Here is a 144,179-nt window from a genome sequence, read left to right as displayed (position 1 = left end):
AGGAACTCATCTTTTTTATCAACCTTCAGCTTCCCTGCCTGTGCTCTGGAGAGACCCAAGCTAGCTGTACTCATTCTTGTTCACTTTTACTTATGCTCCCCTCAGAGATGAGGTTCCAGATAAACTGATTTGGGTGACAACATTTATGGTGCAGGGTCTGGTGTCCTACGTTCTGGGAGCAGGTCAAGCATAGATGGACTTTCTGAAGGTGGTTTACAACACTGTCTCTTGGTATCTGATAGTCAATCTTTGACTTCTTAGTAACCCCCATTTCTCTCTTTTGGAAGTGTGGTTGGGGACAGATTCTTTTTTTTTCCATGGCTGGATTTTTGCGAATGTATGAATTCCCAATGTCTAAATTCTGAATTTGGTTGGATTCTTAATCTAGTGTAATGCTGTTAAAAGAGATCAGGCTAAATAAGATCACTAGCAAGAGCATTCTCTGAATAAAAATGGTGAAAACAGAAGGGTCTGGATTCTCTGAATAAATAAATACTTTAAATGCAATGTTGAAAGCTATCCGTGCTATCACACAGAGCTATCAGTTAGCGGAGATGAACTTTCTGTGGAACCAGCAAACATGTTTAACCGAATTGTAGCCCATGCAAATCACTTTACATAGCTTTGAACTTAACTCCCCTTTATTCCTTACCCTGGTTTCCAAGGAATTTTCTTTCTCTCCTTTCTTATTTGCTTTTGTTTGGTTTTATTCCATATCATGGCATGATCTCTGCTGTAAGAAGGGGCAAGTTCCACATCAGACAGCGGTTCCAAACAACAAAAAGCCAACCCCAGATAAACGAGTCTCTAATCTGGAGGCATATGAAAGTTCTCCAGACAAGGTCTGCTCCCTCCTTGGGGTTCATTTTGCTTTCTGGTTCTCATATACAGAGGCCTGCTTGGGAAAAATCAGACAGACTGTGTCTGCTTTGAATTTATCAGGCGAACACACACAGAAAACAAGAGTGTTTAGACTCCAGGCTGCTGGTGAATGCTCAGAATTCCCCACTGTCCCAATGACTGTAGAGCTAGTTGGCACATCTTCAATAAAAAATTACATCAGTGATGCTCTGGAAACTCAATCGAGTTATAGGAATGACAAGAAAATAAGCAAATCCTCAGTGAAAGCTTTGGCAAAAATTCTCTACTCCATTTCAACTGTAATAGCAATCCTTGTCTCTAATTTCTATTTTATTTTTAGTGACAAATGAATTACTAGTACAGCTTCTCATAATCTATTTCTTTCCATTTCTCAGACTCTTTTGGGGAGTGGTATAATTTTAGACTATAAAAATATAAGCCATCTGGTTTATATATAATTGAGCCACTCGTACACACATTTTTTAGATGTAAAGCCATGCCTTAGACAAAACTTGAGACAGACTGTGAGAAGTTATGAGTTGTTGAGATCCATTCTGACTCCACTTTTTTGTCTCCCTAGACATGCCTCCCAGCTGACCATGGCGTAGACTCACTGCATAGTGTCACCTTGGGTAAGAAGTGACATAGAGGCAGAGGGGACATCCATGCTGTGCATGGAAATTACTATGGTGTCAAGACAGGCACTTAAAGAAGCCCTCTTTGGGCTACCAGCCAACGTCTGAGACTAAGCATTTGAGCAGAACTGCTGATTTGATTGTGCCCTAAGTGGTCCAAAGCAGAAAGAAAGGTAATATCCTGATTCTTTTCTGCCCCATCAATTCATGGTCAGTAATCTGGTCAGTATGACCAGTATTTGGGATTGGTAAGGATTGTGATATACAGGATGAAATGGAAGAGCCAACAGCCCATTCTTCCTGCTGCCTTCCCCCATTTGCACAGCTCAGTGCAAAGGTTCTTTCTGCTTACGGGTGACAATGCAGCGGTACCATGTACCCTTTTGGGTTTACATCTCTGGCTCAGCATCCCCATAAAATACAGTGGGAGGTATTCCGTGAATAAAGCATCCATTCCATACATTCGTTTCCCTGCACACCTGGAAGGGAGTAATATCAAAGGTATTTACTTTTCCTCAGCCGATACCCTAATGATGTTATTTGCTGTGCTACTATCAGTAGCAAAGGACAAAGCTGTGAAGTTTGGATTGAGTTCCCAGTTTGATCCCAAAGATCATAGCAAGCAAGTGATCAAGGCAGGAACAAACAGCACAGTCAAAACAACGAGCAAACGTGCTGAGTGCTAGTAGTTAATGAAATACAGTTGGCTGCCACTGCCATTGGGCAAACACAGATTGGAGGCTTTCAGCACAGCAATACTATATTTGTTCTAAATGGCTTTACAGCAATAATTGAAACACAATATGCAATTAAAGCATATTTACTGCATCCACTTGAAACTTGTGAAACCAATGAGGAACACATTCATTCAGTAAACCTATCTCACTCTGTTTGCACTGCTAGCTGGGCTGGAAGAGACACAGACAGGCAAATTGCTCTGAAGAAAACAGCTCTGCCACTGAAAAATGCATATTCCATCATCCTAAAATGCCTACTAATCCAATCACCAGGACAGGATCCAATGAAACATCAAACAGATACTGGCTTCACACAGGTTTTTACATCTGCTACCAATCTGTTGTCCATTTATGCCATGTTTATGGCCCAAGGGAGCAATTTCTGCATGCAGGCTTTCCTCTCAATACTACTGCTTTAGAGAATGGCACTCTAAGGGTGCATATTACTTGGCACAGGATTTTTTACCTTGTATTCTGCTCAGAAACAATCTAATTCACTGAAAGGTTTATCAAGCATTAGAACAGGCTGCCCAGCGAAGAGGTTGAGTTGCCATCCCTGGGGGTATTTAAAATATGTGTAGTTGTGGCACTTAGGGACATGGTTCACTGATAGTGTTAGATTTCCAGCTGGACTCAATGATCTTAAAGGTCTTTTCCAAACTAAATGATTCAATGATTCTAATTCAAGGCTCTGGAAGGATAGCTACTGACATAAATGTGCATTCGACCAAACCCTAGCCAGCCTACATAATGCCTAGATGCTGGCAAATAACTGGGAGAACTCCTGCAATTGTTTTCAGAATTTGTAATCTCTTAATCTCACAGATGATCATGCACTTCATCTTAATAGTTGGAATGTATCTAGAAAGGCAACTTGGAGTTGGAGTGCTCACACTTGCTGATAATATGCACAGCATGCTTTCCATGGACATTTGTGACAGATCTCTGACGATTACAGGCATGCATTCCTCACCTAATCAGGAACAGGCACATAACCAATAAGGGAGACACTTGAGAAAATGTAGGCCTGCTCATGGCTCCAGAGATATATGAAGCCTGAAATAGAGAAACTTCTTTGTTAGCACAGTGCTCTCTGTTCTGCCTCTCTCTAGCACTGTTTCTCAGGAGCCTGGCAAGAGATCTTTGTGGAATAACAGAGCCTGGGAACTTCCTGTCTAGATGTCCATCCCTGGTGCTCCCCAGGCCCCAGTCACTACAAAGGATAGGAGCTGAGGTCAGAAGACGTCACAGAACATTTAATGTACAATGCCACCACATGCCTGGTGGCCAGGGATGTTTAAAACTCCTCCCTGGTGGAAGGTTCCCAAATGTTAAATCCTTGGATGATAGAATTATTTATTCCACCTTTTCCCATCATTGTCCGCAGACAATTACAGACTGAATAATGACTTAATCAACTACAGAACAAGTCAATATGGCAAGAAGTCCTGACACTTATCAAGTTACATTGCAATACAGAAGAATGGGAATGTCACCTCCACACTTCTGGGCAACTTAGAGGGATACAGAGACATATACATAAGCTCCACAATCTTAGGGACAATTTTGATTATGCACCATCTCTACTAAGCACACCCCCATCAGTTGCGAAGTAAAATCGACAACTTACAAAACCCTTACATAAACCTATTCCTCCTTCAGGTCTGACACAAAATTCCTCCCACTGTAATATTGGACTAAGTGCTAATGATAAATATCATTAATTATATTGGTTTTTAATGGCTCAGGAGGTGAACTCTGTAAAGAGGATAGAAGGGACAGAAACTTGGATTTAGAGAATAAAAGAAGGATTGATTTCTACTCATTTTAACCATCTAAAAGAAGAACATCTGGTCGAAGCTCATAATTTTTGTTTCTATCAGCCCTTTTCAAACAAAGGAGAGAAGCAGATGCTTTCAGAAGATAAAGTTAGATTACCTTAAGTGAGAAGTGATTTTGAAACACTTAAATATGACAAGACAAGGACACACTGTAAGAAGTATGTGGAAAGCAAGGAAATGTAATTTTTCCCTTTACGGAAACCAAAGTGAGAACAAAATAACTTCTCAAGGCTCCTGCCTTCCTCGGGGTTTTGCTTGCCAGAATTTGAAGACGACTCCAACAGTTGCAGATATTACGTGGAGTACGCTGAAAGTTGGAAATAATAAGACACACTTCTTTATTCTAATCTGAAGAAAGAGCTCACATAGACATTTGTTCCTGGAAGCTAGGAGCAGAACTAATGTTCTGCTTAGTAAGCAGAACTAAAAAATGGGCCTAACATGGCAGAGGAGAAGCCACAACATAATACTTTGGTCCAGGAATGGAGAGATCCTTTGGGGTCTGGACCTCATACAGCTGGGACTCATACAATTGCTTCTGTCTTACTTGGCTGAGCTTTACATCCGTTCACCCAAAAGATCACTTGTTAAAACTCTCTTATCAAGTCTGTGTGATGCTCTTTATTAATTCCTGCCAGGACTTGAGTGCATTTTTAAATCACATCTGAAAGTCTTCTGGAAACAAGAATTTCCCTGACATCATAACCTGTGGTTAATTTATTAAATGGTGGGCTGAGAAACATTACAGAATGTGAAAAGAGCAATTTAGCTAATAAGCAAGAGTTTAGACTATAAGATATGAATTAACAGATCATCCAAAATGCATAGGTATGTGATGATTTCGGCACTAATGCGATTTTTATTGGAAAAATGATTCTGTAGCAGTCTGAGAAAAGAAATTATAGAAGTCTTTATGACTGGTGTATCTTCCTGCCCACATACCAGCTGCTTCTGTGACATCTGATAGAGGGAGGGTGAACACACTCTTTAAACCCACCTTCCATTAGCATATCTCACTGTGTACTTGCTTGTTCACAAATACAGCAACGTGACGGGGCCTGTGGAACCATTAAGAGGAGAGATGTCTGGCAAAACTGCCAAAAGCGTAATAAGAGCAGACAATCTAAAAGATAACTAAGAAGCAGTAGGGGAATGACCAGGAGTGTGTACTGCTGCTGCTGTGAGCCTGAAATAGAGCATTTTCACTGAATGAAGGAAATACTCCATTGTTTGTTTAAACCCTTTATGCCTTTGCATAAGATCTTTTGAAGCAGTAAATAAAAAGCATTCCTGCTTACATTAAGAGGTCTGCTAGCTGGGAGGCAGGAACAAAGTCAAAACCTTTCATGTGGTCGAGTCAGTAGAGGTGGAAACATGGTTCCATCCTTTGTTAATATTAGTGTTAAGAAAAAATATCTCTCTTCGACTTCTTTCTACAGTTATAGCTTTTCATTTGTGATGTGGAATGAGACTTGAAATTATTATGCAAAAGAAGGAGTTCAAGAGGAAGAATTCATGAAAGAGAAGGAGCCCAAGCAATAGGATCCTTGGGATACTCAAGCTCCTCCTTAAACAGGAAACCTGGGTTCAAAGCCCTGACACAAATTTACATCTCCCTAACTATCAAGGATGGAAGTCTGTCCTCTCCCTTCATCTCATCAATACCCGAAACTTTACGGGGGACCCCAAAACTCCTATAAATTACATTTATGCCAATTCTCATACTCCCCTGTAAAGCATTATGTTATTTACAAAGCAGTGTTTTTCAATAAAAAAGGTCAGTTTGGAGAAAAAAAATGGGGTTATTTTATACTTCTTTGGAAGGGCCTTTCCAGGATTCCTTACAGATCATTTTCTCAGCTGAAATGGATGGCCCCTCTGATCTCATCAGAGACGTGGTGAATAACAAAACTCTCCTCAGGTTGCCCAGTGGAAAGAGGAATGCCTAGAGGTAGAAAGAGAGAGTTAGGACTTGCAGTTCCTTTCTCAGCTTGGGAAGAACTGGCTGCATCTTTATTTCAGCACACCTGGACTCACCTTCCCATAGGTTCCTCGTTTTGTCTGCATGTTATGAGACTCCGTTCTTCAAGGTTTGTAGTGCAGGCTCCTTTGCCCTATGGAAAAATGAAGCGTTATATATTGTGACTTTGTTTTCCAGTGGAAACAGTTTGGCAGGCATCTCTTCAAGGACAGCGACGATGTCTGTGTTAAATTACTATTCTTTATCTTTAACTTGTCCTGTCAGTTTTCTGGCAGACCACAGTAAATCTAAAACATTTGGAGTCACACAAATTATTTTCCAGACTGTCCTGTCGCAGTTCAGGGCTGGAGCATAGTAAGTAAATAGATGTGATTTGGAACTAGAGTTGTACTGTCAGACCAGCAACATGAGATTTACCATTCATAAGTATGCTTATATGCACTTGCTTTGTAATTTTGTCCTTAAGCTGTGTACGAGCCAAGGCGGCAGTGTGCTGGCCTGTGAAGGTACTACTCAAGTGAATAAAAGGGCCCTTATTTACAGTGTCTGATCAATGTGCCTTGTGCAATTGCTTTCTTATCCAAATAAACAAAGATGTTTAATCAAATGTTCTACAGGTTTGCTTCTGAAGATTATTTGGCATCATCAAATCAGCAAGATTACAATAAATAAAAGAGGAATCTGAAGCAATGAGAAACAACAATTTCTTTTCCCAATGGAAGGAAATTATAAAGAGGGAGTTAGGATTATTTTATCATTCATAAACTGTAACAAAATGGTGTACTGTCTCTAGGGAGGCCCTGTGGATTTTAAGTATAATCAGGCATTAAGTAGGTCACTTGTTATTTCTTTTGTTGTCTCTCTAGTTAAGTTATTAGAGAGTAGTAACTCATTCCTAGTGAATATAAAATGACAATGTATTGAAGACTGGTGATTCTCTGATTTAAGGAGTGACTATCCTCCCATTTTGTAACATTAAAAAGAAAAGAAAAAAAGAGAGGACACATTCAGTTGTGGGGTTTTGCCTTAAAAAATGAAATGTCTGGGGGGAAAAAAAATCACATTTCCATTTAGTATATCCTCTGCTACACTCCTGAGAAAGTAAAAAAAAAAAGGAGTAGTTCAGCTTAAAACAAAACAAAACCAAAAAAAGCAGTGGTCTGGGTGAGTAACCATCAAGGAGTTTTAATTTTGAATCAACTAGAAGGGAAAAATTGAAATTAGGAGCATGTAGCTGAAGAGCTGAGCTGCCTTTGAGCAGGACACAAGTTCCCCTGTGAAAATCAAGAGCAAAAAGCTCTGTGGCACTTTGTCTAAGATTTGCTTGGGAACTCTTTTCTGCTATTAGCCCCTTCCCACTGCTTCAGAACGAAATTCTGGAAGAAACTGATGGAGGTTATGAAGGCATGATGCTGAGAAAGAGATTATATAGGATACGCAGTGAGTTTCTGGAGGCTTTTGGTTTCTCTGCATAGGCATGCAGCTGGATGACCCTCACTCAAGTTAATTAAGTTCTGCATGAAATAATCAATACACCAAATATAATGGATCATCATATAAGTTGGATGTAAGTCTCTGCACTCCATGGCTATGTCTGGGACCATTCTCGAGCACCAAGCCCTTCGGATATGGGGGACTGTGTGTCCATACTGTTAAATTCCCTCCCATACCAATATATGGTGGTTACATGCAAATAATCTGTTGGGAATGACCCCTGGCCTGTGCTAACATCCAGACTATGTTTGGGAGTTGGCACTTCTGGAGCAGATCATGCCAGGGGCCATTCTAACAATTTAGCAGTAACAATAAAGTTCTAATGGCCAGAAAACACCCTTAGGCACTGAATTTAAGGGTGGGGCTATACACCATGAAAATCAGATTATTCTGTTCTTTTCAAAACCATAAATCCCTGCTGTAGTCCTCACCCTTCCTAATCCCAAGATTTCTGTGGGAGATTTTTCTCCACTCACTCACCTGGTCTGAGCATGCTCCAGTATTCTTGAACTGGTCAGCACCTACAACAAGATAAGGAGTAAAAACACTGGGAAAAAATAGAAAAGAGGGCATGATGCCAGTATAGCACAGCAAGAATCATGGGATTTTTTCCTCAATAGGGCTTCAGCCTTTGTTCCACGAGTCAAAAACAGTAAACACCTCAACACTTACCATCATGAAGAGACAGGGGAATGGGATCCTCAGCGTAGTGAAGATTCATCCTCTCTCTTTCTCCTAATGTTGCCCACTGCAGGTGGCTATAAGCCAGAGTGCTGCACCTGATTGCTGTCTAACGCTGCCACTCCAGTCCAATTCCAGCACAACCTGCAATAATAATCCACAGTATACACCAGATGTTATAGCAGAGCTATCCATCAAAATGTTAGAACACACAGATGGCAACAAAATACTTTTGATATCTTTCTACCAACATTCAAAATAATCTGGAACCTTTCATGAATTTAAGGAAAGTTACGGAAGTCTTGCTCCATGTCCTTTATGTTTTCCTAGTCTTATTTTTTTTCCTTTAGTTGATGGAGTTCATCTATGTTTTTATAAATGCAATGCTGCTTTAGGAATGAGTTTTCTTACACTTAATAACTTAGTAATGAGGTTTCTATAAAAGCCTGAACTTTCTCCTTACAAAGAAAAAATTGTATGTAACTGATGGACAAAGCAAATGGAAAAAAAAGAAAAATGCCCACTCCAGCAACAACTGTTTCTAGGATTAGTCCTTTTCCTAACAGCTTGAGGTCAAGGTAGGAGAACAAAGACATTTCTAAAAGCCAACTATTCAGCTGGTACACACTGCCACAACTTGGCTAACATTGGCAGAGCTACGTCAGAGTTAACAGAAGTGGAAAAGCTGACCTATACCAACAACTTTGACCAATGAGCAGGCTTATTTCTTAATAAAACCCGAAAATATTAATAATCTTAGGATAGTGTTTAACTATTTATGTGCGTATATTACAGTTTGCTTGTCTGGCTTTCTGAAGTAATGCAAGAGCTATGTCTCTCATTGCATATTGGCCCCTCTAATGTAGCTAGAACAGAAATCCCTACAAATATGTGTACATGAATGTGTATAACACATATATAACATGCAAAATTATGGAGAGAGAGAGAGACTTAACAATTCGACCCCTATACGTAGCACGAAAAAAGTCCACTTAAGACCCTGAGAGACAACTTCACCAGTTTTGTGTTTTTTGTAATGTTACAAGTAACATTGTTACTCTCATGCAAATCATTAACTATTTGGGAATTTTCCTCCTGTGAAAACCCCCAACAGTAAAAGCAGGCTAAAATGAACCAGTTGTTTCTTTGCCCCATGCTCTGCTGATGCTCTGCAGAGGCATTTCAGTGGAGGACAGCTATGTTGAGGTTGATGTAATCCAGAGAGTTTACTGTGAGTGAGGTCAGAGAGTGCAGGACACACTTTGGCCAGAAATGAGCTTGAGTTAAATTTTTGCCACATTTTGGGCAGGTTAGAAGACTTGCCGGTTATGTTTCCCAGAAGTGGTAGTTCTAGACAAGTTTCTTTGCATGTGAGCTGCAAGGATTTGCTCACAACAAAGCAGTAGTGTGTTGAGGTGTGTCTCTGCGCGTCTTTCCAGGTAAGTGTGTATATATATATGTATGTGTATATTCAAATATATAGAAAACTCTTAACATACTGAATTACTCCTCAGAATGCTGCTATTTATACAGCAAATGTTTACATTGACCTACATAATCATATTTTTCTAAGAAGGGACCTAAGCAGATCACCTAGTCCCTCCCCAAGCTTTGAATTGGGATCAAGTAAACTTTGAGAGATATTTCATATATATGATCTTAAATATCTGCAAAAGCAGAGATTCTGCAGTCATTCTTACAATCATTTCTAGAGTCTAAGGTCATAAAAATCTCATTCCTGAATGTGTAAGAACCTCATAGCGCACAGTTCAAATTATTCCTTCTAGAGTACATTAACTTTGCATTTGCTAAAGAACAGAAACTCTTTGGCCATAGTAACGACCATTCACTTGGTTTTATTACATCCCTATAAAGCTCTTGGTTCTAGCTAGTAACGCAACTTATGCAAATCCTTGCATAACCTTCCAGATTTTGCACTTTATTGATCACTACCAGCTTCTTTCAAATTTCTAATACACCTAACAAATATCATGAGTGTAATGTAGTCCTTTTGGCTACCTAGTGCTTAACTTTGTGCTGTACTGGAAAAATAAGTCTTTATTCTTTGTTTCCAACACTTTTGACAGTTCTAAATTAATGAAAGAACCGGATATCTCATGCATGACTATTTCAATTCTTTGAAAAGTCTCCGGCAAAGATTCTTCTGAGACCTTTAGAAAGTCTGATAAATTGTAACTACTACTGTTTCTTTACCCACTCTTTAGTTGGTATGTTCAAAAGATGTACTTGTCACTATTTCCTCTTGCAGAAACTGCTTGTATTAATCTAGATCATATGAACTCCATGCAGGTGCTTGAAATACAATTTTTCATTTTTTGTCTCAACCAGTTCTTTCTCCAGTCATTTTTTTATCAACTTTTAAAAATAGTGACCTCTGAAGGAACATAAATAGCTTCAAGTTCTATTCTGCTTTCTTAAAAAAACCTAAACATGAAAACAAATTAAAATGATGGTTTTCTTTTTGAACATATGTGCTTCATTTTAAATCATGTATCTTGACTAGATGATGGTTATAAACTTGTCTACACAGCATTTCATAAAAGATTCAAGAACAGAAAAACAAATAATAAAAACCTGTTCCAGTGTTTATTAATTCACGTAAGAGTATTCATGTTTAATTCAGATACCTGATCAAGGACTGGGAAAAGGGAATTCTGTGAAACAGAATCCACACCTTAGCAACTGAAAACTCAGGAATCACCATCCATTGCTTAACTAAGACATGTTATCATAGACAAATAAAAGAAAGGAGAAAAGTTCCCCGAATACAAGAATTTTTAAAGAGGAAAAAAATGGAGAATGGTGACTTTTAGGCCTCCTGGTAATGAAGTGAAAAACAGCAATTGCCTTCATTTGCCTCTTTCTAGGTCACCTCCAGCATTCCTCTTGTGCGGGCAAGGTACAGATGTTTTACCCAGAGTGTGGAGCTGCAGTTTGGCACTGTGAGAGATATGCAAAATATCTCAGGGGCTGCAGGCCTTCGGAAGTTCACTCAGTGCTGTTCATGTGGTAAATCACTGGCTTGTGCATGTCAGAGGAATTGCCTGACAGCCGGTGTTTCTCCCCTCCAGGCTGCTGCCGGAATTCTTCTGCTTGCTTACGAGAACATATGCTTAGAAAAAAAACAAAAACCAGAACACCCTTCACTGCTATTTGGCACCTAAAGCTGTATTTTAATTTCTGGGTGCAGCTTTTTCTCTGAACATATTGTGAAATACCAGCACATTACCCATCTGTTCCAACTTGGTGTCTTCAGGGCTGAGTCCTGTAGAGGAAAGGTTATCATTAACTTCCTTTAAAAAACTTGATTTGCTTACAAAAACAATAAATGGGGAAATTCATTGTATTCTACTCACAATGCAGGTTATTATTCCATGTTTTAACAAAAAGGGCTCAGGGACAAAATCCTCACTGCAGCCAGATGAGTTTGAGCAATCCAAACCAAATCTGAGAAATCTTTCCTTCCATTTTGGTTCAGGTTTATCTTTGATGCGGGCTCTGAGGAACTCTAAAAGCCACAGAAAGACCTGGGTTTTGCAGAGTGATTATATGCGCACAAGCTGACTGAGGAGTCTTTGACATCAGTGAGCCTAACATAACCTAGAGTGAGCTTGTAAGACTGGTGACCTCCAAACCAAATCAGTGCAACAAAAGATGCTCAGAACAACTCCTGATACAGCTAATCCTGAGAAAGATCTAGTCATAGTGAATGGGCCAAATGAGTTTCTGTTGTTTAGCTCACATCTCAGTGGAAGCTCTCTGGGATATTAAGTTTCTACTTTTTCTACAGGCATGTCTGATTTGGGGTCTGCAAATCTTATCCTGTTATTTTTTCTGCCCTGTATGAAATTGCACAGCCTCAATGAGGCATATGACATTGCCCTGGGCTACTCCTTGCTGCTGGTGAATCACTTGACAGTGTAGAGCTCTTTGCCCAGGGATGTACAGGGGCAGACACCACCTGCACCACCCAGACCAGGTGCTTGGATCCACCAGGGACTCTGACACAGGTGCTTAGCCCAAAAGGATTCACAGCAATGGCTCCTCCAGCTCCAAACAGCACAAAACAAGACTCCTACGTCTTACAACCAGTCAGGGGACCAAGATTTTCAGTGCGTCCCAGCAATGTCTGGGATAATTAAAAAATTTGTTAAATAGAAAAGTCTGTGTGATCCTAGGAAATAAACCTCATGTCCTACTTTAAAAACGGGCAAAACTTCCCCTGAAATACTGTCAATCACTGCCCTTGGGACTTGGGAAATTCTTTCTCAACCACATAAGTACAGGGAGATGTGATAAGATTTTGTAAGTTTTTGCAAGACTTTACTATAAAGAAATGACATTTACATGTTCCAATTCCTTAAATGCACGTATAAGTTTAAGTATGTGCATGTATATCTATATATGCACGCATATGTTACATGTGTACGGGTATATGCATGTGTTGATGGGTAGGTGCTTAGGGATGTGGGTGCACATCTTCCTACCAGACAGTTCAATCCAATATAATGAAAACAGGGTAATTTCAAAGACACTATATTCCCACAAGTGTTATGAAAATCAGAAACTGGGTGGAGCAAAAGTAGGCTATGGCTACATCTACAGTTGTGAATTAAACATGCCTTGCACTGTTCTCTGCTCCTGAAGCCAATTGGCACAGAACAGACAGTTCCCATACTATTAAACCCTCTTACCCTCCCAAAAAGTTGACCATGTGCAAGTGCCTATTTTGGTGGACCACCACCTTTTCTACCTCCTAAGCAGTTCCTGGGAATTGTTTAAAAGGGATCTAGTTTTCTCTGGTCAAAACTATGCTACCCAATATTCTCACAATTTAACAGCATAGTTGGTCAAGTTCCAGTGCTTGGGAACATTCCCTAGCATTGTTTATTTTATTAGTATAGATGCAGCTTATGTGTGCACCCAACTGAGAAGCGGGCTGTTCTGTTAATTCAGGCTTTATTAGACACTAGATTATGCCCAGAAAAGCAATGTTGTGAGTGCCCCAGCAGCAGGGACCAGCTAGGATCTAAGCTCAGACTTTGCTAGATGTCAGAGGAGACAACTAGGTGGCACAAATTGGTGGGAAACTCTGCTGTGATAGTTCCACTGCTCACAGACCTGCTTGTTCCTTTGTGTAACCAGGCACTGCATTTGCTACAGGGAAGACATGCAGTCAGGGTTGAGAGAGGTTATCAGATGGGCTCTGAGAAGTGCACACACTGAAATGGCTTGTGATTTCCCAGGAATAAGAGAACCCCCTTCTCTGTGCAGAGATTGCCTAAAAGTTGGCAGCACAGACACCTGGCTCATTTGGGTGCCATGGCTTCTTTCTCAAGGACTGTTACAGGTAGTGCTACAGAGTACCCAAAAGTGCCTGTTGTGGAGCACTATGCACAGAGCAGTCAAACAGATATGTACAGAAAAAGCTAAATGACAGGCCTGATTAGAAGCTGGGAAAATAGTGGGTTGGCAGGGATGCCACAAGAGGGACAAAAACCTATGACCTCAGGGAATGAGGACGCCCCTGTTGCCCCATCGGTTCTGAGAGCAGTACCTCTCCTTGTAGTTCTCTAGCACTTTCTGCATGTGGGAGCTGATGTTTGCAGGTCAAAATGGGGAAAAATTAAGAAAAAGCTTATGTTATCATCTAAATAATATAATGAGAATCTAAAAGCGGAGTGAGAACAGAGACAAGAGCTGCAAGGAGCAGAACACTGGGAAAAGATCAGTCAAAATGCATATAGTTATTTGTAGGACAATGGTGGTGAGAGGCCAAAACAAGACTAGTCCCCATCTATAGGCCAGGAACCTACTGGGCAGCAAAGGAAAGGTCCCGCTGCTGAGCTTGAGGTCTAAATAAACAGCTGTTTTAATGGTTTGAAGGAAAAAGTGTGACAGCCAAAATTACATGGCAAGTCAGTGACAAAACCAGAGCTTTGGTTTCCTGAGTGCCTAACTAATGACTAACCCACTTGTTTAGAATGTCTATCAAATGGACAGAGCTAGACACAGAGGCAGAGAGATAGAGGCAAATATGAGTGTACATAGAAAGGAAATACTGCTGTACATGAGCTGGACACTGAACTTACTGCCACTGAGGCTAATGGAAAACTTCCTGAAAGAAGAGATTTCCATGGTAGAATGATCCACAAGATCAGGATTTTCTGGGAAAATATCGACTTATTTCAAATGTGATAGGAAGTCATAAAAAGGTGGTGCTTCAACTTTTTAACCTCCTTTTCTCTCACAGGTTTTAACTTTTAGGGTGGTAGTGATAAATCTGAACAGTCAGAACATTGCACTGAAATAGTTTCAGAACATTTAATTTGGGGAAAATTTCATGAAACCTTCTCCATCTGAGTCAGGACAACAACAAAGCTCCAGGGATGTCTTGGGATTTTTTTCATCAGTCAACTCCAGTACAACAAGGGGAAATGTACAGCCAGTGTGCACCAATAAATCAAACGATCAAAAGAGCTGCACAGGGATATGTGGCCATACCCTTTGCAAACAAGGCCATGCATGTACATACCAACACAATTGCTTTGCTTGGATTTGCCAGGAGAAAATGGAATGTAAAGTAGTCTGTAAATAGCCAATAAATCTTGCTCCCACTGTTTTATGTGTTTCTACCTTAGTCAGGAAGGAACTTGGGTTTTTTAAAACCTGAAGTTAATGCAACTAGCTCAAATGTGGTGTTTTAGTGGAAGAGAGAATGGAAAAGGTTTTGATTGTTCTGCCATTCCCTAGAGGGGGTCTTATCTCCAAATAAACCTTTTTAAGAGCTTCAACGTGATTTCTAAAGAAAAACAAATACATCCAGAAACTTAGACCGGCTCTTTCCTGTTTAGTACAGCAGCACGCCCATCATTCCAACGCTAACATCAACAGTAAAAAGGACTGTGGCAGGTGATTGAAACAATCAGTCCTACACTCCTGTCTCTAACTCCACACACTGAGCAAGCTAGAGAATAACCCTCTGTACACCTACAATGAACCACTTGGTGTTAGGACTAATTGTTATTTTTAAAGAAAAAGAGACTACAGTTAGACTGTACATTCTTCAAGGTTTGGGGCTAATTTGGGGATAAGATGTCCTTCCTCAGCTTACAATATGAGAAAAAACTCCTTCCCTGTGCAGGTGCCAGAGCAGTGGCACAGGCTGCCCAGGGAGGCTGTGGAGTCCCTTCCCTGGAGACATTCAAAACTCACCTGGACACGTTCCTGTGCCCCCTGCTCTGGGTGTGCCTGCTCCAGCAGGGGGTTGGACAAGGTGATCTCCAGAGGTCCCTTCCAACCCCTGCCATTCTGTGATTCTGTGATCCTTATCCCCTGCAAAATATCTCCTGGGTTTTCACTGAGACATGTAGCACTGTGTCCAGATATGTCAGAAATCTGGTGAATATGCTGTCTGCTCAGAACAGTTTGTTCAGCTCTGGGTCTAATTCTGTGTTGCAGTGTGCAGCACAGTCAAAAATTGCCACAGTGGTTTATAGAGAAACTCTGCTAATATTGAAAGGCTTTTTTTCCCCTTTCCTTGTGAGGGGAAAATATGACTTTCCTAAAAGAATGATTCCACTGTGCAGCATTAAAGGCTGAATTGACTGTAACATATAGTTGACTTCAGAAGCCTAAACAGTTGGTGCTTCATCTTTCTGCCAGGACATTCGTCTTCTCCAAAAACACTATCAGTCTCTGTTGGAATGTGTGCACAGCTGTAACGCTTGAAGACTCTGAGTGAACTATCGTGTATTAAACATTTGTAATTGTTTTTCACTGGACTGTGACCTGAATTTAGGAACATCTGACTGATGGCTACTACCAACAGGATATCCCAATGAGTGAGAGGAAGATCCTGTGTTAGTGCATTTGCTGGAGTTAGACCAGCTGGATTTCTCTTTTGTTTAATATGTTCAGAAGTCTGCAAGGAAATCATCTGCAATGGGGAGAGTTCTAGAGCTTATCAGAGAGATAAGAAAGCTGCCTAAATTTCCTGGACGTCTTTGTACTTGGGAACACTCGTTGAGAGATTATGGCATACACTGGAAGAGTTGGGACAGTAAAAGCAACTGAGTCTTCAAATATGACTTGTCAGACACTGTGCAGTCCATGTTTCCTACTGTTCTGGCACCACTGACCCTTCAGTCAGAATCAAGATACAATATGAAGTGAAATTCCTGTGTTATTTTTATCTCTGTATCTTTTCTCCAAGGTGACTTGTCTTTGTAGAGAATCCTGCTACTATCAGGCAGTCTTCTCTAAGACTCATTCTTATTTTCTGATGAGCTGAGAACTGGAATGTAATAGCCATTTATTAGTCTTTTTCTTCAAAGTTCTAATGGTCAACTCTGTTGGCCATTACTCTACCACAATGATCTCAGAGAAATGTAATATTACAGGGAATACAAAGAACTTATGCTTCATCTTGACCTGAGAAGTTTGGAAAATACTTCAGGAAAGATACACAGTGTGACTGTTCGCAATAGCAAGAGACAGAACTCATGACCCAAAAGGCACTGTCCTGTTTCGTATTCCTAAAAAAGCAAGAGCAGATCTGCCCCAGTTGGAAACCTTCTTTGGTGACAACACTGATGTCTTCCTACAAGGCCTCCAGCCATGTGAGGGCAAAACAATTGCAACAGGACTGTGTGAAAGTGAAGGACCTTTTAATGAACTCTTGGTTTTGGACTCTGCACAGGGCTTGATTCACATCCATGTATTAAAAAAGGTCACAACATTTGTTAGGAAAGAAATGAAATGTACATCTGTGCTCTGCTTAATTGTAAAGCCAAGAGCTGTTGAAAGGGACAAAGTTACATCAATTTACTATTTTGTCAGACTGGTGAATTAACAGTGCAGACTCAAACATAGTAAGAAAAAGAAATGGATCCTCCAAAATGTAATTATTTCATTGGTATGATTACCCCAAGAAAGTTTTGACAGGTTAAAGAACCCCCCAAAATGAACAAAATGTTTCCTATCCTGAAATGTTTTGTTCTACCTGAATTCCTTTTCTTACTGTTTTCAGAGCAGTCACCACACCAAAAAATGGTGAAACACACCACACTTTTCTTGTCGTTGACTTCCTTCATGTGTTTGCTTAAAGTATTCTTACAGCATTGCTCTTCCTTCTTCTAATCGATGAGCTTTTAGTGAGAAACAAAGAAATACCTTGCCCAAAGTGCACTCAGATCAAGGAACAACATAGTCAATCAGTCAGATGGCAGGTCCAGAAATAAGCACTAGACACAAGACAAGGTGATACAATGTCTGTAGTACAAGATATATTTTGTGCTTAGAGATGACATTTTAGTTTACAGCAGCAATGCACTTCCAAAATGCATCTTCCAATTGTTTCCAGTTGATGCATTTCAGTTTAGCATTGCAGAGTGGTCTGAGAACGTGTTCTGCATTTCTTTTGGCCAAAACAAAATCAGAAGATTCAGTCTGTAAGTGTATCTCATGTTCTCCAACTGGAAATGGTTGTTCAACCAACAGGGCAAGAAAAGGGTTAGATAAGACCTGTGAAGTGTATATGAATGCAGGCTTTGGAAATTCAGCACCCAGTGTTTCTCTCTACAAATCTGCTCAATCTCGCCTGAATCTGCACTAGCCCACTAAGCTCTCTTGGTAGTCAGAGGAAAGAAATAGGAACTTCTAGGACGTGAGTCATCTGACCTGATTTTTTTTGTCAGCTCACATTTACATATTAAATGAATTGTGCCACAGAAGCACTCGTTTCTCTCCACTGAATCTAGACAACAGGCTCTGAGGTAGCTATTCTTGGTCAGATTAAACCCCCTTTAGAGAGTATGGAAGTCCTAGTGCACTAAAAGCATTGTATAGGCTTAAAACCTGCTAATTTATTTATCAAATACCTTCTTAAATTCACTTGACTGATCCTCTCAGTGACTAATTTTATTTGTGTGCCCCACACGATAGTCATTTGTCATTCAACTAACTGAGGTATCTGGCTCTCTAGCCCTCTTTTCACTGTCTTGTAACCTTCTCATGATAGCAGATCAGTTCAGAATTATGTCAATGCTATCAATGACTTAAAATGCACCAATGGCTTTTCTGAAGATTTCAGAAGCCTTAAGAGCAAAACTGGTTTTTGTTTTGGGAGACATGCTACTCCTTCTTGGAAGACTCAGTGGGAAAATATTGAGGGGGTTGTTCTAGTCTTCCCTAGCACAATTAAAACATGTATAAAACTGTATTGTCCTACTGGTGTTGATCCTTGCCTCCTCTAGGAGAACCTGTCCTCCCTTTTATCAAACTCTCTTCCCACCTCACTCTCCCATCATCCATTTATTCCATACTGCTGCCCTTCACCAGTCAGATGGTGTCACTGTTGAGCAACGCAAAGCTTCCTTTCTGCGAGAGGAGCACACTGATAACCAAAGTGATTTACTCTTAGCACAGGAAGTAAAAGACTAAAACCCGTAATGTCATATCTGTGTTGGTAGCGCCAAAGCACTATCCCACTGATATGGCCTGCTTCTTTTTCAGCAGTGATTGATACTGAGAAGTTAGATCCGTCTCAAACAAGGACTGCAGAACACCTGTTAATATTTCAGGAACTGATTTGACTGTAGGCCAGAGCTACAGAAGAACACTTCTCCAGTTGAGGTCAGATAAGTTCCCTTCTCTGTGGACAAATGGCCCATCACCATGACTACCACAAAAGAATAACTGAAAGGCGTGCTTCAAAAATGGTTTTAGATGAATTAGTACATTTAAGAATCAGAGGTACAGTTTTATGCACAGCAGTATGGGCAGAAGGAACTTGCCCAGGTTGGCCATGTCAAACCTCTACTAGGGGCTCTGCCTTCCACAACACACACTTTAGTGTCAGGTCTTAACCACAGGTGAGTCCAGGAGAGAACTCTGTTTAATGAGATAATAGTGACCAATTATAAAACAGGCTACTAAGGACAGGTGGGCGATTGCTAGATTGTCTTACCTGGCATCTCGGACTCTCATCTCCCTCATTACAGACCTTTCCATTCTAGGCAAAAAATCTGGCCAGGATCATTGCCTTCTACCACAGCACTGAACATGAAGTGCCTTAATGGACTCTAGTCACCTTCTGTATGGTACTAAACTTCACCTTTCAACACCGATGCCTGTGGCTTCACAACTACATTTCTATCCCCACCAATTGCTATCACATATCAGCTAACCTTGTTACAGCTCCACCACGTTGTACTTTTTTGATGCCTCTGCCGGTGTCTGGCATTTTCCTCAGATGCCTCCTGTTCCTCAAGCTTGCTTTAATTTTTCAGACTGTTTCCATGGTAGTCCTCCATTTTGGGTACTTTTTTGTCTGAAAGTGAAATATGACAGGAGCATCAAAATCTGCCTCTCAAAACCGCATATTTCCAGTTATTGCCTTACTTTTGTCATAGCTAATTTGGACAGGTGTTTTAGGGTAAGAACTGCACATTTTATGTTCATATTCAAGGAAACATATCTTTGGAGTCAGGGAGATGAGGTACTGCAGATCTGATAAAAACGTCCATGAGCTTCATCATGACAATTCCTAATTAAAGAGTGAAATGCCTCATTCTCTTTAATTAACCTAAGAGGTTTTTACATGCCCATGCAATCTGCACTGGCCCTCCTCGTTGACAGTATAGTTACAGCAAGAGGGATTCACTGTTGTCACCATTTGACACAGGGACTGACCAGGACTCAATGAAGAGTGAGTCAAAACGTGGACAGCCCTGTGCCAATAACAGGGGCCTTTTTCACCCTGAAGAAGTACAGCCAGATAGACTTGGTCTCAACAGTTTCTGGGGTTAAAGCCAAACTGATTCACAGGTTAAGTTCAGGTGGAGGAGGAAAAGTGAGAAAGGAAGAGAGAGACTAATGTTGAGTGACAGGCCAATGCTTAGGGCACTCACTTCAGCTAGAGAAGACCACAGTTCACATCCCTTCTTCAAATCACTGACTCTGCTGTCATAGCTGAATGCCCCAATGAAAGCTTATGCTTAGTCTCAGTTCTTATCTTTATGACCATTTGGGGGGAAAAGAATGTAGGGTTTTGTTTCTTTTTCTTACCTTCAATGCAGAACAAAAACTGCTTTTGAAGCCTTGTCCTTTTTTATTATTTTTTTTTTCTTCCTCTCTATTTTGTGAAAGAGAATTCTTGCTTTTGGGCCAACCCCACCTCCAGTTCACTCCAGTTAGCACCATAGACCATTTGACTTCCGATGGAGTGGAACTGATTGCATCCCATAGAAAGCAGCATTGCACAGACACACTAGCCTGCTCCTGCTTATAGGATCCAGGGGGCTGATCCTCTATGTGATAAAGGCCATTTCTTTCTCAAACTTCCCTTTCCTCTCTGCTGAGTGAAACAGTGCTGTCCTTAAAGGAAGTGAAGCCTCATATTACCACTTAGTAGCATCTGATCCCTGCCCAAAAAAACACCGTTATATATTTTCTTGTGGCATTACTATTGCCCAAGCCTCTAATTAGCTGTACCCCTGGACTCTTTTGTTGGTTATTCTGCTGTAATGGGCCTTAGCTGAGGCCACAGGTCTATTGAAACAGACACTGTACAAACAGATCGCAAATTACATGTTCTCTGTCCCAAACAGTGACTTGCCAAAGGTCATGCAAGAAATTACAGCCAAAGGACAGAACCCAAATCTCCTGCATCCTCACTCCACTCCATTAACCAAAAGACCTTCTCCCTCTCACAGTAATTCCAATGGCTCAGTGACAGTTTTTCCAAAACACTAGATGCAATAAATTACATGTGAGATGGAAAATGTGCATTAGCAAGGAACAGAGCTAGCTGGGAGTACAACCACGTGTGTTGGTAGGAAGGTTGTTTTTGTTTTTTGCTGACACAGATGAAATGCAAAATAGGAGAAATCTGGTTAGCCTAAGATGTCATCTGATACACTGAGAGAAGCAGATCAATAAAAAGCTTTATGTTAGACCTTGCAAACCAAGACAGTAGCTACGAAAAGACAATGGGGTATCATGAGGAAAATAAACACATGGTTAAGTGGGTGACTGGAAAAAAGAACTTCATGAAGGTTACTGGAAAACTGAGGAGGATTTTACTGCGAGATGGAAAAGAAATACTCACATTCCAAAGTAAAATAATTTTGAGATGGTTTTACTGAAATAAGAAAGAAAGCCTTCAAACAAAAACCTTCATTTCTGCCCAGAGAAAGAATCAGCTTCATATTCTCAGGCAGCAACAGACAAGAATAAAGTATTTAGATCAATTAAGTCTTCATCAGCCAAAAGGTTAATAAAGGTGATATCCTTTTAAATTCGTCTCTGGGCCTTGCACAGGTGGGAGATAGTAAATTCTAGACCATCTCAATGGTGTTTGCATATACACTTCTTCAGACCAAAAGGGGTTTCCCCCTCCACCAGGAAAAGTATTTGTGAATCACACACATGAGATTCTGAAACGTCAATCCTGTGAACAGTCAAGGGCGAGATTAACACAGCTATCATAGATATCATATATAGGTTCCTGTTGATAAAACTGGCTTGAAAACCATAGAGAAGATAGAGAAAGTGGCACCTTTCAAGCAGCAATCCAAATTAGAGGAGAAGAGTTTGAGCCAGTATTTTCAAGAAAAAAGTTACCATTACCCCACGAGAAGTTCCTGTAGGATAATAACAGCAGTATTTTGTCCCAGCCTACATTCAAAGCACATTTTGTCTCTCCATGCTGCTCAGAGATGTAGAAGTGCTAGTATTCCTCTTCAGTAGATGAAGAACCCAAGACAGAGACTACATGAGCTGTGCAAAGTCATACAGGAAGTGTGACCATGCCAGGAATAGCAGAAGGACTACAGGACTCCTGAGCCTCCATCCAGAGGTTAAAACCAGGGTTGTTATTTAACCAAGGTTCATTTTTAGGGTTGCAGGAGCAGATCCCCCATTGTCCACCAGCATCAAATAACGAGGCTTCTAGTGTAGGCTAACAGTGTGGGCTAACAGCATATTGGCACTGTCAAATGTACATTTACAGCTGGGAGCTAGAGCATTCACCAGCACTCACTAGGCAGACCATGCTTTTATACCACGCAATACATTTCTTCCTTTCGGCTGTGCAGACAACTATGGGGACAGGGCTGCATCCACCCCAGCTTGTTATGGTGTATGACACCAAGCGCTATCCCCCCTCTTTCAACCTCATTCACTCTGTCTGTCTAATCAGGGAAGCACTGCACATCTGTACTGACATGAATATCATTATGTTTATAGTTTTAAGGCTGACTTGGTGTGTTCCCTGTAGCATCACTTAGTCCCTTTCTATTCCTTAGGAAAACAAAGGCCATAAAGGAATGCATGAAGCAATGCTGAAGACGTGTTAACATAAACCAGCAAGGACTAATCAGAAGGGGAAAGACTGAGCTGAATGCTGCTCCAGAATCATATTCTGCTAACAGTCTCTTTCAATATCTTGCACTGTCTCTTTCAAAAGCCTGACCTGGGAAAACTGCTTTTTTACTCTCCCTGAGGCTGGATTATAACTTTGCATCGATTCCTTAGGATAAAAGGATACAAATCTCTCAGATATCTACCTAAGCTACCTTTATATTGGTACCCAGCACCAGTGGAAGTAACTTAGTGGATGCTGCACAATCTTTTGCCATTTGTCTATGCTCCAAAACAAGGGAGGGAGGAGAAGAAGGAATGATAGTCAGACCCTTGGCTCCAGTGGTTTCCTGTGCCTCGTCAAGGTCAGAAGGGCACTGGTCCCTCCCAAGTGGAGGGGAAAAGATATACAGCTTCACAGAACTGCTCTTGGAAATGGCATTTCATGCTCAAGGGCATGAATGAACCTGCAGAACAACACTCTTCCCTTCTGCAATGTGCCCATGGGCTTCAGTCAGTTTCTACCAGCAGCCCCTTTATCTTTCTTCCTTTTCTTTGAGCAAGAGTGACAGAACAGTGTTTCTCACACACACACACACCCACACACACCCACACACACACACACCCCCCCACACACACACACCCCCACACACCAGCATCAGGGCTGCCACTGGTGATGGTCAAAACTATTGATTTCAACTACTCTTCAGAGCTCTTCGGCCAACAAGGAGTTTTACTCATTTCACAGGGTGGCAGGACCACAAAAGAACAAAGAGGAAAATGGGTTTCCATGTAATTGTGGAAGGAATGGGGAATGCAGAGTTTGAAAAGCAAAATTACAGCCCAAGGCTGTTGTAAGCATTGTTATGCAAATCGGCATGAAGGCAGCTAGGATTTCTCCTCCAAGTTGCTAGCAATGCCCACAGGCACCAATTTTTAATTAGAAATTATCTGAAATGTTCAACATGCCTGTACGTGCACTGGAATACCTGTGAGAGTCCCCATTCCTCCACTGGGTGTGACAATACACAGACCAGTGCCCAGTTCCAACTTGGAGATACTCAGTGAAAAGTCCTGCTGTGGTGAGCAACAGAAGGGTTTGGAGGAGTAGAAGTCACTTGATGAGGGAGTGTTGGACGACACATGGAGAACGGATTTGTTTCCAGCAGAACTCTTTGCACATACTGAGCCTGAAAGGAATTTTTTGTTCAAGAAAGCAACAATGACATCAATGCCTTAAAAATGCTCCAAGAATGTTATTCACGAAAATGGTTGATGTAAATTTATCTTCAACCATTTTGTGCAGGTATTGGCCAGGCTGAAGGCAGGATGGTCAGTTGTGCTGCTCCTTGCAGCTTCTGCTCCACTGAAGTTCAGTTCTTGTGATTCATCTCACAGGCGGATATTCCCACACCTTATATCTACCAGCATTTTCATCCCTATCATGTACTGGAGCATTTAAGGCATGCTGAAACCTGATGGTGCAGACAAATCTAGCAAAGCTGTAAGCATCTATATGCTTTCAGCATATCTTTTAATACTAGTGGAGTATTTCACCTAAAAACTCTACCAGGTGAACTCACTCTCTCCCTGATATTAAATTTGGCACTTCAAACATAGTTCTTTCTTGTTCATTCTCACAGGAACCCTGGGCCCATCCTGGAGGCATAACAGAAGGGTTGCACCCACAGGCAAAGAAATGATGCTTCAGCTCTTTTTTCCCTACAAGATGCTTCCATCTGGAGATTTTTCTGGAACTGATCATGCACTGGTCCTGCTGTACTTTGTAGAAGGATTCCCACGTGAATATCCCATGTGCTTCTGAAGCAGAGGAAAATTATGGTTGTCATGCACAAATAGTTTAACCAGCTTTGGATGCATATAGTCCATTCATCCCCAAATACAGCAAAACAATCAGATGGCAGGTACAGGATTCAAAGTTAGCCAGTTGGTAGAGAAGCATAAATTGCATCAGGCTGAAGTCATCCTGTATTCACAGTGAGTTGTACCTGGCTTGCACTGGCAGGAACGCATCATACATGGAGTAAAATAGGTGATTAGGGAAAACAGAAAGGGCGGAAGCTGACTGTGAATTTGGATCAAGGTATAGGTTTCTGTATGACATTCCCAATTCCAAAGCTCTTTCTAGATACCTAAGCAATTACTGGACTTCATTATTATGAATTTTATCTCCATTACATCCCTCTAGGGTAAGAAGTATTCAGTTTCCTCTCCCAGATGGCAAATAACTATATTAGATATGTAGTAAGTGACCCGAATACAGGGACATAAAAAATCCGTGGGTCTAGGCATCCTGCAGGTCCTTGTGCTGTCCTTCCCTCTACTCCTTGCTTGTTCCCAAGCAGAGTCAGAGCTGCAGCCTGAGCTGCCCCTATCAAAACATCACAGGTGTGTTTGCAGACTCAGCTGCGCAGTGATACTGCTAGGCAAGGAAGGCAACGTGCAGCTCGCTATCTGCCACACTGAGAAGCAACTTCTAGTGCAAGACAGTGATGGCTGCCTGCAGAGAAGTAGCCCTGTCAGCTCCTTCTCTGACTGCCCTGATAAACTCAGTCAATTACACTAATGGAAAAATTGCATCAAAATTCTGCCAGTTCTTCTGCTTTCCTGTGCTTTGCACCCTTTCAATTCGAAAATAAATGCTTGGAGGTCACCCTAGCTTGATTAAATCACAGTAATATACAGTGTCTGTTTTCAAAATTCTGTGACTACTAATTAATTTATGTCATCAAACAATTATTTTCTACCTCATTAGCCCATGAAATGTGAAGATTGTGTCAGCACTTTTGCTGGCAGTCTTGCTCTCATTAGTTTGTAACCTTGGCCAAAAAGAGAGGGAGAGTGTGCTATTCAACAACTTGCAATGTGTGTTTGAAGCAACAGGTGCTGCAAATTGGAGTTATTTTCACATTCCCCTTGGTGCTAGATGTCTGAAATACTGCAACATGGAAATTTCTTTCACTCATGATTTGATGACTAATATATCATGAAAGGGAAGAGTGGGGAAGTGGAGCAAAGAACAGTGAGGAGAGCTGTTCTAGTGCATACCACAACCAAGTGTCATCATGTGCTCCTCCTGGCCTTATTTCTCAACATGAACAACAGAACTCACACAAGGTATTTGGGTCAGGTGATGGGGGTTTCACTTCTCAGATTATATGACAAGGATCTGAAACAACTCTTCGCATGGGAAATTGTGGGACACCACAGTCAGGGTAGCGAGTAGAAGTGGAAAGGAAGGTAAATTTTTGCTACCTGGCCCAGCAAGGCTCTGCCAACAACCACATACTTCCAAGGAAGTTTCCCACACTAAGTATATACAAAAAATAGCAAACAGTCATGGTGGTCAGTTAATGTTCCTGAATAAGAGTCAATAATCCTTTGTTCTTGACTTTGCTGACTTTCAATATGTTAGTTGCTCACCTGATTTATTTTTTTATGTTTCCCTCTCCAATTTTTTAGTTAATCTCTGTTATAATTAGTGTTTCTTAACATTTTAATTTTGAATAAGCATTGCTCAGTAGTAACAGGACAGTGCAGTGAAGAATGTTGCGTGGACGGTTGGACTTGATGATCCTAGAGGTCTTTTTCAACCTTAATGATTCTATGATTCTATGAAAATACTTTCATTAGAAAACATTTTTCTTTAAAAAAAAATCTGTGAGGGACATCTGTTTGTCAAGCAAATTGAAACATTTGGTCCAGGACAAAATTTTTCTCCTTGCTGCTGTACTTGGGATCAATTGTTGGAGTCTGAGTTCCCATCACCCTATTTAGGATGATCGTTCTTGCTGGATTGAATCATTACCCTGTTCAGGAGTCCTCAGTCATGGAAGATAAAGCCTACCCAAGAAAGGAATGCCAAAGTACAATATACACAAGCTACATTTCTTATTGATCCTTTCAGACCAAACGATACTTCTGACAACAAAGATTTTCCAGTCTTAGCTACAAAGCTGTAACTGGCCTGCTTTTGTGCTGGTGACAGTCCTGCTTCAAGCAGAAGGCCGGACAGATGACTTCCAGAGTTGCCTCCAACAAAGCATTTATGGTCATATAAATATCTTAGTGGTACTGAAGTGGAGTTTCACCATAGTTCATGCCATTTGCTGTTTTGTTTTACTCTAATTTGGAACAAAAATAAATATTGACTTATTAGAATTCCCAGAGAGCAGAATTTCTGAGCTTCTGTCACAATTGCTCAGGTTGTAAACAGAAATTTGGCTTGTTCTTAACTACCTTGTAATGGTCATGCCTAGTGGATAAAAATTCCAGTAAATATAGAGATTTGAGGGGAAAGAAGGTCATGAGTTCAAGGTAGCAGATGAGGCCCCAGGAGAACTGCCTTTGCCACAATCTGGGCAATCCTGACAGCTTTACTCATACTTTATTTATACCCTATGCCCAACCAAAATGAAAAAGGACAGTAGCCAGATAACATAATTAGATGCCTAAGGTCAGTGACATGAACACTATTCACCGTGACATTAAAAGACACTGGAACATTTTCAGTCAAATGAAATTTCTTCCAGATACTCACTGAAGACGAAACACTGCAGAAGGGTTTCCAGTGTATGTGTATAAGGCTGTTATTAAGGATCAGTACATTCTGGCCATGTCTGATGTGAGGGAGGAAAAGGCAAATTTTTTTCCCAATATTTTCTGGGACTTTTCCATTCTGTAAAATTCTCCAGGCTTTTTGTCCTAAAATCAGTGACAAATAAATACAAGTTTTGAGGCTTGATAACTGGCACAGAATAGAATGGACAGTGTCAAAAAATAATTCTGAAGTTGAAATATCAAGTTTTCTTAATTACCTACATAGGAAAATTCCCCCGTTTAGTAGCTTAAATTCTAGAGAGATGTGAAACTCAGCAGTTTCAGTTCACAGAACGTGATGAAAACATTCTTAGATTTTGATTTGCATGGGGTCACATTTACTAAGCTTCTTTAGAGTTTCATATTCAAAGAAATTAGACATTCAGGTATCAAAACTGGGGTAAAGTATTGGCTCCACTTAACCTAGTGGTAGCTTTGAAACTCATTGTTTGGTTGGCTGAAATTTGCTGAGACTGGTAAGTTCACGTTGGTGAATTTCCCTGCAAGTCTTTTGATGTTACTGCTGAAATGTCAAATGATCCACCTCACAGAGAAGTCCAATAGACTTTAACTATAGTTAAATTAATGGTTAAAACAAGAAATAAAACAGCCTCTGGTAAAAATGACATAAAATCTAAAGGACTGTTATAGAGAATTATAACATGTCTCCACATTTTATGAGTTTGCTCATTAAGCTCCACAGCAGAGATAAACTTCTCTATTAAATTCTATGGCAGGACTTTAAAGAAAATCTATATTATTTTATCACACCAGTGGTTGGATGTTCATGGCAAGATCAGGATACATTGTGCTAACTACTGTATAAGCATATATTATACAGCTCAATATCTGAAAGTTAGACTTAACAAAAAATATCCCACCCTATTTAAAACATTTGAACAGCTGAAATTTTTACTCAGCTCTACAATGCTCATATTTGCTTTAGCACAGAATTTACTGAAAACCATATTTTTATAAAAACATGTACTTTTAAAAAGTATCTGTTCATGTTTTTTTAAAGCGTTCTACCTTCTTGAAACCTCTTGCCCTCTCAGGTTGAACAGCATGCCACAAAACCGTTACAGGAACAAAATTCGCCTTGGGGATGACAATAAACAATATCACTCAAAAGAATACTTTTGGTGGCATCATAAAAACATCAGAAAATATGGAGTTAATAAATCAGTATCTCTTTGACCACAATATGGTGTCATTTCTCCTCTACAGTAGGTGTTTTCTTCTTGTGGAAAAGCAGTCCATTTTCTTAAGCAGTGGTATGCTTTGAGGAGTCTGTGGGTGCTGTATTAAAAGCCCACAGGTTGGCTTTTCTGTTTCTTCCATAAATATTTATTTCCAGTAAATAGGCAGAATTTCCCAAATAGTAATGGCAAACTGATGAGTTTTGGCAAGGATTGATGTCTTCAGCACTGGAAAACCAGCCAGCATGACAAGGAGATCCCCTTGTTTTAAATTATGAAAAACAAGAGAGTTAATGAGGTTGGTGGCCCCTCCTCCACCATGTCCCATGCTCCCCCCACACCTCATTTAGTAAAAGCAGCGGTAAAGAATAGAAGCAGAAGTTCTGTTTTCTACCAACAGACTTTGAACCCACTTCAATCCTCCTTCCTGTGTATATTTTCTGATGCTTATTCTGAGCTTTGTACTTCCTGAACCATAGAAGTGCCTACACATTCAGTTTCCTGTGATTAAGATGTGAATATAATCTTTTACATAATTTGAGTGATCAGGCCTCTAATAGCCTAATTGTCCTCTCTCTCACACCAGATGTATCACACTATTATTGTTCAGATACTGTTGAGTTTTACCAGAGTAACTAGCATGAGAGTTAGACCTAAAGACCTCAGGTGAACAGCCTACATAAATTATGTTGTTTATAGCTATTCTTACTTCCGACATGCATGTAAATGCATGTAAATGCATGTGATGTGGTTTGGGGTGAGGAGATAAGTAGACAGCATGACGTCCCTGTTGGAGGAGTATTATTTTAAGTTTATTGCTATGACCGATTTTTCCCCTACAGCTGTGAATTTACCAAAAGGTGCTCCAACCCATGAGAATTGTTTCAAGGCCGGTTCCACACAAAAAGAAAGCTGAATTACACAACTGTTCTGAATGAACTGGGGCTGGAGGTGGAAAATGTTTCCCTCTGAGTCTTCCTACTGCACATGTAATGGGATTTTCTGTGTCAGGTTGGTCTGTATGAGATTACTTGGCAAGAGCAGCAATCAGTACTTGCTGCGATTCTGAGATCTTCACCCACCTGACTCACAGAAATAAACAAGATCTCAACAGCTGCAAATATTTACTTTGAAGATAGGACCTTCATGGGTGTAAAGCAACGTAGCTCTCTGCTTGCTTCAGTACAGCTATGGCGTTTCAGTATGAAAGCCGCTTTGTGACCGGAGATGCATGGTTCAAGGAGAAGACCAGACCACAGCCTCCTCTTTTCACTCTCCTCCCTCCATCACTTGCTTGTGGGACAGGTTTGCTCAGGGTGATGTGGGATGGTGCAGCTCTGGACCACAACCCTTGAGTTGTGACCCAGTTACACCTCGTGCTGTGCACACTGCTGCAAACGTGACATTTTCACCTGAACTTCAATAAATCTGGAAGTGTGCAGTAGGTGTCAGCACTGAGACACAGCCCTTTTTTGGGCAGAAATAACCCTTGTCCTAAACCTAAACTCTATTTCTTTTCCCAGCTCTAACCTGGGGCTTAGCCGGGGGACACGGGAATTATGGTGGCCTTCTGCACAGGCTAAATCCCAGCTTTGGTGAGGACAGAGGCAGGGCAATTTGGTGACCACTGTCTACCCGTAGAGAGCAATTTGTAATTATGATAGCATGTGCCCAGAGGGGTTCTTAGCAGGATAAAATTGAAGATCAGGAAATAACCAAACAAAACTAGAGCAAGATGGCTCAGATAAACACTGAAATCTGCACAAAACCCACAAAAATTCCAACATCCTTCCTTTTGTAGTCCCCTGTAATAAACAAAACACAAAGACCTCAGAAGCCCAAAGTTCAGTGAGGTTGAAAGTGGACCAAAAGCCAGTACTGACAGAGACAGAGAAGGCCAGACCTGGTTCATGTACTGGGTTGTGGACAGAGGGGTTATGTACTGGAAAAACGGCTGGAAAATGCTAGGTAGTATTGCAGTATATCTATATCTATCATGGTTCCTTCAAAAGGTTTATAACCTCATTAATATGTGAAATACTAAAATTAAATCTTCCAGCACACTTTCCTGAGCAACAGGAAAAATTAAGCACTGATTACCATCTACATTTTATCTGCCCACTCACCTGCAGTCACAGATCTTTGTAAAAGAGCAGGTAGAATATCATTAGGGATTTTTAACTTCTTTTTAATGGTGGTGAAGGACAGGTGAGCAGACAATGCTCATGAAAAAATTTAATGCCTATTGTTCAAGAGATTTGGAGAGGTTACATAAATAGGTCCTGTCGTGCAAAGAAACACTCTCTACTGCACACGCAAAGAGCAGCGATGTGGTACCAGATGTGAGCTGTGGGAAGGCTGAGCAGGGATGTCACTCTGCTGTGGCATTTGTGTTTCAGTGCTTGCTTGAGTGCTTGGGTGCAGGATGTTGTTGGAACTGCTTGGCTGGATATGTTATATAGATAGAGCTATAGATGCAGTTGATGTTAATAGGGTTCAACAGATTCTCTCGTCTTTGAAAAATTTTGTCATTATTGGCAGTGACTGTAGCTAGACTTCCACCAGAAAGTTCTGGAACCTTTGTTCTGCTGACAATGAAGGGGAAGTTAATTCTTATGTAGTATCTACTGTTTTGTCCCCCGTGTCTTTGTAGAGGCAACTTCATTAGCAGAATGGATACAGTATTGCACCAGACAGGGACTAGAACTACAGAGAAAGGAATGGATCTAACCCATGCAAATGGGTGTGCTTTATAAGTTTTCCTGCTCTGCAGTAAGACACAGGGAACTGAAAAATCTTTCACACATAGGTAGAATAATAAGTCACTCCACAGCATTTCAGTGGTGAGAAAATCTGCCTGTGCTGTGGAAATTCCAGTTTCAAGGCCTTACTCTACCTGGTTGAGAGCAGGAACTTAAATTTTACTCTCATCCACTACAGGCAATCGCTCTAACCACTGAGTAATTTCTAGTGCAACAAATGTTTATTTAAACAAAGTTGGAAAAGTCCTGAAAAGAGGCCTGAGAAAGATGCATCTCAGAAAAGCCTCACGGCTTGAGTACACATCTAAGGCAGAAAAAAATCAAGTTTACATTCTGTTTTGAAGTGGGTAGAGCAGGAAGTTGGACTGAACTGCAGGTTTAGGGGGTACATGCTGTTTCCCAGTGGAAGTCATAGAAAAGTTTCAGCCACAATGAATCATCACATTCTACAGGGAAAAAAAAAAATTAAAAAGGACAAAACCCCCACCACTTCCTTGGAAGGTTTCCCATCAATTCTAGTATGTGCCTGATCCACACAGTCTGCTGAATACTGTGGGCATATTTCCATTGACCTCAGAAAGATTTTTCATCAGACTCAGGTTAATCAAATATGGTTATTGCAAGACAATTACACGAGGGGGAGAGATAGAGAAGGAGAAAATCATTGATTCTTAAAATGAGGGGGAATAAGAACTGTGGTCAATCACTCAGACAACATTTGAGTCAGGAAATATGCATCGTGTGTGGAGAAAACAGAGATCACTGGACTCCAGAGCACACTTAAATTTCCAGAGATACAGGAGGCAACATTCTGAAAATGGTATAACTTTGAGTCATTGTGTTCCAGCTCTTGGAAAGGAGTGAAGAGTAGATGATGAGGAGTAAAACAAATGGCTCTTTGCCTCAAAACTATCCCGTCCTTCCCTCACAGTGAAGGTATGCATGACTAACAACATAAAAGAGATGAGGGTTTAATATGTAACATTTAAAAAGCTAACCTTTCACATAGATTGGGCATGACAGTGGAAAGCTCAGTGCACTTCATTCATCAAAGCTGATCTCAAGATAAATACTCAGGACTGACTCTTACAATGAAAATATTTCCTTTTTATTCGCAGCGGGCAATGGCATTACAGAGGAATCTCTCCGGCCTTATCCTTCATATTTGTGGTCAAAGCAGCTTTTACCATCTGTGGCATCTGTGAGGATGAAGTTTACTGAGTCATCTTTATGGCTACTGGGTCCATGAGAGAGTAGAGAGCCCAGCCATGGGGGGCGGGGTGTCTCCAAATCAGGTAGTAAAAGCTGGCTTATTCATTAAGAAAAATTTAAAAAGTTAGATATGAGTAACAGGTCAACCATGACATGTCTGAGACATTGGTCCTAAAGAAAGCTTGAGAATGGAGACATACCAAAAGCTTGGGAACACTTCAAAGTCAGCTTACAAGGCTTACACTTGCTGTTGCCAAAAGCACTGATTCATTGGAGGTAAAATGCTTTGAGAAAGCATTTCCAGAAATATTTGCATTGTTTTTCCTATCAGTTCATGCCAGTTTCATGCCAGTTCTCAGGCTTCTAGCTTTCCAGCTTTGCAAAGCAGGGGACCCCTATACGCTATTCATTACAAAAAATGTTATCACCCAGAAGAGGAGCTGGAAGGCTCAAGGACCAGTCAGGCTTTCGCAGGCAACTAATAAAGAATGACATTTTCCAAAGTATTCACAAGTCAAGTACTTACAAATACTTCATGAATGAAGACAAAACTTGTGTTATTAAAAATGAATGGGGTGCAGCCAGCTGAAGAACTCTAGAACTGACTTTTATTGAAATCATTGCATAATATAATGAAACTTATTTCTCCTCTGTTGTGCTTACACCACAAACACTGATCATAAAAAGCGAAAAATACACTTTTGTTTAATAACAAAGAGAAAGCCCTATGAAAAGTCCATCAAGGATTCTAATTTTTACTTCAGCCTGCTACTGCTGCCCCAGGAGTCTAAAGTCTTAAAAGACCAAACTATCAAAGAGTTTCAAGAGAGAACTAATGGGAAAGTGATACTAGGACTGTTCCAATCCCATGTTATTGATGTAAAGAAACAGAAGCAGCAGAGTTTAAGTGACCAGCATCTGTTCTCACAAGAAGCTTGTGATAGAACAGAAAATTCTACCCATTTCCTGAGTCAGACACTCGTGTCTCACCCACAAGACCAACATTCTTCCCTATAGATACTTTCCCTTTACCTCCTGAGGCTTGGTTATGTTTAAGTGGACAGAATTACATTTTTACTGTTCTGCTTTTTCAGATGCTCCCTATGAAGCAAGATAACCATGTGTTAGAGGAAGCATCATATTGCGTGATGAAGTCAACAGCAGAACTTCTGATGATTTTGGTGATGCTCTATCACACACAATACTACCAATCAAATACTTTTGCACAATATATGGAGAAATAATTTCTCCCCTTCACCTCAATTTTCCACCCGATACCTTGAGAGGAAGCATTGTTTCCTTATAAAGAACATTCAGATTCTAGGAAGAAAATATTAGAAATAGATCATGCATTTGAATTTGGGATTATTATTCCTATGGGTTTGTTACCATGAGACCTGGGGAGAGAAAGATTTGAATGGAATGGTTGTTATTACATTGATATGTGGAGCAGTTCTACTGAAAAGGGCTGAAATTGACTGCAGCCTCATGAGGTACTGATTTCTGTTGAGGGAGAGCCATGTCTTGGCTCTGGGTTTCTCCTAGGAAAAGCACAGAGGATTGAAAAGGGCATAGGCCCCATAGAAGGAAGGACGTTCAACTTGTGTCTTCTCCTTCTCTCCTCCCAAAATGTGTGTAGTATATTCTATGCAATTACAAAAATAATTCCTATGTAGCTAAACATAGCTAGCCTAGCCTCAACAGGATTGCCAAAAGATTGTGAGTTGTGAGCTGGTGAATGGCCCTAACCAGTGGATTAACAGAAACCAAGAATTTAGGGTGTGTATAGGGAAATCACTCCACAAAATCCTCCATGTTTTGGATTTGTTTGGTGAAATGGGAATCTTGTTCTGTAGCCACCCCAGCTGAGAGTGCCATTTCCCTCTGCTCCACACGCTCAGGCAAATACCCACACCTGTAAGCTAGGCATTGAATGCCAAGAACACTTTTATTGGACAGGTTCCAACAAAAGGATTAAAAACTTTAAAAGAAAAAAAAAGTTTTTTCTCTTTCCCACACTCCGCTCCTGATTTCTGGGGAAGGCAGGAGATAGATAACTTTGACCTATACTTGTGCTGCTGCCAGTTTCTTCGACACATTAGTTCATGTTTGCTCTGTCTTTGTTCCAGTGATGTGTTGTGTAACGTGAGCAAGCAGAAAGCCAACTATGCACCAGCAGGAAGGCTTGGAGTACTCTGATTTTTTGGCACAGTGTGATGTATTGTGAGCTGGGTTTTAAGTATCTGACAGTTAGTCCTTGGAATTGGCAGCCATACACTAGAGACCAGTACCCTGAATAACCTAACTCACAGAGTATAGCTGGGACGAAACCGTGACTTCATTCATCCCCTGTGCACATGTGCTCAGTGCAGTGAGCATTCAGGACTCGCCTGAGTGCTTGTCCTGTACTGAAGGGCAGCACCACACTCTGCCCTTAGCACATGCTGCAGGCCTAAGACAGGTAGCTCCACGCAGAAAGATGTTATGCCACATGAACATTAAGAATGACTGACAGGTAACAAGGGCTTAATTGTATCTTCATCCTGCTCCAGAAGGACACACCCCCACCCCTCTCTGACCTGGACACTGAAAGCTAAGCACTCCAGTGATGGAAATATTCAAGGTAAAAAAAATTAAAAGAACAAAAATGTGAATAAAAAGATCTGAGACCTCTCTTGAATCTGCTAACCAATCATAGTGATAGTACCCCAAAGTTGTAATATTGCTGTTTTCTGACCAGGCATCTGCAGCTTTGCTCCTGTATGTTTACTTCACGTCCACTGTGACCCTGCTGCCCTATCCTCAGTTACAGACCAAAAGGCTGTGAGGAAGGAAGAGCTTGTGACCCCATTTCCTACATGGGGGAAGAATGTATTTAAGGGTATTTACCAGCTTAAACAAACCAGCCTAGCAGACAGCTATGAGAATCGCACTGTGTGTTTCTCTGCAACATTAGAAGTCAAGATGTCAGTTCCTCATCAATAGCAGGGACAAGTAGGATTTCCTTACTTTCCAGGAACCTAGTGAGGAGCTCAGAGGTTGTGGTAACAGGGCATCTTAGATGACAGATTGACCTATTGTCTCTGGTGGGAAGAGCACAGGGCAGCTTTGAGCCATAGGGTTTGTTTCTCAGCTGATTAACTGCCTTTCTATTAATGCAGTTCTGCTGAGGTCCCTGCCATGACCCAACCAACCAGCCATGAAACAGAACTTTGTTCCATGGGATTTCACCAGTTACCTTTCCACAGAGTCAAGGATAACAGCCACTGAACTCTGGGAGGTGCTCAGGGCATGCCTTTTCCTTCTTGTGTCAAGGAAACAGTCCTGCACAGAAAACACTGTTGAGTCTAAAGGCTCAGGTATGTTATTTTACATGGTATGGAGAGAGAAGGGCTCCTGAAGTCAAAAGCTGCAGTGCTTTCCAAATGAGAGCTCAAGTACCTGCTGCAAGATCCCTAAAGGGAGTTCATCCCTTCAGATACCTGGTCCTGGACTGTAGCATCCTCCATCCAACTGAAAGGCCTTGTGCAGCTGTCGCTCTCACCCAGTTGAGTGTCCAAAAGCACATGTGCTGTCCAGGACATGGTCCACCCAGACACAGCAGCTCACCCAGCTCTGGATGACTGCATACCCCCGTCCTTCCTAACTGAAGAACCAGACTGTGTTTATACAACTGCAGCCTCATTGCACCAAAAGAGATAGCTTAGTGCAACAAACTGGAAAATTTGGTCTTTTAAGTCCATTTCATCCATTCAAAGGCATGTTGCAACATAGTCATTGTAACATAACTGAGAACGGAGCTGAATTATAGTCAGAGGTTCACTACTTGCATTTTAAATGCTCCACAGCCAGTAACTTGCCTGATGTGCTCAGTGCAGGCTCTGGGATCTGGGTTTGGTGTTTTTTTTTTGGAAGTTTTGCAACCTTATTTAACATGGAGAAGCTCTGTCAGTTCCTGCAGGGACTCCTGATGATGTCTGCTTGCCACTGGCAGAGCCCTGTGTAACTGCATTAAGCTGGTTTCCTTTTCAATTAGCTGTCAGTCTGCAACCAGCAGAAGTCTTGAAAGAATCAATTGAAAGCCTCACAGTCAAATGGTATCAATCTGGAACCAAGGAGGAGATATTTTAATCCAAAACCCACAGAAAAATAGATCGGAATGGAAAAAGAAAATCCAGGACCACAAGTTAAAAGTAACTGAAAATGATGTTAAGCTTTGATAAATGGATTCAAGCAACAGGATCTGTGGTTGCAGTTTACCACGTTTCTTTCCTGCCAGAAGGCAGAAGGGTGAACTCATCTATTAGAAGTACATATGGGATGGTGTATACAGTAACCAATTTTGCATTTCTTAAGAGAAAATAAACTTCCCAAGATACATGTTATTTAAAGAAAACTATTGAAAAATACTAAAGGATATAATAAAGTCTTTATTAATAGTTAACAAGGGACAGACTCAAGGCTAAAACTTGCATCCATTTCCCCCTCACTGCTGTAGTCTGGCAATCTTTAATGTTGTTACACAACCACCCCATGAGGAAGAAAAGAAAGACTATTCCTCATTTTGTTCATGCACAGAAGAAGTGACTCCTGTTCAGAGAAGGTGAAGCTCTGTGCTATAGATCTTGCTCTTCTCTCTTCCAAAACTCTCTTCCTTTCCTTTGTCAGATCTGATGATCATCAGACCCTTTCCTGAACCAATCCAGCTCATGAAAACAGCAGAAACAAACCTGGAAAAAATAACATTTCTGCTGGTTTTGTGAGTTGAACTGGCTCAGCCAAATATCATCTGAGTACCAAAGCATAGAAAGAAAGGAGGAAAGCACCATGTGCAGGGAGTGGAGTTAAGAGGGAATGGGTCTTCCATTTTTTGGCAGCAGTGAGCTGCTGGACCTGCTCAGCTGTAGTAAGTCAGTAACTTCACTCAGACACCATAACAGAGGAAGGAACTGGATCTGGTTCATGCCCTCAGCATGCAGCCATCCTACATTTCATATTAGTTATGGCCAAGGCTTAACCTCCTATGGTCTGAGAAGGATGTTTTATGGTCTGAGCTCACAGGCTTTGACTTGCAGCTGGAAGATTCATAGGCGCTATTCCTTCATGTGTGTGGGAAGATGTGTGCATGAGAGAAGATCCTACACAGTCCTGAGCAAAAGGGAAGTATGCATTTATGAGAAGAACAGGGAAATTTAGTCAAACACTAAATGTTACTCAGTAGCTACATGCTGTCAATGGCTATTTTAGACCCTAGAGAGAAAGGAGGCCTTTTTTAAAAAGCCCAGCTTCTTCATTAAGGTGTTAGAGTGGAAATATTCCAAGGGTCTGATTACCTGAAACATGGAGATGCTTAACATTTTTTTTTAAGCATTATTCCAGTGAGGAACATTATTGTGTGATCCCCCCAAATCAGGTTTGTTGCCACAAGTAACACGGTGTTAAACAAGCAGCCACCAGCCAGCCTCTTAATCTGACTTTTCCAAAGTAGCCAATATAACTTGTAATAACACACAAATAAAATCACATAGAAAATCAAAGACATCCCAAACAAAGTCAAGCAAAGCTAAGAGGAAACTGAACTTTGCAATCCTACTGTTTAACTTAATAAAATTTGGGGAAACATTATCAAGTTGTTCAGTACTTTTAAAAGTTTACATAGCAGAAAAAGAAAAAAAAAGTCACAACCCACTGTTATCCATCCAAATAACTTTAAAAAAGGCCAATCTGTAGAATGCAATTTTCCTGCCCAAAACTGCACAGTGAAGGGGTTGTTTCAGTTTTCCCCACTTTACCAGGCTTATGTCTTGGAGCCTGGTTTTCTAGCTTTTGTGTCATGCATGTAGCATAACAGCACTTGGTAACACCATCGCATACACCATGTTATTACAATCATTAGGCCTTTCAATTAAGCCACAATGGCTTTAAAGGAGAAACTACTTGCTTGCTTCACTGCTTTCTATTATATTTCCTCCTAGTTTCGGCATCAAAATAGCTGTACATTGCAGCTTCAAAATTGCTGGTCTTCTGCCCTTTCAGACTTCCCTTTCCTGTTCCGCAATGCTGTGCACAGTTCCCCCAAAGCACCTGCCTTGCTGTGGGATTTGAGTGCATGGTCCTGGGCTGTGGTTTAGCAGCACTCAGAGAAGCTGGGGAGGAAGATGGAGTAGCAGGAAGATACAAGGTTCAAAAATCTCCTGCATTGCCAGGGTCTTCTAGTCATTGTAAAGCACTTCCCAGTTTATATCTGCACTAAACAGAGCTGGACATGGCAGCCAGATGCCTTCTCCATCAACCAGGCATTGCTAGAATGCACGCCATGATGCTCAGGTGAGTATTTGCCAGCTGTATGCAATCTAGGATATCTTACACCCTTTCAGGGACTCATCTAATCTACTGAAACAAAACTTCATCTCCTTGCTGACTGCAAATGATCACAAAGGAGGTGTAACCAACGTCTGGCTCTGAAACCTTTTGGATAGTCTTACTAGAGTCCTCTTTACTACTGTGTAACAGCTACTTGCTTGGATGAAAAGCAGAGGCTGCATTTTCTTTTTTGCCCACTGATAGAAGCCTAGGCACTATGTTCCATTAAGATCTATTCATTTTCATCTTGACCTGAATCATGAGGATTGAGTCTCATCTCACATGGAGTCCTATAAACCAAAAACAACTTCAGTAAGGTCAGTAGGACATCATTACATGGCCAAGTGCTCTTCCTTCTGACAAGGCAACAGGGAGTCATCTCACAAGGAGACAATACTCAGCCATACTTAAATGGATTTTTATACCTTTTTCACCAATGGAGTCATACAAAACAGTCATAATGAGGCATAGTATTACCCTGCACTTCTCAGGCTATTTCTTAAATAAAAGATGACAGGGAACATTCTGGCATTGTGTGGCCAAGCAGCACGGAGCGACCACAGCTGTACTATACAGCACTTTGCCCTCTGTGGCCCTAAAATGTAAATGTTATTTTGGGTTGCTTTTTCACCAACTCACAGTGCATGAACTAAAGTAACATTTTCATAACATGAAACTAAGAATATGTGTTACCTTCTTCAGTGCAACATGATGGTTCGCAGGTACAAAGGTAATGGTGGTAGTCCTCAAGGGTATAGGGGGCCAAACTCATGGCAGTCTTGTCTGTGTTGCCTGTTAGAAAATTTGGAGCATATTTTATACCCCAGGCATCACCTGAGATTGTGCTATTTGGCACATTCCCAAATCATACCACACAGCATGCTAGCGCTTAAACAACACTGATCAAGTGTCCCATGCTGTCCCTTCCCTAGCCATTTTTTATTCACTAGTAGCCCAGGCCTACTTGATTTTACAGAGGTATTAAACTAGTAACGGAGCACAACTTGACCATCTGTACTTTACTTGCTGACTGAAGTACAATTGGTGAAGAGCTTTGAGAGTCATAAAGGAAAGATGCTCTGCATGGAGAAAATTACATGAGTGTACTTTTTTTCATCAGGCTTTGACAAGCTATGACTCAAATACACACGTCAAATGCTGAATTGAATGAAAAGATGCTTTCTCTTTCTCAGGTTTTCTTTTCCCTTCTGATAAATTATAGCCACACTTCACTGTCTAAAGTGCTTATAGCACTGTTCAAAATTAAAACCACAGTAGCAGCTGAAGGACTTAATGTGGTAATATAAATGTCCCTACTTTTTGCAGTCTATGTTCCCCTCCTGTGCAGAACATAACCTAGAAGGAGGTGAACATTTTAGGCCTTATTATGATGGTAGACAGGTGCAACATCACTGTGTCTTGCTTACAAGTGAGAGCAGCAAAACAGGGAAGAGAAACAGAACAAAAGGCAAAATTAGATCATAAACATAACCTAAAAATTTCTAAGACAGGAAATAAAAAAACGTGATTTGCTTGAAAGATGTTGATAAATTCCATACTATCTATTAAAATATGCCTCTTCCTCCCCTTTCTTCCCACCATACAGAAGGTACTGCAGCCACCCAGCCCGATAGCAATGCAATTTAGATAGAAGTAAACTTTATGACCCCCTTGACTGCAACCTCCCAACACGGGCAGTTCAGAAGCACTGAATGAATCATTTCCCATAGATGAGAGACAAGAAATCAGTTCAGATGGATGGACTGAGCAGGACCAAAGTGATATCAGCCTGACAAGCAAAAGTAGCAGTATATCACATATCAAATCGCTTTTGAAAGTTCTGTAGGTGTTATACGGGAGATTTTATGCTGTCTCTTCGTACTGGCTGTTGTGTGACATTTTAAAGAGAGGGACTTAAAGCTGTAATCCCTTTCTCAGAACAACAGGACATGTTTTAGCAGAAAGAGCTGTCTGCTACCTGCCATCTCCAACCACCAGCCTCCTGGGCTAGATTCAGCCACCAGTTCACTTAAGGGTCTTATCCCTGTTTCTCACAATATATTTAGTAGGTGATTCTCTCTTCTTAGCAAACACCTCTTTGTCCCAAGAACCCAAATCACTACAGAACTTTATCAACCTTGCAGGACAACAGTGAGGGAGGTCACAGACTTTCTGAGCCTTTTTCATGTTTATATGGAAAATGTATGGGGTTTTATTATTTTTTTTAATTTTTATTTGGATAGAATTTATTTTATCTTTATTTGTGAGAAAAAAAAATAATTATTTTTTCCATATTTGGAGAAATAGTACCGATCCCATCACCTGATTTAGGAAGCAAACATTCCCTTGGCCTTTTTGTCACATATCGATTCATCCTTTTAGAAGTATACTGCATGGAACATGACTCTAGGGAGCTTTCTGGGTCCTAATATCTCCACATCTCCTGAGAGGGTCTTGGGAAGGTGCCATCTGTTCAGCCATTTCTCAGGACTCTTAACACCATCCATTATAATGGTTCAATGAGAAATATCCCTATCTCCTTTTTATTCCCCTTTGGACACAGGTAAGAGGGAAGGTAAAAGCTGGTGCTTTTCACACACTGTGACTTTTATGGTAATTGCACAAGGAAGGACTCAAAGGCCTTGCTAAGACACTGTGGCTTTGATTCCTTACTTTCCAGTCTGATTTCAGAATACTCAATAGTGACCCCAAGAGGCACTCCACCTCTGAACATCCCTTTTCTGTCCCTACTTAGCTCTTTTAACGCCACATGTATTTCAAAAATATCCTGTGTTTGTCTTGAGAGCAAGAGTTTCTTCCCCAGCAGGTGATAAATTTGTCGCCACTGAATTTAACCCAGTATATCTGACCACTTTATTAACTGCTTGGTCATCTTTCTCACCTTCTGATGAATTCATTCCACTAATTGTGAAAGGGTCATTTCCCTAATTATACCATTTTACCCTTGTTGCCCACACCACACCTCCAGAGTTTAGCAATTAGTACAAACTGGAGAGTACAGATGAATCACCAAAAGGTTCGATAACTGCCTGACTTGCAAGAGAGGCTTTTTCCTTCTCATACCACACTACCAGACCTGCAAACTGCTCTTCAGCACAAACACTGCTCTACCAACGCTCAGTTTCACTGTCAGACCGCGGGCAGTGGAGTCTCATTCGTGTAGGCTGTCCCCATTTTCACCTTGGGTTGCATGCTGCACTAGAATAGAAAACATGAGTCAGAAAGGTTAAGGGTTAAATTGTTAAAAAAAAGGAGAAAATTCATTCAGAAAACTGTGGTTTGTAATGGGTGAGAGGAAGTTATGTACAATTTCTTGTAAAGTCACAATGGCCAGCTCATCAAAGGAAACCCCTCCTATCAGAGGCTTGCATAATGCCTCCTGAAGTCTGAACAGCTGCCAAGCCATGACCACGCAGTTAAGGGAGTGCAGCAAAGAACCTCAAATCAGAAGCATATTTCCATCTTCCTGTCCAGCTAACTCTTAATCTTCCTTTTTTTTTCCTTCCCCTTGCATTAATTATTTTATAACAATATAAGCTTTTTTAGTGATTCTCCTCTTTTTTGCATTATTCCTCTGGCTTTCTTACAAGCTGGAATGAGAGCTTCTCTACATGGAAGCAAAGCCATGGTTTTCACAAGACATGCCGAGCCAACCCAATCAGTCACTGGTTTGGAAAAAGGGGTCCTGCAGCAGCTGTCCCATTCACTCAGCTTGGCTGCACGCTCTTACCGCTTACTTTGAGGCTGACACTCACCAGACCCCCGCCCTGTGACCTCATTGACTCAGGAGTCTGCTCAAAAATATCCCAGCATAAACCCAGCAGCTTTCTGCTGGGTCAGCCCACAGAGATGACACTGAACATAAGAACCAACACAGGGTTGGGCTGGGACCATGAGGCCGGAGGCCAGAGATGGATGGCCACAAAATTTCTCCCTTTTGGTTGTGAGAAACCAGTAATTCGGCTCAGCTCTTTAGGAAACCGCAGCTTCAGCATATCTGTGATAGATGCTCATCCTAGATTACAGTGTGTTAAGGTCAACACACTGTTTACATACATGCATTTAGTGAAAGGCTGACTTTGTAGGCTCTGAGATAGGGACTTTCCTGGGATTTCTATCCTGGTAGAATTTGTGGAATAATAATTTTAAATTGGTTCTTCAGACCTCTCATTTCTTCCCTTTCAGCTTCCCCTTAAAACCATTTTCTACCACAGACCTCCCAAAAAAAGCCGGTGGTGTTCTCTGTGAACTGCAATTTGCCCTAAATGACCAGAGTTGCCCAGCCTTGCCTGATCTAACCCATTTTGGCTCCTCATTGCCTTTTTTTACTACTGTAAACTCTTTGAAATAAGAATGATTGATTCCAACTGATATGCTTGGTATCCCATGATTTACTATTTTACCATGAAAAATCAAGACCCAGAAAGGAAGTTACATGGCAAAGTGTCCTCTCCACACCTTTCTCCAAAGCTTGTATTAGTCTAGGCATAAGTTTTCCTCACCTGGTTGTTTAAATATGTTCAGAGATGAAGTTGCCATAGCCTCTACTACTTACCCATTCCAAGCCTTCACTCTTCTGACCATGAGACTGCCCCAACATCCGGTGTTCACCTTAATTTTCTGTTGCTGAATTTATGCCCATCACTTCTTGTGCTGTCTTCCACAGACATGGTAAATATGATTTCTTTCCTTCTTGTAGCAGTCTCTACATAACCGAAGACTAATACGTTTCACCTCCGTTTTATCTTCTTTAGGGCTAAAGCCCCAGTTGTCTCAAAATTCCCTTGCAAGTCCATGTTGTCTAGGTCTTTGGCTGGGAAAAATGAAATTTTTTCACAGCTTTTCTCTGGAAGCTTGTCGATTAGTCTACCACTTTCTCAAAGTCCTGTCAAGGTGGATACAGCACTTCCACAGTTACCTGAAGGTTCAGTAGGTAGAACAGTTATCATAGATCCTAATGAGAAATATGAACCTTACCTTTCCTTTTTTCCCCCAACAACAGGACATTGTTATCTCATATATGGTTGAGGATGTAGTCTAGTTCCAAGACATTTTTTGCAGAATTGCTGCCTGATTATTTATTACCCTCAGTGTATGTACATATTTCTTTATGTATGCAGTACACTTCCTGAAGGATGTCTCCAAAGTGCAAAACTCAGCACTTCTCCATTTTAAATAGTACCATATTTATTTTGGCAAGATCCTTTCAGACTTTATTCTTGCACTCCATCACACCTGTAGCCTCTTCTAGAACCTGCGATTGGAGATGTAGTGAGTATATTTTATTGCAGAAGATATTAATGTCAGGAGTACAAGATTGAGAATAACCCCTTGTAGAAATCACACTTAGTACAGCCTTCCATTTAGAAATGAATCACATTTTCTGAAGTTTTCCAGATAGTTTTGCTTACACCTTATTATAGTTCTATCTTGAACTATCCATATAGTATCTATTTTCTATTTTCTTGTCATCTTTCATTTATAGAAAAGGCATGAGTCAGAATAAAAAGTGTTACTAGAAAATTAGAGTATTTTTTGCTTTACCCCTCTTCCTAAAGTGCCTTACTCTGACATGGAAGAAATTCAAAAGGGTTTGATATTTGTCCAGTTTTATTTTCCTTTCAGCTCCTGCAAGATACAGCACAGTTAATTCCCAAAAGGAAGTATAAGTGTCCCCAAATTTCTTGAAAGATGTACAGCAATATCAATACACTCAATGAGTGCTTTTCATGAGACTGTTTCACACACTTCACAAACATATCCAAATGAAGTAGAAAACCATGTAACTTGGATGCTGACAATAGTCCCAGGCTTTTCCATGGCTCATTCTAAAGCTAACTTACTGGGCAGCCCTCTGCTGAGTTATTTTTAGCTTTTATCAACTCATGCAATTTCTTCCTGCAAGCTGAGCAAATTTCCACACAGTCTTCTCAGAGCAGAGGTTGCAAATATAAAGACCAAAAAAAAAAAAAAGGAAGTGTCAAAGATTGCATGGCAGATACTCTTTAGCAACAGAGAATGGTGTGGGGGTGTCAGGAGATTCCATGTGTGATATGTTATTACTACTGGTTATGGTTTTAGGTGTAACAGCTCAATTGCTGAGCTTTGCTTTATTTATTTATTTATTTATTTATTTACAACGCAGATCAGTGAGATTTGGGTGATAGTTCAATGGCAGGCAACAGCCTAAATGAATGCATCAGAGTCTGGCCTTCATTTAAAAAATAAAAATACAATCTTGATTAGATTCTGCGCATCTTTTGCAATAAAATAATTTTCACTGTCTTCACTTATTTGAATTATGATGATTGATATGCAATTATTCTTGCATGCTATCAAGGAGCAGTTGCTAGGAAGTAAAGTAAAACAATGATTGAAACAGTTCAGATTCTTTTCTAGGCCTTGATATAGATTTCCTTCAAGGCACTGGATAAATACCTTTGTCTCTTGGGCTTCCCATTGTGATGCAGATACTCCTTTCCTTGTGGTTTTAGGCTATTTCACTTCTAAGAACTTTTTGAAGTGGGGATTATATCTCTCTGTCAGAATAGACTAGTTCAGTTGGAAGGGACCTACAGTGATCACCTGGTCCAACTGCCTGACCACTTCAGGGCTGACAAAAAGTTAAATCATATTATTAAGGGAATTGTCCAAATGCTTCTTAAACACTGACATGACTAGGGCATTGACCACCTCTCTAGGGAGCCTGTTCCAGTGTTTGACCAGTGTTCAGTAAAGAAACGCTTCCTAATGTCAAGTCTGAACTGTCCCTGATGCAGCTTTGAGCCATTCCCACATGTCCTATCATGGAATACCAGGGTGTGGCAGGTTGACCCTGGCTGGATGCCAGGTGCCTACCAAAGCTGCTCTACCACTCCCCCTCCTCAGCTGCACAGGAGAGAGAAAATATGACAAAAGCTTCATGGGCTGAGATAAGGACAGGGACATCACTCACCAAGTACCATTACAGGCAAAATATACTTGATTCAGGGAAATTGATTTCATTTACTACTGATCAAATCAGTGTAGGGTAATAAGAAATAAAACCAAATCTTAAAACACCTTCCCCCCACCCCTCCCTTCTTCCCAGGCTCAACTTCACTCCCAATTTCTCTACCTCCTCCCCCTGAGCAATGCAGGGGGTTGGGGAATAGGGGTTGCGATCAGTTCATCACACATGGTCTCTGCCACTCCTTCCTCCTCATACTCTTCCCCTGCTCCAGAGTGGGGTCCTTCCCATGGGAGACAGTCCTCCACAAACTTCAACATGGATCCTTCACACGAGCTGCAGTTCTTCAAGAATGCTCCAGCGTGGGTCTTTTCCATGTGTCCTTTCCACAGGCTGCAGTCCTTCAGGAACAGGCTGCTCCAGCATGGGCTCCTCTCTCCACAGGGCCACAGGTCCTGCCAGGAGCCTGCTCCAGTGCGGGCTTCCCATGGGGTCACAGCCTCCTTTGGGCATCCACCCGCTCTGGTGTGGGGTCCTCCACAGGCTGCAGATGGATATCTGCTGCACCATGGACCTCCATGGGCTGCAGGGCACAGCCTGCCTCACCACGGTCTTCACCACAGGCTGCAGGGGAATTTCTGCTCCGGTGCCTGGAGCACCTCCTCCACCTCCTTCTTCACTGACCTTGGTGCCTGTAGGGCTGTTCCTCTCACATATTCTCACTCCTCTCTCTGGCTGCAGGTTGTTGCACAGGTTTTTTTCCCCTTCTCCAAAATATTAACCCAGAGGCACTACCAGTATCACTGATGGGCTCAGCCTTGTCCAGCAGCAGGTCCATCTTGGATCTGGCTGGCATTGGTTCTGTCAGGTATGGGGGAAGCTTCTAGCAGTTTTTCATAGAAGCCACCCCTGTAGCTCCCCCCCAACCTTGTCATGCCAACCCAATACACAGGGAGAAGAGATCAGCACCTCCCCCTCCACTTTCCCACCTCAGGGAGCTGTAGAGAGCAATGAAGTCACCCCTCAGCCTCCTTTTCTCCAAACTAGGCAAACACAAAGTCCTTAGTCACTCCTCATAGGACATGCCTTCCAGCCCTACCACCAGCTTTGTTGCCCTCCTCTGGACGCATACAAGGGCTTTAACATCCTTCTTAAATTGTGGGGCCCAGAACTGCACACAGTATTGAAATTGAGGCCCACCAATGCTGGATACAGTGGGATAATCACCTCTTTTGACTGGCTGCTTATGCTGTGTTTGATGCCCCCCAGACTGCAGTTTGCCCTCTTGGCCGCCAGGGCACATGACTGACCCATACTGAGCCTGCTGTCATCCGGCATCCCCAGATCCCTTTCTGCAGGGTTGCTCTCCAGCCACTCTTCTCCCAATCTATATTTGTGGACAATGTTACTCCATCCTAGGTGCAGAATCCAGCGTTTGGTCTGGTTAAATTTCAAGCCATTGCATATGCCATTTATTCATACACTATCACAGAAGGTTCATACTTTTAGCATTTCTGTAGTATAACTGTTCGACAGAGGTCTAGGCACACATCAGATTTGGGACGGCCAAGACCTGAATGAAGGTGAGCTCTGCAGCCACACAGATGGCTGCTGGCAGTGCAGGGGAGCAGGATGCACCCACAGGATGTCAAAAGAGGAACAGCATCTGCATTATTTACTATCCTCACAATGGCTGCAGGTGATGCAAGGTCAGTTTTAAGTGTCTCACACGAAACACACCCCTTCCACTTAAGCTGTACACTTGTGGAGGTGTGCTCTGAGGTGGGATCTTTGCAGGATGCCTATGAGTGATTGTGCTGGTTTTGGCTGGGGTAGACTTTATTTTCTTCATAGTAGCTCGTATGGGGCTATGTTTTGGATTTGAGCTGGAAACAGTGTTAATCATACAGATATGTTTTCATTATTGATGAGCAGGGCTTACACAGAGTCAAGGCCTTGTCTGCCTCTCACACCACCCCACCAGTGAGTGGGCTGGGGGTGCACAAGAATTTTGGATGTGACACAGGTGGGACAGCTGACCCCAATTGACCAAAGGGATATTTTACCATATGACATCATGCTCAGCATATTACAGAATCGCAGTCTGGTGGGGGTTGGAAAGGATCTCTGGAGATCATCTTGTCCAAACCCCCTTGCTTGAGCAGATAACCCTAAAGCAGGGTGCACAGGACTGTGTCTAGGCGAGTTTTGAATTTCTCCAGCGAAGAAGACACCACAGCCTCCCTGGGCAGCCTGTTCCACTGCTCTGGCACCCAACAGGAAAGAAATTTTTTCACATGTTCAGGTGGAACTTCCTGTGTTCGAACTTGTGCCCGTTGCCCCTTGGCCTGTCACTGGGCACCACTGAAAAGAGTCCAGTTCCATCCTCTTGATACCCACCCTTCAGATATTTATAAGCATTGATAAGATCCCCCTGCAGACTTCTCTTGTTCAAGCTGAACATACCCAAGTCTCTCAGCCTTTCCTCATAAGGGAGATGCTCCACTCCCCTGATCATCTTCATAGCTCTCCGCTGGACTTGCTCAAGCAGTTCCCTCTCCTTAAACTGGGGGGCCCAAAACTAGACACAGCACTCCAAATGTGGCCTCACTAGGGCAGAGTAGAGGAGGAGGACAACCTCTCTCGACCTGCTGGCCACACTCCTTTTAATGCAGCCCAGGATACCGTTGGTCTTCTTGGCCACAAGGGCACAGTGCTGGCTCATGGTCTGCCTGCTGCCCACCAACACTCCCAGGTCCTTCTCAACAGAGCTGCTTTCCAGCAGGTCAGCCCCCAGCCTGGGGTTGTTCCTCCCCAGGTGCAGGACCCTACACATGCTCTTGCTGAATTTCATGAGGTTCCCCTCGGCCCAGCTCTCCAGCCTGTCCAGGTCTCGCTGGGTGGCAACACAGCCTTCTGGTGTATCAGCCACTCCTCCCAGCTCAGTATCATCAGCAAACTTGCTGAGGTTACACTCTGTCCCGTCATCCAGGTCATTGATGAATATGATGAACAGGACTGGACCCAGCACAAACCCCTGGGGAACACCACTAGTGACAGGCCTCCAGCCAGACTCTGCTCCATTGATCATGACCCTCTGAGTTCTGTTGTTGAGCCAGTTCTCTGTCCACCTCACTGTCCTCTCATCCAACCCACACTTCCTTAGCTTGCCTGTGAGGATGCTATGGGAATGTCGAATGCGTTGCTGAAGCAGAGATAAACAACCTCCACTGCTCTCCCTTTGTTGACCCAGCCAGTCACACCATCATAGAAGGCTATCAGGCTGTTCAAGCATGGTCTTCCCTTGGTGAATCCATGTTGACTACTTCTGATATAAAGCTGGGGGAAGAAGAAGGAAGCGAGGGGACATTCAGAGTGATGGTGTTTGCCTTCCCAAGAAACCATTACGCTTGATGGGGCCCTGCTTTCCTGGAGATGGCTGAACACCTGCCTGCCCATGGGAACTAGTGAAAGAATTCCTTGTTTTGCTTTCCTTGAGTGCACAGCTTTTGCTTTACTTAAACTGTATTTACCTCAACCTACAAGTTTTCTCACTTTTACTCTTCTGATTTTCTCCCCCGTCCCACAGGGAGGGAGTGAGCCAGGGCTGTGTGGGTCTGAGTTGCCAGCTGAGGTTAAACCATGACAGTGATATGGATAGTAAATACAAGCCCAAGTAAAATGCAGCTACAGCAAAAACTAGGTCCCACACTCATCTTCTCAGAGTTTAGTTGTGTCAGGGAAGGAGGAAGTGGTGCTGGTGTTATTGATGCAAAGGTATGAGCCAATACTTGCTTACTTGCCAGAGTTACTCAGTGAAAAGTTTCCCAGCAGTCCCACAGTTTCAGCCTTTTAGCTTCAGGACTCTGCTGCATTACCTCTAAAACCAAGCTGTCTTAAGTACAGCCCATGACCTTCATCACCCAACACCTTCTCTCTGAGCATCTCATTTTGTCAAGAGGGATCATCCCTAGATTCACATCAGGACTGCTTTACTCCCTTGTCCCCAGTTCATATATCAGGTCACTCTTTGATGGGCTAATCATGGAGAATTAGTGAACCACTTCCCTATGTACAGAAACCTAGGATCTAAGGAAAGCTGAGGTGGTCTCTCCAGGGTTTCTTCCATACAGGTAGAATAAATTCAAGCTAGCTCATATCAAATTTCCTATGAGCAGGGCTCATTCCCTAGTGCAGCACACAAAGGTGATATGAGGGCATCTTCTCTTCTGGTTTTCCTACCCACAGTCTTTACTTACAACCCCAGCAGACAGTGTCTGGGGAAGGAGACTGAGCTGGGCATATGCTAAAGGCAAGTCGCAATCCTCTCAAAGCACCAGACCTCCAATCATGAAGGGGTTAATACCCAACATTAGTACCACACCTAACATCTGGAAATCTGATCGTTCTGTAACTGGCTGCTGAGCACTGAAAAATGAGGGACTTAACACAGATGATAGAATCTTTTGAAAAGTGTATTTCATGTAATTTACTTTGACTAAACTTATTCTGACACTGGAACACAGGAACTGAAAGAAAAAGAAGCATATGGATCAATATTTGCTTACACAGTCTAACCAACTACTGTGTATTTGAGAGGTTCATTTTTCTGTCTTATAAGTTAATTAACTCGGAGAAGAAAAAAATAGCTAGATTCATTGACCCAGTCACACTCCTGCTGACAACAATACATGTTTTATATTGGACAGAAACAATATTTGGGTCTAAAAACTTTAACTGTAAAGTAAGAAACTCATCTTTTACCTCTTCTTGGGCAATGTAGTACAGAGTGCCTGATGTCTTCACTTACAATTCAAGAGAGGCATAAGGACCATCATGTAAACCTCTCTCTGTCATGACTAGAGTGTGGTTTTGGCATGATTTTGGGAAATGATGGACATTGGCTTGTTTTCATTACTAGAAGCTAATGGAACTTCTCCTGGATAATGTAAGTGCATGCTACTGTTTAATATAATTTTGGTGGGGGACGGTTGCTTGTTTTGTTGGTTGGGTTTTTTTAATGAAAATACTCACTGATGCTTCTGCTCTTAACAACTGACCCAAAAACCTGAGCTCCACAGGTGGTTATGGTGCATAGTACATGGTTATGAACAGGTGAAGGAGACCATTGCTTGGGTAAGCAGTTATGCATGTGGAAGCAACAGAACTACTTGAGCGCTTAATGCTTTGCATTTGCTTAGGTGAAACAAGTACCAAAGCGCCTGCATGAATTTAGCTCATGGATTGTTCCACTTACTGAGGCAATACTATTGAATATGTTGATAAAAGGTATTCTAGAAACTCTTCCTTTGCATTGATTTGATTCTTCACTGCTTTGATATTAAGGTGGCTGTGTGGAAAGATGTGAAGATGGGTATTAACGTCTGTTTCCTCTGGATTTTACAAGAGATAGTGATTACTAGGCTAAGTTGATGGGTTTAGTGTTCAGAGACTTCTGACCAGCCCAGCCTGGGGTTGGGATTTAAGGTGAGCACCAGCATGCTCCTGACCACACTTGGAGTTTAAATTGACCCAATTGACACAATCAGGGTGTTCCCACAGCAGGCTAACCTTGACTGAAGAGGAATTGATCCAGGATGGGCCAATAGATGTGGGGTAAATCCAAGTCTAACTGTCAAATGGTAGGATTTCCAGCAGTAATGTGGTTGGTTATGACTTGGGAAGCCTGCTCGTGGTGTCACTAAGAAGTCACAGTCACAAGTACTGGGATCTAAGGTAGCCTGGAGAAGAAATTGAAAGAAACCCAAGGTCAACTGGATGTCAAGGGAACATTCATCTGAGAAATAATCAGCTCCTGTACTTAATCTCTTACTTTCATGTATACGACTAAAACACTTCAGTAATATTAAAAATGGTGTTCAGTGTGAGGTATAGCTGAATAGTATCTTAGTTCATGGATTATTGCTGGACCATGTAAGTTGAAAAGATAGGTTTTCTGCTGCCAAGATTTGTGACTCATCCAAAGCCAGCAGAACAGATAAATTGATGTATGCCTTAACTACCACAAAGAAGGCAATTGGGATGAATTCCCAAACAGGTGGCTATGTGAACAGTGCAAAAGCCAAGATGTATGTACACAGTGAAGGAAGAGCAGGTTGAGTTTGGCCCAGATTCCGCAAAGGCCCTCCCACAAGTAAAAAGTACTATGAAACAGATGCAGTGACGGGAAAATACAGTAGTTACCTGGGATTCAGCCCAATTAGTTTCTGTACATTCTCATATTCTCATATTCTACATGACCCAGGAACGTAATGGAAGCAACACACATGTGATAACACTTTATCTCAGCCTCAGTCAGCTGGGGCCCGTGCACACAAATAAGGAGCGGAAAAGGGTGAAGCAAGAATATTTTTATTCTCTTTTTTAGATCAACCACAGAAGTCTGTAGGTGTCAAACCTCATGGTTTTTCAAACAACCTGATATTCTCATTAATTCTTTTTTTTTCCATTTGAGAATAGAAACACTGTTAGTTTCAAAAGGCAAATGTACTCATTTGCATTGTTTAAGCAGCATGTACTACTAAGTATTTTCAGTACATTTTCATAGAAAACAGAAACTTACTATGAAGAGAAAAAGAATCCTTTCCCATCGTAGACTAATTTATTAATACTTTGTTTAAATAGTATCAAAAGAAGAGAACCTGTTATGGCCAGATTCTGAAATGGCTTATATCACATTCAGTTTAGGCAATTTATACTAAAGGGTTTTTGCATGTAATTACATGCAGATATTACTTAACTTCAGTGCTTATACAAGAGGGTTAAGGTGAGGCTGCAAACCCTAACATTTCTCACAATGAAGGGGAAATAATGAACTTGAATTTGTAAAAAAATAATCAAACAAATTGAGTCCTAAATGGAGCTGGCTGTCGTTGGACCAGTGGGAACTAATGGAAAATGCATCAAAAGGGAGGGTCCTGATCTGTGTCATTTCTTGTAACGGCCAATCCTTATTAAAAGTGCCTTGCTTGCTTACATCACCCTGTAATTTGTACCATACAACCTGAGTTTTCACAGGATGCCAAGCAGCAGATTTCCCCACAGACCTTGGCAATCCTTCAAGGGTACTCTGCCAAAATGTAGTTTTCCTCTCCAAATAAAAGTTTGTTGGTAACAACTCATTGTCCGTCAAAGCGATATTATCCAATTAGTCCCGTCAACATGACATTGTCTCTACAAGAAGCAGCAGGTCCCAGCCTTGGCTGGGGATGCAGAACTACACAGCGGGCAGAACCGGAAACTTGCTGCCTGTTTTTGCAGTGTCGCCACTGCAAACTCCTAACCTGTCATGCAAGAGCTTCCTTCACACCCTCCATTGTAGGTATTTGGCTCTGCTTCTAGCTTTCCAGAGGAGCACTGCCCTGGAGCATGCTCTTGGGTGGGTCAGGAAGCTGCAAGGAGGGACACAGAGGCAAAACAGTGCAATTCAGCACTTCTTGTGGCCTCGCCAAGGAAGGCAGCACGTTCCTACTGAGTCTGCATTTGCTGCACGCATGTCATGACTCTCCATGTCACCCTTCCAAACTCCTAAGGGGAGGGTTTCTACAGCTCGTATCACAACACATCCTCCTGGAACCTCCTAGTCTTCTACTGCAGCTACATTAACCTGGACCAGTTAAGCCAGGGAATGCGCCCCACCTGCACACCTGCTGCTGAAGTTGGTACAATTTGAGGCCTCTTGCTGGTCCTTGCATGCAATATCTTCCTTGTAATTCACCCTGATGGAGGATTCCGGCTATTAAAATAACAGATGTGAATGGGACAGCAAGGCCAGGACAAGGAAAGGCTGAGTTGTTGCTAGATTTAAATGCAAATTATTATAATTTAAATGCATTTTCTTTGCAGGACATTGCACTGCTTCTTACTGTGTTTTATAGGAAACAGTTTAAAGTAAACCTCACAACTAAGATTCTAGCAATTGCAGAAAAAAGGTATACAAGGAAGCTGGTTATATCTGAATAGTATAAATGTACTTGATCTTCAATAACTCATTAACAGCTTGGTTGTACTGTTTATTTTTTCCTGCAGTTGGGATTTTTAGGATTAGGCCTATCAATATTTATTCATGTTTAACAGAAGGCAAACATCCGGTCAGTCCTGGCAAATGCTATTCACTGAACAACTTCGTTACGCTTAGGCACAGAACAAACAAAGGTTCAGTTTCTAATAGGAAGGTGAAAGTACAACAGAGGGAGAGTTGGTAACAAGTGTGACTAATGCCATAATAATTCATCTATTGCAAAAGACATATGAAGTTCTTAGAGAACCCAGTTATCTCCTGTCAATATCAGGGGCAAAATGTCTGTTCCTTGCATGGAGTCAGATGGAGCTTTTACTAGAAATGGGGACTGGGTGTGGGACTGTTTTTTCATAGATCAGGCAAAAACATCCATAGAAACCGAGGGAGATTACTCTACAAACTGCAGTTTCTAGGTGAGGTTCCTCTTTCAGATAACTGGTCTTGGTGTTGCTCAATAAGGTTGAATTGCAGAGAAGTAATTTTGTTCTTTTCAGCTGCATTTCTCTGGAAGTCTGTTCAGGAGAGACCCTGAAAGTCTCTTGCACTTTTCTGTCTACTGCCATGTCTGCTCAGGACTGCTCAATATCCAGTGCTAAGCACCTTTGACCTAATCAGAAGCTCTAAATACGACTACATATTTTAAAATAACAAAGCCAAACAACATACATACCAGGTGGAGCCTGCTGAACACGAGATAGATTTGCCAGAATAAACTCAGGGAAGATTCAAGGGGTGCTCTTCGGACTTAGCAGTATGTGCAATTCTTTGTAGTTACATAGCTTCATAGTATTTGAGAGATTGCCAGTGAATTTATCCTCACAGCACCCCAGGATGTGCAAAGTGCTACAGGCCTCCGGGGGAGACTGGGGAGAGGGAGGAGGTTAAACAACCTGGCCAAAGGAGCTGCAGGGTTATGCAGCCCAGAAGCACATGCTGCCCACGCATTTCTGCATTCTTGGTAGCGCTGCACCTTAGCATCCGGACTCACAGGCCTTTCGTAACTCGCCTCCATCACAGATAAACTCAACGTAAGTTCTCCTTGTCTGAAATATTTAGAGATAGGTGATTTAATGTAAATGATTGAAAAAAAAAACTAAAAGGGTTTCTAGGAAAACCTTTCCTGCCAGGAGACACAAGCATATGTCACAGTGAGGTGAGTCTGACTTCAGGGGTTTGGAGAGGCTTAATATGGTAGAATTTCATAAATAGTAGTACATGAAGTATAAACCACTAATAAAATTTTTTTTAAAATCATTAATTCATTTTTGTCATTTCCCAAAACTGTTTCTCTGTCTAATATAAACTGCATGCTACTCAGGACAGACACTGCTTAGAGTCCGTTGCAATGAAAAAGAAAATTTTGTGTCTCCATTTACTATTCTGACTATCAAAAATACTCAGGGAAGACACAATAATGTGAGAACTAATATTAAAGCAAGGAAAAAATACAGCATATTTTATACATTTATTTTCATCTTGGGATGATTTTGACCACAGGAAAGTATTTGCCTATGATAGATGAACTGCATTGTCACTCATGTTAATATACTGTTTAATGATTTTTTTTTTAGTATTCATTTTAACACTGTTACTGTTTATTTAGCAGGACATTAATAACACCAGGATATTTATCATATAGGAAATGGCTAATGAAATCTGCTTCATCTGTCAGTGGATGTTTATGTTTCAAAGCCACACTGGATTGTTTATGCAGGATTTAGGGGAGAATGGTAGTGTTTTGTTAGTGACTAATAATAAGAGGGAAGTTAAATGGCAATTAGTATGGATTTTTATTATTATCATTATTGTTTATATTACATTAGGACTCCCTCGGGCTTCAGATCAATGCTTGAAGCAGCTCAACTGTTGCTGAAAGACTTAAGAGTGAGATAAAAATATGCTTGATAGTGACGGGGACACAGGACTGGGAGCCGGAATTGTCCAGCTCTGCAAATAAGCTGACTCACTGCCTACTGCTCCTGTGGTGAACCCTCCTGCAAACAGAACTTTGGCTCTGACACATCTGTTTTAAATGAATGGAGTTTACATGATTTCTCTATATTCTTATATTCAACGGTTAATCAGGGCAAACTGCGACTCCTAGTTTAATGTTTCTACAAATGCTTATTCTTAATGAGTTTTCTCCCAATGGCTGCTTCAAATTGGATACAGATGTCACAATTTTTAAGCATAACTTATACAGCTTCTGGGGAGTTTTGCAGATCTCTGCCACCTAAGAACTGGACCCCATGGTTTGAACACCAGTGGATTTGAGGTATTTCCTTTTGAAAAGCGCAAATGCCTTTGCAATTTATAAAACAAGTCATGCATTTGAAAATTATATTTTCCTTCTTCCTTTGCAAGTCTGAGTTCATTATTTGAGGTTTTCCTTCCTTTCTTGCAAAAAGCTCGAACTGGTACATCCTTGTTGCAAGGACACGTGAGAGCTGCCAGATTGCATCACAACAGGGACAGGCAGGAGTGTGGAAGTAAGATTCCAGAAGAGCTGGGGAGCTGCACTGGTCTTTGGCCACCCTTCACCAACCCTATGCTTGTTCTTCCTGAACGAGGACAAGTATTAATGCGTCCCAGTGATAAAGTGCATAGGTTTTGGTCAGGATGCATGTATGTATGTGTGGAATCTGGCATGCCACTGACCAATGTACGGTGATCTACCCTTTTTTCTTTTTATATGGTTAAAAAAAAAAATCAGATTGAAATCACCGGATAATTGAGTCACTGTAGGTATGTTAATTTCACGCAAAGGAAAGTGTATAGTCATAGCAAAATATTTCCTTTGTTAGTTATTGCTAAAGAATGAAATGCAAATTCCAAAGGCAGTTCCCTTCTTCCTTTTTCCCTTCCCCAGAAATCCCTGGGAGTACAGAATAACGTTCAGAAATGCCAAATCCAGCCTCCACTGCACCCCTGCAACTACCTCCAAAGTCAATAGGAGTCATGGGTGCACAAGGAACTGAGTGCCCCATCAACATATTACAGTTTTTAACCATTATTAAATGTAAATCTCTCTCGCATCAGTATTTATTCTTGCTAAATATGAAGAATGCTTGGGCTTATGAGTCACCAGTTCTTTTCTAGTTAGCGCTTGCTTTACCATTTCCACCCTTGAATGGAACTAGAGATTTATACACGATATCAGCACACAAAGTCAACTGTTAGGAGGAGGCAACCACAGAATAACAACTGGGGAGATAACAACATGCATGTGTCAGAGCCAGTGCACTCCACTGTTGTCTTTTCTCTGCTGTTGGTTTTGCAGCAGGCTTGAGTGGCAAAGCACAAGAACACGAATAAGTACAGCAGGATTTGCTCACAATTTGTTCCATGCAAGCTCGAGGTTGCCATGGGAGACAGGAAGCATTTTTTGGCACTTCCACAGTAGTAAACTATTGCCACTTTATTCACATGTAGCAGCACACTGTGTTTTGTTCAACAGCAGGCCTATGAGCTGACCAGTAAAACTGCTGGAGGTAGATAGAAAGCTTTTTTCCCCACACTTTCACTTCTTAGTTGGGATGCAACTCAAGGTCCTGCTAAAAAGGGCAATCAGCCGTTTGCTGTAAGGCAGTAGGCTTAGTCTAGTTTCTGGTTGATGCAAGGTCTGCATAATAAAAACCCACATTGCAGTGTGCCACAATAGTCCTGAGGCAGTAAAGGTGTTAAGAAGACACTATAGAGGATGCAAAAATCCAAAAGCCAGTTTGTATTCTTCACATATGTTATTTAGTGAGAGATTGCACACAGAAAAACATAATGTCAATCCGATTGTAGCACAGATCAGTGGCTGCCAGCCAAAGGCAAAGGTCTGCTGTGCTAAAAGGTCTCCTTCAGTTTGGGAAATGAGAATGAATGGTCCCTGGAGATGTGGTAGTGTTCCTGTAACTCTGGGTGGTGACTGCACCAAGGTGCTGAGAACCTCTCCTCGATCAGGCGATACCTGAACAAGGGATACCTCATTTTAGAAGGCACCACTGTAACCCTGTTCTTCTGGGATAACAGGGTGAGAAGTGACTAATCACTGACTGAAAATGTAAAACAGAAGCAGGTAACAGGAGTTGTTGGCTGCCTTTACTGAAGCACTGAGAAACAGAGTTGAAGAACTGCACAGAGGAAACAAGAGAGAGGCACACTTCTAGATAGCTTCAGAAGCCTGGCTTCTTATCTTAAAGATCAGACCTTGTAAAAGCACTGTGAAATCTGAGTGGAGAGGTACAGTTCTCCAAGCCAGAGGGACAGAAATAGAAGTCCTATGGCTGCCATGAATCTCTGACTTCCTAAAGTGGTCCCCAAAGGTAGGAATAAATGCTCACAAGCAGGAAGTCTCATACTGCTATTGTCTTTATACAGACAGACATCACTTTCCCCGGTCAAGATAATACACCTTGAAGAAATAAAATATCTTCTTTTACGTTATCCTTTTATAGTCCTCTTCCTTTTCTGTACTCCTCCCTGGATTACCAGACAGTTTTCTTGCCTTATAGTTTGGCTTGAGGGGCCATATATTCTCACATGTCCTCTGCTGATAAAACAGGGTATACCTGCCCCAAGAGAATGGTCTTACTTGGTTATACATATACATGGAAAATGTTATTTCAGGCAACAGTTTAACAAAATTTATTGCTCAGCCCTAACTAAGTTGCTCCATAATGAGTAAATGCAGAACTCTGCTTTTAAGAATATGTCTGGTTTGAGTGGAATTTCCACAAAACTGTGAGGAGATCCTAGGCTAACTGTATCCTTCACCTGCAGGACAGAATCAGAGAGCAATATAGGAAAGGAGAGGAATACCAGGTATTTATTTTTTAGAATCTACCAATCCTAGAAATTAACCAGAACACAGTTTGATTTACACCTGGATACTTTAAATCAATTAATCTTCTCCTGGTGAAAAGACTTAATGAATGAAAACTTCCTTAGAGCTAATTAACATGTCAAAGGCAACATCAGAATAACAGCAGAACAGCCCCCTGGAGACAACACATCTAGTTACAGCACACAGCTACAAAATTAAATGAAAAGTATCGTCCTTTGCATCCTATTCCTTATTCACACCTACACGCCAACAGGCACTGCATTGCCTTTCCCCAGCTGGTATATTCCCAGAAGGTAACAGCAGCAAGATCCCAAGTTCTGCTTCTGCTTATAAGTGCAGTCACAGCAGCTCTGGATTTCAGGGAGACCCCTGCTGATCAGGCACTGTGGAGCACAGCTAAGTACTCTGGCAAATTCCTCATTACAAGCCAAACCAAGATTTTAGGAAAGAAATCTCAGTGAGGAGAAGGAAACTTCACAATGTTCTTTAAGATTTTTCCAACCCTCTTGTTTTAGAAATCTCCCAAACCTTTCCCCGAGGAGACTCTGACTTCTAGGTAGAGATTTTTTTCTCTCAGAAAAGACTTGTTCTTCACAGTTATCCTTCATTTAGCCTGTGGGCACAACCTGAAAACCACTGCCCCACTCTAAAGATGGAGGAATCACTCTGAAGTTGCACAAGAGTATCACAGAGCTGGGGGAAAAACTTGATGCTGAGTGCCTTGGGCTAAACATCCCACCACATCACATTCAGCAGCCACTGCAGTTCCCTTGCTCTATCTGTGCACTTACTTCACACTGAGACACGTGAGTTCAAGATGCATCTAGGAAAAAAAATAGCCCTTCTTTGTGCACCAGATTAGAGGCTTTTTTCTCATCGGCAAAGAGAAGTTGTTTCTTCCACTTTACTAACAATAGACCTGCTGGGCTTTAGACTGCAGTTAATCTGCTTTGACTGCTGCAGCTTTGTGGGATCACACAGGGGCACGATGCCCTCCCGTATAGTGATTTTAACTCGGCAAGGCCAAGATTAAATGCTTAGACAATGCAGACTTAGAAAGTTTTTTTGGTCTTTCATTTTCGGTTTGCGGAAGGAACTAAACTGGCACTGAAGGCAGTAGCATGTTTTGTCAGTTAAAGGCACCAGGAGGAGGGTTTACTTTTTCAGAATCCATTAGAAATCTCATGAAGACAGGACCACAAGAAATGAAGAGTCTTCAGAAAATATTCATCAAAATAATCAATGTGGTACAACTGAATTGAATGGAAGAACAAAGCAAAGCCACCTGAGTTCAGGGGCATGACTGCCCATCAGGCTGCAAGAGGACTATCATTCAGTCTCCTGGGTTAGTGGAGAGAAACTCTTCCCATATTCAAGCATGCAATGAAGAGAGGATGCACAAACTCTCCTCTCAAGGTGCCTCTCTCTGTCCACTGGAGAGGCAGTCTGTAAGGCCTGCTTAGATTATCACTCTGGTTTAGCTTAAGTTTATTTTATTTATTGCTTTATAACATAATTAAGGTCCATCTGATATTTTCTTCCTTCTCCTCTGTATCAGGGACAAAATCTGTTTTGTTCTGCCAACAGGATATGCAGAATTTTCAATGAATCCATTACTGCAATATTATTTTTTCAGTCAAGAAATCTGTTGCCTGGCAGTGACTAGTCCTGTTTCACAGTTTTCCACCAATTCCATAAATTGCATCAAAGTTTCATCATTTCCTAATTCAGGTTTTCTCAAAAACATTACTCATCATTGAAGAATGTTCTGGTCATTAAGAAGGTTAAGAGATAATATTTTCTTACATTTTTGTGGCTGTTTTTTCTTTTGGAGAGAAAATATTATGGGAGAGGAAACTTCCCTTCTGATTGCAGTTGCTCTGTTTTCCTGTCTTTCTCCTCTTTTTGCTTCTACAATTTTTCCAATTCAAAATTTAAAACAAGCTGTTTTACAAAAAAACCTTGAAGCTGCAAAAATATTTTACTAAGAAATGTCATTGTAAAGCCTGAAGGATAAACCCTCCTTTGTCCTACCTACACTCAGTGTCAAACAACAAGGCAGGAGGGTGGTGGAAGGTTGTGAGTAATGCTCTGAGGTCCTTCCATGGGTTTTGAAAGAAGAACATGCTACCATCTGAGCCACTGCTGACCCCAGGAAGAAGGAGAAGTTACAGGAGGAAATGATCCATGGCTGCCTGCAGCAGCTGGACAGCAGGCAGGAGCGCTGTTATACAGCTTATTTATCTGAGAAAGCTGTGGAGCTTGCCTGCTGTTAGTTTTCTTTCTTTTCCAGCTTACGCAGCTAGCCTTTTCCTCAGTAATTCTCTCACCCTTTTTTTAAAAGTAATCTGATTTATTACCAGAGGATCCATAACAGCAGAAAAATCTCCCCTCAAGCTTTCCCTCCTTCCCTTCATGCCAAGTTCTTAGCCTTGCTCCTTTTTCTCTTGCTTCTTTCCCTGGCTCTTCTCCCATGCCTTGCAGCCAGCACCTTTGAAGAAAAATTTAGCCTCCTCCACCTCGCTGGTTCCCCTGGCTGTTCCTCCTGCTATAAAAAGTTGCCCGTGCTCTGAGATCTGCTCTCCTTCAGTGAACTCTCGTTGTCCTCATGTACCCTCATTACCCTGGGCCTCTATTCAGTCATCTCCTTCCAGTTGCAACCTTTTCTCCATGTGAGGAACATGGGCTCAGCTGGTCTAAGCAGATGTTACCAAGCCTGGATGCAAGTCAGGGTGTGATAGAGTGTGGACATTGTCTGTGCAGGTCTCTTCTTATGAACCTCAAGGAGCTTGTCCAGCTCTAGGGCTGCTGTAATTCTCCCACCAGAATTGTTGTTGTTCAGTGTGTGACCCTAAGACTCAAAAATGCTGTTGGCTAAGCTCACCACTGCCTCCTGGGACTCCTGCAAACCCTTTCCTGCTCTATCAGAAACGTCTCTTTCAATCGGCCACCCCACGCCTCTACCTCATGTTGGGCCCTGCTCACCCCTTCATCGCCATCCTGGTTTCCCATATGTGTTCTTACCTCTGCCATTGTCTCCAGCTCTTCCTAAAGCCCACTTTCACCCCTTGCGACAGGGTTTTTTTATGTGTTCCCCATGCTACACACACCCCAGCCAGGCATGGTAGGGCTTCTGTCCCCTCTCCCACTTGTCTCCTGCTCCCACTTCTATATATCCTTTCAGTTTCTACCCCATATTCTCATTACAGCTTCTGGGGCTAATTTCAGATCACCTCCAGCCAGACTTTGCCTCACACAGCACAGTTATGGCAACCCTCTACTTCACCCTGTATGACTGTGGATATCCTTCTCCTTCGTCTCTAGGACCTTCTCGCTCTAATCCCAACCTGCCATCCCTCTCCTACACACTGATACAACTTCCTCACACCCTCCTTGTAAAATGTTTTCTCTAGGAGTCCAGGACACAGGCACTGTTCCTGGGCAATTTGTAACATGGTTAACACTAACTTGGCCAAGCAGATTCAGAAAGGGGACGAAGACACCATCAGGAAAGCCGGGACCTTGGTTTTTCTCTGAATCAGGCTTCTCCAGGATTCTGATTTGTACCCACTTTGGCAAGGTTGTTCCTACTGATGCTAAAGAATCTCTTGACATTTTGGAATGGAAAGTTACTGTGCTAAAGTCAGACAAAACCCTGTGAGTTATCTATTTTTTATGCAGTGTCCTAGGCATCTGAGTGGGAAGCAAAAGAGCAGTTGGCACGTCAATGGCTGTTTAGGTGGAAAATATTAGTTCCCTCTTCAATCCCTAAAGAGCAAACACATAAAAAGTCCCACCTTAGTCCTCAAGGACATTTGACAGCACTGGCATCAGCTTTGTGATTGCATGATCAGAAGGCGCCTTCCCACCTTAGTCCCTGTGAATAATACCATTGCTAAAACATTATGGCACCAGAAATTTCAGCAGCAGAGCTCAGCAGTTGCCTTCACATTCATTCAGAAACAAAGGAATAAGAGGAGGTATTGCTTCCCTGTTGCACAATGGCTTCTTTTATGCTTTCCAAAGAGAAGACTATTTGCATGCATCCCTTGGGTCCTTAGCCTGGGCCTCCATGGAGCCACCATATCAATAGGTGTGTTGTCTTCACATTTTCAACTGAAATTTTTTTAAAAAAACTTGGTTCCTAGAGCCCAAACTCTACAACATGCTTCAAACTTTATTTATGATAGGAGTTATTTACCTGAATATTTCTCTTGGAAAGGGTAAAATTAATCTGGAAAGGACCTCAAATGTTAGAACAGTCTTCCTGTCTTAGGGCAAGATCACCTTTACCCAGGTTGTAAGGATGAAATTTTTCACTCAAGCTGAGGTATGTGCAACAAAAATGTCTGCATCTAGGCTGATCCCTCCTTGGGCTCAGGAACTCTAATCTGTCTGGCAAATAAAGTTGAGAGAACAACTGGTACACTGAAAACCCCATGTCTACCTTAGGATGCAACAGATCACTGTCAGGACCCACCGATTGTACATACTAAATTTCCACAGATCAGACTGGGAACCAAAAAAGGAAGATCAGGTGCTTCCATTTCGTGAGGAGGCAGCACACACATTGCCTGGGAAACCCACCCTGTAGCGTTTAAAGCTGGGGGAAGAAAACCTCACTCAGGCTGATTGGGTGTATGTTAACTACCTATCTGGTTCCAGTGCAGCTGGTGAAGCCTTGGCTGGTTTAGATGTTTAGAGTGGTTTAGGATGATGACAGAGTTTAGGATGCAGTTTGTCCAGCTAGATGCAGGCACCTATGTGATGATGACATAGGTCACACCAGAACCCCAACTGTGCAACCAGTTCTCCACTGCTCTAAAGGGTGGACTGCTCCAATGTCAAAGCCAGCACTGTTTCCAAAATTGTTTCTAAGGGTCCTCACATTCACCCTATGCAATTCATGGCACCACTTCATTCCTTTTTTCTATTTCTTTTGGTTTCTACCCCACGACCCTCAGCTTCCAGTTTTCCTCTTCCAGTGAAAGCCTATCAGTACATTCCCAAGCCATTACAGACTTAGGAAACTGAACATATCTTCCCTCCCTGCAGCAGTCTTTGTCATAATTGAAAACTGTATAATCAAAATTATAAATTAGTAGAATTTGTGCTATTTAAAAAGTTGGTCACTTAAATGTATGTCTTCATCTAATATAAAACTGATAGAACTGAAAGCACATTCATTTTTTTTTAATCCTGTGAATATTTCAATTCTAATATGAAAAAAATAATAAATAGGAAAGATCCTTTGAAAACTACAGGAAGTTATTTCCAGCTTCAAGATATTATACAGTTTGTGCAGAATCACATGTTACTCTGGCAAAAAATGTTTCAAAGAACCCTATATTTCTGTACTAAGGGCATTTTATAAGAAAATTATGAACACCCTGAAAGTCTGTACAATGACATTTCTAGCAAAAGAGCCAGCACCATGAAGTTGTTGTTAGAATCAGCTTCTGTTCCTTCTAACTTCTTCCTGACTGAGCTGTTCTTGAGCCCTGCACCTTAGACTAAGCTATAACTCTTTCCTTAACTTCTGTGACTTTGTGCCCCTAACAGAAATTACAAAGTAAAGAAGAATTATTTTCTGCATGGGGTTTTGCCAACTTCTCCAAACAGATGTTGCTTAGCCCAGGAAAATTTAAACTAATGAAAATAATGTTTTTAGACCTATGCCTATATTACTTTTTTAAACCTATAGATTTACTTTTTTAGGCATGTGTATAGACATACATAGGCATTTTTATTCATACACAAATAACGCATTGTCTCGTAGAGTACAATATACTATGCATATAAAACACACCTTTAAAAACCTATAGCATTCCTTCCTTTGTTATTGAGTATAATTTGCTGCAATCATTCTGAAACCTTTTGCATGTAGTTTATTGGTAATCAATTGATTTCCCCTTGTCTATGTTTTTGTTCTTCTCAGCATTTAGCTACGAATTTAGCCATGAGTCAGTTTTATCTTGATCCTGTTTAATTTCCAATCATTTTCCCTAAACTTGCTATTTATCAGGTCAACACCACACTGGTTGAATTTATGTTCTCTGGGAAGCTATTCACACAGATATATATTTTTTTGTTGGCATGAAAACCACCCCTGGAAATGCTGGCATTGGCAAACTGCTGTATTCAAGCATGTTCCTACCATCTCTGCATTTGAGGCCATATTTACCCTGAGGTACTGACCCTCAAGGATGCCTACTATGTGTGCTTTCTCCACAAACACTACCAAGAGAAACTCACATATAGAATTATCTATTTCCTATTGTTAATAAATATTTGCTTCCACTTTGTGAGGAGGCAGCACACACATTGCCTGGGAAAACCAAAGTTCTGTGAACAGACGGTTTCCAGAATCAGGCACATATGCTCTAGACTGATACTTGGAACGTTAAATAGAAACACTTGGTAAATATGCCTGCATCTCTTTTATCTGAGCAATCCAGTCGGATTATGTGGTAAAACTGCAACAAGATTGCTTGAAAAAGAGAATTGATCAGAATGCTGCTTTGCTTTTTTGCAGTATTATAACCATTCTTCTTTCATTTTTCTAGCCTTTTACTTTGAGGCTTGCTGGGCATTATTTTTTAACGGAACTACTGGATTAGGTCTATATTTAGGAAAGCATTTAAGCACATGCTTAATTTAAAAAAATATACAAGTACTCTCCTTGAAACCAGTGGGCCTGCTTCTATAATTAAAGTTAAACATCTGCTTAAATATTTCTTGGCCTGGGTCTGCAATCCATAACATAGATGGACTAACAGTGGTAGTGAGTTTTAAGATGTCAGAATGGCAAAAAAGCCTCCATTATATCATTAATTTATCTAGATATTTATATGCCATCCATCTCTATAAAAATTGCAGTACCTATTTTAAAGTAGCCATGAGTGAGATTATATTTTTCCCCTACATCTAGTCTAATTACTGGCCTTCCAGGGCAGTTAGCTGAGCCACCCTGAACAACTGCATGAACATACTGCATCCGCTGAAACATAGCTGAGCCCACTGCTACTGGCTGCTTAAAACAACCTCACTGGCTTTACACTGAAGGGAGACAAGTGTTTGTCAAAGGAGCGTTTGCTGCTCAGCTAAGGACAGATTCCAGCTGAGGGACAACAACAAAGTGTTGGGGACAAGACCTTCTTAAACCACTCCAGCCACAAAAGGCTGTCTCAGTCAGTCCTGCAACATCCCTCCAAAGCAATGAACACATTTCCTGAAAAGTTCCCCCTGTTCCCACCTCCCAAGTCTGTTGTCTATAAATCATTCCACAGATAGCTAGTTATCTGGCCTCACATCCATAACACAACAAATATTTTCCCTCCAGCATCAAGTCGTTCAGGCTCCATGGGGGATAGATAATTCCTGAAGTAAAGCAGTGATCTTCGAGACAGAAGTTGCTTTCCATTCCACAAAGGAGAAGGGTTTGTTAATCATGCAACTATTTAAAAGTTGCTCCCAAGATGTGCACCTGAGCTCAGAGCCTATAATTTATAATCTACCCACCCACACACGTACACTGCAATCAGATTACTGTTCCCACAGAAAATAAACGTGCTGAAACACAAGACAGAGCACTGTTCCAAGCAGTAATAAAACATTTAAAGGAAAGATACAAGATAGTTTCATAAAGTCTCTGGGTAGCACAGGGCAGGGGCAAAGGTATCCTTCACCTGCTGCAGAGGGTTAAAGTGCAAATGTACTGTGTAAAGGAAAGAGAGTTTCCTTTGATCTCATGTCACCTTCTTTACAAATCAGGCCTTGATATCATGCAAGTACAGTTCCCGATGGCAAAAGAATCACAAAATCACAGGTTGGAAGGGACCTCGGGGATCATCTAGTCCAACCTTTCTAGGAAGAGCACAGTCTAGACAAGATGGCCCAGCACCCTGCCCAGACAACTCTTGAAGGTATCCAACGTGGCCGAGTCAACCACTTCCCTGGGGAGATTATTCCAATGGTGACTGTCCTCACTGTGAAAAATTTTCCTCTTGTGTCCAATCAGAATCTCCCCAAGAGCAACTTAAACCAGTGGTTTAAATAAAAATCTCTTAATGAAAGGGCTGAGGGTTACTGAAAATACCATGAAAAACGAACTCCTCAACATGTCATTTTCCCATCAGATACTACCTCTAAAATCAAGCAGATCTATGGGGGCGGGGAGGGGGACATGACACACAGGGCAGACACCAACAACAAACAAACCAATAAACAAAGATTTTGATGGGACTTTCTAACAGGAAACTCAAAATAAAATATAGCTTTTGTAATTAATCTTAATGCCCACACATCCAGTGGAATGACTAGAGCTTCATGGCAGCCATAGATCTTGGTCATTTATAATCATGTCCTTCCACATAAGCTTGTTTGGCATTGAACTACACCTCCCAGGAGGCACTAGTTCCTTCCCTTGGAAGAGTGTAGTACATCATTTAACAGCCAGTTATATAACGTACAGCTAGTTTAACTTTTTATCTCTCTTTAGGACGAAGACATGTGCTGATGTACCAGCATTTTTCAAAAGGCAGTTATTCCATTTTTTTCAACTAATTTCAAACAAGACACTGCCAACTTCCTGCTGGCATTCTGGTGTGTGTCCTCACCAAAATAACCATGAACTTGAGTGTCCTGTAGTAGGGGAGGTAGATATAAAGGTTCCTGGCACTGGAGTACCCAAGCACATCATAAATATTAATGGAGTTATCCTTCCAACACTGCTACGAGATTTTATTACCCCCATTTTGCAAACAGAGAATTGAATTTCAAAGTCACTTGCCCAAGGCAACACCAGAATTTTGTACTGGTGCCAGGACTTAGCCCACATTTCTTGAGTCCTCATCATAAGTGTCTTTTCTCTTCTACCCTCTTATGAAAGACACAAAAGCAATATTTGTGCCCCAGTATTTTCTGTTGGTCTGATTCTAAGCTATTTTCTCATACATGTGATCATAAAAGATGCCAAGGTGAGCTCTTATTTTGGGATAAGAGTGCTTCCATACAAGGGGACCAGGATTTAATATGCAGTCTTGCGCTCTCCTTGGTTGTCAGCAAGCACAGCCCCTGCAGAAAAAAGGAGTGCTCTGTGTTGCACAACCTACAGTGATTGCTCTGGATGATTAAGAAATGGTATTAATACATTCCATGGATGAACTATCCAATCTTCCTTAGCCTGAGGGATAGAAACTAAAATCCTAGGCCTTACTGGAGAATTCAAGACAGTTGAAGAGCATCCCTGGAGAAAAAAATAATAGCACTGGCTTGCACTTGTTTGGTCTTTCAAGTGCACTGACCAAATATGCAAAAGCATACCAAATGCCTTGTAAGCAGGAAAAATAAGCAAATCTCACGCAAAGAGCCTAGCGTACATCATGTTTTCAGTTTGCTTAGGTTCACATCTCCCAGGTTTTGCTCTGAATTTATTGCACTCAAAGATGCATGTCAAAACCTACACAGAACTGTTGTATTTTACTTAGTTCAAGACCCAATATTCTAATTTTCTTACTATACCATAACTCTAGCTAAATTTGCTCAAAATTTACTCCAGAATTCAGGCAAGAGTTTTAATTGACCCACAACAAGGCTGAGAGTTGTCATTCTAGGCACAATCAGAAGTGTGAGCTAGAAGAACCTACAGATCTCCAAGGTGACATGGCAGTCCTCACATTGCTGAGGGGCTGTTAGGCATCTAATGCACAAAATATTAAAATATTTGTGTCAACATTTTAAAATACGCATTTAAGACCCCTTAAGCTGAATATGCACATCTTAATCATAGGCTGGTGTTTTAGCAAATATTGCAGTAACTTGATACTGAGATTTAAAGCAAGATTCCATGGTTCTCACTTTTGCAGGGTAGGGCATGATTCAAATCACATGTGTTTGAAAGCAAAAACAGCCTGGAAAAATTTGCAGTGACAACTAGCCTTCATCTTCTAGATACTCACCAGAGTGTCATCCCTGCAGTCCTCATCACTAGACATCTTAAAAAAAATCTTGCATGGTCTTGTGACTTCAAACCCGTAACTTTTCCCATCTCATCTAGACATTAAGAGCACAAAAAAGAGAAGTATTTCCTAAATTCCAACTTTACTAACAGCTCTAGCATAATGAGGTAGAACTTTCTTTTTCATTAATATGAAGCTATGAAAAGGCTTTTTTCAGCTAGGACATCCAGATATCCTGACACAAGTATCTTGATGCTTCTTGGCTGATCTTCAAATCAGATTTCTGTGCTGAGTTTCAGTGTGGCCCATTACAGTGACGGAAACCATCTGTCAAGCTAGGGTGTAGAATGAGTAATCTTCAGTATTTGAGGATGCTTTTGCCCTTGAACACTATTTGGTTTCAGGTCCTCTCTCCAGTGGTTAAAATCACCCTTAGAGAAAAATAACCACAGTTAGAATAAAACTTTGCACACACTTTGAACTCCTATAGAAACTGGGAAGTGTTCCTTTACAACAACATTAGACAGAGTCTGTAGGGCACAACCTACTCCATAATGCTTAGGTCATGTGGGGATATTTCATTGTATACCTATTAATTAAGGTGTCATGAATTAATTAGGCACAATGCCACTAAAAAGCTATGATAAGCAGTGCATCTTATACGCTAATAGTATGGGCGTCTCTTACATAAGTGAATCATCCCTATTTCCCAAATCAGCAATTACGCTGTGCCCTGTGGGTAAATGCCTTTCATAGAAATTATTCCCAGAACTTCTTCAGAGAACATCTGAGGCAGCACTGGAACATCCCTAATTTATCCTTCCACACCTATGTTGGAACCGTTTTGGCCAATAATTCTTGGACTCATGTCACCACCCCAGGTGTGAGGTCCTACTCTTACCTTTGAATTGTCTTTGGGATCATGGCTCTGCCACAACTCCCTCCCTGCAGTCTGAAACCACTGCTCTTGCTGGTGGCTTTGTACCTACGCCCAAGTATTCTCAGAGCAACCTCCCTGTTTTCAGAAAGACTGCCCAGGAAGGGGCACAACTTAAGATGAGCTTGAGTACCCGTCCCTTTCAAAGCTAAGTTTTCTGAGAAGATGAAATAGCAAGCTGCGATGATAAAAAAAAAAAAAAAAACGAGCTTCTAAGAAAGGTACATAGTAAAGAAAACCACATCCAAGTGAGAGAAAAATGCCTAAAATGTAACAAGGTTAAATAGAAAAGCCCCTTACTAAGTTAGACAGGATAAACCGTCAAGTCCTGTCAGATATTTCAAGGAGTAAAAATGGCACCTGTAATCACATCAGCCAGGCAGGACAACACATCCTGCTCTGGGCTGCAGGTACCAGCCGGCTCGCAGGTGTTCAGCACCTCTAAAAATGAAGGCAGTCACTGGGGCAGACGGATGAGGCTGCCTCAGCCCTGGAAGTTTCACCCTGTTTTTTTCCCCTGAGGGATTAATGAAATGACAGTAAGGTAAAAGATTGCCATGTTTCATCTGCTGTCCTGTTATTCTATACTGTCCAAAGTCCAGGTGAGGTGACTTACTCCTCTCTCAGGGAGAGGCAGGTTTCTTTGTGTTACCTGATGTTATATATCATCAGCATCTCCAGAGGTTTGGAATAAACTCAACTCTCCTTTCATTGCAAGGCACCTGTGGACATCTACAATGTGGGACCTGAGGCATTTTGGCAAGCCCAGACAGAAAAAACTAGGCACCTCTGTACTATGAGGTGCCACAGCAGTTAAAATTCTGTGTGTCACTCTGAGGGTTGTGGACACCTAAAATCTGCCTCAACTGGAACTTCAGCAAGTAACTTTTCAGCTCCCATCCGGAATTATTTGCTTTAGATTGCGCAGGAGAGCTGCAAAAATGAAATCTAAGCCTCTGAAACCACGGTTAAAACCCCTGCCTCTAAACCATCCTTTCCTCATTTATAGCTAACTTAATCTCACTAGCTGGACTGTGCTCAGCTACGATTGACAGTGGTGTAAATTACTGCAATAAGGCCGCTCAAGATGCTGCACCCAGTAAATTCTTACTCTGCTCACTAATACATCAAAGCAGAGAGACAGAATATACAAAGAACATTATTAGCATTGACCTAACTAACTGCTTTGCCTAACAGGCATCTGCAGCAAAGAAATGTGGAGTAAGATCTTAAAGAGCTGCATACATTGCATTCTTCTAAAGCCAAATCCAGTGTGGTCTGCAGGCTTCTCTACTGATTTTAATGAGATTTGTATCAGACCTCCATACCGAATGGTTCAGAGCTGCTGGGCAGGGTAAGCTGTCAAGGAAAGGATGTACTTACAATTGCATTTTGACGAAAAAGGGAAAACAGGCTTTCCAAAGTACAGAATGTTTTGCTGTTACCCGGATGCTTTTTAAGCCCTCCTGTTCCCTCTGTGCTTTAATTCCTTTGTTACAAAAACCACAAACACCTTCCGGGCCAGGAAATCCAATATCTCTGCAAGTAATTATCTTTACACACAATAGACACAGAAGGCATTGTCACCACTTGAGAAGCACATATGGCTAAAATGTTTACATGTAGATATTCCTGGGCCAACAGTGCAGGATGAAGCAGGCTAATGAAAGAGCTAAAACAGAAAATGAGGTAGATGCTTTTGTGAACAACATATTTTTCAGTCTAATTTTTGGTTTTGTCATTAAATTAGAATTTTAGTAACCTGACCAAATTAACAGATCAGCTGGATCCAGCCAAGTTCACACATGACAGTAAAGCAGAGCAAGAATAGAAAACAGTAATCCTGCCCGCTCCATCCACAAGTGATTAGTCAGACTCTCAGTTCTTCTGCTACACTTTTCCACGCCCTAGCTCTCAAAACACTGTTTAAAGAAGAGCGATGGATCACTGTTACAGGAGAAGAAAGAAGCTAAGTCATGCCAAAGACCAATGTCAGAGTAAAATATAATCCTAAACCAGTATTCAGGGGCCTTAACTGTTCCTGACTGTGCCTCTTCTAATAGCAAAAAAAGAGATGCATTTACTTTCTGAAGTCATAAAATGAAGAAAACAAAAATACATGTTAATTAGTAAATAACCTAAATCCCATTTTTGCTTCTCTGACTACCATTCAGCATTACCTTAATGTTCTTTAACAGCATGTACATTCCTCAAACCTGAACCACCTTCTGGTCTGCTGAAGCATAAGCTGGGTACTCCATGGATGATTGCAAGGACATAAAAGCTGTCTCCATATACCCTTCTGTTAGGGCATGTAGGAGACACATCTATCACCCAGCATTCATGTATGTATGGGTCTGCAAATGGTTCACAGAACCAGAAGCTCAAATTTAGAATCATAATCCGGGAGTGCAGCACAGACTGGGATCCACCTGGCTGGAGAGCAGCTCTGTGGAAAGGGACCTGGGGGTCCTGGTGGAGAGGAAGCTCAACATGAGCGAACAGTGTGCTGCTGCGGCCAAGAAGGCCAGCAGGGTGCTGGGTTGCATCAAAAAGGGCATCAACAGCAGAGAGAAAGTCATTATCCCGCTCTATTCAGCGCTTGTCAGGCCACACCTGGAGTCCTGTGTACAGTTCTGGTCCCCGCTCTACAAAAAGGATGTGGACAGGCTGGAAGGGGTCCAGAGAAGGGCCACCAAGATGATCAAAGGACTGGGAAGCTGCCATACGAGGATAGGCTGGGAGAGCTGGGTTTGTTCAGCCTTGAGAAAAGGAGGCTCAGAGGGGATCTCATCACCATGTACCAGTACTTAAGGGGCAGCTACAAGGAAGATGAAGACTCCCTTTTTACAAGGAGTCACATGGAGAGGACAAGGGGGAATGGACACAAATTGCTCTTGGGGAGATTCCGATTGGAGACGAGAGGAAAATTTTTCACAGTGAGGACAGTCACCACTGGAATAATCTCCCCAGGGAAGTGGTTGACTCAGCCACGTTGGATACCTTCAAGAGTTGTCTGGACAGGGTGCTGGGCCATCTTGTCTAGACTGTGCTCTTCCTAGAAAGGTTGGACTAGATGATCCCCGAGGTCCTTTCCAGCCTGTGATTCTGTGTCATTTTTAGAAAACGGAGTCCCCTGAAGGGAGATGGTGGAGATTTTGCTGAGGAAAAGTGTTGTTGGTAGAAAGATATCAAACCCAAATGTTAGTCAAAAACCTACTGGTTAAAACACAGATCTGAAAGCTGAAGCTCTGCTCTAGTACAGAGCTGGAGCTCCCAAGGTGTATATGTGGGGAGACAGCTTTGGTGGATGCTCTCTGCAGCTTCAGGACCTTAAAGCTTTCAGGCGGGTGCCATCCTGGCAGCCTTGGGAGACCACACTTTTCTGGGACATCTGAGGTTTTGGGTGCCAGCACAACTAAAGGAAAGCAGAGGTTCTGACAAATTGAACTCTGTTCAGAGATGTTGAGGGCATCCTGAGAGAGGAGACCACTCACTATCCATGACTAATGGGAAACTAGGAGCACAGAAGCCCCGAAAGGCATGATTAAATCAGGAAGTTCAGCTTATATGTGCTTATATGTGTTTTTTTCCCTACTAAAACATTTCAATTCTTTAGAAAACAGCATGAAAAATGCAATTTTGTTTTTTAGTTTTCTAGTCCATAAGAAATACAGAACTTATATTTTTTTGTTTGAAATAGCAAGGGTTTTCCTCATTCTCCACTCTAATTTATGCCCAGGGCATTGTTATACTAAGAGGCTATTCATTTAGTGGATAGACTCAGCCACCTGATAAACTAAGAAAACATGAGGTCACTGTGAGGGCTTGAAAACTGCAGTATGGCAATGGAGTGGCAAGTGGCTGGAGAACAGAGAAAAGAGAAAATTTTAGAAAACAAGCCCAAGAGAGTCTGCTTCAGTGCTAGTACCAGCTTTCATCTTTGAACAATACTCCTTACCCAGGTCTAAACGCTGACACCATTTCTAACTCAGGGAATGCCTGAGCCAAAAAATCCTGAAAGCAGATAGGAGGGAGGGATTGCTGCAAACTTACCCTGTTCTTACTCTCTTGTGTAGCCTATACACTTCCTTTTTGCTCCTATCCAACCTCAGAGAGAGGATGCTGGGCTGGAGAGCCCTTCGGGCTGACCCTGTACAGCTGCTCTGACACTCTTCTATTTATGATACATTTCAGAGGAAGTGATTTGCTCTTATTCCCAATCATTGTCAACAAACAGCAAACCCCTCCAAAGCCATTTTTGATAGAGTCAACCTAAGTGCTTGCATTGAGGGATTAGTCACACGCTGCTGGAGTGAAAACAAAGAAAATGTAAACAGCTAATGCTTTTGCCAGAAGTATGCAAGAGTCTGTGTGGGAAAGGATATGATATAAGAGCTTGTGTGATCACACATTCTTTTATTAAAATAAAACCTTTCACAGCAATTCCTAACATGATTTTTTTTCAAGTATCACCATTCATTAAACAAAGCTTGCCTGTGCAATTATCAAATATGTAAGACTTGTGATATCAGGTAGATCCCTCTATGGGCGTATTTCAAATTGGCGTTGTTTAATTATTAACTGACTCCATCGTGCTTTCTTTCAATATGTGTTCTTTATTTCAGGAATACATCCTGCAATACTAAATTAAAAGATAAGCTCAGTCAAGAATCTGAGGAATAAGATCAAAATCAGCATGTATATTTTTTCTCACCTTCTTTTTCTCAGCTACCCCAAATTATCGTGACAGCCAAGCCAATGGAAAGAGAATTTTCTAGGGCTTTGGGGCAGAAGATACCCCTTCACCCACCTCCTTCTCATCCCAGCCTTAGTGATCTCACAAGTGTGTAACAAAAAAAGTTGTGCCATGAAGGTTTAAAGAAACTTTGAACTGACTGTTACCATAGTGACGGGCAAAGTTTATTCTAATTTGCAGGGTATTTTTCAGGCAGTTGTTTATTTGTCCCAACACATAGTTCAGGTGATATTTTCATAAAATGCAGAAGTCTGGCAAATAGAAAAGTCAAGGAATGGTTTCATAAATGTCAAAAGGGTTTATTTTGACATTGCTTAATCAGACTGTTTTGGGTCAGAGTGGGGTGGTGAAACAAGGAGACATGGGCAATGTTCACAAAACTACCCCGCAGTGAGGGACCCCTTTCCCGCATTTCCATGGTAAGGTAGCCATGCACTTCTGCATGCAGTGCAGAAGACACACATTCACTCTGCTCAGAGTTTACCTGAATCAAAGGCTTTTTCTTTTTCAGAAGAGGTGCCGACTGAGAAGTTTACCACTCTTTCTGAAGTGGTACTCTTTTATGTTTAAAAAGTCACTAGAAAAGCCACTGGAACCCACTGGTGCTCTTTTCCAGGTGAGTGTCCTGATGGCAGGCTAGGACTCTGCCTTGAATATAAGTGTAAATGTACATGAATGTAAATGAATACTTAGAGGTTGATATAAAATGGAAGCTCTTCAATAGGAGTGGAGGATAAGGCACTATCCCAGAATACCTACAGAGATTCAGTGTTCACCCACAAAATGAGATATCAGATTTAAAATCCCTGCTTTATTTAAGGTAAGAAGACTGTTTAAACCCCTTCAAAGTATACTAAGTGAGGGTTTTAAAGAAAAAGTTGAGCTACTTTGTGTGAACTTTTATTTTCTTCCTTCCCAGAATAATTGTTCCAGAAAAAGCAAAATATTTCTTCGGTCTATTTTACCAAAGGTTAAAAATAATTAGTTTCAGGAGGAGCCAGAATTTTGGGGTGTTCTTGGCATGAAGTTTCCTGGGAGTCAACTAAACCAAGAGAACCCATGAGGAGTATATTTTCCCTTTCTTTATATCTCCTGTCCCAGCAATCCAACACACACAGGGGGCTCCCCCATAGCCCAGACGGCCTCCGAAGCAGGCAAATAGCACATTGAGCACCTGGGCTATGGAGTTGAAAGAGACCTCAAGATGAATGAAAAATGGCTCCATCCCATCATGAGGAAACCTTCTAGGTGAGGAAGACTTGCTGCTTAATAGTAGGTACAATCTGCCCTTACCGAGGTTAGCAACTAAGTTTTCTAGATGTGGAAGAAAGGCAGCTGATCGGTTTCAGTTCCACAGACCAATACCTCCTCATCAATGAGATAAAATACTTTTTCTTTTGTCTTGAAAACATTTTTTCCAGACCATCTTCCTCCTTTCTCAACAAATTCAAATCATCCCTCACATGCTCAGAACAGCAATACACTGAATGTTCCACTCTGTCCCTTCTGCCTTATCAAGTTTCCAATTACTAATTAAATATATAAATTCTAAAAGTACATTTTAACCACTGACAATTGATTCCTTTCGGAACAAAAAAGCCTCCTTCTAGAGCAAGTTACATGAAATCACTTGACTCAACAAGCTAAACTAACTTCCTTTTGCTTAACCCAACCTTTTAGTGGTTGGCAATGCTCCAGCACCTTTGATTAAGGGAAAAGATGCTGAAGGGCCAGATTTCTGAAGGTGCTGAACACCCATAGCACATGCTGATTTAAGCGATGCTGCAGATGCCGTGTCCCTGTACCATCCTGCCCCATGACATCTTCAAATCACTTTCTCTTGGCATGACAGGCTATCACTTTCACTTGTTTTTCTTTTCTTGGACTATCAAAGTTAAATTCCACAGAACAGTGATGTTTATCTCTTTTTGAGCTGAGCTGCAGAAAAGTATTTGCATTTGAAACATCAAGTACTTCTACACCCACTTCTCCAAACAGAACCACTACAGGGTTTTGAGTTTGCACCTGTACTTTCCATTGCTGCTTTGATTTATTCCATCTAAAAGGGAAGATGAAAACGAGTTTTTTATTTCAAGTGCTGGACTCATCCTCTGAATGGGTGGGTTCAGACTTTGGCTCTGCCATGCAGATCTCACACATGAGAAATGCATCTGTGAAATTGAGATGAAGTGGTTTCCTTTCTCCTGCCCTTCTGCCCTTCCTCTTGACTAGTTGGGCAATAAGGTCTGCAGGAGGTCCTCAGCTGAGGTCTCCAGGCTCTGTAAAGCTATAAATTATAGATTTGTTTGAAATTATTTGTAGGAATTGTGTAGGAATATTGTAGGAATAGTGTTCAAAATGCTGTGTGCAACCCCTATGGGGGCTTGCTACAGAAATACTACCCAGAAGGCCCTGGCAATGCAAAGCTGTCACTGGGCACTCAGTCATGTTGCTATCACACATCTCAGGCAGACCACCCCTACTAGAACAAATAGCATGTGCAGAAGGGTTAAACAGAAGGAATCTGATTACAGAGGGCCAGAGAGACTAAGTGTCCCTGAATGACTTACTGCTCGCTGCTGGCTGAATCATCTACCACTTCTTTGGAGAAGCAGAAGCTCTCAGGACTAAGTCAGGAAAAGGCTTTGTCATAACCCAGTGTTCTATATGTTTTATAGAAAGTCCATGACAGGATTTACTTTTCACATTACAAAAGGGATGGAAAAAAACCGGTGAAGAATCTGAAAAAGCAAATGATAATTCCTTAGAAATCACTGGGAGTGCCTCACTGAAAGCCACAGGGTCGGAAGGAAACACTGAACGTTTGTGTCTTCCTGTGCTTCAAAGTCATTTTCTTTCCATTTTAGAGAACGTCATTTTGGCTGGCTCCGTGCCTCTTACATCAAGACAAACGGTGTGCCTTTCACAATGACTGTACTGGTATACACCTGAAAGCTAAAGGGGAGCAAAAGAGGAGTGGAAACAAAGCTTTAACTCAGAAGAAAGTCAAAGGAGGACTTTTTTAGCATGTTCATATTTTTTCCTTTTCTTATTGATGACAAGGGTTGGGGGCAAAAAAAAGGTGTTGGAGTAATTGATTTTCAGAGGAAATTACAAACGAGCAGTCGAGCTTAGCAGTGCTAGCCACAGGAGCACAAATACCTGAGAGAAAAAATACTCAGCTTCATTGTTGCATATTCCGCTTATAATATAATCTCTTTCTACTAACAATTCATGGATAATAATTTTCAGATAAAAGTCAATAAATAGGAACAATGTCAAAATTGCTGCAACATTTGACAACACTCTCAGTACCATAAAATCTGAGAGTGCCATTTGTTTATGTCTTGCAGGCTGAGTGCCATAGAGGCTATGTGCAGTGTTAGCGTGAGTCAGGAGATGGCGATGTTGGAGATGGTCTTAAGGCTCCTCACCTGGTTATGTAACAGGTAGATTTGGGTGGTGGGGATGCGGGAAATGCTCGTCTGTAAACTGTGGTGCAGGGCTCCCAGACGCTAACCTTCAGGCTGCCTATGTCCCTCCTGGTCCAGGAGTATTTGCAGCTGAAGTTGCTGCATTCAGGTTGCATTGTGCAGCCAAAGAAAACCTACTTTGCTGTGAACTAGTAAGTACAGGAAGATGGATTCAGTTCCTCATGTACTGAGACTCTGCTCCAGGGGTCACTTTTTTGGAGGCAAGGCTAAAAGAATATATGTCAAGTTGCTACCTGAGAGAACCGAGAAAGCTCCGAGATACTTAGACTGACAGACAGGAAAATGTTAAAAATGGACATTGGCTCTTTTTCATGTGCTATAATATTATTTTTCAGGAGTTCCTTGAGGTTGGGTTGCTCTGCATCCAGACTTGCAAGACAGACGGGAAGGGGGAGATGGGGCCACAGCCCACCTCTCCCTACCTGGTTATGAGGTTGCAGAGGTGGCTCTAGATCTCAAACCAACACCCCATCTCACTTGCCAGGTTTTTCCAAGCCTGTAGGTAGAATTTAGGTGTTGAAACACATAATCCTGCATTGCCACAGAGGTCTGGGTGGGGACTTGTCATTTGTCTGCCTTGGAAAAAGTCCTCCTGGGCACATGTAAACGCTTCAGCTGGGAGGTCAAGAGCTGTCAGGCTAAACTGGCAGATCTCTACAAGGTCAGGCAGTCACATTGCTGTTTGCAGCTTGATGGGTTCCATGTAGCCAATTTGGGCTGGTTTTAAACTGACTCTGTCCTATCCATGGTCATTAGGAATTTGGGGGAGAAAGAAGATATTATACTCCTTGCTGCATACAGAGTGTTTGGGACAGACATGACTAATGATTGCACAGACTCCCAGATCATAGAATCATAGAATGGTTTAGGTTGGAAGGGACCTCTAGAGGTCATCTAGTCCAACCCCCTTGCAGTGAGCAGGGTCATCTTCAACTCAGAGCCCTGTCCAACCTGACCTTGAATGTTTCCAGGGATGGGGCCTCCACAACCTCTCCAGGTTGTGTTTCACCAGTGTTTCAGTGCCAGTGTTTCACCACCCTCATTGTAAAACACATTTTCCTTATATCCGGTCTAAATCTACCCTCCTGTAGCGTAAAGCCATCACCCTTTGTCCTGTCACAACAAGCCTTCCAAAGAGATTGCCCCCATCTTTCCGTACTGGAAGGCCACAATAAGGTCTCCCCTCAGCCTTTTCTCTTCTCCAGGCTGAACAATCCCAACTCTCTCAGCCTGCTGAGATGCTCATGAATGTCACTGCATTAACAAAATACTGGTTAACTCCCACCAATTTACACTTTCATTTGCACGTGACTGAGATCTGTGCTGAGATTTTGGGATTGTTTGAACTTCAGACTCAAAGTGAAACCTGTGGGTGAATATCCTGGTTCATAACTAACTGAAGAGAAAGTTCATGCAGCATCCTGGGAAGGAGAACTGCCAGGTTTTACACTTCCTTGTCTCTAGCACAAAAAGAAGCACAGCGAAAAAACTTATAAAAGGGGAATTATCAGATTACAGGACAGAAGAGTGTTCTTCAAACCCTGGTTCATGAACCTTTTCACAAACATGCTCAGAGGTGTAAGTCTGAAGTGCAAGCACAAATCAGTACATTTTTTCATTATTCCTGTCATCTTGCCAAATTTCCCGACAGCTTGGAAGAGCCCTCTGCTTTTGTCTGACCCAAGGATTCTCACCCTGGGGATTACGAGCAGCTGGCAGATGACTTTTATCACCCTGCCTCCTCTCAGGATTCACTTCCACAGGATAGATCCTGCAGTAGCAGGTGGGAATTTTTTCAGTTAGTTCATCCACCAGAGAAATCACATGCTTAGACCCTGAAGGTCTGTCTTATAAATAGAGGGCTCAGTGCAGCCAGAAACGTGTTACAAGGCAAGAGGGAGTACCAAACTGACTGAAGCCAGTAGTGGGTGAAGGCATCTTTACCCATTCCTTTCCTTTCCACCCTGGAACCCTCTAAGAATCTGGCCCTTCTCTGACTCTCCATCCTTTATAATACATCCTGAGAGATCTACGATGCCCAGGTACTTCTCTCTAAGGGTGAATGTCTCTGGAGCAGAAGCATGTTCTCGTCAGCTGGAATGCATGCTCCAGAGTTGTCCATCCTGTGCTGCTGCCTCAGTGGTGGGAGTGTGCAGGTCCAGCACAGGAGCAAGGAGGGTAGCCAGTTCCCTTACTTGTTCCCATATGAATATGCTGCTCTTGTGAATCAAAGCCTTTAGCCAGCTAAACCTAATTTTCAAGAGCATCAGGGTGCCTTTAAGGTTGTCTGCATCCCATAAGTGTTTTAACATTTTTATGAGTCTCTGCTCCCCATCTTTAATAGAGGATAATAACACTCCTCATTTACTGGGGTGCTGGGGGGATAAATATTTATGAAAGACATTGTAATCATGCGATTCCACAGGATGCCGGGTCCACATAAATACCATAAATAGACTGCAAATATATTGTGAAAAACAAAGGAGGTTTGCTTCTACTGCCTCCAGCCTGGCATGGGGAATCAAAGTGTGTTTAGCTACCAGTGCTCTACAGCATCTTGTGATGTCAGGCAATTTTTAGTTTGTTTTTGTGTGTGTGTCTGTAAGGTTTCTGGAAATACCACAAAGTCAAATCTCGTCATGATCTTTCATTCACTCCTACTTCCAGTCTGAGCCAAATGGAGAAAGTTTAGAGAAGCAGAAAAGTATACAAGCCAAATGCAACTGAGCATTTGTGTGTCTATTTAAAGACTTATTTTGGGGACCAGCATGGAGGATATGGTTGGGGCAAGGTTTTGATTTCACCCTTGCTGGCTCCCACATCCCTAATTAGATCTGGGCTTTTTGTAGGTAAATAACATTTAAGTGGAACTATTTCTGACCACTGGGGTCCTGCACTCTGCTGTGCAGTGCCCTTTCATTAGGAATTAGCCAACCTGATGCTGAATAAACACATTGTGTGTTTTGCAAGAGCTGTGTTGTGGTCTCTGTTAATTACTCTCTTTAACCTATTGCAAACATTTGCTGCTTAGCCGCACACACCACAGGACTGCTTGGGAAGGGGAAGATTATGGGGGATGCAGGGAGAAACTCTTAAAGGGAGAGACAGCATAAAGACATGTTACGAAGTCTGTTTGAACTGGTGTCAGATACAGTAATGAGTGGGTAGGAATAATAAATAATACATAGCACTTCAGGAACAGTTCACATTCTCTAACTGCCATGCCAACATCAAGCAATTAATTATATGACCAGGACCTTCTCTTTCACCAACAGTCTCTTGACTCCATCAGGGAGACCAGCCTGGCTTGCTCATTTACTCTTTTTCCTGCATCACCATTGGCAGTGTTTTGTACTTGGAACCTCTCTCTCTCCCCTTCACCCTCAAATTACACTCTCATTCATGGTAACCTATTCAAAGAGTGCTTAGATGCATGCTTAGCACTTTATTGCTGAGTTTTCCTCAGAGGTGCCTAAGGGCTTTCATCAATGGAGCAACAAACTTGAAGTCCACCATCCTCCTCTCCCTCATGTCCCTGCTCTGGACCTCCATGTTCTAGGAGATTTGCAGGGAGTCAGCCAACAGTCACCAATGCAGTGGGATCGTCACCGATCCAGGGATAGCTGTGCATCAGTAATCGCTACCTGATTTTCATTACCAGCCACTTTAATAGAGCCCTCACTTAGCTCTAAGTTATAATTATGAAATTTGTTCTGTCTTATCAGCTTCTCTGGAACATGTAAATGTTCTGAACCTCTGAAAGTTGGACTACTTTGGCCCGTACTCCGATGGTAAGAGTAGGCAGGGACCTGTGGGTTTTTTACATGAGTGATAGTAGTCCCGTAAAATAACTCTCTTGTTTAGTAGTGGAACAGTCTGTCTTCATTGGGTGTCTCCAGCAATGCAATCATGCTGTAATTACAGCAACACCAACTCCTCTCATCTAAACATGCCCCAGCTTCAGCTAGCCTTGTTTAAGCACTCAGCAGCCTTTCTGTGTCTCAATTCCCACATTGATAAAGTAGAAGGCATTACTATTGACACTATTAATTATTAATATATTTATTAATTTGCAAAGCCCCAAGGTTTCCAGATGAAAGGTTCTGGGTAATTGTAAGGTGTTCTCCACACAGCCGTGGGCTGTTAGCAACGAAGTCAAATCAAAAAAGATTATCAAATACACACACTGAAAGATATTGGGCCAATCAAGTAAAGCATTGCTGTGGGATAATGGTCTCCCACTGCTACAGAAATTCTGAATCATTAATCTCCATTAAATATCACAAAGGATCCAAAGCCTTTCTCCTCAAAGAAGGAGGCATTCACCTTGTCACAATGTCTGAGGGCTGTGACACTGTTAGGCCAAATCACTTGCTGAAATTGAGTAATTTCGTGCAACGGCTGTCTGCAAAGCAGGGTCACAGTTACTACCTGGCTATTGTAGGACTTCTTCCCATCAGCCAGCCAGAAACCTTGCAAAAACATTGACAGTTTCAAATTCATTTTTTCTTGAATATTTCAGTCTTGGTACAGTCCTAGGTCTACGTCTCCTGGGGTAAGTTGCTATCAATCAGACTAGACTACAAATAGATGTAGTGTCGTCTTTGTGGGAACACTCCTGGGGTGCAGAGATAGATATGTCCCAACTGGCCCTTCAGCCATGTTTTCAGTGATACTAAGAGGAGGCCCAGATTCAACCTGACAGTTAGACTAAAGGTCCTTTATTGTCAGTGGAGACAGTCAGGCATTTCCAAAGGGCAAGTTAGCTCACACTTACAAAGACTTGCCCTCTGTAGATACCTAAATTCCCTGGGATGTCTTCATACACTGTATGCTAGGATCCTGAAGCACCCAGCCCCAAACCGTGTAGGTCTAGGTGCTTAAAGAAAGACTATCAGTTATGTGCACACAACAGGGTGGGATAAATCTAGCATCCGTTCCCAAAGCTGTAATGTGTACAGCTGGACTGTGGAAAAGAAAACTTTCAGGAGATACCACCGGGGTTTCTTTGCCAGTGAGAGCAACATCAGGATCCATCATGACACTGATTTGGAGCTGACACAAACAGTTTGTGACATAATGACTGCAATCTGTATAAGGTGTAAGCCTGCTCCCAAAACTTTCCCACCACTTTCCTACTGCAGTGGGTTAACCTTGGCTAACGGCAAAACTCCCACCCAGCTGCTCTATCGCTCCCCCTCCTCAGCAGGACAGGGGAAGAAAATAAGATGGAAAAGCTCACAGGTCAAGATACAGACAGGACAATAATTACTAACCACTGTCACAGGCAAAACAGACTGAACTTGGGCAAAATTATTTTAACTTATTGTCAGCTAAAATAGATTTAGGTAGTGAGAAAGAAAGAAATAAAAAACCCTTCTCCACCCCCATCCCTTTCCCCACTCCCACCTTCACCCCTTCCCTCCTGACCCCTCTCCCCACCCCGAGGGGTGGGGATGGGGGTTGCTGTCAGTCCATCCCAGCCCCTCTCAGCCGCTCCTCCCTCCTCACACCCTTCCTCCGGCTGCTATCCTCCTGACTGCTGGAAGGAAGTGACGGCTTTGCAAAGAGATTGAAACGCTCTGGTCAGGCTTTGCATTCTGTAACAAATGGCTTGTGCTAACCTTATAAGTAGGATTTGAAAGCTGCATGCATGCATTTCTGCTTTTTGGACTGGTAGTGATAATTGATTGCCCACAGCTCTAGCTTAGAAAGCCAGACAGCTGGAACCATCAAGGACTCTTCTGCCTAAATGAATTAAGTAAATGAATTAAGCAATCAGACACAAAGGAGTGGGTGTGCAGCAATTGCCTATCATTTGAAATGCAAGGCAAAAGTAATTGATCGTGCAGTTATCGTACCACACGACATACACACACACATATCCCCTGCTCTTGTTTATATCTTCACAATGTGGGAAAAAAACATAATTGCAAGACACAGACAATAATTTGTCTTTCCCTGTGTGGTAGCAACATCAATAGTTATTATTCTAAACTATTCCTTCAAAATATGCTGGGCACTTCAACAGAAAAGCAATTCCTTGCCCGAAGGACTCAGTCTGTGCTGGATTCTGCCCCAGTGGAATAACTCCTAGCTTCATCACTGGGGTTTAATGTGGACAAAGCAGTCAGATAAAAAAAAAGAGAACAGAAGTGAAAACAAGGCAAGTAGAAAGAGTACTTGGTTATTCTTTGCATGCTACCTGGTTGTTTTTATAGGCTATGTCTTAAATATATTGATGCTGGCAGGTGAGGAAGCACAGCAAAGCAAAAAGGAGGTGACAATTATGGTTGTGGCAATTTGACCATTGGGATTTGATGACTGGCATTATTGACAGAGGAGATTGCAAGTGTCCCCATGGAAAGAGATGACGGAATCCACTGAATAAATAAGACATGCTGAGAAAAAGTTATGAGGCTATATATCTTGGTTTACACGCAAGAGCATCCAACCCAGCTCTCCTTAGAAGGTTTTTGCACTAGCTTTATGGAAGCTGGATGGAGACAAGGATATTTGTGCAGAGGTCAAGTTCTTTCTCGTATATCATTTTTATTTAACAGTGATTTCTTTCTGGAAAACAGAATTCTCTGAATACACAGAAACACTACTCAATGTGTTGCTTCAGAGAAAAACAGACATAAGTAGGTACTGAAAGCATGTCATCTGCACATAAATCCATCATTTTTTAAGGACAGCAAGCCCTTAATCATATACCATAGAACTGCATCCTCTTACTCTTATGTTATCTCAGATGAAAATGATTAAGAAAGATTGAACAAACACCCAAACAGCGTTGGCAGATTACCTTTCTGTGAAAGAAGTCTTTGGGTTTTGGTTTCTCTTACCCAAGTGCCATTTCATTTGCATCACCATAAGTTCTGCACTAATATCTAAATCCCAATGTAAAACTGGGGCTCATTTCTGAGACACAAGACACTCTTCAACCCCCAAAACCTAAAACACAAATAGAAAAGTTAAAGAAGAAGAAAAACAACATTGTTATTTCATATGTGTTGGACTCCAAGGCCCAGACAATGACATATATTCATGACCAATAAATCAATTTATGATAAAGGTGGGGACTGAATATTGCTCAGGAGAACTCCTTCATTTCAGTCATACTCTCTTCTTTCTTATACCCACCCGCATTGTGAGTGACTCAATGTGTTGCCATACAGCCATTGTAAATAGCAGGGGGAAATGACCTGGCCATTACGGACACACATATATAGACACATATACATGGACACGCATATAAAGACACAAGTTGGTGTGTATACGGGAAGGAACAGGACAGTAAGTTTCTGTAGGACAGAATGCATTTGTGCTCTGCAGGCCTTGTCTAGACAGGTGGGATGGGAGGGATTTGATGGGAGCAATTTGATTTTAGATAGGAAACATCCAAGTCCTTATGTGAAGGTTGAGAACTTCAGCTCAAAGACTTCAGAAGCCTCAGGCTTAGGTTTGGTTATGGATTTCCTTCATTTGCATTTTCTTAAACTCTTTGATATTTGGCCAAACTTAAGAACTCAAACATCCTTTGCCTTGCTAAGATTTCTTATGTATGTATGTACGTGTGTTCACACATAGCTGTGTGACTTGTTATCTCGGAGATGCAAATGCCTGTGGGATGGGGAGGTCTCTGCCACAGCTGATGATCCAGCATGGTTTGTCATCCACCACTGGGAGACAGTCTGGGATGAGAATGGAGCTGTGCTTGCTTTCCATAGTGCAAGAAGGAACTGCCCGGCCTCAGGTTAAAACAGAAAGGATAACCATGTATTTCTTAAGAAAAGGAGAGAAACTGAGTTTTCAAGCCCATTTGAGGGGTAGAATTGTGCCCACTTTGCCAGAAATCAGAGGTAAATCATTGCAGTGTCCTGTCTCCCATAAATACACACATGCTGATAACACAGGGTGGCCTCCAGCCAGTTCAGCCTGCACAGTTGGAACTTTTGTTTTTAGGGTTCGGTCAAAAGTGGAGTAAATATTTGCAAGAGAATATTTTCCTAACAGGGACACTCTCAACAGTACATTTCCTGGAAAAGATCTCTGCCATCCTCCTCTTTTATTGTACAGTCCTGCAAGCCCAGGGTAGGCAGAGACAGAGAAATAAGTCAAGTGCTCTGAACCTGCATGTTCAGCCTTTACAGCAAACCCATGTAAGCCCAGTCAGGAGACCTGACTTCACAGAATTTTGAAGAGCCATCCTTTGAACTTTGAAAGCCTCATTTGTAAAAGATAAGATTTACAGCCCTAAAACAGGCAGGAAAGAGCTGACAAACTGTTGTCACCCGGGGAAGCCTTCCTGATAATTTTCCTTTCCAGTTCCAAGAACAGAGCATTTTAGAAACACAAGTGGACAATAACCTTTTTGCTGAGCCTATTTGACTTTGATTCCAGTCAAGTTGACATTTTAGGCTTTACTTAAGTAACTTTGATGTACTTTTAAATATTACATCCTGATAGCAAAAGAACCTCTACACTTCAGAAGATTTGGTCTGTTCAGATGCTAAAAAAAAAAAAACGAAGAACCATCTGCAAACTTTTGAAACAGCTTTGTCATTTGCCAGATACAAGCATTATTACTATTTTGTCAGTATTCATATTTCACTTGCAGTCCCAGTGAAGATTGGGACCCCCTGTGATAAGTAGTGTTTAGTAATGAAAGACAGTCCAGCCTGGATTCATCTGACCTAACTTGAGACATTTAACTGAGAAGTCTAATTTAGGACCAAAGTCACTTGAGGCTTCTCCTATAATCAGTGGGGCACTATGCAGGATGCTTCAGACTTATGTCCCAGTTGCCCTCTGGAAGTGGTTCTCTGCCTTGCCTATACATAAATAGTGCTGATACCTGAAGTGCTGAAAGATAGGTAAGATAAATCTAGGCCTTCCTTCTCATAGAAGAGAGTAGAGTAAAAAAACAAGGGAGAAAAAGAGCAGAAGATAGAAATTATTCAATTCTTTCCCTACAAAAAGAGTATGAGGTACAGAGCTTAGGTGATCTGCCCAAGGCCAGAGAGCACAAGACAGGTCCAAGTAATGATCACAAGGATTTGAAAGCAGCGTCTTAATTATTAAAAAAGCTTACCCCTCTTGCAGTGGCCTCAAGATTTTCCCTAATATAAATAAAGACATTAAAACAGGAAAATGCTTTAAAAAAAAAAGACACTATTCATTCAAATTATTTATTTCCTCTTTCATAAAAATATTGAAAATTATTATAGATTAATACTTGTCACTTTTCCTGTGAAAGTTCTCAGGAATATTTTTTTCCTTCCACAGGATATCAAATATATTATCACACAAAAGCTAATGTAGCTATGCTGAATGCTGTTTCTTATCTGTTGTATATTACAGTTTTGGCCAAAAACAGAGGACCATGTCTCTGAATGGAATTGGAGTTGTGTGGCATATCCTGGCCCTAAAACATGACAAAAAGCCATAATTGTTTATTTCCTTTAGAAATTATTTCATTTTCATTTAGTGAAATATTGAAGTGAAGAATTGTCATGTTGCAAGGAACAGAAATGTTTCATTCAGACAATGACAATTTGGGGTATATTAACATTTTTTTTCCTAACCATTGTAGATTCCTTACAACTCAGTATCATGAAGTTTTACTTCTGATTTTTTTTTCCCAAGGAATAGATACACACAAATAGAGGAATGATTACAGTAGATCAAAGCAAAGGTCTGTCTGATTCAGTACGCAGTCCCTGACAGTATTTATTTTTCATTAAAAAATACCAACTGGATTGATTAAGACAACTGAAGAGCCAGAGACACAGTTGGCACAAATAGCCTGTGCACAGCAAATAGTTTGAAATATTTGTGCATAAAATATGCAACAAACTGTTCCAAAGTTGTAAAAAAATACACATCAAACAGAGTTAGAATGAAACTAATGAAATAAATTATTTGCTATAAATACTTTGGCTGGTTCTTATGGATGTAATTTGTGCTTCAAGGAAGAGAAAGAAGGTTTCTGGACTGTATTTATACAACAGAATCCAGTTCAGCATTTGACAGTAAGAGTTCAAAATTGTACAATAATAGGAAGGAGAAGTTCACAGCTTAGCAAAAAAAAAGAAAATTTGTTGCATGAGCAATGGATTATGGAAAGCATTTTTCTGGAGCACCCTATCTAGCTTTGATGCCCACAATTTAAAAATACATATATAAAGAGAATGTATGGAGGCTAAAGAGAAGAGGCAGCAAAACCATGTGAAAATTACAGAAAATATACTGCTCTGAGGCACCGAAAGAGCTGTGATTGCTTAGCTGCTTCCTCGAACAGAAAACAAGCAGTGAAAGTCCTGACAGTGGAAAGTTTAACCACTGGAAGACACTCTTAAGGGAAAATGAGAGATTATCTCTTTCTTTATTTCTTCTAGTCAATGTATGCATTAGCAAAACACAAATTAGTTAACTCGGTGGAGAGTTGTGCAATATGGGAGGCAAAGCCAGATGTAGCAGATATTTGTGAGGAAGACAGTATTTGTTTGCTCAATAAAAATAGAAACTAAACAGCCTCCTTCTTGCTGATCAAGAAATTTGGGTATCCAGCATTCAGGGTGCCTAGAAGCCTGGCAGAAAGAGAATTTTTATGTGGACAAGACCATTTGTTTTTTGATGGAAGAAGGCTTGATATAGACACACTCCAGAGAGTTCACTGTCCTGCTGTACTGAAGTTTCTTCCACTCCTAAGCAAGCCTCAGCCATAGGTGAATTTGCAGTAAACAGGCAGCTGATCACAGGGAACTTTGTTCTGTGTTGACATCAGAAATACTTTTTATGCCAGTGACCTAGAGAGCAGAGAAACACAGAAGTGGCAAAACCTCCAAATCACTCCACCACAGTCCCATTAGAAAAGGCCATGAGCACACAGACCGTTCATGTCTCCAACGATCTGTTTGTACTTGGAAGGCCAAATGTACGGATTGCCCAAATAAACACCGTCCTTTAAAAACAAAGCCAAAGTCAAACCAGGCTACACAGTCCTCTGCAAAACTACTCAGGAAAAGCATCCAGTTCCTTAGTAGCTTTGGTGCTTCTCACCCATCCACAGCTCAGAGAACACTTCCACCTCTCTGAGAGGATTTGCCTTTCCCACCTCACATAAGGTGCCCTCAGGACCAGGCTGACAGGGATCTTAGATAGCACTGTTATTCCAAACACAACTGTGGAAAAAAATCACATGTTGGAAAAGAAAGTATTTAAAAGTCATTTGTCCACTGGAAGAAGGAAAGAAGAGAAGAGAAAGGAGAGAAAATAGAGGAGAGAAGGGGTGGCTTTCTGGGTCACTGTTTAGTTTAGGTGACTAAATTAGAGAAAGTTAAATATGAATTCACTTTCCAGCTCCAGTTCACAGTCAGGCATTTAGTACGAAGAAGAACATGAGCAACTGAAGCCACTATAAGGTCATGTTAACTGAAGCTCAATCATGGGCTGAGTATGACCACCAGATTGTGACCTTCAAGAGAGAACTGCAGGAAATGCTTTGTGAGTTTTCTGGGGATCAGGCAAAGAAATCCCTAGCTTATGATGTTCTGAGGATGCCCTTCTTCAAATCTCTATTCAGACAGCCCCTTGGGTTTTCACAGCAAAATCTCAGGCTAGGTATCTAGAGGCTGTAGACTCTTCTAGGTTTAGTTGATAACAGAGCAGCTGTCCTGAGGATCTGAAGTTTGGACTTAGGTATTAAAAGGGGCAGTTAAGAGACAGCTGAGCTTTGAAGAGCTCCAACATTATCTATTGCATACTTTGTTAAAATATGTAATAAATAATATTGCATTAAAGAGCTTCAGCTTTTCATTCCCATCATCTTATTGAGTGGTCCTCCCATTCTATCATTGCATGGTTAAAGCTAACAATCCATTCTCTTTTATTTCCTAATCCCTTTGAGTGTCTATTTTGCTCAACTAGAATTGTTCATGATGCTTTGCCTCCAATACAAAACAGCCCTGATGTCTTTTTTTTCTCCACCTTTGCCTTCAGTATCCTTTATACCCCCTTCTTTTACTCTTTTCTCTAAAATATCCTTCCATGCTGACCTTCTAGATGTCAAAAGCAACTTAAGAAGCAGCCACAGCTAAAGCTAATATGTTCAAATTATTTTGCTTGCTGTCGGAGTACACTGATAACATTCTCTTCCTACACATGTTCACGTAAACTAGCAGGAAGTTGTTCCTCAGCTGTCACATATCTGAAATCATAATGAAATCACATTGCACAAGACAAGTAGAGCTGAATGAAACAAGCTTTTTTATTCTATGTGAAACATCAGAGTTTATGGTGACTATCCCAAATAAAGAAGAAAAACTTCAAAATTATCAATATAAGTTGCAGAACAGGAATGGTATTTGAAGTATTAATGCTGAAATGTCATGATACTTCTTTTTGGATGTGTCCCACCACCGCTGCTTGCACAGTTGGCCAGATTTCTCCTCCATTTGCTTGCCACATCCATAGGATCCCATGTTACTCAGCAAAAAGTCAGGTAGGCAAAAGACAGGATCCCACCATATGATGAAATACTTATCCTTTCCTGTACTGCCTCTTTGTTTCTTTCTTCTGTCTTCTCTCTATGTTGAACCCAAAACTTGGAATTCTTCAGGGCACTGTCTGTTTTATAACTGACTTGTATGCTGTTCAAAGAAAAAAACCAAAGTGAAGTTAACTATAAATGAAATAATGCCTCCACAGCTAAATAAGCTATGGAAATCATTCTGTTGCAAACAATTCCTACAACCTTTCTTTCCTGGAGCAAAGTAGTGAAGGCTTTAAAGCAACTTATTCTCCCCAAATGCCAGGTCAGTATAACAATGTTATATAGCTTATCTGCTCTGCCAACTTCCCCTGTCAAGGAAGTCCTTTTTAAGGAACAGGAAGTTTTATTTAACATTTACATTAATTTCATTTAGATGTTTCATAAGTATCAAGGTAGCAACAGTCCTGGAGTTAGTTCACTGTGGCATGAGGCTTCCTTGGACCTCAGCTTGTAAGTTGCAGATAACATTGGCTCTCTTCAGCTACATGCCACCTTTGTAAAGGACAATAGACGTTCTCAAACCTTTAGTGTCATTCTCTCTTCTCTGCTCTCTCCAAAAGCCATCATTTATAGGAGAAATAGCCATCTTATTCTCCTGTCCATTAGGCAGAGAAAACACCAACTGAGATTTCTTTTGAAAAGAAATGTAACTACTGTCACCTAAAGTGAGCCACCTGTAATATGGATGTCTACGTCTGAATGAGTTACCTAAGTTCCTTTCATAGGCATTGAAAAGAAACTGTCAACTACAGAGTATGATCTTTTTCAGACATCCATCTGAATCACCTGCTAATGACTGGTTTTCCTCACTGGTTGTAAAGGGAATTAATAAGGCTAGTTCAGACAGACTCTGTATTGGAAATATTTGTAGTGAGACAACATGGAATTGCTCAATATACAAGGTTTTCCTACTTGAACAAGAAAATCACAGAATCACAGAACCACAGAATGGCAGGGTTGGAAGGGACCTCTGGAGATCATCTTGTCCAACCCCCCCGCTGGAGCAGGCACACCCAGAGCAGGGGGCACAGGAACGTGTCCAGGTGGGTTTTCAGTGTCCCCAGGGAAGGGACTCCACAGCCTCCCTGGGCAGCCTGTGCCACTGCTCTGGCACCCGCACAGGGAAGGAATTTTTTCACATATTCAGGTGGAACTTCCTGTGTTCGAACTTGTGCCCATTCTGTGCCCGTTGCCCCTTGTCCTGTCGTTGGGCACCACTGAAAAGAGTCCAGTTCCATCCTCTTGATACCCACCCTTCAGATATTTATAAGCATTGATAAGATCCCCCTGCAGACTTCTCTTGTTCAAGCTGAACATACCCAAGTCTCTCAGCCTTTCCTCATAAGGGAGATGCTCCACTCCCCTGATCATCTTCATAGCTCTCTGCTGGACTTGCTCAAGCAGTTCCCTGTCCTTCTTAAACTGGGGGGCCCAAAACTGGACACAGCACTCCAAATGTGGTCTCACTAGGGCAGAGTAGAGGAGGAGGACAATCTCTCTCGACCTGCTGGCCACACTCCTTTTAATGCAGCCCAGGATACCATTGGCCTTCTTGGCCACAAGGGCACACTGCTGGCTCAGGGTCAGCCTGCCGCCTGCCAGCACTCCCAGGTCCTTCTCAACAGAGCTGCTTTCCAGCAGGTCAGCCCCCAGCATGTACTGGTGCATGGTGTTTTTCCTCCCCAGGTGCAGGATGTTAAGTCATAAATCATAAAAATGAAATTCTGAATCTGTGTTGGATTCAGAACATGTTGGGCTGCCTTTTACTGCTGGGACTGTAGATTTCAGTTATGTTATATCTAGTTATAGCAACATTCACAAAATCAGAGCCAAGTCTTAGATTCCCTGACTTTATGCAATAACTATTGATGAATTTCATTATGTTGGCCACTCTTAAGAGAATAAAGTTGACTGCATAAGCCAAATCCTAGCAGGGTTTGCTGAGAATTCACTAGTAGGTGTAGAATAAAATGAATGTACATCACAGGTGAACATAAACTACTCAGGGTGATTTGGATAAAATAAATACTTCGAGCTCTCTGTCTCCTTAGTGTTTTGTAAATTAAACCACTCTGATTTATGGTTCTGAATATATATCAAGCCTGAAGTTTACAATTTGAAAAATGCCATATTTAAATTAGTAAAATGCCATATTTAAATTATTCTAAAAAACAAAAATTTATTTTGCCTCAAGCATCATTTAGGACATACTGTTAAGTTAAATGTGTTTAAGTTAACAAGTTAAAGTTAAGTTAAACATGAAGTTAAAAATTAGGGGCCATAATATTGGATGGCACAGCCTGAAGGACTACTGTGTTTCTATCTGGAGAAAATACTGATTAAAATGTAGACCAAAATATCCATGAAACATGCTAAGTGCTTCCCTCACAGTACTCTCTGAGTTGTTAATGTCATGATCTTCTTGAAAAAACTCCTGTTGGGGACTTTCTCCTCACTTCAAAAAAGGAACAAAGTGCAGGGGATAACTATTAACCTGGTCATTCTTGCAGCGAGGACACTGGTTAACCTCAGTTATTTGCTTCCAAGATGATGATTATATTGTCAGTGAGGGTGCTTTTCTTCTTAAAGTCACCCTGAACTCCCACTTTTTCTTGATACTTGAGGCACGCAAGTATCTCTTGAAGAACAAACCAAATGAGAATCAAGTTTAGTTAAGAAGCTTTGTGTTTGATGCTCCAAAATCAAGAATTGTTTAGAATGCCATGGACAGTGGTCATTAACACCATTTCCAAAGGAAATAATGATGTGGATGCATTGCAGTTCCTTACCAGTAGCACACCTGCATGGCAGGCTTCAGACTTTAGAGTTAACAGGTTATAATTAAAGCCAACGCTGCATCACTAAGAGGCAGTATGGTCTACCAGAGACCTGAGTTTTAGCCTAGGCTGTCCAACTGATCTGCCATCCTGACTGAGTCACTTCATCCCTCTTATCCTCCTACTCTTTGTTTCTTCACGCTGTGAATGTTATGGCAGAAAAGGGCTAAGGAACCTGCAAGGAGAATTCATCCATGTTGTGGGTTGTGGATTGCTGATGGCCATATACTGTCTTTGGGAATGGGCAAGGAGCAGCTTATAAGATGAACAAATAGTTCTGGTAGCAGCATTTTTCTCTCTGGCTATTCTGGGATGCTGCAGCTGCTACCTGTCACGTGACAAGGACATCTCTGGGCATGGGAGGGGTACAGGCTATGAAGCATGGCCATGAAAGCCACTAGAAGCCAGGTGTCCCATCTGGCTTGTGCTCTGTCTTATTCTGTGCCTCTTATTTGGACTGCTGTGGTACAAATAGTTGGTAATTTATGAACAAAAGATCTGACAAATGCTGAACCCTCCCTGTGGGAAGTGTTTTACTCCAGCATAAGGACCCTTGAACTGATTCTGTGATATATGTGGCCCAGAAGTACCTGTACCTCCAATTACATGTGCGCATAGTGTCTAAGCTGAATTCTGTATTTAATCAGTCATGTAAATCATACTGATTTCCAGGTATCGATATTACACATGAACAAATTTGTGATGAAGGAGTATATAGAAAAGAAGGATATCCTTGAAGAGAGATGCAAAAGTTCAGAACTGCCTCTCTGAAAGAAAATGTCAGACAAAGAACACACTACTTAGGCTAAGCAAAATGGGCTAATTTAGCTCGAAGAAGACAGAAGTTCAAAATATCTTCAGTAGTACTAATAAGGAAAATGGAATTTCCATTCACAGGAAATCCTAGCATATCAAAAATAATACTATGCTCTTAGTATAAAGAAGACACATTTTCAGGTCCTGAAAAATAAATAAAACCCCCTTTTTTATTCTTTTCAATCTGAAATAGCTTCTTGAAAACACAGAGACACATGGAAGAAATCAAAGCTTTTCATTTATAACATTTATAATGCTAATATATGTATATGTTAAATATAATATATGGATCCATGCAGTTATATGCTTATTTTAAAAGAAACATGTAAATATAATTAAATAACTTATAATCTCTAAGTTTAACATAGTCAAATTGAAGGAGACTGTTTTGGATGTACTGAAGTACATGAAAAAGTAGAAATTACTCTTTTCACTTGTTTCTCATTTTGCTTTTATCAAAATCAACAGGCTCCCATGACCTTTTTCCTTTTTTTTTTTTTTTTTCTTTTGAAGAGTCATCTGTTACATTGAGAACATTTTGTTCAGCTCTGCACTTGAAACCTTCTTTTCTTGGCTGGTAATTTTTCCTAGAAGCACCAAATCCCTTTTACCAGGCTTCTGTGTGCAGATAAGCCACTGGACAAATATTAACTAATTCTTTTTGCCTATCTCTTGTTCCATCAGAAGTCTCGAAAAAGCAAAGGATACTTTTCCTTCAGCACAATGGATCTGGCAGGACATCATTAACCTGGACAGGAGTGTCAAGCCAACTTGTACCACTGCAAAGCAAATTCACAGTCAACACATTCTGCAAAGCTGACTAGAGCAATTCTGCACAGCTACACTGATCTGATAGTGGTAGCCCACTTAATCTTTTTCGATAGCTGCCCACAAATATCAACAGAAAAGGATAGAGGTCAGTTTGGATGTACAGGGAGAAAGAGAGCTCAAAAGCAATCTGTGGCTGTTGAAAGAAGTTGTTCTTTGGTTACTTGAAACAAATATTTAAACCTCTGGATTACAGAATTTACAAGGTTGAATAAGCATATACAGCAGCTTCACCAAAGCCAGATTTTTCCTTCCTCTCATTTAATACTCAATAAAAACGTTACACACACACAATCTATCTTGTGCATTTTGAAAGCATGTGGGTGTATGGCTAACAGACCACACAGATGTTTCAGCAGAGGTTGTTTCTTCCTAACTCTCTCCTTTATTTTTTTCTTCCCCTCTCTTTTTGGCCATGGTTGCAGAAGGAGTAGATAGGGAGAAAAAGATTAATAAAAAGACAAGGTTGGAGAATTTTTGTTTATTGCCCAGAACAAGTTCACTTTATAGCCTCAGCTGACCTCATCTGAATTAAAAATGCTTCCCTTAAAAAAGGTTTCCACAGAAAAACTAGGCAAGATGGTCTTAAAATAGGGTTGAGTTGGTCCAAGTGATGGCCGTGGGATGCTTGGTCTCCTGCCCATGACTGGGGTACTGCCTTAGTGCTACCCAGCGCTAGCCCGCAGACTAGCTCAGTGCGTTGCTGCTGACTGCTTCCATAACCAACACAATGTGTCTGCAAAGTGCAAACACTGGACAGCCCTGAAATGAACAGATGCAATTTTACAAGTCATGTAAAATGATATGAAAAACCCTCATGAGGAAGAAATGTACAACATTGGCTTTTATGGGAACACGATCAAGCCCCAGATAGCCTTAGAAGAGATCCAATGCATAAACCATAAACTACAGTTAAGTATTATGGAAGAACTGACAGGTCCTTTATTAGGAAGGTTTAGAGTCAGGTCTGGTACGGAACTGTGTTCTCATGATTATGGAGGCTCATAAAGTCCTAACACTGTTCCTAAACCTGGAAAAGTTCAGCTGTGATGCCCTTCACATAGTCTTATTTCATTATTAAGCACAGATGCTAAAATCTTGGCCCAGATAATGGCAGATAGATTAACTAAATAACTCCCACACCTATAAATTCTTAGACCAAGTGGGGTTTGTATGTGGGAGTTGAGCTGAGGAGACTATTTAGCCTTCTGTATTACACAAAGCATTAGAGAAAGCCAGATTTAACAGGGCAAATGAAAAGGAAAAAAAAAAAAAAAAAGGCATTTAGCTGTGTGCAACGGCTTTCCTCATCACAGTATTAAAAACAAACAAACTTTGGAAGACAATTTATTGCCTAAATTAAAACTCTTCATGCCTCCCTGCTAGGTAATGTTTAAAGGATGTAATTCATTCTCCTCATTCAATGTAGACTGAGAAAATGAGGCAAATTTGTCACTTATTCAGTACAGTTTGATTGGATGATCATTTTTTTAACAGCTTCATGTATGGAGTTTGGCATCAAAGAAAAAGCGGTAGCATGAATTGTCACAAAGAGTTTTGAAGCATTTTGGATTTTAATTCCTTGAGAAAACAATGCTGGAATTTACAAATGAGGAGTTGTAGGGGTAGTCTCACTGTAAGACCTAAAGTATTAGGGAGTGTATTTAGCCACATGTGTTAACATCTGTCTGTTCTCCTTAAGGGGTTCTTGGAAAAGTAAAAGGAAAAAATTCAGGACATAGAGATGTATGTTATTTTGTGTAACACAGGAGTACCTATGGAATCAAGACCAATGTCTAATTGACTCCAATAATCCTGTGTGACAGACACTGAGGGATGGTCCTTACTCCAATGAGTTCACTTTCTGACTAGAGAACACATTTGTTAGAAAGGGAGCAGACAGTAGAGGGACTTGATGATCCTAGAGGTCTTTTCCAACATTAATGATTCTATGACCCTATGACTTAGTTACTCAAAAGCCTTAACCCAACAGCATCAAAGCTGAAGTTAAAACCAAAGTCGTAAGTCCCAAGCGATGTCTGCAGTAACATCTAGCTACACACAGGTTCATGCCCACGTTTTGGGCATCACTGGGGCATTACTACATCATACCCTAGTTTTCCTCCAAACATGTAGATCTATCACAATCCATTTTTACAGGTATGCACAGTTGCTGCAAGCTGCAGGCAAGGATATTGAAAGGAGTGGCTGATACACTATAGAGACCTCGACGGCTGGAGAAATGAGCTGACAGGAACCTCATGAAGTTTAACAAGGGGAAGTACAAAGTCCTGCACCTGGGAGAGAACAACCCCATGCACCTATAAGCATTTGCTAAGTTGCATGAAAGACACACTTGATTTTAATGGAAGAGCAAGAAACAAAGGCTCAGTCTGAACAAAATTAAGTCTGGGTGCAAAGGATGGTGTTAACAGATACGGTAACAGGTAGCATTTGAATTGCTCCAGCAGCTGCCCAGTCAGTCAGAGACGAACGCAGCAGCGACAACACTAAGTTCCACAGCCGGGCGCTAGATTGGGGTGGACAAGCGGGTTCCCGGAGCCAGGGAGGTCCGAGGAAGCGCAGAGCAGCCTGGCAGCTCTCTCGAGGGAGGCTGAAGTGGCCTGGGCGCTGCCACGAGCAACGGCAGGAGATTTACACGGCCCCAGGGAGCATGAGCGGCCAGGGGTGCGTGGACAGGACGGGCAGCCAGGGCGTGGCATGGCACCCATCTGCCGACCTGACAGGGAGTCGCGAGAGGTTTGCTGTCTTCTGGGAGGTAAGATCTGAGACATCAATGAGAGGGTGCCACAGCTTGTCAAAAGAGCTGATTACTATCCTCTGCTACTCTTCCATGTGGGCACACATGATGCTGCAGGCCAGAGTCTGGGCAGAACTAAGCAAGACTATAAAGCCCTGGAAAAGCAACTGAAAAATATTGGTGTCCAAGTTATCTTCTCCTCCATACTACCTTTTGGAGGAAAATGGGTGACTAGAAATAGGCAAATGATACAGATCAACTCCTGGTTACATGGCTGGTGTCGACATGAGAGTTTTGGCTTTTATGACAATTGGACGTTCTTCAACAACCATAGACTGCTAGGGAGGGATGGACTCCACCTGTCTGGAAGAGGCAAGGGAACCATTGGCAGCAGGCTGGCAAACTTGGCGAGGAGGGCTTTAAACTGAGGAACATGGGGGGAGGGGGACAAACTGGCAGTGCTAATGCCATCACACACAATGGGGGAATAAGACGGGACAACCTGAGCAGTGATAAAGGTGCCGTGGTGGCCTCATGCGATTGCAACCAGGAGACTGACTACCTCAAGGGTTTGCACAGCTGTAGTGGGTCCTCATACACCCCTCCAGGGAAACCTGTGTGCTCAAGCACCTTTCTGAAATGCCTGTACACCAATGCATGCAGCGTGGGGAATAAACAGGAGGAACTATAGGTCTGTGTGCATTCGCAGGGCCATGATCTCATTGCAATCACAGAGACACGGTGGGAGAGCTCACATGACCAGAATGTGGTCATGGATGGCTACAGGCCTTTCAGGAAAGACAGACCAGCAAGGTGAGCTGGGGGAGTTGCTCTTTATGTGAGGGAGCAACTGGAATGCATCGAGATCTGCCTTGGAGTGAAAGGAGAACAAGTTGAGAGCTTGTGGGTAAAAATTAAGGGACAGCCAAATATGGGTGACACTGTTGTGGGCATTTGCTACAGGACACCTGATCAAGAAGAGGAAGTTGATGAAGCCTTCTACAGACAGCTGGAAGTAGCCTCACAATTGCAGGCCCTCATCCTCATGGGGGTCTTCAACCACCCTGATATTTGCTGGAAAAGCAACACAGTAAGCCATGCATGATCCAGAAGGTTCCTGCAAAGCATCGAGGACAACTTTTTGATGCAAGTGGTGGAGGACCCAATGAGGCGAGATGTGCTGCTCGACCTTATCCTAACAAACAAGGAAGCTCTGGTTGAGAATGTGAGAGTTAGAGGTAACCTTGGCTGCAGTGACCATGAGATTGTCGAGTTTAGGATACTGCAAGGTAGAAGCAGGGCTATGAGTTGAGTTAAAACCTTGGACTTCAAGAGGGCCAACTTTGGCCTCTTCAAAGACCTGTTAGGAGGAATCCCATGGGTTAGGGCTCTGGAAGGCAGGGGGGTCCAAGAGAGCTGGACAGTATTCAAGGACCACTTCCTCCAAGCTTAAGATCGGTGCATCCCCAGGAAGGAGTAGTCAGGCAGAGGAGCCAGGAGACCTGCACGGATGAGCAAAGAGCTTCTAGAGAAACTCAAATGGAAGAGGGAGGTTCACAGTATGTGGCAAAAGGGACTGGCCACTTGGGAGGAATATAGGAATGTTGTCAGGGTATGCAGAGATGCGATGAGGAAGGCCAAGGCCCACCTGGAATTAAGTCTGGCAGTGCATGTCAAAGATAACAAGAAGGGCTTCTTTAAACACATCAGCAGTAAAAGGAAGACTGGGGACACAGTGGGCCCACTGCTGAACAAGGAAGGGGCTTGGCAGTGCAGGATGCAGAGAAGGCGGAGTTACTGAATGCCTTCTTTGCCTCGGTCTTTACTGCTAAGGCTGGTCCTCAGGTATCCCAGCCCCCAGAGAAGAGAGGATAAATCTGGAGAAAGGAAGGCTTACCACTGGTTGAGAATTGGATCAGAAATCACCTATGCAAACTGGATCCTTGCAAATCCAATCTATGGGCCCCAATGGGATGCACCTGCGAGTGCTGAGGGAGCTGGTGGATGTTCTTGCTGAGCCACTCTCCATCATCTTTGAAAGATCATGGAGGGCAGGAGAGGTGCCCGAGGACTGGAGGAAAGCAAATATCACTCCAATCTTCAAGAAGAGCAAGAAGGAGGACCCGGGCAACTATAGGCCAGTCAACCTCACCTCCATCCCTGGAAAGGTGATGGAGCAGGTCATTCTGGAGGTCATCTCCAGGCATGTAGAGGACATGAAGGTTATCAGAAACAGTCAACATGGATTCACCAAAGGAAGACCATGCTTGAACAACCTGATAGTCTTCTATGATGGCGTGACTGGCTGGGTCGACAAAGGGAGAGCAGTGGATGTCTACCTTGACTTCAGCAAGGCTTTTGATGCTGTCTCCCATAGTATCCTCACAGGCAAGCTAAGGAAGCGTGGGTTGGATGAGAGGACAGTGAGGTGGACAGAGAACTGGCTCAACAACAGAGCTCAGAGGGTCGTGATCAACAGGACAGAGTCTGGATGGAGGCCTGTCACTAGTGGTGTTCCCCAGGGGTCTGTGCTGGGTCCAATCCTGTTCATCACATTCATCAATGACCTGGACCATGGGATAGAGTGTAACCTCAGCAAGTTTGCTGATGATACTGATCTGGGAGGAGTGGCTGATACACCAGCAGGCTGTGCTGCCATCCAGTGAGACCTGGACAGGCTGGAGAGCTGGGCCAAGGGGAACCTCATGAAATTCAACAAGAGCAAGTGCAAGGTCCTGCCCCTGGGGAGGAGCAACCCCATGCACCAGTACAGGTTGGGGCTGAACAACTGGAAAGCAGCTCTGTTGAGAAGGTCCTGGGAGTGTTGGCAGGCAGACCCAAGAGGAAGAGCCCAGCAGGACTGACCAGAGTGAGCAGCAGTACACTAGGAGACACCTTCTCCTCAGCTCAGGTGCCATAGTAAAGGCTCTGGGCCTGAGCTGTAGGGTCAGAAGCAGTAGCTGGGAAGACTGGCCAGGAGTGAATTTCACCTTTGTAGTAGATGCACTGTTTTCTCTTATACCGCAAAGTAAGCGTGGTCTTGTTGGTACAAGTCACAAGTGCAAGGACAAGAAGGCAATCACAAACATTAGTGACACACAAACGTGTGTCAAGCAGATTGTGCTTGACTGACCTGATTGCCTCCAGTGATGAAATGTCTATTTGTGTTGATGAGGAGAGAGTGGTGGATAAAATGTGCTTGATTTCACTAAGACTTCTGACCCATCTCCACAGTCCTCTCATCTGGAAGCTGAGGATTTATGCTCCACTAGATGTCATGAAAGCTGCCTGGACTGTCATTCTCAAAGGCTACCTATCAATGTCTTGACAGTCACCAGCTGGTCAGTAACAAATAGAATCAATGAACTGGATAATAAGACAGAATGAATCCTTAGCAATTTTGAAGATGTTAAGAAATTAGGAGTAGTTGACACACTGACAGGCAGAGCTTCATCTGGGATGGACCTTGATAAATCTGAAGATAGGGCTTACAAAAAATGTTATGAATATCAATGAAGTGCCATGTTCTGCACTTGGCTGGGACAGCCCCAAGCATCAGTACACTGACTGCCTAGGAGAAGCCTGGTGAAAAGAAGAAGTAGACACCAGACTGAATATGAGCCAACAGGGAGCTCTCCTTGCAAATAAGGCAAACCACATACTGGGCAGCACTAGGAGGATTGTGTCCAGCAGATCAACTTATAGTCTTCCTCTGCACACCTGGAATACTGTGTCCCAATGTGGATGCCTCCCACCCCCAAGTTCAAGAGAGATGTGCAGAAACTGGAGCTGATCCAGCAGAGAGCTACCAAAATGGTCCAGGGGTTAGAGGACATAGCATACAAGAAGCTGAGAGAACTGTCCTTGGTTTATCTGATGAAGAGAAGGCCATGGAGTGAATAGTCATACTGTACAACAATTTGAAAGGTAACAAAGAGGTAACAAAGACGATGTAGTCAAACTCTTCTGAGTAGAAGTAGATGGTATAACAATGGGCAAAGGTCACAAGACGTGGCTGGAGAGGTTCAGATCAGACAGGGAAAAGCTTTACTAGGAGGGCAGAACTGGAGCAGGTACCCAAAGATGTTGCAAAATCACCATCCTTGGGGATATTCATTACTTGGTTAGACAAAGCCATAGCTGACAGCAGGTGTTGGCTATAGTCCTGTATGAGAGAGAGGCTGGTCCCAATTAACTCCAATCAGTTTCTCTGTGATTCTGTGAAACCCATCGTAAATTCTAATTCATTTCATTCTGTAATAATTACTAATAAAGAAAACCCACTGATTGGTGACTTTACTTTGCTGTTTATAGAAAACGTAATTACCATATTTGTTTAGCTTTCTTTTGTCTAATGATCATTTAAGCTATTTATTTTGCTGCTCTGCATACTTCTAGTTCAATTGATAAGTGCATATGGCTATATTTAGCAAAGGCTGTAACTGTATTAACAGCCTCATCCACCTGACATGGTTATCTTTCACATGAGGCAGCACATCATGGTCCTGATGACTCATTGTCATTGAAGATATTTCTGTCCAAATTACTTATGCCATTTCACATGGTTACTGAGCAGCCCTGCAGAAAGGGATCTGGGTGTGATGATAGACAGCAGGCTCAGTATGGGTCAGTCATGTGCCCTGGCGGCCAAGAGGGCAAACTGCGGTCTGGGGGGCATCAAACGCAGCATAAGCAGCCAGTCAAAAGAGGTGATTATCCCACTGTATCCAGCATTGGTGGGCCTCAATTTCAATACTGTGTGCAGTTCTGGGCCCCACAATTTAAGAAGGATGTTAAAGCCCTTGTATGCGTCCAGAGGAGGGCAACAAAGCTGGTGGTAGGGCTGGAAGGCATGTCCTATGAGGAGTGACTAAGGACTTTGTGTTTGCCTAGTTTGGAAAAAAGGAGGCTGAGGGGTGACTTCATTGCTCTCTACAGCTCCCTGAGGTGGGAAAGTGGAGGGGGAGGTGCTGATCTCTTCTCCCTGTCATCCAATGGTAGGACGCATGGGAACAGTTCAAAGCTGTGTCAGGGGAAGGTTCATATTGGACATTAGGAGGTAGTTACTGAGAAGAGTTCAAGAACTGGAACAGGCTTCCTAGAGAGGTGGTTGATGCCCCAAGCCAGTCAGTGTTTAAGAGGCATTTGGACAATGCCCTTAACAACATGCTTTAACTTTTGGTCAGCCTCAAATTGGTCAGGCAGTTGGACTAGATGATCATTGTAGGTCCCTTCCAACCGAAATATTCTATTATAGTCTGGTCTATTCTGTATGAGTCTTCATCTCTTCTCATAAACTGTCACACACAGCAATTGTTTTCATATGTATTAAAAGTTACACAGAATGGTCCCCCTTTGAACTGAAATCTCATTAGCAGGGACCAAAACAATCTTTGAAAACATAAAGTAGAGGAAGAAATAGAAAGGCAAAGAAACACAACCACACATATATGAAATACATGCTGATATTTCTTGAGGTTTGCTGATTCCCAACAGAAAGGTGCCTCTCCACAAGACCATGTAACTACTGATGATGATGCTGTGAAGTAACTACTATACTTCTTCCCTGAGCTGGCTTTCTATCAGCAGAGGATGAGTTTTTGTGCAGAGTCTGTTATAAGCATAAAGTAGTTTGGGATTCTCAGGAAGGCGAAAAGTAAAATTCATTATAAAGTTTGAGGCATTGACTTGAGTGCTGAAGCACTTATTAACGACCTGATTCAGATCTAAAGAATCTCTCCAACAAAGGAGACTCTTCTGCCAATGAAGCACAATTTTAGACTCATAGCTTGTATACACAGGGAAAATTACCAGCATAATTATGCCAGTATAATTATCCTAGCTTAGCTACGCCAATAAAATTCTCCCTCTATGGACACTGCTGTCCCAATACAAAAATACTTCTTTTCTATGGAGATCATCTCAACAAAATGTAAATCAGGACATTTATCTTGAGATAAGAAGGGCATGGAAAGTTTAACTGGCAGGATATACTGGGATAACCATACCAGTATAGTTAGCCATTTCCATATAGGCATCTTTCAGTTCACAGGAGTGTGAGATTGTGTCTTCTTGATGAAAGCTCTGGGTTTAAGTGTTTTCACATTGCTTCATCTACTGAAGTCAGAATAAATAATTATAAAAGAGAATCAGCTCAGTAATAGGATCTGATAAGCATATATCTCTGCTCAGCAAATTGCTGTGCTTGCCTCATTAGGATTAACCACCCTGCAGACAAAGAAGCCAAGTCACAGCTTCTAAGGATGCAGTGCCAGATGGAGGTTCCTATTCAAAAAATGTCTCAGGAGATGTCTTGGCATCTGTTATTGAAAACTGTATGGGTAAAACCTTAAGAACCACTCCTAAAAAGGGGCAAACAGATGCTGGTGAAGCTTTTGTGAGGATCTCACAAAGAAATTCTAGAAGTTCATATTTTTTAGCTGAGCTACTGCATTTCAGAAGTATGCATTACACAGACCCATAGCCTGATGAAAACCCTTTACCTGGATCTTCATGAGTAAAGCCTTCAGAGTTTTGCCATTAAAGCTTTGTTGGCTCAACTCTGCCCTGTGGTTAGTCACGGAGACTCATAGCTCTTTAAGATCAGTCATGTTAAGAATTTTGTTAGGCACTGAGAATCACTCCTGCAATGTGTGAAAGAAAGAAGCAGGAAGGACACTGTACTACCTGGTTTTCCCCTACTGCTTTTACAGAAACCACTCCAATACAAGACTGAAGGTCTCAGAACAGCCACCATCCCTGATTTTTGCACAGGAACAGGAACAATTTCGGTCAGGGACTTATGAGAAACATCAACTCCATTTGCCCTCTGTGGGTGCACCTACACAGGCAACATAATGTGGATTTGAATCTAATCTCAAATTCTGGCTCCTCTGGTTAGTATGCACTCAGGTATTGACTTAAGCCAAGGTCTAGAGTGCAGTAGAGCAAGAGCCAAAAGGAAAAGGCCAGCGGGACTAAGCAGAATGGACAGCAGTGCATCAGGAAACACCTTCTCCTCAGCTCCTCTCAAGTGCCACATGAGGGCTCCAAGCCTGGGCTGAAGCAGGACTAGCATCCAGCAAAGGAGCAGGCCATGGGATCGAGCATATTTAAACTCATTCTTAGGTTAATCCTTTGTGTAAGGCACAGCCTGTGAGAAATGGAAGAATTAAAACCAAGGCACTGAAAGTACAACGAAAAACTATCTCCAGCCTTTGTGAGTGGTATGCTTAGTCTCCAAGAAGTACGTTTGATGGACCTTGCTCAAAGGCCTGGCTGACTAAGAAGGCAACACTCAAATTTACTGGTCTGAATTTAAGAAAATGGTATCACGCTTTCCTCATCATTATCAGTGTAGGGCCTGACCCACAGAAGTGACCATCTGCTTCCCAGAAGATGCCCACAGAGGTCTGCCCAACTCTCAGGGCATGCTAAATTCCTCACCAGATGAGGCATCCCTACTCCCTTTTGTAATTCATGATCCAAGACTCCTCTGTTCAGGATTGCTCAGCCACTAGATGTCTCTGCATACTACAGGGCAAAGCAGAGAAGATGAGCTTCAGGCCAAATCCAAAGAAAAAGCCAGAGAGCAAGCAGCATGAAAGCCTCCCTGTTTGTGTGTCAGATCTATGCCTGGATGATATAGCAATGGAATTATTTTCTCTTGCTGACAAATTGTGTAGTTGTGAGCATACCTCAAGGAACGTGCTCCTTACACGTCCTGGCTTGAATTAGTGAGCTGGAATTTGGGAATATCCACAGAAAAAGCAGGAAGAAAAATCTTGTCCCCTTAAATATCTGAAGAGGCAGATCCACACTCCAATTTCTCCAAAAGAAGCTTTTCTAAACTAATCAGCTTCATCATCCCAGCAGCCTGTCCCAGAGTGGAAGGAAAGCCTACAGCAAAGGCTCTTATCTATTCTTTCCATTGGGTAGGTCATAAAAGGGCAGTAAGTGTTCCCTCTGATCCTTTCCGTGTGTTAGTTCTGCCATGTGTTCTCATATACACTGTTATTTTCTAACAATATTCTTGTGTTCAGGACTTGTATTTAGCTCATCAGCACTTTGGGGCATGTAAGGTCAAGAGCCATATAAATAGGTTGTGCAAATCTGATGGGGTCTGCAACAAATGCCAGTCTGTGACCTAACTTTAGAGGTAGAAATCAATAGATGAAGAATGTGTTCAAGTGGCTGCAGGAATCCAGGAATCTTTTATCTTTTGCCTGACAAAAAACCTCTTTGGCTTGTGAGAGCAGGGCCTGTACCACTACACAAGTGCTGGAGCCAAACTTTGAGGGGGAAAAAAACCCACTTTTTTTGTTGTTGTTGTTGCCTGAAATACCAACATTGTTTTACAGACCCAGCACCACAAGTTGCTGACATCAGAGCTAGGCTGGCAAGCTGTGCTAATACAGAGACTGAACAGCAACAGTACCCAGACACAACTGTGGATGTCAGCTTGGAAATGCTCTTATTTGAAAGACTTTTTGAAAGTCAGTTTTTCTGAAAGTCTTTTGAAAGGACCTAATTTTTAGAAGACAAGAACAAGATAGATGTGTCAAACTGGGCAGCCATGGAAGGAAAGCTCCATAAACTACACTTTTGACAAGCTTACCCAGATACCTCATATCCATTTTATGTTCCTAATCCCATTTTGTTTGTAAGGACCCAAGGCAGCACACGATGGGCCTGACCTGCAAACAACGATGCACTATATCTGCAAACTGAAGTTCTCTGATCGTATTAGGACCACCACACTATTTCATAGGAAGCTTTACATGTGTGAGTGAGGGAATTAAAGTACGAAATAAGAAGCTGGTACATTAAAGGAGATTTCCAATAGTATATCTTATTACTCATCACTGACTCAGCTTGATAATGTAAAGTCAATGAGAGAAGTTGCCAGCATTCCTTTGTGTTATAATCATTAAAGAGTAACCGCCAGTGTTCCCACACTTTCAACTTTTGCAAAATTGTTGCTCTTTGCCCTTTACCACATCTGTGTTTGCATAACGAAGTGGTGTACAGCTTGTCAACACCTCTTTATGCCTTACCTTCCTCCCTCCAGGGTTTTGTTTATGTGTCATCAAAGCAAATCCACTTCTGAGGATTAGAATCTCCTTTTCCATAGTATACAAAATGGATCGATAATTGCCATATTAATTCCCAAGCATGAGCTCTGAAGGAATGAAAAAGGCCTGCACAATCAAATCCAATTTTAGGAGAAACAACTCGGCTAATTGCCCCACATCCTGGGCTGTGGAGGCTCCTTTCTGGTTATGTTTGGTGTCAAGTAAAACCACCCAATACGTGGGCAGGCAGAAAGAAGACACCAGTGCTTAACCTCCAGCCAGGGTCACTGCAAGTTCCCTCACCCCCATTAGCATATGTGTTGCACTGCCTGTGGGCTCAAGTCACAGGGTGTAGGGTTGTGCCAGCCCTGCTAGCCAGAGAATCTGGGCCATGTCTGTCTTTGGTGGAATTTGGGTGCCTAGGGCCATATTCAGTCACCTCCTTTGCACCCAAGTCCCTGCACTCTCCTTTCCCATTGGCATCTATCAACAGCTCTCTGCTCTGTGCCTTGCTTACATCTGCTGAATCATTCTTCACTTCTCATCAAGTAGGTGCAGGGATTGCAATGAATTTAGAACATCTGTGAAAACAACCTCCAGGTCCAAAGCGATGACCTGGTCTGGTATTCAGGACTGCGTGATATTGGAGCTAGTGAAAAATCTATTCAGCTTCTTGTGCTCAGAGCTCTTGAGGTGCTTCAAACTTTTCTCCTACGGGTGCTCAGGAGCAGCCAGGTTTGCTCTAATGGCATCTAAATTTTTACAGGTCAGACAATGAGGCTCTGACACACTACCTCAGAGAGGCTGGATTTATTAAATGTGCTCAGATTATGCCTAATACTGACGGCATCAAAACAACACTCACACTTCTGACTCCTGCATACATCAGGACATTTAAAGACCAGACTCCAGTACCTGTCCAGACAGATACCTTTGCCTACTGTTTCCCAGAAGTTAGCCAGATGTCCACTCAGTGTCTTTCAGAAATGAATCACACCTATAAATGTTCAGTAAACTCACTACATTGGCAATGAAGAGCAATATGTTTTTCTGTTGAGCACCTAAATTGTCCACTGCCTGCGTGGGGAATCCTGGGTGCCCAGCTTAGGTGGCATGAATCACCCTGATGGACCAGGTACTGCTAACTTTATCATACTTAAATTTGATGTCTACAGTAAAGCAGTTTAAACATAGATTTTATCCATTATTCAAACTGTAGCAGCCTATACAAGAACTGGAAGCTCTGCATTCAGTCCTTTGTAAGAAATACATGAAAGTTGGGATGGTTTCCTTGAACCTCAGACTCTGAATTTCCTTTTAGGGAAAACTTTCCTTGACAGCTCAGCTATAGTTGCTGTTCAGCAGTATTACTTCAACAGCAAGAAGACATTTTCTGGTGTTGATTTCTAAATGCTATTCCACCTCCTCTCTAAATTTCCTTTTTTGATGTTATATAGGATATTTGCATAAAATTGAGGAACTAAGCCAAATAGTTCTCTTACCACTTCAAAGCTGCTGACCTCCATGAAGCAGGACTGGTGTAAATGAGGGAAGAATCTGACGCAATAGGGTGGTTCAGTATAATTATATATCCACTGTCCAATACCACCAGAAGCCAGCTAGCTGCAGTTATGTCTGGCCAAGCCCAAGGTAAGCTTGGACTCAGCACCATACTAACACTGTCAGGCATCTTCTGGATCACAGCTGATTCATGCCCTGCTGGCTAGAATCACAGCCAGAACTTGCTTTCATCTGTGTACAACTGACTCTAGTAGACATTTCCTAAAGATGGAGTTCAGACAAGATTTTAATACAAAGGAAGTCGCAGTATGTTTCTAACACTTTTGCGTTCAAGCTGCTGGGAATCCTACTTACTGTTTGAGCTGTGACATCACAGAAAGTTGTAGTTAGGCTGGGAGGCAAAACAAATGCAGGAAATAGTTACAAAACTAAAATGGTAGTTTTGTTCTGTAAATCAGAGCGCCTCAGTTCAGTAATCAGGAGAACAGGGAAGTGGCTGAAGCAGCTGTGTTTCTCCACATTCCTTAAAACAGGTCATCCTGGTTGATGTCTCAAGGTTGTCACACAAGCAACATCCTGAGTGCTCAATATTTCAGGTGTATTTCCTAGAAAAGTTAACTGAATGTTAAATCCCTTCAGCCACCGAACAATGACAGAATTTCACGGCTTTACTATTTTGGAGTACAGCATTCTTTTGACTGCATTACTCTGTGCCTCCAACAACTGGTCATTAATTCTGATCTGTGAGCATAGTTCAGATTGATCTTAATTAATCGGATTCAAACTATATTAACACTCAATTCATCAGTGTATTTCAATATGCATAATAATACTAATAATAGATCTGGACTTAGATTTGAAATAGATCTGAGTTTCTGATACAGACTGCATGGTACAAGACCAAATGTGAATACTGTGACCAAATAAGCCAGCCTTGATGAAAATTAAAAACCAATTTTGAAATCACATGTTTATAAATAGGATGTTTGGGGATAAGGGGTGTTACTGATTCACATTATGATACAACATTTGCATTTATTTTCAATTGAATTGAGATATGACAACCTCTGTGAATGAGCAAATAGATCAAGGCTGCAAAGTTTGATTCTATGTTATTTTTTTAAGTTACATTAGACATTGTTGACTCTAAATTCTCATCGACTGTGAGCCTGGAAACCCAGTACTGCAATCAGTATGGTTCCACTGCTTACGTGCATCTGAGATCACTTGGTCTGATCTCTGTTCGAAGCTTTGGGTGAGAGACTTTTTTGGCCAATAGCTAGTCACCACAGTTACGGATCAGATAAGGTTCTTGCTCTTGACAACACTGTATATATGTGTTTGAATGTGTTCAAAATTTTAAAAATAAACTGCAGTTAGGATAAAACTGTATTCCATGTCAGTCAATAGATGTTAAATTACTGCAACCTGCTGTTTTATTGTTAGTTTAATGTCTGTTTCCAACAAATAACCTATTAATTAACTGCTAATAAATTATTCTACTTTTCCATATCTTCTTTGTATTCTACCAGGTTCCCTATATCCTGTTATTTCAGGGCATGGTCTTGATGTGCCATAGCATAATGTAACTCATAGTGACAATATCAAATGTGCTACAGCAGAATATGAAGCTGGAGAAAGGAGAGCTCACACTATGATGGCATGTAATTATTTCAGATAGCAAACTGCTGCAGGCAGAGTCTGATGTACTTTCATTAACCATGAGCGTGCATACCCTGCATGTTATCCACGGCTCAGGCAATGAGGCTTTCTTGAGGGAAGACATGCGGTCTAGAGGCTGGAGGAGAGGACTAAGTTTGGGTTTGAGTTCTCTACTTACAGTGACCTCGTGCAACCCTTTTGCATTCACTCTGATAACTGTGAAGTAGTGACAGAGAATTACTAAGCCATCCTTTTAGGGAGCATTAGCAGGCTTGACTCATCAATATCAATATTGCCTGTAAGGTTTTGGAACATAACAAGCTATTTAAGGAACACATGAACATAATAACAATAAGGATGTCAGGGAGCATCAAGAGTAGGACTGTTTCCATAACGAGAAACTGTCCTGAAGTCTCAAAGTTAGGCACCTTCTTTGTCAAGCTGAATTTCTACCTTTTGTCAGCTGATGGCCATTCATTCTCATGCCAAATATTGCCTTTAGTTGAAATGTCTCTTTCTGAACTTTATGTTGTTCCTAATCCTAGTTTGTTTTTTGGGTTTTTTTGAGAACAATGGTATCAGTGCTTCCTTATCACTACTCAAAATACCTTAGCTGCTATATAGCATTTGCCCTTTTACAGCCACATCACAGCAGTGATACCTAATTAGCCTGTGACTGACTAGTGCACACTACTCTTTCTGTTCCCTGTCCTTTTCAATAGATGCAACCACGGTTTATAGTGGAAATCCTTGTGATTATTCACTAAGCACATGACCTTGCACATCACATAGTTACTCACGCATCCATTTCTATTATCTCACTCATCGAAATTCTTCATTGCCTCCCATATTCTGATCCTTTGCTGTTTGGATCCTCTCAGCTTTGTGTCAACAGCTAATTTCATTTTCATGCTCTTATTGTTTATTTAATAGTCACTAATGAAAAACTTGGCAACATGTGTCAAGAGCAATCACTGATGTTTTATATTGGTATCTTCTTTTCATAGAGTCAGTTGATAAATTCATAGAAGAATTCAGGTTGGAAGAGACCTCTAGAGGTCCATTAGCCCCTTGTTCAAAGCACCATTAATATAAAAGTCAGATCAGGTTGCTCAGCCCATTAAATCTGTTTTCAGCATATTTACAGTGGTTTCATCTTTGCCTAATTTCTTGTGAATCCTTTTTGTCATCTTTTCTATATTAAAAATAGTTCTCATTTGGCACTATATTTAAAGGCCTAGTGAAGTCCAACAATCATAGCTCTGTGCCACTTTATTTCTCTGGAAATGAAATATTTTTATTTACTTCCCTTTTCGCTATTAATTCTGAATACCTAAAATGGGGCTTTAGCCTGTCCAGAGGTATGGAGGTTTCTTTCATATTCCCATTTTCTCTAGAGATTATGAGAATTCATGAAATGGAAAGTATGGGCCTTTGAGATCTCAGACTGCTATCATTTCTTCCCTCAAATCATATGACATAAAATTTTAATTCATATTCCTATCTTAATTATTATTCTCCCTCCTTCCTACAAATGCTGCAGTCATGCAGTCTGTTTGTCCTTAAATGAAACTGTCTGCACTGGAGACCAACTTTTCCATTCTTGACATTCTTCGTAAGTCAGCTGGAACCTACTAGGAACTTAACACCCACATGCAACGGTCTTACCCAAGTACACCATTTCTCAAACTTACCCAAAGTGTGATATTTTGGCAGAATATCATACCTATTTCAGCAATACAGGGTCATTTGGGAGAAAATATCCATGCTCAAAAAAGAAAGAAAAAAAAAGAGCCTTTCTGATCATTATCAGAGTCAGTGGATAACAAGGTTTCTAGTTTGGACTATGCTTCCTGCTGACTACCGAAATGTTTGCCAGTGCATCAAGCCAGTTCTTCCACTAGCATAAACTGCCACAGCTAGATTAAGTTAATGCCTATCAGCAGCAGGAAAAGGTGCAGCTAAATACAGGCCAAACTGTAATTGCTGTGCACAGCTAGTAAGGGTTCAGACAGCTTGAAAGAACAGCAGTGAGACCAGAAGACTTTCATCTCTATGTCACTAGTGCAACTAAATGTAGAATAGATCAATGATGATCAAAGCCTTCTGAAAGTGCCTAATAACAAACTGGTGGTGCAAGCTGTACTGCTTTGCTCAAAGTTACAAGGGCAAGTTACAGTGGCAGAACCTGGTCAGATTTAATCCTCTTTGGTGACATCAGGATTAGGGTTTTTTAAGATAAAGATCATAAACTACATGCAAAGTAGGAATAATAATGTATATTACATGGTATGAGAACACGGCTTTCTCCTCTTAGATGTGTATCCCAAATTTTTAAGAGATGTGGGTTTGAACTTGACACCAAATGCAGAATTTACAAATCATTCACGAAGCTCCTATTTGCCAGTAGTGTCCCTATCAATGCTAGTGTTCTGCTTTTGGACTTCCAATCTCAGTCTTTTGGATTTCCATTTTTTTAACAGCTGCCCATGGATCACAATCCCTTGGAGCCACCAGAGCCACCAGAGGTTGCTGATGCCCAAATCCCACTACAATACAAGCTTAGAAGGAGCTGAGAGCCAAGAGAAACAGAAATTCTGACTCTGTCATAGGGCTGGGGCAGAGTAGAAATATCTCCCAGCACAGAGGTAAGAAGTAAGCTCGTCCCTGCTTGCTAAATTGTCTGCTTGCTTAATGCCAAAAAACAGGGAGGCAGGCAAAGCTTGATAACAATGATAGCAGGTAATATGGAAAAACTACTGTAAATATGATAAAAACTAAATGCAAATTGGATGCAGTTACAGATGTGGAAGCAATAGATTGTTCGGTCAGGCGGGTTTTTTTTGTCTAAATAGCAAGCACACTGGAAATACAATTAACTTACCTTTTTCTGTAAGTACAGCTAGTACAATGCTAGACACCTATGCACAGGCAGGCACGAAATGGGATCTATTTAGCCACCAGGCAAGAGTGAAAGATTATTTGAACACTGGGGCTTGGGGTAAGCAAACAGGTGCAACATCAAACTATTTCAGACATTTCTTCAATGGATATTTTGTTCTAAATCAAAGCATACTGCCAACTAATAGGGTAAGCACAGTATATGTCAGTTAGGGAAGAAGTAGGTTAAACCAGCTGTTCATTTACTTTCTCTGTGTCAAGAGCAGGAACTCAGCAAGTTCCTTGAACTCATCATTCTCTTTTCTTTCAGCTTTACATACATGCCTTCACAATCTCCTGCTCCATTTCTTTTTTTTTTCCCCCACATACTGCAGGCAATAACTGTGAAACTCTTTAATTTAACAATATGTTCTTTGTCCTGTAACTGTTCCTGTTTTGCAACCACATAGATTATATGTATGGGCCTGTTGGAATAGTCAAACAGTTAATAAGGGTAGGGTTTGGCATGCTTTCACTATGTACAAATTCTACAATCAAGTCCTGACAGGAAAACACTGTATCTCCTGTGATTCCCAGTCCTGACTAAAATATGCAAAATATCACTACTGGGAATGATACCTATTTCCCAGAGAACCGTAATACCAGTTTTTTCTTATCAATGCATTGTTGAAAGGTATTTTGTTTATAGTTTATGCCATTTATTTTCCCAGGCATATTAGGTTTTCAAAAGCGATCCATGGTTCATTGTGCCTGTCAAAGGTACAGAGATGTTATTTCAAATTGCATTACACCCTTAATACAGTATGACTGAAAGAACTAAAGACAGACCTGTAGCAAATAACTGTATTGACCTCTGAGGTTAAACGTCCACCTGCACGAGTCTTTGGATATTCTGTTTCCACCATATACCCCCCTACTTGGGTGTAGTGTACATCCTTCAAGAAGGCAGAAATGCACTGTGCAAGGGGCACCACAGCACAGAGGTACCACAGCCGGGATTAGAAGAGCAAGGGTTTAATCTGCAGAACAACTGTATAAACTCAATTACTGATGCTGCTGATGAGACAGGATCCAGAGTGAAATACAGTATGTTCCTCTAAAGGTACATCAAGAGCAGCAGGAATACAAGGAGGGGAACACAGTAAACAAAAACCACTATATTTGTATCTAATAAAGTAAATAGTCATCAGTGTGAACTTGTACAAAGCCCAGATCTGGAAGGTAAGGAAGTAATATCTTTGCATAATCCCTTTTTACACAAGAAAGGTATTTAAAACCCTTCATGTGGGCTTGGGCCTTGAACCTGAAGACTTACTGAAGCAGAATCTGAAGAAAGAATTCAAATGTGAATTTTCTGCTCTTTAAAAATTACCTTTTAGACATAGAAGCTCAAAAGACTTGGAATTCTTGCTCTGACCTCAGAAGACTTTAAGAAAATGGTTACTTACTCAAACCACTGGAATGCACAGGAGCAATCTGTCTCATGAAGTTCATGGTCAGCTCAAAACCAGAAGGTAAGAAAACCCAGTCAAACATTTTATACCTCTACAAGGCAGAGATTTAAGTTTTAAATAAATGTGAGAAATCTATCATTGGACTATGCTTCGTTTATATTGTAAATGGGAACCCAATTCCAAATGCAGCGAGGCCAGAGCCCTTCACATCTTCTGTCAAGGTCCATCCAATCTGCTAACCAGGGTGAGACATGGTCTTTCAAAAGAAGAAAGTGCTCTCCTGTGATACAGTGGCCTCTAACCACAGCAGAGCTTGGAGGAGCACCCTCACTGATTTTCTCCATTAGCATTCAGTTAGCTTTACTTTCATTGAAGCTCATTAAATCTCCTGGCAAGTTTTGCAAGAATACAGGACCATCCACCCTGAAAAACATAAGCACCAAAGAGCACAGAATAATTCATTCTTCGTTCTGCTTTCAAAATAGCTCTTTAAAATAAACACTAAGAAAAGGCAGTGAGAAAAGAGCAGTCTAGAGAAAACAGAATAAAACTAACACAAGGGTTAAAATTGGTGGGAATAAGAGAGACACCTCACCACACAGCTAGTGCATGAGCCACCAGAAATGATGGTGCAATGCTGGTCTGCCCTCCAGCCAAGGAGAAGGCGCAGAGCTCTCTTTTTTACAGCAGGAGAGAGCCAAGATCTCCCACTCTCCTTTTGCTTTAGGGACAAGTCCTGCTCACCATAAAAGTCTTCTCCAGGAGCTTACCAAGTCAGCACAGCCTTGGCAGTTTTGCTGTAGGAGGAAGGAAGAGGACAATTCAGGGTATGCTGTATGCCTTATTCAACAAGTTCTCTGCCCTCAGAAATTCAAAAGGGTGGACAGGAGTAACCAGCTCACTTCTCTCCCTATGATTTGAGTTTGTGTATCTGGTATGGGACTTGCGCAGATGCCATGTAGCTCCTGAATCTTTGCCACCTGTGGAGAAAGCAAGTCTCCACCCCTGTGCTAAGCCTTTTCCCCTTTGGGCTTGGCAAAGGACATTTATTTCTCTCATAACAAGTCTCTGAGAACTCAGAAAAGCAGCATCTATGTGCACTGCATATCTCCCGACTTTCCTAGACCTGCTGCCTAATTAAACCTGCTTCACTCCTATGCCCCAGGTTGTCTAGGGTCATTAAGCCAGAGCTAGATGCTGTTCTTGCCAAAAATGCATGCATCCATCTTCTTCCTGCTCTTTCTTTAGATTCCTTCATGCCAGGGGACACAGACAGCAGCAGAAAGTTACACCTCCTGGCTAATCCAGTGTTTTAATCAGTATGGACTATTGTTCTGGCTCAGTGGTGTATAAAGAGTTAGCTTTCATGACTCCTTATTTTCCTCTGGATAGACCTGTTACACAGATGAACATATTTGCCCAAAGCACCACAAGAGATAGGCAGATATTTTTACTTTTCTGTTCTTTCAAGCTCACAGCCATCATGGGAGGTGAGTGGTCCCTGCAGAACTGTTACCCTGCTGTGCACAATTGTAGCAGTACTCAGAATCAGGATAGCACACAATCATCCATGACTCCTTTAAAAGCAATGTCTCAAGGGTGTTTGTATACATTTACTTCTGTCACTGAAAGGTCCCAGTCATAGGAGGCATGCAGGCACTGCCCTTAGTGATTTCCGTCCAGAAGGCAAATCAAAAGGACCTAGCTAAATTACAAATATAAACAGTAGACCTTATCTGCTTATATCATTTGGCTGTCTTCCAAGTTCTTAGACTTAATATTCCCAACAGTTAGGAATATTGTTATCTGTAAAGTGCCATGGACATTTATGGTGCTATATAAATGAATATTATTAATTAATAACTACAATACTTAGCTCTAGTATTTTAGAAATTTACATGAGCAGCCTCTTGAACAACAGCACACATCGCTTTTTTTAAGCTTGTAATACAATGAGCAACACCAGCGGAACACAATCAAAGCCCTCTTTGGACATGTCACAGTCGGGGGGATAGCTTTCCCTCTCCCCACACCCCTCCCCATTCTGCACCCTTTCAACCATCAGGCTTTGAGCCATTGCTGCTCCTGTTGCTCAAAAGCTGAGTCCCAGGTGGAGGCCACAAGAGCCTGGATATCAGGTGTGCTTAGCCCCAAGATCTGACTCATTGCCAGTACCCGCAGTTCCTCCCTGAAGCAAGTTATGATCAATGGTGTATGCGATGATCAGAAACCCATTTAAGTAAACCATTGTTTATTTAGTACTAGGAACAAAACATTTAGAGACAAAACGGTTTCAGAACAACAAGTAGGCTACACATGTCTATCTTGCTTAAAAATATTTCTGTCCCCTAAGGGTACTGCAGAGTAGGCCTCACATCTCTAGAACCTTGCTCATCACCCAGCCAATGCTCCTCACAGGAGTCAGTCTTCTAGAGAGTGTAGACTCTCATCCTTAGCATTCAGAGCAAAGCACTTCAGTCTGCAGGTGTATCAGTGGTAATCAACAATCTTTTGTATTGATGTGTTAATGCATTAATGGAACTCGATCCTGCCTGGTGGAGTCAATGGTGAAATGCTGAATTCATGTGAATGTGTTACTAACTAGCCACAGATCTGCAGCCTGAAAAATATTACACACAGATACAGAGCACAAACTCATCTGCTAGTTTTCAGGCTTTTCCTACCACTCACCTTCACGTGAGCTGTACTGTGCAGCTTAGTCTGCCCTACTGCTTCTATATTTTCATCTATTTTAAAAACTGACTAGCAACAAATCATCCACTAGATTCTCACCCCATACAAAGTCCTAGATAAGAAATCCTACACTGAGCAGGACAATGGGAAAAACCATGCTGAGAGGTCTTCCTTGCATACTGAGGTTCAAAATGATAAATCTTAGCTAACTGATGCCCCATTGCCTAGAGGCACACAAGACAGGTCCCTCCTGAGTACTGACTCCCCATTTTTCCAGGTTACTCATCCTGCTCACAGCACGGCTTTCCTTACAAAACACGGAGAAGCCAGCCCCTCACTGAGCAGTGCTCCTTTACAAATAGCTGATTCATACTCTGCAGCATGAAACAGGGAGGCCCTCATGGTAAAGCAGGTGGTTTAGTAAAGCCTCAGAGAAGACTTTTAACTGCTATCAAAGAATTTGGCCACAGGATCAATAAAAGGTGGAGCAGGAAGCAGGAAATTTGGAGAGAAGTTCAGAGGCATGTAATGGAGAAGGAAAAAGAGACTGCTGAGAGGAGCAGAGAGCTCCCACCTAGGGCTAGGCTGCAACATTTTGGCATAGCTGACTGTACCAACCCTGCAGCATCTCCCTGTAGCATGGGGAGGCTGAGCAGACCCTTTCTTTCCTTCTTCACTGAGTTCTGTGGCCTTTCTGATGTCCCTGGTTCCTCTACAACATTCCCTCCTTGGCACTACTCCTCTTGGATGGCTTGTTTTCCCCTCATGCCCAAGGCCCCAAATTCCCAGCATCTTAGTAATGACTTCGTGCCCTTTGGACCAGGCCCTCATCAGGCACTAACTATTTAAGCAGAGAAGAAATGGGAGGGAAAATAAGAGATGTATAATGAATCATAATGAACTCACAGGATTTTGATTGTGTAAATAAGAGGCATATTTAGTCAACAGAGTGCATAAATTTATGATACCATGACAAATTGAAGAGAATGGATATATCTTTGCTTAATCCCAGTGTAACCTAGATTTATTCTGGAACAAAATGTCTCCCTAGCATTGTCAGCTTGAGGTAATATTTGTAAAGTCATAAGGTGTCATGCAGATTGCATGATCAAGTTGCATAAGATAACCTCCATGGAGTCAGCTTTTTCTGAGGTGTTGTACGTATATGCCAGGTTAATTTGAGCTAGATGAAAGGCAGATTTTTAAGAACTCCTGACTTCTGTAATGGTAAATGTTAACACCTAGCAGGCTGATCATTAATAAGATATAATTATATATAATAATGGGACTATATAAATACTGCAAATAAAATGCTGGGGAAACCCAGGGCAATGACAAGCAAGAGTCCCAGAGACATAAGGCTCCTGTAGACAAGCAGATACTGATAAGCATAGTGCAGTGCATAGAGAAGATCTTGGGGCAGAAGGACATCCATTTTTAGGTAAGCATGAAACATGCCTAATTTTAAGAGGCTCCCTTCAGACATTACTGCTTTTTTTTTTTTGTCTACCTAAACGTGTAGTTTGTTCCATATAACAGCATTTGTGGGAGAAGAGTAGAAACAGTAGGCAAGATTTTTAGAGTATATATTCACAAGAAGAATAATGAGAAAATAAGAAGCCACTCTTCCAGAAGGAAATGAATAAAAATAGGAAGCTCAAATGATCGGAAAAGGTACTAAGTTCCGGACATACCTTGCAACGCATGTCAGATTGTGAGCTGCACAGCATAACCACAAGACAGAGTGGTTTAAGGAGTGGTTTCACCAGGATCTCTTAGGGTGTGTTTAGATGGCATAATGTGATTCCAACACATTTCTCAGATGCCTGAGCATATTTATCTTGGCCACTGTATGCTAATCACCTACACATTTACTATAGGCCCTCAGCCCAAACTATAGATATGGCAACTCCAGCCTACATTTCTCCTGAGAGCAGACAATATTCTTTTAAACTAACATTGACATGCATGATGCCTACCTCTGACTGTAGTCAGCAAAATGTTCTAAAGACTAGTCAGCAAATATTCTGGAGACTGCATTCAGAAAAGAAAAAAAATCCCTTTGGGTTAGTATTCAAAACTCAGGCTATGCTTTGGAAAGAAGGCAAAGGAAACAAAAGAAGAAAGCATGCAAGCAACCAGGATAGAAGACAAGAAAGGGGGAAAAAAAAAAGACAAATAACAGAAAGAAATGAAACAAAGAAAGACACTTCCTACAGGTGGAGAGGAAGAAATATTTTAGTCCCTTTCTAGCTCCAGCAATAATAATTTCATAACCAAACTCAGATGTATAGAAGTGTTAGAAGCTTATTGTTGTTTCTACCAGCTAGTGGTCTCCAGTATGACCATACTAATCTGAAAAGGGAGTGTAATGCTCTTTTTGGTGGTTTCCAGAAATGTCTCACTTTCAGGCTCATTATCCCAGTAACTCAGGGCTGCATCCTTTCTAATCCCCAGGCTCTTGTGAAGTTTACCCATACATCTCAGAGGTATTGTACCTTGAAAGTAAATCCTAGAGTATTTGCACCCAGAGAGGTCCCTCACAAATTAGATGTGGAGCAACACCAGAGTGACTAAGAGAGGAGCAAGAACAGACTGAGTGGGAGAAGGGAGTCAGAGGCAGGACAAGTACCCAATGTGGGTCGGAAAGAGGGAAGCTATCAGGTACAGAGCCATTTCTGGGTAAATTTATTTTATTTACACACCTATTACATATGCTGCTGCTGACCTAAAGAAGGGATTTTGGTTTCATTGGTTTTATTTAGGGATTACAGACAGCCCAAAGTTCTACGTGTGGAAATACCATCATTCTTTGATTTCTTCTGTGGGCAAAGTTGTACTAAGTGACCTTAGACTGATGGTCTGTGGACATTAGATGCATCTACAGATATTTGTAAAGCTCTATACAGCCTTTCTACCTCTTCTTTACTGGGACAGTCGGGTTGGTAGTGGACTGGCTGGCTATAACCTGCTTCTTGACTTCTCCCAAGGTAGTATGTTATCCCTACTATGTAGTACATACAGTTTTTTTAGCTTACTCTAGCCCAGAATTTCTCTCTTGCCTGGAGCCTTTGTCTGAACTTTCACCCCTCTACCCCCAATCAAACTGTCTTATCAAGAAATATTTATACTCCATACACAGAGAAAATTATGTCATGGTTTCTGAAACCCAACATTTCAGTATGCAAAGAGTGTCTCGAAGACATGTTGTCTTCCAAAAGCATAAATATGTGCTCTTTTCTTCCAAATCCATCTACTGGTATATCCACCTAGAAAAACTCCTGTTATCACAAAAATACACATATTGCTCTTTGTTTGCCATAGAAAATGTTCCCATCCCAGATGTCTGTACACAGGAAGAAGATTTCAGCTTTCAGTTCTACCAGATATCTTAACAGATCTATTAATCTATCTACCTATCTATCTCCTCTTCTAGCTTTAGGGTATAAGAAAGTAGCCTCATGGTAAACTCTCTGACATCTATACCCTGTGGAGAGCATCTCCATCCTCTGAAATACATCCTTAGGCATGTCCTGAAAGATTGTGATCCTCCCTTCTTCCACAAAACACCTTCTTCAGGAAAGTAAGAGCAAGACATACTTCTAACCCAGGACTTGTTTTCACACTACTGTTAAAGTGTTGCAATTTACAGGTTATTATTTTTCCTGCACATGAAACGCAAATATATCCTGCAATAAAGATAAACGCTTACTTTTCATCACAACGCCTCCTGTTTTAATGCCAGTCTTTTCAGCAACATCACAGCTCGTGTACTAGCATCTAGTGTAAAGTTAATAAATGGACTGCCTTAGGTAGACAGCCCTGGTACTTTCTGCTACAGTGAAGTCTACTGGCTCTGTGAAAAGTTAATTCAAGCTGGAGTTGCTGTTGCTATCATCTTCACACCGAATCTTGTCGAGTGGTATCTTCTGTGTATCTTTTCTTGGGTACTGAGTTTATGGTGACAAACTGATTGTCACAGCATAAGGAATACCTGGAGCTGGTTTCCTCCAAGCCAAAGTTGACATGCTTTCATGCCCCTGAACTCTTTAGAGATATTTTGCTTCCTCTATCAAGTCCAGGCTACCAAATCGCCACCTGGTCACTATAAAAGTCACTGTGGGCTCAGATTTCACTTGGCCAGCAAACTCAAAACAGTTTTGTTGGGTTAATTCTGGGTGTCTTACTAGTCTCTGTCAAAGGTTTTTTTTGAGTTTTAGTGTGTCCCATTCTCTCATTAAGAGATCCACTGAAGTTTCCCCTCAAACAGGTCTTCAGCATCAGATCAAAGTCACAATCTCTTCTACAGTTAAACTTTCCTTGTGAGCCTAATACTAAAAAATCATCTTCACTGTGTTCCAGTTTGGGTTTCTTTTTTTTTTAATTCTACATACTTTGAATTTCTGTAGTGCATTATCATACATAACCTCCTCCACTTGAATTAATGGAAAACTGTTAAATGTAACAATGATATTGTTATTTAACATATAAAATTTATATTTACCATATAAAGACTTGATACCCAGCCCCGATCTTGTGACAAAAAAGCTTCCTTTTCAATTGCACCCCTTTTCTTTGGCTCTTTGCTTGCAGATAGAGAGTAAAGTATCATCTAAACCTCTCTAATTATATTCCATAGTTCCAACGAGTTTCTATTTTAGTGACAAGTCACTCAATTTTGCCATTAGAATTGTTTCTTCTAATATGTTTTTCCTCCTTATAGCATTTGATGTCCAGCCACATTTGGCTCTTCCTGTGACCTGATTTAAATTGCTTCCTCTTAAGAGGTGACATATTTCTACAGAGCTTCTCCCTCCAACTCATCTGTGAATAGGGCCACAGAGCACTTTAAAGGTACAATTAATTCCCAACCAGTAGCAGTCACTTAAATCTGACATCCATCGTTTTGAAGTTTGCTCATTAATGTTTACTAATCCTACTCTGGCTCATGTCAAGAGAGTATCTAGAAAACAAGGATTAACATCTGCAGTATCGCATTGTGATTACTGTGTTTGGGAGTTAAGTTTTTTTTAACACCTGAATTGTTGCAGGGTAAAAGAGGCAGCCTTTGGGTGGCAGCCTTAGGAAGTAATTATGAGGCTGCCTGTCAACAAGATAAAAATAGTCCTAGACAACTTTTGTATATCCAGACAGAAGTTGATTTAAGTGAACAAATGGATTAAACATCATAATCTTGCACAGGCTACGAGCAGGAGCACTGCTGCTTTATCACAACAGAAACAGGGAAGAAGATGCCTTAGGAGTCAACTGATTCAAAACTGCTTTAGGCAATGCATTTGGAGCCAAAGTTACATGATGTCCCATTCCTGAACAGTGGCATTTTTCTGTGTTTGTTTGTTTAAACAAATAATTGCCAAATTTGAGCCCTGCCAGAGAACAGCATGCAAAATCCTCTCTCAAACTCAGCTCCAAAGGGCAGGCTAGATTTCAATCTATCACCATATCCCCAACCGTTGGTGATGTTCATGTAACACACTCCCTTCCTTCTAGTCCCTGTTTGATGTTTTCCAAGGTGCTCACAGCACTTGGATCTTTTTTGGAACCACAGGTTGTTTACTGTACCAACCACGGGAATACATTTCATTATGAATTTCCCTGCCCATTTATAGAAAATACGTATACTGTCTGTTCTTGTAGCGTTAACAGGCTTCCTTAATAAATTAAAAAATAATGTAGAAAAACAAAGCATTATCCTTCAATGACTTAATAAGATTTTGCATCATCATCACCATTATTATTATTATTATTATTATTATTATTATTAAAGTATCCCAGCAACAGAGTAATAAAATTACACTGATGTGAGCAATTCACACACCTTTGATTAAGGATGTGTCAGCACTTTCCCGCATGAATCCTTCTTTTTGGTGGAATGAGAAGGAGTGGGAAAGAGATAAAAATCGCTTGCTGTAATTCTTTGTAGGCTGCTCCCTGCCAGATGATGTTTTAACAGAGGAGACGCTTTTTTATTAATCCAGTTTTACAGAATAAATTATCCTGAAACATTTATGATCCTGATTTTTAGGACTGCCTTTTCATTTAATTTGCAGGCCACAGTGACTGTCTGATGGATCAGTTGGTTTGCTAGCTGCTTGTCTGAGGGCATGTTTACTGATGTCATGCGTGAAGTTGTGGAAACCAGCATGCTTTAGAGGTGTGACCAGACACACAGCCTTTTTCACTCATAAGCAACCAAATCCAGTACAGAATAAACCCTTCAGAGAAGACTCCGACAGTTTAAACCATTAGTGCTCTATAGCAGGCATAACAAAAACTTGTATATGTGGAAGTTAAAGTCTGGAGTGGGACCTAAGTCACACCATCCCTCTTCAGGTACCCGATTTATCTCCTCTGATGTCTGAGAAGTACGTAGTTAGCCTTAGTGGAATAGCTCAGACACCTACACTTCCTAATACAAGCAAGAACGAGATCAGACACCTTCTGAGGGCAATTCAGGACTCCTATGTGCTAAGCCAGGAGTTTTCTTGAGCTCCTGGGTAGGAAGTGGTTCTAGTAAGGAGAGGAAGAGGCAGACAAAAGCTTCATTCTTCTGTGGCCTTAACCCAGGCCATGCAGCTTTAAAAGCTCTTCAGCATCAAGGCCTCTTCTGAGAGTAGTGCCCTTGAAAACCAAAACAATAACAAAATAGCTTGAAGAAGGGACTCTACCCACTTTTTGTATGGCAGCCTAATGGCTAAAGTACACTCCTGGGAATGGAGAGTCCCAGGCCCTCTTCAGCCTGAGAGGTTTTAAGCCTTTGTCTCCCACCTCTCCAAGGGGAGGGTCTAACCGCCATGCTTCAACACAGGCCACATGGCGATTTCTTCCACTTCTACTGTCCACATTGGCCCAGTTGGCACATCTAAAATGGCAACATGAAGAGATTAAACAAGAAAGAGTGTGACCCTGCAGCCATGTGGGTGATGTGTGCAAATGGGAGAAGAAAAACTTTATTTGGGGTTGCTATGTTCTGGCTCACCTATACATTTTCTACTAGATAGTCTGTCAATAAAACCCATGAGTTATCTAGGCAGTGAGTCAGAGCTACTCCTGTTGATTGACAAACCCAGTTTACTGCTCATGAAATAAGATATATTGCAAGGCAAGTAAGGGTACCAGTAGCTTGTCTATTAATATTTAATATCTATATTAACTTCTAGTGGTAATAGACAAAAATCCTATGTCTATGCCAGTAAATTAAACAGTCCCATGGAGCATTGCAGGACACTAGAAGTCCATCATCTCTACCATTTCATTGTGAAATGGCTCCTGGCACATTTCTGGCCTGGGACAAGTAACACATTCCTAAACAATTCCAGTGGAGTTAACACAGCCCACTGACCACTCCCAACAGGCAGCCTGGACGCAGCCACCCCCTCTTTTAGAGAGAAAAAGGTTTTAATAACAGGCGATCTGTGCCAGAGTAGGGCTGTAGGCATGTTTTTAGTTCTAGAGGTGTTTCCAGTAGGAGTTTCAGTGTGCAAGGCACTGTATGAACAACTGAGAGATTGTCTCTGAAGAGAAAGAGACTCTGTCCTAAACAGTCTCCAGTTCAGCTGTGTTCTGGTACTTCTTAACTTACAGATAGCTGTTCAAAATAAATTCCACGTGCTGCATTTCAGTAATTCTTTGTGCCTGCGAAACAGTCATGCAGTGGCGAGAGCTGATGAAAAGAGACCAGTGCAATGTGTCAGTTCAAAGGGAAAAGGGTGAAAATTTCAGATAAACAGAGATTGCCTCAGAAGAACACAATTCCAGAGGCTGCCCCACATGCAATGCTGCCAATAAGGATGGACAGCTTAAAACCACAGTCTGAATTACTCTTCTGTACTGAGTGGTATGATTACTACATATGCAACAGAGCTTGTGGGCAACGCAGAGGAATCCTGGAAGTATTTTAAGCAGCGGTTTTCACAATTTATGGTTGTGACAGATACGAAGCTAATCAACATCAGAGAGAAAGTAACCTTATTAACTCTTTCATAGATGCTTATCCAAGACCTCTTGGGCACAGAGAGGAGTCTTTTCTGTAAGCTTTTACACAGATTTGAGTTGAACACAGTTCTTAGGGATAACAACAACAAAAAATATTTATTTTTAACTTGCATATGGGAAGGAAAACATTGACACATATTTAAAGTCCAAGAGTGGGGCCTCAGTAAGGAACAGTAGTCAATGTTTTCAAAAATCAGCTGGATACCTATATGCCTACTTTGGCAGGTATATACATGTTCTGATTTTCAAAAGTGTTCCCACTGGCCTGCAGGGACAAACTCTGATTTATAGAGCTGATGACTTGGTCTGTCGCAGCTTCCTAGAAGACTCTGGGGATCTCAAAGAATCCCAGAGCTCAGAGGCTGTGAGAAGACACACTCAGCTTACAAGTGATAAAGCACAATACAGACAGCTCCTCCTAAAGGGAGTCACTGAGGCATCAGACATAAATAATTGGATACGCAAGTGGAAGCAGGGAGGAGAAGAAGGAGCACGGGGCTTGGGAGCTGGCAAGGAGGGCTGCATGATCTATGAAGGGACTGCAAAACTCTAAGACCCACAGTGTTGAATTACTGGACCCAGACATCAGAGATGTCTCAAATCCAGTTTCCCATATGAAGTCTGCTACATGCTACATTTCAACAGAGCACAATACGTAACTTTTGTATTCCTCCAGCTGTACAAAATGTGAAGCTGAAAGCACACAACAATACAGGCATTTTTCCCATTGGCTTGTAATTTTAGTCTCAGTCTAGTAACTAACAGGTCAACCTCTCACTTCCAACATCCAGTGCTCCACTATGGCACTTTCATCTGAAAAACAGCAGCTTCCAGCAACAGACAATGGTTTACTCACTTAATACCAGTAGCAAGCATAGAAAGAGTTCACGGATTTGAAACTGCCTTTCTGAATGTGGCAGACTGTGCCCAGGATACCTCCCTAAACGAAAAAGATGAATGTCCTGAAGCATACAATAGGTTCACTTCCCATGCTAAGAAGATGTAATCTTCACTCAAAAAGGAAAAGGATTTTGTTTTCTTTGTTATTGTTCCAAGTGACATAGTAACATTTACCTGAATGCAGACAGTAATTGTGACTGATACCTATCAGGATAAGTAACATTATACAACAGGATTTGACACAGCACATAGGGAATAGTCATTTTGTTAAGAGCTGGGTGGTTACCAAAAATACATACAATAATTTAGGGTCTGGATTCTTGTCTGGCTGTATGTCCTTCCAGATAACTGTGTTACAGAACAGTTAGCTGTACTCAGAACTTTGCAGACTGTGGACTTTTTAATTCAAAAGCTGAACATAAATGTTTTGTGCAGTTGTCTCATATTAGCCCCAAACATATTTGCCTGTGTAATTGCTTAATAAAATCAAATAACTAAGTATCACTGGGAAGAGGGATGTTGTACAACTAAGATGTCTTGTTCTAGCTGTAACAAAAATTTTTACTTCATTTTGCTAACACTTTACTTGTAATTTATTTCATGTTCTTAGTTTTCCATTTTTCCAACTTTCTAGTTTCTAATTTCTTTTAAATAAGTTTTTTTTCTAAATCTCTCTTTTCTTATTCAACTGAAACCAATCCACAGATTTAATTTTAATTTGTGAAACTTCTGTAACTTTTTATCAAAAGATATTTTTCTGAGACAGATCCACAAGCCATCCTATACAGCTGTATCCATGCCCCTGAGGGCTCCAGAGATGGCACAGCCTCACAGGGCATTAGGTATCTGGAAGTTGGGAAGGACTTAGAGAGGCTGCTAGCTCCCCATTGATGCTTAGTCAGTGAAGAAACAATCCTCAGCTATCATCATGGCATGCTGCAGCCATCAGGCTTGCTCTCCCCACAGTGAGGGAAGCTGGCCAGACTCATCCCATTGTGGTGTTTGGGCAAATTCCCCTTTCTGAGGAAAGAGCCTGATGATACATGTTTCTTCCCTCTCCTGGCAGTCACTGTTATAAATGCTTACGTTTCGCAATGAGTTCTGAATTATCTTCTAAAATTATACGTGGCATCTCCCATCTGGCACTGATGTCAGCGTGGCATATGTTTACCATGGGAACCTGAAGAACACCCTGAAATTCTACAAGGGAAAAAAACCAGCTTATTTCACTTTTAATGTCAAACCTGCAGCAGTGTGAGTTCTGCAGGTGGCAGTCAGGCGAAACAGCTGCTGATCTGTCTCCTGCAGGCTTGGATACAATTCCCCAAGCTTCACTGGGACCCAATTACCTGGGGCAATCCAAGGAGGATCCAAATCTCCCAAGGCTTTCTTTGCAGTCCGTCACTCAGCCCACCTACTGCCTGAAACTCCCTGGGGAGGAGGAGGCGAACCCAGACCTTCCTATGCTTCTTCCTCCTGTCACTCTACCTGAACCAGCAGGGAAAAATTGCTAAAAATCTCAAATAAAATATCAATGCTCAGCTACAACATTTTTACCCCAGTTGTCACGTGCCCAAAGCAGTCTACAAAGAAGACTTCAGTAGTCTCCAGATAGAAACAGCATCCTTTGAAATAAAAACATTTTAAAAAAAACCCTAGGTAGTAATTTTGGTATTTTACAACCATTTTCAGTCATCTGTTCTCTATTAATTTTTTATGTCAACTAGCTAGAAGTAGATAGTCCTGACAGACAGTGATGGTTCCTGAGACAAACTGGTCCCTCGAGTATTTCATGCATTGGTCTGTGATTCTGTCTGACTTCTGGTACATTCAAAAGACTTAAGTAAATGAGGAAAAAGCTGTTTTGGCATTTGCTTTTAACCTATTTCCTTGAAACAGTAATTTTTTTTCAAGGGCAGGGACAGTCCCCTTTGTTCTGTGTTTATACAGCACCTGTTTCAGTGCTGCTACATACATGAGACGGCTCCACTTACTAATGGCTTCATTTACTATTTGAGCTCGTTAAAGTCATCATCTTTCAGTGAATTTAACATCTCTTGATACAGAGTATACGGTTCTATTATCATTTACTACTCCACCCATGCAATAATAGTATATCATCTCATTTAAATAGGGCTTTCTTAACCAAGTTCTTAACCAGGGGGTGCCAACATTATAATGCAGAAATAGATTAACCACATGAGGGAGAAAACAAGGTTTAAAGCACCCAAAGGTCATTATAGATAATTTTAGGACTGCCAGAAGTGAAGAACATCATAATATTAGTAGGTAGAGACACTCACACTTTCATGTTATGCAGTCACTCATGTAGAAACAAAGAATATGTACCTAAATATAGTAAATAATCCTTGAGCAGGTTCCTAATCCTGCAAGTTGGCAAACATCTCCAGCTCCTTACATTCACAAGTTACATGTGTTTCTGTTTCTCACTAGAACTGACATGTTACGTTCAAAGACGTGAAGAAGAAGGAAGAAAATAGTGCAACAAAGTTCTAGACTTCATGCTTTGAAAAATTTGTAAATTTTAGATTTTAAGGACACAAGAGTCTATCTGCAATCACCTGGACAGATCCCATGCATACCACAGGTCTACTCTGCACTAACTCCTGTTTGGGGTCCAGTTGTGGAAGTAAAGCTACTCTCAATTGGTTTAAATCTGCTTTACTAGTATTTGTAAATCACTTCAAAGTTCTCAGGAGTCTTGCCCTAGGTATAAGAAATTCAGACCTACTGTTAGATATACTTTTCTGCAGTGTTTCTGAAGCAGCCCATGTATCCATAGCAGTCCTCCAAACACAGGCTGAAAACCAATGAGCTGGGTCATATCTCCTATTTTAACTAAAAGCTTCCAAATGATAGACAATCCACAATAATCTTAGGAAGTTGCTCTCTTGTTGAATTACCATCCAAAAAGTGTCCATTATTTTCAGTCCAAATTTCAGCTTCAACATTTAAGCTTCAAATCCCATTAAAAATTTGCATGCTGGATTGAAAAGCCCTGTTTTTTCAAACAACCGCTCCCCATGTTGGTCACCATAGTATATATGTGATCAAATCATACTATAATATTCCATGTATAAACAGGTGAAGGGCACAACACATAAAATGTGCTCAATATCCACTGATCACCCATTGTTAAAAGAGGTTTTCAAAAAACCTGAACACAAATCCATCAAAACCTTCACTGAGTCCTGTGCTCCATTGCTTGGTAATTTGCCAAGAATGTGTTAACATACCTGTTCCCATATGAGCAATAACTCCTGTGATGGGAGTGTTTGAAATGTCCTGACAGGAAAGCTTGAACTGTGGCCAAAGGAAGCTTTCACTTCCAAAAGGCTGGGATTTGTGAGCTCTGTGGTGGATTTAGTCACACATGGCGAGCTGTTCAGACCTGTCACCCATCAGATAATGAAAGCTAATGAGGAGTTCCAATCAGTGCTGGGGCCAGCCGCCAATGTTTAGAGAGGCATCTGAACTGCCCCCAAATTTTTTATGGGATTGGAGGCAGGGGGTAGGTCCACAGCAAGGATAGGTGTTGATTGGAAGCCCATTTCTAAGTTGAATCTCATTTTTTGAGCTACCAGGAAATGCAAACAGGCATGAAGTAAAGCAACGTGATTTGTGTTACGGTCAATATTTGCATAACACAGTTACGCATGTCTGTATGTATGGGTGTATAACAAGCACATCTAATAGTCTGTAATTATGCCTTGGAAAATACACACACCAAGGAATTTCCAAAGAGTCTGACCTGGCAGAAAATGCAGTCCCAGGAAATCTTCAGCAGTTTTCTGAGACAATCCCGACATACAGTGGAGCTGCATGGCTAAGAACTGGGTCGGTCATATAAATCAGATGGGACTCTGCTTTTTCCCTGATTGAACTTGTGTGCAATAACCTCTTGGCACAAGTATAAATTTTAAATTTGGATTCATCAGATATGCCCATATACATCATTGACATTGGCTTTCAAAAAAATCTCTGCCAGTAAAAATTAGCTGCTAAAATATTCCTGGAAAGTAAATATATAGTGGCACAATCCTTAAACAAAAGTGAATTGCTTAAAACATTGGACCTAAAAATGCCTACCTTAACACAAAATGCTGAGATGTCTTCACAAATAATTCAAATTTTTATTGGGTCTCTTGAAGGTTTCTCAGCTTTTCAATATGGAGAGAAGGCTGATTCTGTGATTAGGTATTTCTGTGTATAGGTATTTCTTTAAAACATGGTAATACCCATTTGATAAGGCTGTAGTAAAATATTCTGCCACTGAGGTGGCCTCTCTGCAAATGCCTATCACTACTGACTTCGGTTCTGCCTCTGTGCAAGTACTTGGGTCACACAAGAATTCAAAAATGGACTGAGTGTGTCACTTTCTGCTGATATGGAACAAGGATCTCAATTAGAAGAAGGAAAACAATATTACCTTGGAATCTGTGGGGTTTTTTTATTTCTCACTTCATTTTAGAGCTTTGATGTAGAACCTTTCCTAGCTGCGTTCTTCTCCCTATGTTACCTCCCCACTGTTGTCTTTCCCTCATGCTTTTCAGACAGCCAGGTTTTACTTCCATTAGAACATTTTGTGATTTCTCAAGCCTTCTTCAATTTGACAGGGTTTTATTTGGGTTTGGGGTTTTCCCCCTCTGATTATTTATGACATTTCATCCCAGATACAAATGAATTTGCTGTAACACAATAGATAGACATTTTGTGGATCCCTCTACATCTGAAAATAAATGGCTATTTCAGATAATATTTTTCACTATGGAAATGATAGGTGTTAGGATATCTCTAGGGAATGTAAACCCAGTGACCAGGTGGAGGAAGCAAGGAGTTTGTTTTACTCTTGGGGTTGCAGCGATGTTGCAGCAAATGTTTGTCAATGTGGGAATATGGAGAGAGAGGACACACAAACACCCAAACCATCCCACAGTTAGTGAGGTGCAAGAGACAGGAGGGAGAGCTCAGGTCTCCGAAGGATGGGGTGTTAGGTGGGGGGCTGGAGAGCAGTGATTTGATCCAGGGCAGCAGCTATCCTCATTATCTGTGGGCTCCTCCTTTACTGCTGCTGGCTCTGAGGTGGCCATGACTTCTGCATGCCAAAATGATTGATGAGAGAAGGCCCCGTCTCCCTTTCCTCTGTACAAATGGGTTTAAGCAATTTGCAGTGTGCCATCAGCTAATGAGGAGAGAATAACCACCTTGAATCATTAAATGAAAAGATTATGGCTGACTTTACAATGTCTGAGTTTTGAGGAGAAAATAGCCAAATGTAATCATCATTGGTCCTTGTCTTGAAAACATCATATTTCTGTTCACTAGACACTGTCTCTCTTTTTCTTCTTTTCCAGGACAGACAGACTACAAAACATTTTTCCAGTGCTCTACACATTACAGACAGACAGATTTTTTCCAAAGTGTCCTTAAAAGGACTACCGAGACCTCCTTCTTTTGCAGTTTAATTCTGTCACCTGTACCATTACTCTCTGCTTTTTGTTCTCCCCCAGCTTTTCAGTGTTGTTAAACTTCTACATGAGTCTGCAAAATCTTCCTGTCTGATGAACACTGAGCTATTTACATTATTTTTATGTTTAAACTCTTTCAATTTGCACAGAACAGTGATTGTGGAAATAAGCATCCTTTTCTTTAATGAGTTGACATTAAGCCTTTATATATTTAGATGGTACGTGTTTAAGAATAATGAAAGAGAAGATCTTGATAAACTGTCTTGACTTCTTTAGGGATAGGGGGCTCTGAAAGATTAATTTGATACAAAGTACGTCATTCATTACAGAATGAAGTGCACTTTTTCAGACTTTGACTTGGCAAGGGTGGAGGAACTTTTTTATTTTTATTTTTAACCTTTATTATATAAGACATCTAGCACTGAATGCCAGTTCCTTCCCACAACAGCTGCACAGAAATAGTTAAATGTACCCAAAAACACACAGAAATACACACACAAATACACAGAAAATAAATGAAGTAACAGTTGTTTACACTGCTAAGGTAAACTTAGCATGATGTGCTTCATCACGTGATAAGGTGACATGCTGCTTCACTCACTGTGGAGTTAATTGTTTTTACTACAGGTCTTGTGTATCGACAATACCTTTAGCTGGTGAGCATATAATCCAAATGGCACCTGTTGTTGTTCTTACAAAGTCTATTTTTTTTATACTTGACACCTTTTCTGCAAAGTCAGGTAAGCTTCAACACGAGGAGGAATTCCCGGAGTAGAGTGCACAGTGCCAGATGGAAATACGCAAAAACGCTTGGCTCATCTGGTGCACTCCGCAAACAGCCAGAAATAGAAGAAGCCACTTGCAAAGAAGGTAGCCCATTGCATGGAAAGGTTTGTTAGCACATTTCAAGTCTGCATGAAGCTCTGATTCACCTTCATTAGCTTGTGCCCAGAGGGGAACTCAGCATTGTTGAGCTGCAGTGGTGTTATCCATGTAGGGATATATGTCTACATTGCACAAAGGTGTGACTTGCTAGACTAGAAACCACAGGTTATGACAGGCCAAACTCTCAGGTTACATCTTATTCTAATCAAAAGTATGACGGCAGTGCATGCAGACATACCCAACTGAGCTTTCAACACTTTTATCTGCCTTCAGCATAAGATCCAGCCCAAGTGCTGTGAGATTTGGAAAGAACTTCCCTCCAAAGTCTCAAAAGCAAGACTTTTCCTGTAAAACTTAAGGTGGGAGGTGCAATACTTCTTTCCTGGAAAGTCTCCAGCCAAAATTTGCAGACTCAAAAGCTTAGAGATCATAAATGGGCTCATGGATGCAAATATGAACCTCTCAAAAAGGTGATGCTGCTCCTAGTAAGTTCAGACTCACCTCTAGTTCAGGCGAAAGTTTCCCCTTAGGGTGTTTATCCAAGTTAAGTTCCAGTGACAGCTATTCAATATCATAAGAGTTTTGCATTTACCTTTTATATTTAAAAATTAGCAAATATCCTTTTTGCATATACCTTTTATGGTAGAAAGGATCTTTAAGATAACACTGCTAACCATTGCAGCACCAGTTCAAGACCTAGCTGGGAGCCTCAATACAAACACAGAAGAGCTGTAGCCTTTTGGACATGAATGACAATGTAAATGGACAAGGCAAACATAATTGTGGGAAGAGAGCATTTGCAAAGATGTGACCTGCAGGGCCATATCGGACAAGTCAGGAACGGAGACAGTACGACTCGAAGAACAAATTCCATTGAAGTCAAAGAATTTTACCGCAGAGTTCAATAAAGTCAGGATTTCAGCCAGATGGATCTAAAAAGGATGGAGTGCCCAGTATTTACTCCACACTTTCAAAGTTGAAGAGTGTAATGGTTTTAGGATGCATTTCTTCTCCATGCCTGAGTGGTCAAAGGTAAAAAGGAATATATGTCAGCAGGTGACACTAAAAAAGACAGCAAGCCAGTTGGTGTATACTAATGGGTGCTAGTCAATGTATTTCTGTTGATTTCTACTTTTTTACACACAACTATACCTTCTGAGAATCTCAGTCAGCAAGTCCATAACACCAGCAACTCAGTGTTCAGCATCACCAGCTTAAAATGATAACTCTCAGCTCCAAGAGCATTTAGAGGCCTTTCATGTTGCTATTTGTATTTGAAGTTTTAGGATTGATTTGAGCTATATTTTCAAGCTTTTTTCTGTCTATGAGGGTAGAAACCATTAAAAAACCTGAAACATTATTTAGAAATGTGAGATTCTTACCTCCTGCAGAACTTCAGCATTCTGGCCTCGAAGAGAAAGTTGAAGTGTCACAAAGTGGAGAAATGACAGCTGCATTGGTGAGGCAGAGGAGTACAAGAAAGCAGTACTAGCAGTGGAGGCTTCTGCATTAAGTAGAAATAGTGCAGGAAGATCACAGGTTTGGTTTTGGCACCAGGAGCTATTCAGAAGTTCTCACCATGATGTCCTAAGGCTGAATCAGCTGTCCATATGAGCAATCAAATGTTTCTGCTGAAATGCCTTCCCTGATCTTCTTTCTTTGTTGATATGCTTGCATCAGTTCAAATTTTCCAAGAAAACTGGAAACAACTTCACATACAATTTACAGATTTTGCTTACCCTGCTTTCTCAGGGACCCAAGGCTTATGTGAACTTTTTGAATGCATTTTGTCCGGTTTCACCCAAATCTGATAGCGGGGTAGAGCTCTTAATGGAAACAAGTTTTTATAAGAGACCTGTATAAAACAGGTATTGAGGTTGCCTGTAGCCCAGAAAGCTACTTTTTCAGCCCACCAACATTAGAGGGACATGGCATTTATTTCAGCTTGTTTCTTAACAAAGAAGTGTTGACCGCCTGGTCAACCATGCAGGTCTGGACCATCTGCAACATCTGTTGACTCTTCCAGGTCAAACAAAAGGGAACAGAAAGTATCATGGCTCAATCAAAAGGCTGCTTCATTGGTCTGCTGCTCATGGAACTATTTATTTAAATCACTCTTTCCAAACACCTCTGGTGTTAGGCTCCATGTTTTATTCTAATGTTAGAGCATGTCCTTTCCCAGCTATGCATCATATTTCTCCCTTGCAACTTCTGCCTTTGAGCTACCGTCTTCCACGTATTCCAGTCAGCAAAATGGCGAAATTTCCAACTGTGGAACACACAACTTTTCCTAAAACTACTTGAGTTCACTTGCAGAGTGAAAGGCAAAAATTAGCATCTCCATGAGCCTTCTGCAATCTAAGATACATAGACAATAAACAAGATCATCACATGGTAACAGAAATGAAGTATTTGTCTTTTCAGAGAGCACTGTATTTTACGGTGTAGCAATTTCACTCAGGATCGGGTGCCCCAGGCTATATGGTTGCTGTGTAAAAAGCAAAGCCACACCTTATGAAAGCATGTAACCCTGTATGACAAATGGGAAATTATTACACAATAATTATATGCCCTTGCAAGACCTAGCTGCTGGTACCTATCATTCCAAAATATATCTTCTAAGATTGCTATCAGGTGGCTCATACTGTAACAGTATCTCAACTTGTGCCCTCCCTTTAAAACCTGCAATGTGACAATTTTCACCGGCCCTCATCCATAGACTTTATTTGAAGGATCTGAAAGCACCTGCAGAAGAAAAGCCTAGTGCCTGCACGCTAACTATGAATAGGATGCAAAGATGGCTACAGCTGAGGCTTCAGAGATCTACCTCCATACCTTCTCTTTCCTCTCTAACATCGAAATAATACTTCTGTTTGAGCTTTCTCAGCTACGTCTATCCTCCAGGACAGAGGAATATTTTTCTTACACCATATTTCTAGTACGTAGTGCAATAGTGTCCTAAACTCAGTCATACATATAGTCCTTGTTGTGCTATAAGGAATAGTAACAACCTCACTGTCACTTGGAGCTGCACCTATTTATGTCAAAGGGGTTCATCATCACTAGCCGATTAAAATAGGTTGCTGCTAATCAGAGGCAAGGAAGTTGTTGAGGGGGACGTGCTGACATGGGGAAAGAAAGCGATTAAATATCATTAGCCATCTTTTATGATATCAGAACAGGCTCCCTGTCTGAGCCAGGTTAACTCCCACTTTCTCACAGATGCACTGGAGGATATTTTCTGAAGGATTCAGCCATATGGCTTTCATTCATTATAACTCTTCCTCCTTGTGTGAGCACTTCTCTTACAAGTCTGATAGATCTAGCCAAGACATGCAGAAGCAACTGGCACAATTTCCCAGTGCAGAATCTATTTCAAAATACTTGAAAGTATTTTGAATTCTTAATAATTTCATGGGGTCTGTGTGTTGGGCTTTGGGGTTTTTTTTAATGATGTGGGCAGTGTGATCTTGCAACGGTCAAGGAAGGATTGACATTTGGGGCATTTGCCATTATCACATCCTAGCATTTTATTAGAGAGATTTTTTAATAAATATGCACTGGTCAAAGGATCCAGCTAGGGTAAGGGCCCCATTGTGCTAGACACCATATACGCAGAGTGAAATACAGTTCTCATCCTTTAAAAATGGCAATGGAGGACCAAAAAAAAAAAACATGAGAGGGTAGAGGGTCAGCACAGTATATAGTATTTTGTAGTTATACAGCACCTCAGAGGCTTAATCCAAACCAAATCCAGGTTTTGAACAAAACAGAGCTGTCTCAGTTCTCCCCATGTGCCACGATGGAATGGCTGTTCTCATACCAAAAACTACTTCATGACACTTGTAGGTGGCAGAGCAGAGAACAGCTGGGTTCCCACAAAGTGCCAGGCTGGCAGCGCTGGGGATACTGTGTTTGCAGGAGGGCTTATGGGCAGACCACTCTCTTTTTCAGATTGTTATTTTGATAAAGAGCATTGCTTAACCATTACACCTGTGCTTCTTGTTCTTGGTAGCTTTTTACATTTCACAGAGTCACACATGACCCTTACGTTCCTATTTGCTTGGTCCCTACATTATTCATTTCTTTGTAATCTATATTGGATCTTATGTTAGAAGAGCATAATTGTTGGGAGCAATAAAATCTTACCAAGGAGATCAAGTTAGCAGTAAATAAGAAGCCAAGACAGGAGCTGAAGATAATGATTAATTTTGGCAAAGTAATGAAATGCCACTGAATTAAAAGAGCCTGTAAACACATTCTGAGATTTTCCAGCCTCATTGCCTTGTGATTTCTTTTCTAACTTGGCAGAATATTTTCTAAATGCTGAAGTATATCCTGCCAGTGTTAGTGTCCTCTCACCTATTGTTATCAGATGTCTGATGGATTTTTTTATTGTTATTCATCAGATATTGGCATCTAATGAATACTGTGAACACAAATGGACAAATCCTCACTGAAATCGGGTAAGCTTTAATAAAGGCAGAGGAGCTCTGTTGATTTACATCAGCTGATAATCAGAGACAATGAGTTCACATGTACTTCAAATCATCAAGAAACCGCAGCAGCCCCTTCCAAATGGTTGCCTGGCCCAGGCACCTTCACATCGCGATGTGGCATGATGCTATTTTCCTCACGCACAGCAAGTGGTTTTATAGAACACAAATGAATCTTCCACATCCCCCCTTCAAACACTGGGTTGCATGAAAGATCAAAAGCATGTTAAGCTTTAAAATACCCATTTCTCTTGTATAGGGTAAAAGTCCACTTTTACCTGAGCTTAGGGTACGTAAGGACAACAGGATTAAATCCAGAACAGCATAATTAATCTTTCATTGCACCCCATGCTGTACCAGGCAGCACCATTTTATTTTTAACATTTTTAGACAAGCCAGAACTTTACTAATAGATGTTACAAGAAGTGCTGGAACGTGAACTTCCTGTACAACCTCTTGTCCTGTCTTCAAGCTTTCTCCCAGCTCGGCCATGATGCTGACACATTACTCCCAAGAATTGTACACGTGAGTTAGCATATGTGAAAACCTGCCCTTGCCACTATTAATTCATCTGCCCTCTATGTTCCACTCCTGTTTCACCCACTCGCTTTTGAGATTAGAAGTGCTTTGGGGGAAGGGAAAACGTTATCTCTTAGGGGCAGATTGGTGGAGGAAGGAGCCAAAGGATGCTGCAGCCCCACCCCAGACTGCCTGGGGGAGGGACTGTGTCTATTCTAGCCTCGCGGCTGAAAAATCCTCCCACCCTCCCAACCTAACCCTTCTCTCTTAAATGTCTGTATGACCTATTCTAACAATGGAGATCTGGTATCAGAATGTTAACACTTATAATTACTTTATTTTTTTTATTTTTTTTTAAGACTCTTCAGTAGCCAGAAATAATTACAGTGATGGTTCTGAAAATATTTATAGTTCTAGCTGTAGCCTATGCTGCCATAGTGAATTTTTTAATGACACTACCTTACCTAAGCCAAAGACTTCTGAGACTATTATGGCCCTTGACCAAGCAGACAACATCCTGGACTTGTGGTTTTGTTTGTTACATGCTGTTGAGAGTTGTCCCTTACAATAGCAAGGGGATACAAAGACTACAACAGTGATGATGATGCTTTTCGTTAAAACAGTGTCCATTTCATAGGTGTCACTGCTGGAGGAAAAACACATTTAAAATCTCTGAAAGATCTCTCATTTATTTTAAATATCTGGGATACTTCAAGATGCATTTGAGTATTTAGGGCTGAATCTTTCACCAGTGGAACAGTAGCATCAGACCCAGGACCCTTCTCACAAACAGCCATCGGGAGGATTATGCCTTGCCATCCAGCCAGGGAAAATGGTCACAAAAAGCATTAAAAAAGTCAGACCACATCAGACCTGATGTATCTTGTCAGCAAGGACCAGCACCAAAGATACTCCACAGATTCATCCACACCCTGACAATTTATTTTCCTTATACACCTTGGTCTCCCTGCAAGCCTTTTGGTGCACCTGGGAAATCATTCAAACTGTCTTTGGTAGAGCCAGGATGGTACAGGACTGCTGCAAAATGTCTGTCACATACCACTAAACTCCAATAACACTTCTTATCTCCTAATTCTATGCAAACTTGAATTTCAGACATGGTTTGCCAAAAGTTACAATAAAATCCTGTCAGGTATTGAAAACATTTCTACTACTACCTAGCACTGTCAATTCTGTTTGTGGTGGAATTTCCATAGGTTTGGATTTTTCTTCACTTGAATGAAATTTTGAGCTTTTGATTCAGTTTTGTACCATAAAAATGAGTATTTGAGTTAAATAAGCCCCCCAAGGTGCAAATTCAAAATCAAGTTAACATGGCATAATAAGTTTCCAAGCGTCAGCTGAACCACAGTAACTGCCCACATATTCAGTCACAGCCTTGGGCAAAGGTGTAGCAACTTATTAAAACAGAAGAACTTGAACTGCCTAGTCTGAGCTAACAGTAAACCTTCAGAAGAAAACATCAGTGCGAGACGAGTATCAGTGCAAACCCCTGAGTGATTAGTCAGTGGAGGTACACAGGATTTTAACAGAGAAATCACATCCCCTCCAGCTTTTTCGTTATTATTCTTTTTCCCAGAAAAAGATTATATTAAGGTGGATTGAAAAATAGGACATAGAACCACAAACATTTCATTTTTACCATCAGCATTAATATTACCTTATAGTTGTCCATATCTATAGATACTACTGTGTATGCCATACATAAGCAAAAAAGAAAAATCCACAGTCCTTCCTTTAATGTGAAGAACAGCAACCAACCCCAACCTGCATCTTTTCTGGCAGGCACTGCAGAAAGCTGTAACAAAAAGAAAGGGGAAAACAGGAAGCATTAACAAAAATGCCAAAATCCAGCGCAGCCTCCTCTCTGCATTTGAGACTTTCCTGGTCAAGCCAGACCAGCTGCAAACAAGCACAGCACAGAGATGGCTCTCTCGGAGGTTTGGAGGGGAATATTTAGTTGCAGGCTGCTGGGAGGTGAGGGTAGAGCATCTGTATTACCACATCTTGGTTACTCAAAACATCTGCTTTAACACTGGAGGCTATTGTGCCCTGTGGGATGCACAGGAGAGAGAAAGATTAAGGGGTGCCTGGGACTGCTGCCATTGGAGTTAGGGAAATAATTTAGAAGTAAAGGGATTTAATTAATCATGCCTACTTCATCATGCCTCCTCTCCTTCTCTGACTTTCAATGAATTACAGCAGCAACTAGGAGCAAATCCTGGAAGCACTGGTCCCTGAGCAAACGAGACTCCTTCCCACAGAGTTTGCAACTGAAAGGGAAATTTTACTGACATTCAGCTTGAAACATAGAAAGATTGACATGTCCAGGTCATTCAGTGACTTGTCCCATAGAAACTTATTGAGACATCCAAGGTCTCACTCCAGACTCAGTCTGGCAAGAGTCTTCCTCAGTGTTGTTCTATTGTTAGATGCAGGCCCAGTGTTCAAGGCAATGCAGTGTCCACATGGCCTCTTGCCTCAACAGTTCCTCAGCTACTCATGGCTACTTTTTCTTACTGTCTGAAATAGATGGATAAATCTATCTAATCTGTCTATTGTATTTTTAATGCACCCATTACTGAAGGATTTATTCTAAGCAATGTGGCTTGTCTATCTATGTGCTATTATCTGATCTAACATCCGGAGGCAAAAGTTTTATGAGTCTGAATATAGCCAAGACTGAGCACATTGTGGTTTCACTCAACTCACTCTTTTCCTCTGGAATGTATTTTCGTTGACATTTCCTTTCTGACTATCATCGTCAAGGAAAGCCCTATTATTTAAACAACAGTTGTAAAAAAGATTGGAGTATAATTATTGAAGGTCACCCCAGGACTATATCCAGGCTGCAAAAGGTGTGGTGGTTTTCGGTCTTGTGAACTGAGCTTCCTACGCTGACCATGGGAACTCAGTCCCTGCATCCTGGGGCACAAAGGAAGGGAAGATAACTTGCCTCAACAGGTCAGAGACTTCCGATTTGGACAAGTTGTTGAGTCTTCAAAGGGATGTAGAGGGAAAGTCCTGTGTCTACCTAGCTGGTCCTGGGATATGACACAACCTGCATATCTACAAATTGTTGTTCATAAAACTTTCCAGTGTTGGCCTCGTACTCACCCAGGTTGTCAGACTTCTTTATTGTTCTAAAATCTGTTCATCCAGGAAGGCCTCTCATCTCCTTATCAAACTCATAAACCACTTCCGCTGCCCACTTGTGAAACTTACAGCAAAACCAAAGGAATTTACCATTCATCTAGAGAGAGCAGATGGGATGGTATATGAAGTGTTCCTCCATCAAAGAGGGTTAAGGTGTGGAAACAGAGTATATACACAGGCAGCTCTTTGGGAATCTCCAGTACATTGCCTGATTAAGGACAGCTGTGTTAAGCTCTAATGATTAAGTGACAACTGAGACTCATTTACACAAAATCGCAGTATTAACCAAATAAGCTCTCTGCCTTCTCCTCTTCCTCCTGTAACAAGAGAAGCCTGAGCTGGTGCCAATTTCTCCTTGAATTCATAACAGAAACAAAGCAGTTCTGAGGCTGAAATTTCTAGTAGTTGTGTGACTCTTCTGCTGGCCAGTCATTACATGTTAGGACATTGGAGATCATGCTTAGCCTAGCAAGGTTTTCTTCCTACATAGTCAATTCCTTTTTTAGGACTTGAAAGAATTCCATCAATCCGATCCCAATATTGAAACAGTCTTAAAACTTATTGCACTTATTATTTTTGCTTTGTGTGGCTGTCAGTTTATCTGAGATGGAGGAGCAAGGCACTTGCACCTTAAACCACTTGTCACAATATCCTTCAAAATAGAGTTGTTCTTACCCCCAGCTTCTGAGAACTTTCTGCTTAGACTTTTACTCTAAGGTTCATCTGCTTTTTTTGTCAGATCCAAAATCATGGGACAGAGGTTTCAATGTGAATGTTTTCTATGGAGTTCAAGAATTCTGCAGAGTTCACATCAAAGTCCCTGGCAAGGAGCAGGTTGTACAGTCAGATTAAATAATGTAAAGGCCCCTTCTGGCTTTAAAATCTGTATTTGTCAGAAATTGCCACAAGTTAAATATCATGACGGAACTATTCAAGTGAAGGCTAAAAGTGAGCTTGTAGGTCATCAAGGTACATAAGTCAGGGGATCATATAAATTAACATCAACTGCAAATCTGGCCCAGAAGGTGGCCAACCACATGGCCTGAGAAAGACACCTCAGATGATGTGCTGGCCCATCGCTGTTTCTGCCTAAGAGTGAATTTAACCCAAAAAGTAGTCACCCAGTGTGAATAGTGTGTAAAATAAGCAGGTTGTAAAGCAGTGTTTACAGTTAACAGAAATATACAAACACACAAAAAAGCAGTTCCAGGCTAAAGAATGAAAGGAAACACACATATAAAGTTTATGCCCTGTCACTTTGAGTTGAGCTATATTTAAAACAACTCATGACACTATTCATCATCAGGAAGAATCGGGAGATGGCCTAATGGAGGAAATTAATGTCCATAAGGCAAAGGCCAGTGGTTTCCTTTTGCTTTAAGCACAGCTGAGAAAATATCATGATAATGTTATCTTTCATGCAGGCAAACAGCTCGGAAAGTGGCCACCTCTTTCTTCAGAAACCAGCTGCCCACGGAAGCGATCTGTCTATCTGCAGGTTTTCTGTGGACTCTTTCACCCCAGCATTTAAGCACTTCCCCATGTAAATTAAGAATGCTCAAGCCAAGAACAATACTGACATTGCCACAAACAGCGACAAAACTATGTTTTTCAACTAAATACATTAAACCAGTATGGAAACAGTTACGCTATTTTTATTTGTAGGAACTAGAAGAGATTTCAGTTCTGTATGGTCCTCTGGCTAAGTCTCATGATAGGCAGGTTTACCCCACTGAGGAAATGGAAGCTTTCCTTGAGTAAGTCTCACATTCAGAGGATAGCATTGCCAAAATAGGTCCTGCCAGAAGCAGCCAGAACTGTCACAGGAGTATGGAGATAAACAGCAGCTGCTACCAAGGCTTTGCTTTGCCTAAAGATCTTAGGCACAGGAGGATAATCTTTGAAGAAAACATCTCTCTTGGAAACAAAGAGACAAAACAAAGATAGCCATGAAAATAAAATTGCCTTTGACTGTGCTAATTTGCAAATATTGCTAAAGAGAAATCTATTTTCAGGAAAGGGAGGTGACAAAAGAAGGGCAAGGAAAACCTTTCATGTGAAAAGAGGTTGAAATGAACACGTGCATGAGAAAGGAAAAGAACAAAGGGCACTCAACTAAATTAAAAGGTAGTATATGCAAAACCACTCAGGGAACTACCTCTTTTCATACCATGTGCAATCAAACCGTGGGATCCACGCTTGCAGGTCTTCCCTGAGACCTAAAACTCAAAGGTCCAACTTGATTGGACATTTATATGAGTAACAATAATAATTGGAATTACATAATATTGAAGAGTAGCAAATTTTGGAAAGACTATTAAATGCCTTATTTTTGGGATTAAGCTAATATATATTCTTTAAGAACAGAGAAGTTCTTTGTGTCTTCATTTGTGTGCTGTGGGCTGAGAGTGCAGGTTATTTCACGTAGGCCTACTGCAAGGGTTCTTCATATCTTCCTTGAGTATAAAGCATTTTGGGCTGACCACTACCTCTGTGCAAATATTTTTGTCTCGTTAGCACTTCTGAAGCAATAGCAGAAGTCACATCTTTTTCAAACGATCTTCCAATCCAAATTTATTCTGGTACCAAGCAGTTTTTGCTAATAAAATGTAAGAACATTTCACAATAAGAAATCACTGTAATTCAAAAGAAATAAAAAGTTTGAAAATACCACCCAAAAATGTTGAAAAAAAAGTTACATTTTCTTAGTTCATTTTCTTCTGCAATCCAGAGAAATGGAGGGAAACTGGGGAACAGTTTGGCACTTCCCAGTTCATGGGTTTTTTTCCAGGCTTATTGCTAGCTGGAGAAAAGATCTAGCAAAACCTTGCATCCAGTCCCAGATATGAACACCTGCATCCCAGTCCATCTGTAAGGAACCTTAGGAGAGCTAACTGAACTTAAAAATATGAAAAAAAAAAATACATTAATTGGGAATAGCACAGACCTCTGCCCTCTGCCTGTACCAGAGGCAAAAAACAAGTCATCTGCTGACCAGCAAATTGGGTAATTCATCATCCAGCCTATTCCTAGCACCTATCCACTGAAGAACTAACTTTCCTGTGGCATATACAACCTCTCCAGATTGACTCAGAGATGACATCTGGGATGTCAAAGTTTAGAATATTGGGAACCTGTAATTTCAGAGGGAGTCGTTTGGTTGCTTGGTTGTTTTTTAATGAAGATCATTGCACAGCTCTAGGAAAAGCACTTCATAAAGCAGGGTTTTAGACTGTGCAAAGTTAGGGCAGATTTTTAGAACTAGACTCTTCAGTGTTCAGTGATATTTACCATACATTGTTACGCTTAGTCCATTAAAATCATAAGGAAGAAAACAGAAAAACACCTCTAGTGCCGCAACTTTCTCGCTCGTTGCTTCAAATTTGTTAGTGCAGAAGTGAGAATAATCTCTCCATGTCTAAAACATTAAGCAGCACCCTATAACCCTGAGCCTATCGTCCCAAACTGCCTTCACAATTCTATATTTGCTTTAAGGTCCAGTGCCTATTACAAGAACCTTTTTAACCAACATCAAAAGTACTAAAACAATTTAATAACAAAGACATACAAAAAAGCTAACATGCTTGTTAGTGACAGTTGAATTGTATCAGTTTTTCTGATCCTTATTGCCTGAACAGAATAGTAGTTTTTTCTGCTTCGTTTCTTACCCTGAGTTGGTTTTGAGTTTTGCACCCAGTAGAATACCATCTGATAGTATCCACAAAAAATAGCAGCTATGAATTGCACCATACAAAATAAAGAAAAAGTTATTATTTCCTTTAATGAGATGTTACTAAATATATGTATTTATGCATATACATAAAC

The 144,179-nt window shown here is 41.4% G+C and overlaps 4 long non-coding RNA genes across 4 annotated transcripts; 3 read left to right on the top strand and 1 right to left on the bottom strand.

The window, feature by feature from the left end:
* Positions 1-8,028: 8,028 nt before the first annotated feature.
* Positions 8,029-8,844, bottom strand: LOC135312281 (uncharacterized). The gene is made up of 3 exons (XR_010371847.1): positions 8,642-8,844; positions 8,222-8,374; positions 8,029-8,070 (listed from the first exon to the last, which is right to left on the bottom strand). It is a non-coding gene; the product is annotated as an uncharacterized LOC135312281 (long non-coding RNA).
* Positions 8,845-9,347: 503 nt separating this feature from the next.
* Positions 9,348-18,478, top strand: LOC135311849 (uncharacterized). Its single transcript, XR_010371380.1, has 2 exons — positions 9,348-9,669; positions 11,119-18,478. It is a non-coding gene; the product is annotated as an uncharacterized LOC135311849 (long non-coding RNA).
* Positions 18,479-23,241: 4,763 nt separating this feature from the next.
* Positions 23,242-25,320, top strand: LOC135311850 (uncharacterized). The gene is made up of 2 exons (XR_010371381.1): positions 23,242-24,119; positions 24,259-25,320. It is a non-coding gene; the product is annotated as an uncharacterized LOC135311850 (long non-coding RNA).
* Positions 25,321-54,346: 29,026 nt separating this feature from the next.
* On the top strand, positions 54,347-95,085 carry LOC135312280 (uncharacterized). The gene is made up of 6 exons (XR_010371846.1): positions 54,347-54,810; positions 70,231-70,393; positions 74,783-74,887; positions 75,373-75,519; positions 77,625-77,720; positions 94,662-95,085. It is a non-coding gene; the product is annotated as an uncharacterized LOC135312280 (long non-coding RNA).
* Positions 95,086-144,179: the final 49,094 nt, after the last annotated feature.

The sequence above is a fragment of the Phalacrocorax carbo genome, chromosome 2, assembly GCF_963921805.1.
Source record: "Phalacrocorax carbo chromosome 2, bPhaCar2.1, whole genome shotgun sequence".
Lineage (NCBI taxonomy): Eukaryota > Metazoa > Chordata > Aves > Suliformes > Phalacrocoracidae > Phalacrocorax > Phalacrocorax carbo.
This window is presented reverse-complemented; position numbering and strand designations above follow the sequence as displayed.